The following is a 144,179-nucleotide window of genomic DNA, read 5'->3' on the forward strand; positions in this document are numbered from 1 at the left end:
TCCCATAGCCAATGAGGTGGACTACTGTTGGGCTGATTGCCTGCTTCTAATGAAATGGGTCATGTGACTTTGCTAAAGCAACATCTAATCTAGTGACAATATTTTAAAAGTGCTTTTAATAAATTTTCTGCTCACCTTAGTTTCATACATATATTTTCTTGGGAAGAAAAAAATTCCCTATATATCCCTATTTAACGTCACCAATTCTGACAAAGATACATTATAATGAATCATGGAAATTTCTTGTATGATCTCATGTTCTACATAAAAACAGCTCAGCTATTTAAAGGGTTGTTTCAAATTCTTATGGGTGAGAATCTAATTCTTCTTGGTTTTAATAAAGTGAAAGCCCTACCAAATGATTTCCTCTGGATTGAAACACATTAATATGAAATAAAACTTAATGTTCAAATTCATTACATTTTCCCTCAGATACCAAAGTACAGACACCAAACTAAATTTCTTTTAAATTATTTTATTTTTGTGTAAGCTAAAAGGAAATTTACACACTGAAATCTCAGAAGACCTTAGGCATGCACATTAACCTTGTTAGAGGTTCTTCTACATGTCTTTCTTTTTTCCATAGGAATTTCCCCGAACATTTAAAACCCATAGTTTTTACTGTATATACAGCCTAAACCATAGCAATCTATGATTATGTCATTTTACACTGTGCAAAATCCTCAAAAAATAGTGGTACAATAGAACAAAAAAATCAGTAACAAGTAAATTTCATTGTAAGACATTCATGTAATTTGGTCCTTCTCCAAACCAAACTGATTTAAAACAGACACAATCTCTTTAAACCCCTTCAATCAAGTTCTGACAATGATCCATACCCTATAACAAAAGACCAATCAATGCAAGTACCTTGCAAAAGGTCAAACAGCAATAGGCCAGATTGGAAAGATTAAAAAAGAGCACAAAAATGGTAACAAAAGCCAGACCTGAAACAAACCCACCACACATAAAATTAAAAAAAAAAAAATTAAACAGGGACTTGGAGTTTATTTATGATAGCAAAAGTAATTCAATATACAATATGAAAAATTAATGGGACATTCAATGAAATCTGAAAAGACTGAAGGGGATTTCATAGACAGTGGAGATTCGAGTTTTTAATTTTCATTTTTTATTTCAAAAGTTGTGTAAGAAGGACACCACCAGTGTATTTCACAAAGACATAAATGTATACACCCCAGCAACACAAAAAGAATAAATCTTCAAAAATGTTCACCCCGATTATTTACATTTGTTTCTAATATAAATTTATGACTTCAGTATGTAAATAAATATACATTACTATGTATACCTTTCTAGTGCGGCTTACCAACAAATCAGCTGAACTTTTAATTGTTTTTTTTAATTAGAGCAGGTATGCTTTTGATGGTAGGGAAGGGCTGGAAGGAAGGAAAAGCAATTGAAACTGTCCAATTCACATCAGTTATTCATCTGCCTTCTCTTGGGAGCTTGTGGAAGGTGTCAAGGTGGTCGGGAACATCAACACCTTGGCATGCATGAACGTTAGGTCAGGAAGGCTGGCGATCACCTTGATGGCTTCTTCACTCAGGTGCTCCTCTCTTTTTGGTTTCCTGTTGACAAATGAAAAAAAAACAAGTGTCTTAAAGTGACTCTAGCTATAGGCCAAATGGGAGAAAATCCACTCTCAAAGCAGACAGCAACCTGTGGGGACCTGAGTACCTTTTCCTCTGTCAGTCCCTGAACCTTGTCATACCTTGGGGTTAAGTGCTTTCTGTGCCTGAGGTGAAATCTCTTCTGAAAACTCACACGGAATTTATGTATGTTCATTACAGTTAGGCATGTCCATGGAGACATTCACATGTACCTGTGTACAGCTCACAGCTCTACTTAAGGTTAGAAGAATCTACCTAAGCGTACTTTTAAAATTCTACTTAGGGACTTCCCTGGTGGCCCAGTGGTTAGGGACTCCGAGCGTCCACTGCAGCGGGGGCACAGGTTTGCTCCTGGCTGGGGAACTAATATCCTGCATGCTGTGCAGTGCAGCCAAAAAAAGGAAAAAGTTACCAAGCAGAAATATAACGCTGAAGCCCTAGTAAAACTCTGCCTGCTTAGATTTCCCCCTCCCCACTGAGAAACTACCAGTTACCTCAACATAAAGTATGTCTGGCACAAGCCCTCATTAAGTAATTTTCACCTTGGGCTTTCTTCAACCCCAAAGGGGAATTCCAGGACAGAAAGCCCTCAGCTCAAAAACACCCAGCCTCTGCCCCACTGGGATACAGATGGTAGGTCCAAAGCCTGCAGCACTAGGGTCAGTTGCTGAGGCCGAGAATGCACCCAGGCAGGAAGGACTCAGGGAGAGGGGAGTCTCGAAATCTGATGGGTCCTGTAGATGAAATGCCCCTAATATAAGAAATGAGCCGTGTGGAACCCAGGACAGAGAGGAAGAGCTCCCGCTGACCTGGGTCCCTCAGTGCACTACAGAAAATGCCGAGTCTCAACTGTGGCTCACACTGAGCACAGGACTGTAACTCAACCTTTACTTTTTCTAGGCTGTTAAATACACGGAAAGAAAGCTGCAGTCATAGTGATATTAATTTTCGACCAAAGTTCATTTAAAACTGTTGACTCTACAAGGCTCAATTCCCTTTTATGGTACTCTATTGGTGGGACACAAGTTATTTCTTTCACCTAAAATTTTTCTTTGTCCTTAGGATGAGGTGAAGGTAGTCAGGAGATGAAACAAGAAAGGAAGATAGATGCAGGCCTTTATTTAATACCTGAACTTTTCTGTTGTAATCACAATTAAGTTCAGGCTGAAATAAAAATAGTTTACAGAACTGAAAAAGCCAACCATCAGACTTTTAGGACTGAAGTCCTCCAATATGAAGGTCAGCTTCAGGCACACTGAAACCATCAGCAGATCAATCTCAGTTCTAGGGTTTCTCAGAAGAATAGAATAACACTCCAAAATTCTTCTGATTAAAATCTACATTTTTTTTCTTTTTTCTTTTTTTTTATTAGTTGGAGGCTAATTACTTCACAACATTTCAGTGGGTTTTGTCATACATTGACATGAATCAGCCATGGAGTTACATGTATTCCCCATCCCGATCCCTAAAATCTACATTTTTAATGGCACTTAAATCACAGAAAAACTATGAGGTGGATGGGAAACTGACTATCTGTATTATTCCAAAATAAAACCAGACAGTCTGGGGCACTTTTTAGTCTCAGAGTGAACAGCTGGAAGGCTCCACGGGAAAGGGCAGCCTCTCACCAGTAGTCGATTTCAGCATCACTCACGATGGGGTCAAAATGACATTGTGTCTTCTGATGTGACACAGCACCTATGATGTCTTCCAGCCAAAATGTTTTACCTGAATCCATCAAACCTTTAGATAGAATATCCAGCTGATAGGAAATAAGGGAAATGGAGAAACATTTGAAAACTACTTGAAGGAAGCAAATAGACAAATCCAGAGGTTGGGACGTTCTGTAGGACACATGGACTGACCTTTTCAACCAGCGAGTGTTGTTACACTGAGAAGCCAACAGAAGGGATGGAGGTAGATATACTAGGTTAAAAGTGACCTAATCCTAACGGTTAAGTACAAAAGTCCTAGACTAGATATTGATCTGAAGAAAGCAGAGAGAAAGGACACTGTTGGGAATTTGAATACATATAGCCTGAGTGTTAGATGAAATGAAAATTTACTGAAATCGACAGATGGAGACCACTGACTACAAAAGGAGGCTCAATTTGCATAGACTGTAAAATCTCATTTTTGGATAAAACAACAACTCTATGTGTATATTTGCAAAAATAAAGATCTCAAAGAATTGAACTAGGGAGTTATAGTGATCTGACTGGTAAGAATGTGATACTTTAATTAAAAACACTTTGTCTGTATTTTCTTTCTATTCTTACTGCTTTTGTAAAGATAAAAAGTTATTAAAAACAGTAACAAGTAAAATCTCACCTAAATGCACTTCCTCATTTGTGGAGTGCAGCTGGGGTGTGGGGAAAGAAAGCAAAGAAGTTTTCACCCAAGGAATGGTTGGTAAAGATTATTCTAGAGTTTCTACCAACTGCCTTCTTTCAGAGGCACTACTTGAAGGCTATCTGAAGTTGAATTTAAAAATAAGAGAAAGTTTACATAGTTCATATTTTGTGCACTTATCTGTAGTCACTAAGGAATTGATGTGCTCTAGTTTTCTTACAATATAAGAAAGAAGAAAATGCTTGAGAATTTGAAAATAAAATGTTACATCATGGCCTTTCCCCAAGAGGCAAAGGCAATGACCTCTTTTTGATTTATACTCTCCCAAGTTAAGATTTAACTTTTTGGCCAATGCAATACAATTAAGAGTCTAGAAATAAACCCATACAATTATGGTTAAACTGATTTTCAAAAAGAGAGAAACTGGGAAAGAACAGTCTTTTCAACAACTATCACTGGTAGAACTGCATATCCATGTGCAAAAGAATGAAGTTGGATCCCTACCTTACATCATATTCAAAAATTAATTCAAAATGGATCAAAGAACTAAACGTAAGAGTTGAAATTATGAAACTTACGAGAAAACTTAGTGCAACACTTCCTGACCCTGAGGTGGGCAGTGGTTTCTTAGATATGGCACCTAAGGTGTAAGCAATGAAATACACATATATGTATATATGTATGTATATAAATATATATACAGGGCTTCCTCAAATTAAGAAACTTTTGTGTTTCATAGGACACTAACCAAGGAAGTGAAAAAACAGCCTACGGAATGAGATAAAACATTTGCAAATCGTATCTGATAAAGGTCAAGTATCCAGAAGAAATCTTACAACAACAAAAATATTCTTAAAGAAAAGATACAACTATTCAACAAGCACCTAAAAAAATGTTCAATTTCACTGGCCACCAGGGAAATGTGAATCAAAATGACAATGAGATGTCACTTCATACCCACTGGCATGGTTATAACCAAAAAGTCAGATAATAACAAGCCTTGTGAGAATGCAGAGACATTAGAACTCTCAAACATTATTAGTGGGAATGTAAAACGGGGCCACTGCTTTGGAAAACAGTTTGGTAGTTCTTCAAAAAATTAAGTGTAGCATGACCATGTAACACTGCGGTTCCACCCACAAGAAAACTGAAAGCATTTGTCCACACAAAAACTTGTACATGAATGTTCATGGCAGCACTATTTAAAACAATCAAAAAGTGAACACAACTAAAATGTACATTAATTGATTAATGGATAAGCAAAATGTGGTACAGCCATACAATGGACTACTAGGCAGCTATAAAAAGGAATGGAAAGTACCAAAACACGCAACAATATGGCTAGCTTGAAAATATGCTAACTGAAAGAAGTCACACACAAAAGGCTATATAATGTATTATTCCATTAGTATGAAATAACCAGAATATGAAAATCCATAGACATAGAAGGCATAATGCTGCCAGGAGCTAGAAAAAGTAGAATATAGGGAGTGACTGTTAATGGGGATGGGGTTTCTTTTAGGGATGATACAAATGTTCTGGAATTAGATGGTGGTAATGGTTGCACAGTGACAGACTTAATTTTCTTGGGCTCCAGAATCACCGCAGATGGTGACTGGAGCCATAAAATTAAAAGATGCTTGCTCTTTAGAAGAAAAGCTATGACAAACCTAGACAATGTATTAAAAATCAGAGATATTACTATGCTGACCATCCATCTAGTCAAAGCTACAGTTTTTCCAGGAGTCATGTACGGATGTGAGAATTGGACCATAAAGAAGGCTGAGCACTGAAGAATTGATGCTTTTGAACTGTGGCACTGGAGAAGACTCTTGAGAGTCCCTTGGTCTACATACAAGGATATCAAACCAGTCAATCCTAATGGAAATCAATCCTGAATATTCACTGGAAGGACTGATACTGAGGCTGAAGCTGCAGTACTTTGGCCACCTGATGTGAAGAGCCGACTCACTGGAAAAGACCTTGATGCTGGGAAAGATTGACGTCAGGAGGAGAAGGGGATGATAGAGGACAGGATGGTTGGATGGCATCACGGACTCAATGGACACAAGTTTCAGCAAACTCCACGAGATGGTGAAGGACAGGAAAGCCTGGTGTATGCAGTCCATGGGGTTGCAAAGAGTTGGACACGACTGAGCGACTCAACAACAACAATGGTTGCACAACCTTGCAAATACACTAAAAGCTACTGAATCGTATACTTGAGAAGGGTGAAATTTCATGGTATGTGAATATATGTCAATTAAAATGTAAAAAAAAAAAAAAAAGAACAAAAAACCACGTATGCCTTTTGAAAACTAGTCCTTTGGCTTATATAAGCTTCAGCTAAAAGTCTGTGGCTATTAACTAGCTGCTACACACTGATTAGGATTAGGAAGTAATTTTTCTCTGTATTAGAAAAGGTAAGCTAGAAGATGGAACTATTTTAAAACTGAGAACTTGCATTTCTTTAAAAAGTAAGTAATTTTCACAACCTATGTTTAGAAAGAGAAGAGCATACATATTTTCTCTTACATATGTAAAGGCACTTGGAAAAGAGTATGGAATGTTATTTGCTATATGGCAAATTTCCTCTACCTAGACCATTGTTTCTTAACCCTTCCTCACACTACAGTTCCTCAATGCTTTTTCACTGTATCTTCTGTGTACTGACAAAAGCCAAGATTTTGCTGGGGTGTACACTTCAAATTTTGTTTTAATCAAAAACAAAAAATGAAACAAAACCTAAAAATAACAAGGACACAAAAAATTCTGTTGAAACTATGTCACCACCCTCTCTCTTCCCTGTACAACTGAGATTCACTCATGGGGACACTTTACAGTATTAACCTCTAATTGTAAGACCTGTGAATATTTGCACTTCTCACCATTTTCGAATAGTTAATTCCTCAAAACAGAAAATTCAAAGGTGGCAACTTCTTTTCCTTTCAATTCATTGTGTTTTAAATGTGAAGCTGGCAGGTATTAGTGACCAATTCAGTTACAACACTAACCCTAAGATGCACACTATAGTTTCAGTTCATCCCATAACAGTACAGAATAAGAGAAAACAATGAAAATAACTTGAAAGTTATTTAAGTTGGAAGAGTGGAAGAGTGCCTCAGTGTACAGAATGTTTCAAGGGTGAGTTGAAAAGTTAGGAGAGCAAGCAAGTTAACTACGTGGCTTAGAGCTCCTCCTAATGGCACAAACGATGAATTCTCACCACAGAGACTTTCAACATTCCTACAGTTCACTCAGTGAGACTGCAGAGGGAAAAACGTGAGGAAACACTAGGACTGCCCTTAGCAAAGGCTGTACAATAAACAGCAGGAGAAAGCCCAAATGATTAAAAAAAAAAAAAAAAAAAAGCATCACTTTTTTGCTTGTTTTTAAAGTCATTAGCCTTTAGTTAACATATATAGAAAAAATGGATGAGAAATTTGAGTAAGAAGAACATTAAGTTGAAAATACAATTTATTTGGAAAGAGAAAAAATTAGAAAGCAAGCAAAAAATCCACACTAGCTTGATAGGAGGCTTAACTGTGCCAGGTAATATTACAACAAAGAAATGGGCGACGAGAAGGAGGGAGAGAATCTGTGGCTAAGCAAGAATGGGCAGACTACAAACCCATTCCTGAGAAGAGTTCAGGGCGGCCTTGCTTATAAAACATATAATAATGGATTTTCTTAATTATGAACATTAAGTGTATTAATAATAATAGCTATTGAATGGATACTTCAGGACACAATACAGTTTAAAAGGCCATGTGAAAAATTCAAGCCAAAGTTTTAAGACAGGTAAGCATTTATTATTCACAAAGAAAAAAGTTAGTTTTTAAATGGATGTTTTTCTACAGAAGAATTGATTTAAAAGATAAATCTGAATTTGACATGTGAATGGAATGTATTTACCCAGGAGAAAGCACTATAATATCTCTGCCTAACTGGGCAAAGGTCAGTATTTCCACTTTCTTTTTCTTGGCCACACCATGCAGCATGTGGGATCTTAGATCCTCAAATAGGGACTGAACCCGCACCCCACCCCCTCACCTTGGAAGCGAGGAGTCTCAATCACTGGACTGCAAGAAGGGTAAAAATATTTTTATTTTAAAATGTCAATGAATCACAGATTTAGGACAGCAGAGTTGGCATCCCAATCAACATTGGTATTTGCTCTTGCAGTAGAGATTTGCTTCATAACCATTCCTTTACAACAATTACTTTATTAGAAACTGCCTTATTTGATGGCTAACATGTCAAAGCAGTGGGTTCTTCCAGAGCTTAATTATGTAAAACTAAAGGTTTTTTGAATCCTACACACAAGCCCCCATGACATTCCTGGTATCTGAGAAAACTGCTTTTCTAAAGGTCATGAACCTAAGGGGATCCCAGAAGGCTTGTTAAAAACAAGGCTTCAGGACCTAAATCAAAGGTGCCACACATCAGCAAATATTCAGAAAACAAAACAGTGGCTGTGCCCATCTCTCTTAGCCTGGAGGTGAAAGGATTAGCTTACATGACTCTGGGATTGTCAAACTGGGACCCCAAAGATGATCACCTCAGTAGTCAGGAAAGAAAAGGGGGAGCATTTCTGCAGTGGTTTTATGATCTCAATTCTTTAATCAGACTCTTTTGTTACAAAGTTGGGTATAGGCGTAGGGAAAGAGAAAAAGACCACATCTGTCAGCCCTTTCCAGCCTCTCATGAAATAGCTCTGCTCCAGTAAATTCATAATTAAACATAACTTGATACTATTTTCTGGAATTGGGCATCCATTGCATTTATATAAATGTAAAGTGAATTTTAATACAATATATTGAAATACTACCAACTCATCTGCTTTCCCATCTGGGCACTTTGTTCAAACACAGAATTCAAAATTAGGGTGTAATGAACACTAGCTTTTACCTGGTAGATGTGCTTGTCTTCTCTACTGTGGACATGAGTCTCGCGAATGCATCAGTCACTTTGAGGCTTGAGGTGGAGATTTCCAGCTTAGAAGTTGTTAATTCATACAACTCTGGATCCACACCTTATAGTATAAAATGATAGTCAGTGATGGTGCGCTGCAATGGCTTACTCAATTAGCCACAATCCAAGATGCAAAAGACAATTATTCTGTAAACATCTGAGTCTTTATAAGTACAACACATCTTTAGAACACTGTAACACTGTATTTACTTTTTAAATTATAAATTCCACTTTTCAGAGTTTTTATAAAGTAGTAAAATACTTTTAAAATTCCACTTTGGTATAAATATAGCCTTAATTAATCTAACATTTATGTAGCAGATATCATTCAAATACTTCTAAAACAAAAACTGTCTGCTACAGGAAACTCCCTAAGCGCTGGATTTGTCTGTGATACGAAAGTTAACAATGTTTTACAAATAGAATGCAAAATGATTTGTTACACAATATGACACCTCAATTTTAAACGGACTGATTTAACCTCAGTTTTTGAACCTCTATTTTCCCTTATCTCCATGACCATTTTTCCTCCGTATTTTCACTCATACCCCCAAATTTGGAAGTTAATGTAAAGTCTCACATACACTAAATGATTTGGTTAATTTAAATACATTCTGACTATCTGAGGACATGAAATATTATCCAAAGAATTAAATTATTACTAAAGAAAAGTTATGAACATCGTCTCAAGGGTTAATTACACTCCTAAAGTTTCATGGCTGAATATAGTGGCTAACAGTTCAAATATCTTCTTGGAAAAATTCAAAATGAAGCTGAGTTCATTAGGATTAGATTTATTATAGAAGTCTAGTAAAATCCTTCCTGTCTGACTTCATTAAAATACACATACATATTTTTAAACTTCCTTGAATATTAATTTATATAAAATATGATGACTACAAAAAACAAGTAACAAGTATTTTCAACTCATGCTAAGCTTAGGAAAATAAAGACAATCAGACAAAAATTTTTTAATTCTACCCTTTCTTTGGTTTCAGCAAATTCAGTAGTTTTGAATAGAAAAGCAGATTTTAAGTACAAATGTCTTATAGTTCCATCAATTTCTACTTATCATTTCTTTAAAAAGTCTTAAGATCAGCAGATAAAGTTATATATAAAAGAGTCATATACTGATGCTCACAAGTTATCTCCTTTTAGGGTATTTCAAGGTTAAGAAGAAAATCAGGAACTGCTTTCTATGAACCAACTTTGTAGCTGACTAGCAGATGTAAACACAGATCTCAGATGTTTACAGAAATTATACCAGCAAAAGCGGCTTTCACAGTTACCATGTCCAACAAGGGAGGAAGGCTATAGAAAATGTTGACTCTCCCAAGTTCTTAATAGTTCATTAAGGTACAGTTTCAAAATACAATTTAAAAGCCCCTTTCTATTTCTATAATAAGCATAAATATGCAGCTAAAATGCAAAAATTTACAGATGCTTGTAAAGCAGGACCAGATGAACCCAAAGCACCTCCTTCCTCTACTGTGAAAGGTTCTATTCCAAGTAACCACAAAATTTAGGTAGATGGTGAATGCATAATGCAGAATAAACAACTGCAATCTGACTGGCAACAGGAAAGTGCTAGCGAAAATTTAGTTGGGTTTGTAAAATACTGGCCACTTGGCTGTCAAACAGGAAAGTAGGAGATTGAAAAAAAACAACAACAACAAAACAAAACCCAAATCAACCTCCCCCAGCCCTCCAAAACCATTATCACCAAAAAAAAAAGTACTATGGCTTTATTTTATATTTTTCAAAACCAAGATAACTACTCTAAACAAAAAACTGGAGAGTAAATTTTTTTTAATGGAAAAGATTCTTTTTTTTTTTTAAACAGAACCTTAATGAGGCATAGTTCAGTTACAGAAATAAAACTAGCCAACCAAATTCTATGCCAACCTCCTAAGTCTCAAACACAAAATAAATAACTGCAAGCTAAGACAAAATGACTTTCCCAGAAACAAGTCAGAAAAAGTGCAAGCAAGTGGTGAAATGGAATACTCAGGGAAGTGTTTACACCTACAGCTTGATGGTAAGTTTTAACAAAACCCAGTAGCAATAAAACAAGTCAAAACATATTTATAGTAATCAGGTTTACACAGAGGCTAGAGCATATTGATGAAAAAATAGAACAAAAATATTTAAGAGGTTCTGAAGTAAGGATCACAATTGACCAAGCTAATTTCACTTCCATTGCAGCTCTAAATCTCAGAAACTGCTTGCTCTTCTCCAAGCTGTGTATGTATACTGAACCTGTTTATCAGGTCATTTCTGTACTTCTTTATTTGGTCAGATTATTTGTGCTCTTATGGATGACTTTTAACTGAGTTTGACATGTAACCAAAAGTTAAATTTAAACCAGGTTTTCAGGCATCCAAAAATAGTGACCTCATTTAAGTTACCATACAGTTCATGACAAAACAAAGCTGAGAGCAAATTAAAAATAGAAGCTTGGTTGGTGATAGACAGGGAGGCCTGGCGTGCTGCGGTTCATGGGGTCGCAAAGAGTCAGGACACGACTGAGCAACTGAACTGAACTGACTTCATTCTTGGGATTATAGTAATAAGGAAACTGATACATAAACTTTTTGGTTCCCCCACCCCCCATTAAGTATTAAAAACTACTCATCCAGGTCATTCCATAGCTCACATGTATTTAGAAGTAATTTAAATAGTGAAATAGCATATTGAAGTTAAAACCAGACACAGATTAGTTTCTTATATGCTTGTTAAATCTTGGAAACAATGAAAATGATAACCAGGGGATTAGATTTGAGGAATCCAGTCATTCTACAAAACGGCCTTGGAACGTCCTTATAATACAATCGGATTTCCATAACCAGGCTTGGAGATGGGTATCCTGGGTCCCAGCCTCATCCTTAGCTGATTATTCTCTAAGCCTCCTCCATTTTCCATTATAGCTCCTGAACTGCTAAAAGTGGGTGGCAGGGTTATCTAGTTGAATAGAACAAAACCAGCAAATTCTCAGGAACCAGGCTGGCTATCTACCTGATCCTAGTAGGGACTGAGAGGGACCGTCACTATGCATTCTGGGCATCAGCATCTACAGGGCACTGTAACAGCCGTCTGGTGATCAAAAGGCGTGACGACCAGAGCACAGGCAGGGATGACAGAGAGTCATTAAAATCATATTAAATAAAATATAAACATAAAAATGCCATTATATTTTAATTTTTTATTTAGTTAGAAAATGACAAAGTACATTAGTCCTTGGGTCAATGAACTGAACTTTTGCCAGGCTGAACATTAACAGGCACTCCAATAAGTTTTAATTTCTAGCTTTTAGTATCTCACAGCAATTATTTTCTGCTATCACCTTTAACATTTTTTTTTCCCCTCCATGAAAAACTAACAGTAAGCTTTCTATTCAAGAGCTACATATAAACAGTAATAATTCTATGTGGGACTATATAACTAATTGCTAGACTCCAACATTTTGGAGCCTAATTATACATTTAGCAGCATTAATAAATAACTAATTGAACACTAGAATCTGTAAAGGTTCTATTATCACAGACACTATAACGTCACTGTGTACTAAAATATTCCTATATATCTAAATTTGCATTTTTTTCAAATGGCTCTGTAGAATATGCTTTAAAAAATAAGCATATAAAAGATCACATTTTCTAAAAAAAAAAAAAGAAAAAAAATCACATTTTCTATTTACAGGGGGGAAAAAACCCTGCCTTTAACTATGTAAAGAACATTAGCTGTTTTGTATCTAGAAACTACTTTCAGCTCTGACTATTACACTCTGACAAACCTTTCCTTAAAATACATTTTTCACATAAGTCACTTGTTATAGTCAGATACTAGAAAATAACAGTAGATAGATGAAAGAAAAGTATTAGAAAGACATTACAGAGAATATTATCTATTTGTTTCCTTGTTTATAGGAAAGTCAAGTGATGTGGTCATGCTTTTAGTAAATATACTAGAATTGTGGTTTTAACACTCTGCTGACCTGGGATTGTGGTGCTGCTGCTAGAGCTACTGTCATCCACGGGCCCAAAGAAATCAAGGTTCAGAAGAGTGGAACCTCCACTAGCTTGAAATTCAGTGACCGTGTTGGTAGGCAGCCACACAGAAGGTAAGCCAAGGGAGGAGGGGTTATGTGTAAAAAGGGGTAAGACACACACTTGAACATGCAGGTTATAATTAGTAGTCATTACACATTTTAAAATCAACATTAAAACAATGTGTACAGTATTAGTTTTTCATTGCTAAGGACATCTCTAAAGTAACAGTTTAATTTAATGTACATTTTCTCATGTACAATGTAAATAATTTAACACTTTGTAAGGTTTTAGTTAGGAGTTCAGTTCTTTCAATCGAAACTTGAAGCCATACCAGAAAGACCAAGGGGGAAAGTGTACCCGTTAAAGGGAAACAATACTTTAATCTCAACTCAACAGTAGATCACTGTTCATGCCCAAATCAATCTTTTATGTTAGTAGTGTTGGTTTCTAATGAATGATTTTAAAAGTGACAAAGTTGTCAGTTTCAGGACACGCACCAATACATTAACTTAGTTTAAAATAAAATAAGGTAATAGAAATGTCGTAACTGCCCTACCCTGATGTGCAACCTCAAGCTGTACTGTTCCCCTTTAACTCTGAAACAGTAATCAGAAATAGTATACATTTTTAAAGAAGTTTTTTGTTAATAAAAAGCACGATGATTTGACTGAATAGGACACCAGACAACAGCAAAAGGTGCATCCAGGCTTTCCTTCAGCACTGTTATTCAATTGGATGCTTTCCAGATACCCTAGGATCCCCCACTCTAAGGCAGAGCTGATAAGAGTAACAGGTGTTTCAGACCATGGCTCAAACAACTTATGAAGTATAAGCAGTAAGAATAATTGTACTTTAGAGTCCGATTAAAACTTGTGATATCAACACACAGGAAACCTAGTATTTTGTGTTATTAAAAGACCCCACCTTAATAGAATAAGTTAATCCTTTCTCAGGATTTTCTTTTAAAGTCATAGGAGAAACCAATTATTTCTGGAACTACCTACTAGTATTTTGAGATAAGTTTTAGAAAAGGAGCATGAAAATCATTCATTTCTCATTTGCATACAAGTGCTCTATAAAATATTATTAAGTCTGAAAACTACTTTGAGTCAATAAATACGGATCTATTTGCACATTGTTTTTGGTTAAATAATTGTTCTTTGTGCTTTAAAGCAGCCTCTAGACACAAGACTTGGCATCCAAGAAAATTCCATAAACTAAAACTACAGAAAAAAATTTCAAATAAATTGGTCTACCTAAAATGTTATTTAAACTACCTAAATATGTGTGAGAAATAAAGAAGCTTATCTTTGACTTAAGATGAAACTAAAATTTTATCTGGTTACTACTACTTATATATGGATATTAATACTGTTAATAATAGTAACAGCTGGTTTCTTGAGCAATTACTATTCAGAAAGAAAGCCTGAATTTCCAAAGATAAGAAGTTATGTTCAAACAAAAACAGAAATCAGCAGAGAGAAGTCTGTCTGAACTTTGTCGCTTTCTTAACTCTAGCTCTGGCGCTAGAGGCTCTACGGAGAGACGTACCATCTAAAGGGTTAGTAAGGCCACTGCTACTCCAGTCAAACTGGACGGGTGGTAGAGACTCCTAGAGTTGAAAACCAAAAAATCAAAATTAATCAGTATAGGCTGTAGCAACATAAAGAATCCTTAAAAACAGAACAAAACACTATTATAGCAAGATCATTAGGCAATAAAATACCTAAAGACAAAGTTGGTATAATTTACAATTTCAGGAGGTTATCTACAAATATTAACACAAACTGAAACTGCAAAATTTATAAACAGTACAGCTTGTTGACATTAAAAATGGTATATCTGAGAAAATCTTACATTTTCAAACAGAAGTTTATAGACTGATTCTATATCAAGATTTCAATCTGATCTCCATTCACAATTTAAACTACTGGCTTGAAAACCTCACTGACCTTTTTTCACTAAAGAGTGATCTATTTTATTTTAAATGATTAGCCACTTACAACGTGTTAACAGAGAATACAAGGCGAGAGAGAAGGTAGCATACTGAACTGGAGGCAAGCTGGGCTGCTAAGGACCAAGACATGAGCTGTATAAACACGGATGCTAATTTACTTGGTCTCCTTATATATATACAATTAAAAAAAAACTTATAACCTTCTCTAATTTAGAAATTACTTATAATCAGTATTAGAATTTTTTAAATAATGTACTGAAAAGTATACTCAGAACTCATTTGAATATTCTATGTTTAAAAACTCTGTTAACTGCCAAACACATAAGGATAAAATAAGCAAATGATAAATATAAGATGGAAGGTAGTACAAAACATTTTGAAAATGATCCATGCTTTATTTTAAGAATATTCCTGACAGGGGGAAAAAATACATTTTCTTCTTTTATTTTGGGAGTGGTGTTGGCAACACTTATTGAAATAACCTTTTACTAGACTCTTACTATCAACATGTTATCATCTTTTTTTTCTGTTTTGCTCACTGTAAGGTAGACTCTTATTAAAACTTTAATCATTTTTTCTCTGTAGACAAGACACTGTTCCCTGTAGGAAAGGAACGTGAATTGGCTAATTTTGAAAGTCTAACCCCATGATATTATAATACAATTGCTTTGATAACCAATGATGGGCATGTTAGTATCAGCATTTGGTCTCCCCCATATCAAGTCAGGCCTGGAGATATAAACAAAGTAAAATACTGCTAATAGTGGCAGCCAGGATTAGAGAGAGGTGGAATGGGGGGTTGATGAGGGAGATAGAATGCTGTATCTTGACTGTGGTGGTGGTCACATGAAAAAATAGCACAGAACTATACATGCATATTGAGCAAATGTCATATTCTTGGTTTTGATATTATTCTATAACTATGTAAAATGTGATTGTGGGGAAAATTGGTGAAGATACAAGGCACCTCTTCTGTATGATCTTTGCAATTTCCTGTAAATCTATAATTGTTTCAAATAAAAGTTTTAAAAATCCTGGTGAAAATCTAGTTCATAACCTACCTGCCAAGACTGATAAATAATATTTACAAAAGATCTTCTTTAGCTGATCTCAAAAACAAACAAAAAGCTCTAGGTATTCCAACAGATTCAACTTGTTCTACTTCTCAATCAGGAAAACCTTTAGAACTAGGATGGACAAAACTCAGATTTATCTAATAACAAAATTTCTGGGTAAAGCGAAGCAAACCTCTTTCATTAACATGTTTTATCTAAACGATGTCAAGTACCTGGATGTTTTGAAATATTTCAATGATTTTCTGGAATTTTACTTTTCACAGACATGTATGGCATTTTGAAGACACAACCAATATTATAATAATGAGGTACTAAATCATGAATCAAAATTTAGTGGAATTGAGACAGATGAAAAACAGATACCTAAATAATTACAGGTTAACTAATGGCACTGACAAGCAGGCAACTCAAAGAGAAAGCACTGGAATGGAACATTTAAAAACAACTTCATGTGGCATGAATGATTACCGCAGAGATGAAAGGAGACAAGTTCATAATAAAAAGAGGGGGGCAAAAAGGTTAGAGACAGGAGACTTTGGTTCTAGTCCTAAGTACAGCACTGACATGTGATTTTAGGTAAATTACTTAGTCTTTCCAAATATGTTTTCTAATTGTAAAACGAGTACAGAGCTAGACTGCCATTTTTTTCTTTTTTCTAAGATTCTAATTCACAACTGAAATGGCAACATTAAGTAGCCTGAGAGAGGAAATTTGCTGGTGGTAACCAGGTGGATAAGTGTTAGCCAGAGAGCTGACTCCACTTGGCAGTAAATAAAGTATGGTTAACATACTAACCTTACTAAGAGGGAATCAGTATGGCACTGTGATTGGTGTGACTTTGAAATTCAGTAAAAAAAGATGTCAACAACAACAAAAAGTATCACTACCTGCTTTTTATCTGTAAACTGTTTTTTTTTTCCATGTAAAATTATCTTTTTTTTAAAAAAAACCCACATTAACAGATATCAGTAAAATACTGAATTTCTAAACAAGAGATGTAATGGCAACAAGACAGATGAGTATAAACTCATTTGAAAGAAAAGATAAAAATTTAGTGGGTACCAAACTGAAATAGACAGATCAAAAAGCATGCAGTCATAGTGAGAATTATGCCACTATGCTAAGTTTGAAAGTCACTGTTCAAGGATGCCAAAACATAAAAGGAAGGTTTGCCACACGCTTTTTTGGGAAAAAAGTTTAGGTATTGAACAGGTCTTTGCAGACACATTTTGCTAAGCTTCTAGCACTAACGTTTATGGTTGTTTCACCCGAAAATTATCATTAGGAGGAAGACTGAACAGCCAAAATGTTATGTGAAAAATAATAAATACATTGTGTGCCAAGGAAGAGTGGTAAGAAATACACCTTAAATGGAGAACCTTTAGAATGCATTTCAGGTGTTTGTTGAGTATTTTAATCTTAATCAAAAGTATGGAGCCAAGCAAAGATCATGCAATTTAGTGATGGAGGTCAGGCATCTTAGCACAAAATTCTGACATGCATGCTGAAATCTTCTGTTTGAATGTTAGAAAGCAGACCTACATAGGCTCAAGTCAACTCAGAAATAACTTTGAACTTCCACTGGGAAATACTGTTTTCATTGGTTTTCCAAAGCCTAAAAACTAAAGCCAATGAGGATCACAAAAATACGATAAAAAGTATAGAATAAACTTGTTAATTCAATATTGATGTGTATTTTTAAAAAAGAGAAATGTGTACGTGAAACAGAATAAAAGGCAGTACTTGATTAAAAAGAGCTTTTAAAAAATATAAACAATAAGAGACCAAGTTCCATCTTCTAGCAAAAAAGTTAGATATGCTTCAATGTCGCTGAAAATTCCCATACTTGCCTATAACTAGGGAGACAGTCCTTTGATTACAAGTACATAGGGGTCTATATGTTTGTACAGAGATGGCAGCAGCTGAATCCTTGTGTAGCTGCAACTAACAACCATCAAATTAATACACGTTGATTTCTACTAAAAATGTTTTATTAACACACATGCTTTTTATTAGGTTATCAAGACTTTTAATCAAGTCTATAATTAAATTATATAGAGGTATGACTAGGCAAAAATGACAGATGATAGCTAACTAATAAAATAAGTAATAACTTATGGGGTTGTGATACGTGGAGGCGGTTGGATGGAGGAGGCAAGGAAAAGTAACAAGCGGCTCCAATTAAGAACAGCTCCATTTCCAGAAAACATACCAGGCAGTACTCAAATTACTTTCCTAACCCCTAGCACTGTAGGAATAAGAATGCTGACTGAGGCAGAAGTGAGAAGGTGCTGTAATTCTGGAATCTGCACAGACATGGCAGGCCCGTGAGAACAGCTGATAGCCAGAGTGCAATAAACATCCAATGAAAAGGAAGGGAGCTAAGGACAGACTTGGCCTACTGAAACATTTTGCCCAAGGCACCTTGCCTGTTGCCCAATCAATAAGGCCAGGCATTTTATGCATTAGGTCTCCATGCCCACGAATTCAGTGACAGTAGTAAACTGGTTTCAGAGGGACGATGAAGCTAAGCTCAAGTATAAACCACAGTGGTACACAGCAATAATATTACATGTTTCTTGAAACACACCTGAAAAAGCAGGATGCTGCTTTACAAAATCATTTGCCAAAGTATGTTTTTCAAAACACTAGTTCTACAGGTGTTATAAATTCTTCTTCCCTGATCCCTACAGAAAAGGGTTCTATGACCAAGTAAATTTGAGAAACGAAATAAAATTAAATAGGATTATTCACTGCAGGATTTTTCAGAGTCCTTAATGTATGTGTTGTGAACCTCCAAGGGTTGTTTAAGGTTTGATATGAAATATTTCCCGAACTCACTTCACTATGGAACCCTTCTTTAGTGAAGCAATTCTGGGGATTAGTGTTCAGTGGAACACATCTTGGGAAAGGGTGTCCAAACATGCAGTTTTGTGTTAGACATAATTAGCGATGATATTTAAGGTTAAGAAATGACAAACACAGCAAGAATATATTTTAGAAATGGTAATGTTCATTAAGAATATTAATATTTTAAAAATCAATTTTAACCTGCACTGAGTCAGTTGCTAACTCGATGTCAAAAAAGCAAGCAAACCAAAGTGGCTATGTTCTCCCAGGAAAAAAGTGAGAGGAAAGGCTTTAATATTAAATATATTTTTAATATTAAATATATTTGACTGAAATATGATTTGTGCTTAAATGTACCAGAGTAGTAAAGGATATGAAGGGTAAGAAAGCCTTCTTTTTTTCTTAATCCATACAATATTTTGTTAAAGGCTGTATCATTTTCAACTTAACAGCTTTATTCAAACTGTTAAAACAATAGTTATTGATGTAATAACACACCTAAATTTTGTAACTTTATAAAATTTTTGCAAGCTTCAGGAAAAACACATAATGGCAGACTTGAAGAGCTGGTATAAATGCAATGTTTTCTTTTTTTGAAAATTCAGCACTTACCAGATTTATGTGTCAGTAATAGTGATCACACAATGTACCAGCTGTAAGCAACTTTTTGCTGCTTCAGAGTTCTTATTCTATAGGTATAAAGACTAAGGCTAGATGGGTTTAAAGGACTTACCCATAACTAGCCAGTTCTCAAACTGTCTTTTCTATTTTTTTAAAGAGAATTTTCTCATTGTATTTCAAAGGATGTTAATAAGAACCGAAATCACATCTATCATGAAACTAAATTTTTAAAATATTAAAAAAATGAATAGTTACATATTAAGGGAAACAACAATGTGTGTGGACATATGTGTACATATGCATATACACATGTACATATGCATAAATGTATCTATATACATCCAGATATTTTTACCTGGAATTGGTCAGATGTACATGTGTTCATTTCTGGTGACATAGTGGTGGTCTGACCGATGGAAGCGATTTTTTCTGCAGCAGATAGTGGTTTCAGTGGTTCCTTGGTGGGCTCTAACATACCCTGAAAAAAGCATATTAGCTATTAGTTGGGGGAAGGACTGGGCCATAAACTTCACAAGAAAGTTAATCTAGCAGAAAGCAGAAAGAAAACAAGGTCATTTGGATAGTACTGAAGACAAAAAGGAACTAATCTTAAATTTTGTTTAGTGAAAATCCTACAGCACTCTAATGGGAAATAATTCATAATACCTTTGTAATCCAAACTTTTTGAAACAAGACCTTGTAATTTAAACTGGATTTGCTTTAGAGTGCCTGGTTATCACTGTCACAAAAATGCACAAACATGTGGAATGGTGGGGGAGGGGAAGTGCCGAGCAAAACAGCCTATTACATCCATGTCCTGAGAATCCAACACTGTTCTGATGTTTCAGACGTAGAACTGCAGGAAGGGCACTCTTCATACACATTACACCATGGTGGTACTTGGTGAGGTGGGAGTGGATTCTAAAATACACCATGTAGTGTGATGACATCCATAAGCTACAACGTGAATTTAGTGTCTGATCCTTGCTCACTACAGGATGGGAGCCTTAGTTCTTCAGATTGGCAAAGCAGAGGCACAGTCATTTCAGAGAGGAAAACATCTTATATGTTCCACTAGGCATGTTACGAATCTAACACACTCCTTTAGTAAGAGAGAAAGACATTCAAGATGGGTGCAGAAACAAAGAAGAAAAAAAAAATCAGCATTTTGTCTCTCTGTTTTACCAAACACTAAAAATAATGTGTTATTTTCATGCCAGGTTACTGGCATGAAAGAAGGCCCAAGCTTTTACACATTTTAGAATAATAACTTGACAAGCTCTTGAATTATCAACCAGATAAAAGTCTCCTTTTACTGGGGGGGGGGGGCGGGGGGGGGCAGGGAAGCTGCTAAGTCTAACAATCTTATAGTTAGAATCTATACATTTGCTTTCAGGAGAATCCCCCTACTTTCATAAAATTGAGCATAAGCTAAAATAAACAATTTACATATATATCAATAGTTCTGAACAACAGTACACGTGAAAGGCTTTAATCCAGCATCTTGAAAAATGAAAATAAATTCATGGTCCAATTCAATGTCATATGCCTTATAAAGGCATGTGCCCTTCTAGAAACACTCCATGCATGTGGAAAACCATTACTAGTCTTAGCCAACTTTTCTAATGTGAACTCTCCCTAAAACCAGTGGTTCTCAAAGTGGTCCCCATCAGTAGCTCCTCTATCATCTGGGAACTTCTCCTACCCCAGACCTACTGAATAAGAAACTATGGGGGTGGTGCCCAGCATTCTGTGTTTTAAACAAGTCTTTCAAGCAATTCTAATGCACATCAAAGTCTCAGAACCAGTGACTCAACTGACTACTTTAGATACTACTCCTCCAGATGAGATCAAAAGATATAGAACATCTCATGTGTGTAAAGCACTATGGAAAAAATTCAGGTATCATTAAAATTTGAAATCAGAAAAACCAGATATGAAAAAGAATGTTTCTAAATGTAAGGCATCAAAAAGAGGGAGGAGGAGATGATATATTCACTAAAACAACTTTGGTATTAAAAAGGTTACAAAAATGGTAAAACTACATTACTAATAAAAGGTTGTAATTAAGAGAGGGGAAAAAAGCATAGATATGAGTCTTTAACTCTTCATAAAACTTTAAAAACTGACTAATGTGTTGAGTCTAACACAGAAGCATTAAATAGGTTACTGTCCCCAACATGCAGAAAGAAAGTGCGCACAAATTAAATTCCTACTTCCTATTCAGAATATGACAATAACACCACCAACAATCTCTAGAAAGCTACTTCTTGAGAAAAGAGATCCAAATAACCAGAAAGTTAAAGAAACATTATGGACTATATTTACCTACAACATAAAAGAAAGTAGGGATGATCAAGGTGTTTTGAAAATACAAGATAACCATTCACAAAGGAGCAGAATTTGATTTTTTAAAAAAAACTCAAAGAAAGAAGCTTTTTGTCCAATCTCACAAAACAAACAAAAACAAAACAAAGCAAATTTCAATTCAGTAACAATAATTAGAGCTTATTCATAGAGAAGTTTGCAGATTAAAATAAGGTCCAGTTCCACAGCAAATTCATTTTCACATGCACATAAAGGGTTTTTAAATTTAAATTCCACACCACGTGTTCCTTAGTTTTTTTTTTTTTTCTTTCTTAAACATAGTATTTTTTCCCTTATTTTCAAGTTATTGGTGAAAAAATATTTTAAATATTTTTAGTTTAATAGACAGGACATTTTTATGCACCAATAACTTAAAGACATGCCAAAACCCACAAGCGCATCGAACTTTCGAATGTGCCCGAGTCCTGATAAGGCACAGAATGAAAATGCCTCAGTTCTCCTGGACTACCTGGCATATCTGAAAAAAACAAAATTTAACACGTTTAAAACATCAATGGAAAAACTAAGGACCAATTATGGGTCCTGGCCCATTTTCATTTGTTATAATTTGCTATCTCCAACCTTTTGTATATATCCATGGCTTCAACACTACATTATTTAAAAATAATCAGAAATGCATTTAAACAAATGATATCTAAGGCTTCAGATACTTCAGTTTCTTCTTTTTAAAAACAAATTAAAAGAGAGAGACTTCCAAAGGTGAATTTTACAGAAGTTATAAACACTAATAATACTATAAGTGTCTATAATAAATAAAATACAGAAAAAGTCCTCAGATCAAGACTTGAAGGGATTTATGAGATCAAAAAAGGATATTATTGTATTTATTCTCTTAATGGTCCCATACCATACCTTAAAATACACTTTCCATGTCATGCTATGTAAGATGATTTTACAGAATGAATGCAACAATAATAAATACATGCAAAAGCATCATTGTACTTACCAATCCTGCTGCATACATGGGCACTATAACAGGTTGCTTCTTATTACCCGTGAAGAGCTACATATGTATGTTAGAGAGAAAGAATATGTATTTAGAGAATGATTTGTCATACAATGAAACAGCTTCCAAAATACTCTTGTAATGCTTTATTATATACACTGTGAGTGAAAAATTGAAGAAATTGTTAAATCGCCCTTACGGGTTCTAGTTTTGATCGCCTAGCCCAATTCCTTCATCTCATACTTAAGGAAAAATACTAAAACATCTTTTTCTAAAGATAAGAAATTTCAGAGAAAAATCTAGATAGATTTACACTTAGAAGTTGGCATATTTAAAACAAATGAACATTTAAACAAACGAATATCTATTTTTCTGAGAAACTAGTTTATAATTTGTACAGAGGTGTGAAAGAATTTAAAAACATCGGTAAGTTGATTAAAGGATTTTCTAAGATACTGATAAACTTACAATGTTTCGGGTGTCTATTCCCAGGGAGCACAGAAGCTTCTTGTTGCTATGGGAGCCACCCCACTGATATCTCAAGCCATGTGCATCATGGACGTCCTGCAGTTCAGTCCACACATCCAGCAGCGCCCTGCAGAGGTCACAACACAGTGAGGCCACCAGTAATGGGCTACTCAGGAGCTCTCACCATGAGCTCTACTTCAAAGTGACTATAAAATATTATACATTCCAATTAATACTGTGTCTAACATGAGTATATATATACCTATTACCTGAATGAAATCAAGAGCTAAGAGTCATTAGGAAAGTAACTAAGTTAAACTCATCTGAAACAATCAAGCAAAAATTTAGCCTGTATGTTATTCTTATTTAATTTTAAAACAAAAGCATTTAAAAGGAGGATAGAAATCACTGAGCACTTCACCATCTTACTAGAGCTATTTAATGTTTTCTGCTTGAGTGTTGGCCCACACACACACACAGCTGCAATTAGAGCATACAAAAAATTTTGTATTCTTTTTTCAGACTTTAAACATTTCCTTATCTACATATGTACCTTTTTCAACGGTTTATTATGTCCTATTAGACAGATGCATCATCATTTATTTAGCCACAATCCTGCAGTTTTAATTCTTTTTACTGTTGGCTCCTATTGCTAGTAAGGCAAATAAAATACCTTCCTGTATTTTACAGTGTGTTACTGCAGAATTCTGTTATTTCCTTAGAATGAATCTCTTGGGTCTAAGAGTATGAACTGTCCGTACAGCTAGCATATTTTTAAAAAACATATCTAAATGGTTTAAAGATGGCAAAACATCAATCTTTTTATCTCCTTTTATTCTCAGAAATCACCCCAAAAGTCAAGAAGCACAATAATATTCATCTTAAATGAAATTAAGAAATACTGTCTCCAGAGGTGGTGAGTAATGAAATGTAAGAGAAGCATCTAGGAAAAACTTTGAAATTAAAATTAGAAAGTCAATCTAGACCCTCTAACATCTAAAAATTAATAGCAGTTCTGGAAAGAAAACAGAGGCATTGGAGGGAAGGTAGCTGGCATTGTAAGACAAATGCTCAATGCTGAGGAACAGAAGCTTCCTGATTGAAAGGCTGTGCCTAGTACTCAGTCAGATGAATGAAAAAAGACCCACACCAAGAGACTTCACAGTAAAACATCAAAACACCAGCAATGAAAGACTCTAAATTATAAATGTGAAGTGGGGGTAGAATAAAGTAAAATTTTATTTCCTGGGAACCTTTTCTTCCCCTCTCTCCCCCACCTACCCCCCAAAGGGGCTATTAGAGGATATGCTTCACCAAAATGGGATTTAACTGAAGGGAAGTACCAAGACAACATGCGATAGGAGGCCTAGACTGATCTATTCCAGATTGGAAGGAATTGGAAGATGGAAGACTCCAGGTAAGAAATGGATTGACCCAATTTGATAGGTCTTATCACAAGTAAAATTGTATTAACAGGCTATTGGAGGGTAGGGACAGATTTAGTGAGTTTAAAAAAAAAAAAGAAGAAATCATTAAATCCAGGAAAAAAGTGTACTATAAAAGAAATAGTGGCTTAGATTTGAACACTATTTACATGATCATTATAATGAAAATACCAAATAACAATTTAACCAAAAACTATGACATAAGTGTATTGGGAAGATGAATGGAGGAAAACAGCAGATGTAGGATCTAAATTCTCATCTATCATACTAGGAATCAAAAAAATAATATATAAAAATCTGACTGAACAGAATAGTGCTTTAGAAAATTTTTTTTAAAAAAGCTCAAAAGTGGAGAGGTAGAGAGATTTTTTAATTACATCTTTAGGCACAATATGATTTTTTTAAACCTAAACAAGCTAATGTTTTAGAACCTTAACAGTTTAAGATAACCTTAGATAACCTTATAAACTAGAACAGTCAAACTAACAAATATACAAGTAGACGTAAAAAGTGTCTACTACTTACCCACTTTCAGCTAAGGCCTCTCTTGTTTTTATTGGCAAGGTACTTGTTTCCAGCAAGTGCTTCAGGGAAGTAACTTCTTCTTCAGTATCAGGGACAAATATGGAAGGAAAACATGCTTCGAAAATTCGCTCCAGGCGGTTTAGTAAAGCTGTCTGCATCAAAACATCCCCCAAAAGTTAATTTTCATTTTCATAATTTTAACAATGTTGCAGCTTTATCATTAATACAGACACACAGACCCCCACAGACCGATATTCTGTCCACTGCTAAGGGGTGGAGGAACTACTAGACAGATACAGGAAGCACTAAGGGAAAGAAGCTAACTACTCATAAAGAAAGAAAGTGAAGTTGCTCAGTCATGTCAGACTCTGCGACCCCATGGACTGAAGCCTGCCAGGCTTCTCCATCCATGGGATTTTCCAGGCAAGAGTACTGGAGTGGTTTCCATTTCCTTCTCTAGGGTATCCTCCCAACCAGGGGATTGAACCCGGGTCTACCTGCATTGTAGGCAAACGCTTTACTGTCTGAGCCACTGGGGACGATAACTACTCATAGAATGCTTTTAAATAATTGTGGTGATACAACGGTGGCAAATAAATGTAGTTACACACCACGCATCATGTCTGTCACTTTACAAACATTACCTTACTTGATTACTACAGAGAAGAAATTACTACCCCATTATACAGTGGGAAAGCAATCAAAGTTTGAACTATCTTCCCAAAGCAAAAACAAAACCAAAAAACCCAGACAATATTCATACTCTTTCCACTACACTGGGGTGTTTCTTACTACCACTCACACACTCTCTATTTAGAACAGTAAGACTGGATGCTGGCAAGAAGTGTTATGCTGTTATATAATAGTTGAACAGAACCTAAACATGAACACTTGAATTTTGGAAATATTTTTAATTTTTAAAAAAATTAAAAATGAAAATTATATTTTATTTTATTATAAAATTTATTTTGTAAAAATAAAAAAATTAAAAATTAAAAAATTTTTACTGAAGTATAGTTAATTTATCAGTTCAGTTCAGTCACTCAGTCATGTCCGATGCTTTGCAACCCCATGAACTACAGCATGCCAGGCCTCCCTGTCCATCACCAACTCCTGGAGTCCGCCCAAACCCATGTCCATTGAGTCGGTAATGCCATCCAACCATCTCATCCTCTGTTGTCCCCTTCTCCTCCTGCCCTCTTTCCCAGCATCAGGGTCTTTTCAAATGAGTCAGCTCTCCACATCAGGTGGCCAAAGTATTGGGAGTTTCAGCTTCAACATCAGTCCTTCCAGTGAACACCTAGGACTGATCTCCTTTAGGATGGACTGGTTGGATCATGTGCTGTCCAAAGGACTCTCAAGAGTCTTCTCCAACACCACAGTTCAAAAGCATCAATTTTTCGGTGCTCAGCTTTCTTTATAGTCCAACTTTCACATCCATACATGACTACTGGAAAAACCATAGCCTTGACTATACGGACCTTTGTTGACAAAGTAATGTCTCTGCTTTTTAATATGCTGTCTAGGTTGGTCATAACTTTCCTTCCAAGAAGTAAGCGTCTTTTAATTTCAAGGCTGCAATCACCATCTGCAGTGATTTTGGAGCCCAGAAAAATAAAGTCAGCCACTGTTTCCCCATCTATTTGCCACGAAGTGATGGGATCGGATACCATGATCTTAAGTTTTCTGAATGTTGAGCTTTAAGTGAACTTTTTCACTCTCCTCTTTCACTTTCATCAAGAGGCTCTTTAGTTCTTCACTTTCGCCCATAAGGGTGGTGTCATCTGCATATCTGAGGTTATTGGTATTTCTCCCGGCAATCTAGATTCCAGCTTGTGCTAGTTGGTTTATATGTTATGTTAATTTCTTCTGTACAGCAAAATGACTCAGTTATACATACATATTATATATATATATATATATATATATATACACACACACACACACATATTCTTTTCTATTATGGTTTGTCACAGAATATTGAATATAGTCCCCAGTGCTATATAGTATGACTTTGTTGTGAAAACTTTTCAGAAATATCTCTGCTGCTAATCGAACAAACAGAGGAAAGAATGTCTTTTATGACTAAGAAATTTAACAGTTCATTTGTCATTTTGATGATCTGTGTTATCTTTTAGATATTCCATTTCTCTACTCTTCTATGGTATGTATATTTGGGGTTTTGAATAGTATACTACCATTCCTCCAAGCAAAGCTTGCATACTCCCTAGAGTATTTTCCCTGAGAACATTGGCATTTTGGAGTATTTTTATTGATTGAAACTGTTGGATTTAGACTAACTCAGATTTTGGGGGTACTAGTAGGTTTTGTGTACATGTGCAACCTATAAGAACATTTATTCCCACTTATTATTCTCATTTATTCCTAACTTTATTTCAGATACATGTAAAATATTTTCAACTTTGCTCACCTTACTACTTAAAACACCAACCAGGAATACAAAATGTTAGGTTAAAGCTTACTGCAAGATTAAATGTACCACTGAAATGCCACCCACTGTACAAGAAAAATGCCACAAAATGATGGTACTTTCTGCCAACTAACAAAAACAAGTTAATGCTTGATTTCTGTTGTTTAGTCAGCAAGCAGGAAGATGAAAAACAAAAGGAAAAACTTTCATACGCCCATTTTCCAAAGCATTTTCTCTTTTGAAAACTGTTAGAGCAAAAAACTTCATGCTGCGTAATTAGTCTCAGGGTACTCTTTTGCTATCTCTACAAAAGTTAAGTCTAACACCTTCATTATATTCATGTGTGTGATATGGGAAAAGGTTCTCAGTATCAATTATGAAAGCTACAGTAAAGAGTAGACTCAAGATCCCAAGGCTTGTGAAACTTGAGTGCGTCAAGGGGACCCACACTTGCTTCAACAGAGGGAATGGACAGACATTACTTTTAAAGGGATCAGATAACCATCTAATTGGAAACATAATAAGCACTGGCTCCTCCTGGGTAGGGAAGGTAAACAAAAACTCGTACTTGACCAAATTTTATTTCTCTGTAAATTAAAACAGAATCTTCTTGTATCCTCTTTGTTATCCATTTAATGGGATAGAAAAAATATATATCTCTCTAGGGATGAAAGAAAGGATTTCAAAGCATATTTAATCATTTTGATCAAACATTAAATGTAACTACCAGGTCTTACGTAGGAAAGTGTTAGTTGTTCAGTCGTGTCTGACTTTATGATCCTATGGACTGTCCATGGAAATCTCCAGGTAAGAAGACTGGAGTGGGTAGCCATTTCCTTCTCCAAGGGATCTTGCTGACACAGGGATCAAAACCAGGTCTCCTACACTGCAGGCAGATTCTTTACCATCTGAGTCACGGGGGTCTTAGGTATACTAGTGAGCAAATCCTCACATCAGTGGAATATACTGAAGAAATAGAATGTTATTTAAACCTAACCACTTTTAAACTTTGCTTTAAACTTCCTCCCCAACCTTTTTTCATAAAGAATAAAATTACATGGAAATTTTAAAGGAAAGTTCCATATGACTTTAGGATTAGATATGACAAGTCAATTGCTTCAAATCTTTTTGCTGAATGAGGTAGAGCAGGAGTTGGCAGATTTTTTTCTCTGTAGAGCCAGATAGTGAATATATTTTGTATTGCAGGCCATCCATAAACATATAAGTGTGGGTGTGTTGCAATGAAACTTTATTTACTAAAACAGGCAGCAGGACAGATTTGTTTCCTAGGCCGTAGTTTGCTGATCCCTGAGGTAGAGCCAAAAATTTTTAATGAAGATTCAAATAACCAGAATCCACTAACTGAACAGTACCACCCACCATAAGGAGGAACTCTTTAACAGTTCAACAAGAAAGCAGCTAATAGAATTAACAAAGATTTTGATTAAAATTAAATTTCCTAACATTTTACTTTTTTAAATTAAAAAAAAAAACTATATTAAAGTATAGTTGATTTACAATGTTGTGCCAATCTGACTTACAACAAAGTGACTCAGGTATACACATATATGCATTTTTAAAAAATATTCTTTTCAAAAAAAAAAATAAAAAAAAAAAAAAAAAAAGGAAAAAAAAAAAAAAATATTCTTTTCCATTATGGTTTATCACAGGATGTTGAATATAGTTCCCTGTACTATACATTAAGACCCTGTTGTTTATCCATTTTAAATGTAAATCGTTTGCATCTACCAAGGTCCATCCCTCTCCCTCCCTCCCTCTTGGCAGCCAGAAGTCTGTTCTCTATGAGTCTGTTTCTGTTTTGTAGATAGGTTCTTTTGTATCATATTCTAGATTCCACATATAAATAATATCATTTTTTTTAAGTACATTGTTTTAACTATCCACAAGACCAGTTTGATGCTAAAAGGGCTACATCTTGTTCATGGTAATAAACAATGCCAGATTTCATTTACTACTAGTTAATTCCAGTAAGTAAATGGCTGATGTAATTATAATGCTTCAGCAGAGGACTGTGGCCCCAAGGGGCTGAGACTCAGTTTCAGTTTATAAACGGAAGCTATCAGGGCCTACCTCGCAGGGTGAATAATAAATTAGAGGAGTGAATGTTTGACACTCAGTGTGTGCTCAAGAAGTGATAGCTTTTATGACTACTGTTGTTATACAGATGACACATACAGACAAAATGGCATGCCAGGGAATAAATAAATGTCAAAACTAGGTTCAAATCTCACTAAGGCTATTTCTCTACCACTATTTAACATTCTATATCATGATTAAAATACTTGTCTCAATTTATATCAATTTCTACCATATTGTAACAAGAAATTAAATAATCAAATATTTTGCATCCTCCCGAAGTTCTTCCTATCAAGTTATGAAACAAGTATCTAAGTAAAAATATCTATCATTAAGAGCTGCTTATACAAACAAAACCTGTTACTGCTAGTTATTGGGGATTTTAAATTTTGAAAACTGGTGAACATTTTGGTTGATAGTTGGCATTGGTGACTTAAATCTTGATCATATCATAAAATACAAAGAGTGTAAACCACACGTTAGGTATGTTAAGTGCTTTACTTCCCAAGAAGCACAATAAAGTTCAAAGATGTGATGGAACATAGTTCAAATAACTTAGTAAGTAGAAGAGGTATACGAATACAACATTAATGCCAGAAGAAGAGCAACTAACCTACCACAAAAACAGCTTCTCCTGTGATCAGGCAGATAAACTTCTTAAAACAAAACAAACAGATTTTCTGAAACACTGTAATCAGACACTAAATTTTTAAAAACTCACTGCTATTTTGAGCAAGATTGATACTGCTAAAGGTTTCAGGTTTTTGTCTTAAAGTAAAAAGAATTTTAATTATTTTTTAAATATATGCAATTTTTCCCTCAACACTGCCAAGCAAGGTAATTTAATATGTGCAACAGCCTTAAAGTCAATAAAGTGAAATATTTTTTAAACTTTGATTTGGCCTACTATACATGAGCAAATTATTCATCTAACACTACAATTTAGTTTCTAACAAAGTAAACTGGAAATTTTTACCAGAGTCAGTGTTGCACTCCTAATCAATGTGATGGTAACAAAAAAAGGTACACACACATTTAGCATACTAAATATTTAGCTGAGGTTATAACAGTAACTAAATAACAACTAAATAAAAAACTAGCCACTCCTTGAATTTCAAATGCCTTCAACTTCAAAGAGGAAAAATAACTATCAGTTCTCTCTTGAATTTAGATTTAGGAAACTGACGACTGAGCCATGTTCATCAGTTCAAATATATATCAAATTCCAGCCTGCAAACAGCAGCACATCTGGCCATTAAACCTTCAGAGAAACTTGGGCTCTGGCAAATGCGGGGTTGAAAGGCAAATGCTCTTCCAGGCAAGCAGCAGGCTCCCTCTTTATTTTCTCTGTTGTGTCCAGTGCTAGGAAGCCAAGGGAGAAGGTCTGCTACTTACAGAGAAGTGCGCTTGTGCTCAGAAGAATTCCTACTTGTCAAAACTATTCTGGGAAGGGAAACTAGCCAGAAGCAGCAGTTTCACTCTCAAGACAGTCTGACAGATGACTATCTAGGCCACCCAGGGGTACCCTACACAGATTCTCATGTGCCTATGACCTTTGGCTATTCACCAAAACAGCTGGCAACACTGTTTCTTGCACCTTTAAAGGCCATTTTTAAGAAACGCATTTCTGAGATTATTCACTAACAGCTAACATTTATTGAACTCTTGTTATGTGCAAGACACTGTGCTAAGCACCTTCACATGCACAATTTCATTTTATCTTTATAGTGAGTTTTGAAGTAATCCTATAACTGTTCCCTAAATCTCAGTGTCAGGGAAGTGGCTAATGCAAGTCAGCGCTGAACCTGGACCTGAGTCTAGGAGGGTGACTCCAGAGCCTTGATTTTTAGGTATCAATAATGTATTTCACATCATGGCAAAGAGATCGGGAAACAATGGAAACACTGACAGACTTTATTTTCTTGGGCTCCAAAATCACTGCAGATGGTGACTGCAGCCATGAAATTAAAATACACTTGCTCCTTGGAAGAAAAGCTATGACTGACCTAGACAGCATATTAAAAAGCAGAGACATTACTTTACCGACAAATCTGTATAGTCAAAGCAATGGTATTTCCAGTAGTTATGTATGTGAGAGTTGGGACTATAAAGAAAGCTGAGTGCCAAAGAATTGATGCTTTTGAAACGTAGTGTTGGAGAAGAGTCTTGAGAGTCCCTTGGACTGCAAAGAGATCAAACCAGTCAATCCTAAAGGAAATGATCCCTGAATATTCATTGGAAGGACCGATGAAGCTGAAACTCTTGATGCAAAGAACTGACTCATTGGAAAAGACCTTGATGCTGGGAAAGATTAAAGGCAGGAGGAGAAGGGGACGACAGAAGATGAGATGGTTGAATGGCATCACTGATTTGATGAACATGAGTTTGAGGAAGCTCCAGGAGTTGGTGATGGACAGGGAAGCTTGGCGTGCTGCAGTCCATGGGGTCACAAAGAGTCGGACACGACTGAGCGTCTGAACTGAACTGTATTATAACCAGGACCAACTTCTGCAGCAGGCACATGGCCTGGGGTCCACAATAATTTTAAGGGTTCATAAGAACATTTTAATAGTTAATATTAGCATACTCATTTTTATAGCAAATTATAAAACAGAATTTAAGGGGAAGGGGTTCACAAAAATCATATGTGGTCATGGCTATACTACTTTCCAAAGGTTCACTGGCTTTTGTAGGATTTCTCTATCTTTCCCAATTTTCTCATTTCTCATATATTTGTTTTCCTATTAGGAAAGACCTATTAAGGTTTTTATTACCTTGAATGTCTCTGTATTTTATTTTCCTCAACCCATACAGGATTTCTGGGAAAGCAAAAATGATTACCAAATGTTTTAATTCATCAATGAGGGCAAAGCACTAAGCCTGAATTATACTCATTTCCAGTTCTGCCCTATCTCCATGTCTGGGTTTGGAGGAAGAAAGCCCTCAGGTATACAAGCAATCATTTCACTTTATTCACTGATGCAAATCAGTCATACTATCTAATACAGAGCTTCTCAGCTGATATGGCTCAGTTACAAACACGTTACAGGTCTTCCAAAAACCCTGAAAGCTATATATGGACATATGGTATTCCCTCTTGTGACAGCTAATTTTATGCCTCAACTTGACAGGGCCAAGAGGTGCCCAGACATTTGGTCAAACATTATTCTAGACATATCTATGAGGGTGTTGCTGGATGAGATTAACATTTGAATTGGTAGATCAAGTAAAGCAGATTGTCTTCCTTAATATGGATGGCCTTCAATCAATTGAAGACAGTTTGTGGACTGTAGATCTTAGGATGTCCATGGTCACCTCTATAACTGCATGAGCCAATTCCTTATAAAAAATTGGTCAGTCTGTCTCTCCATGCATGCATGCATCTATCCATCCAAACTCCTGGTTCTATTTCTCTGGAGAACCTTTGACTAATACACCTCTGTTTTGTATAAATGACTACACTGGGGTATAAAGAGACTGTATTGAAACTCTCATTCAAAGTTCCAAAGGAGTGTATAATGCCAGCACCAAAGATCCTAGAATCTGGCTCTTAGGCCAGACAAAGACACACCTCCTTTAAAGTATCTTTGATTTTTTAAGGTAATTTCTAAAATTCCTTCAACATATTTCTAGTTAGTTTTCCTTTCTTCCTTACAAACAGTAGTCGGTCATGTCAACAGTTTTAATATTGATAGCATTAGGTCTTGTTCTTAAGTGGAAGTTTAGAAGAAACATAAAATCCACTGGGCAATTTAATCTTCCATTTAAGAGGATATCTTATGCCTTACCATCATTAAATATTAAGTAAGATATCAAGTACAATCTACAATTGTATACTTATCAATCCCTAACTTCAAGCTATATAAGAAGAGTAACCAATTCCCTATGCTCTAAAAAGATGGTTTGCTGCTTTTGCACAATTTCTGGATAAATCTAATAAAGTATTTCTATTCTGGAATTAAAGACCAGAATTTCAAATTTTCTGAAGGAAATAAAACAAAAGTAATTGCTGTCCAAATACTTCAAGCAAGCAAAGAGCTATAAGGCCTAAAATCTCAATTTCTTTCTTTCTTTTCAAATTGACATGTTATTGACTTCAATATTATATTTCATATGAACAGTTCAATATATGTATATAATACAAAATGACCACCATAGTCACATTTTTTTTCTTGTGACAAAGAACTTTTAAGAACTACTCTCTTAGCAACTTTCAAATACAAAAGGCTGTATTACTAACTGATCACCATGCTGTACATTGTATCTCTAGGACTGATTTATTTTGTAACTGGAAGGTTGTACCTTCTGACTACTTAATTTCTTTATTTTGTTGCTTACTTATGTTTTCAGTCATAAGTTCAAGTGATTACGGACAGAAAGGAAAACCTGCAGAAATCTCAGGCAGGTGATTAAATAAACGAAGGTGAATATGTCATTACACTCAGTTATGAGAATGCTGATTCTGCTGAGCAAACCAATAACTGAATCTCTAAATAACATAAGCCAAAGTATTACTGATTCTCTTCTTTTTCCTTTTTGTGACACTCAATTTTTAAAGCTCTCAAGATAAATCTTCTAATAACATATTCCCAGTAGTGTTATCAATTAATCAAAGAAAATGATTCATAGCTTCCTTTTCTACAGCCAGTCAATATAAAGAGATTACTTACCCCAATTACCTAAATTCTCAAGTAACACCCAGGGCAACATTTTAAAATTTTTACAAAAGCTCAGGGTTTAATGCAATGTTCATGACATTACTGCCTTTACCATATATCTAGGAAAAAGCATCTTGACTATTTCAATCAAGGTTCCTTTCTAGAACATTAACAGATTAAAAAAAATAAAACTGTTAAAATAATACACATAATGGTCTTTTGAAAAAACACTGCTTTCAAAGTAAGGAGATTTTTATTATCGTCATTTTATTTTGTTCAAATCTTAGCCCCAAAAGTGAAAAATAGTTTTGATCTTTTCCCAATTTGTACAATAGAGGCATCACTAATTTGCTTTTCTCTACAATTTACAAGAATGTTAACATAAAAATGAAATGAACTGAACTCCGGGTTCTCAGAAAAAAAAATATTCACTGAGGGGGAAGAATATTTCTCAATAAATGGTCATTATGGTTTTTACATCAAGGCCTGAACCCTCTGGGGCTTGCTGGAATCACATCTGAGAATTGGGTTGACTAGGAACATTTTAGAAATTTGAAAGAGTTTTTCCTAGACTCTTCCCTAAGTAACAAATTATTGCAATAAGTTTGCAATAATTGATTGTCGCAATCTAGGGAAGATATATTTTATTAAAATGTTAAGATATCCCTTTGGTAGACTGAAAAAAGGAAAGTACTAAAAATAGGGACCTGGACAATGTCACATACATAGTGAAAAGTCAAAGAAATTTGAAATAACAACTATACCATTTGTCTGACTTCACAAACAATGAACTGCTCCTTGTGTTTGCTTAATTGCATTAACTGAGCTCTGAATTCTAAAAGACTCTCACAACATTCTGTCAAAGTACAATTTGATGGCAATCTGTTCCGGACAGAATTGCTGTATCTTGGTAAGATTCAATCTACAATCAAAGTTTTACAACTTACAAAAAAAAAAAAAAAAAAAACCCTAATGTTTACATTAATATGTGAGGATTTCTGTGCTGTCCCCCAACATGCTGTCCCCCATTACACGGCAGCAGCTAGGATAAAGATTTTAAGATAAATATTAGTGTAACTATTCCTCTCTAAGAGAACTAGATTAAAGTGCATTTCCAGCAGATTCTGAAAAAGGAAGAAACTACAGGTCACAAGCCTTCACAATAGCAGGATAAGGATGAAAGTCACTTTCCATTTTCCCCACCTCAATTCCTTTCCAAATTCCTCTTCTAGCCCCACTTTCAGCAGTTTCTCCTTTCCAATATCTATCTCCAAGTTCTGCTCATTTTGCATAACCCATTCAGCAAAAAGAAAAGCCTGAGGATGGAACCAGACAATCTCGGGAAGTCAATGCATCCTGCTATATTTATACCATTTGTGTTTCATTTTTACAAAACAGAATCATACTACAAGATTCTTATCTTCCCAGTATTTTCCAGAGTATTTTTTTCACTCATTAAAAGTTTTACTGTCCTTTTATCTTCACAAGTCTGCGGCAATAGATATTATCTCCTTTTTACAGACAACTGAGTTCAGAAGCAGTTTGTCCAAAATCATAATGCTATACAACACTGAATCAAGATGTGAACTCAGATCTGTAAGATTCCATAAAGCCCAAGTACTTTATTTCCTCCTAGTATATCCAGTTATCAAATTACACATAAATAACTTTAATCAGCTCATAGGTTGCAAAAAAATCCTTTTTAAAGTGGTTATACTTTAAAATTTCATTATATAATGATGATGTTTAAAGTTCTAAGGCTATAAATTAAAGACCATCCAATACCAGTGTCACTCTATACTCTAGTAAGATGAAAGTAAACAGGGAAAGGATTAGGTCAAAAACCAATAGTCTTTGCTTTGTATTATATAGTTAATTCAGTCTTTGTTTAAAATTGTAAGCTTCTGCCTCAATAATGAATTCAATAATGAATTACTCAACAGGAATAATACACATTAGCCAAACCATGTAATAACTGAATTAGTGAATTAAGCTATTCAGGCACTCAATGTCAGATGAAAAGTGATTCGTTGTGCACTCCAATGGGTGGTACCATAATTTCTATAATATCTTAATGTATTAGAGATATTTAACTTGACTTCGGAAAAATTTTCAATTGAAAACGGTTTGCTTAGCAAAAGATAACTGAAGAATCAGAGTTTGTTGACTCTGATTCTCAGGATCTTTAAAATAGGCCTGTGGACCAAGTTAATACTTGGCAATAATACACCTATCAATAAAAAGCAGTGATTTTCAAGGAAATGCTCTCTTCTATACTCCTAGACTTGAGGAAAGGCTAACTAACGTAGCACAGGGTACAACTCAGGACTGCGGAACAATCTGAATAACATACTGCACCTCTAGGGGCTACTTTAGGTCAAAATAAACCTTGATGAATCTTCTCTGAAAGTCTGGGCCAGGAAAAGATAAAGGACAAAGGCTAAGGGGTAAAAATATTCTCCCTGACAAGGCTAATTCCTAAGAAAAGTAAACATAAACATGCATTTGCAAGAAACTATAAGCAAATAAACAGTCACATTAAGTCAAGGTATGGCTGTATCTTTTCCTAGGTCTAACCCTCAGTTGTGTCCTACTCTTTGCGACCACATGGACTGTAGCCCACTAGGCAACTCAGTCCATGGGATTTCCCAGGCAAGAATACTGGAGTGGGTTGCCATTCCCTTCTCCAGGGGAATCTTCCCAACCCAGGGATCCCACACCAGTCTCCTGCATTGCAGGTAGATTCGTTACCATCTGAGCAAACAGGGAAGCCCTCTTGTTCTAGGTCTAACCCTTAATCTATCTCACAGCCTCACCCCAGGTCTTTTATTAGCTGTTAAACTCTGAGGCCCAAATCTGCTTTTTTCAAATCCTTTTTCTAACCTTCAAGTCCCTATAGCCTTCATCACAGACTGAGGTTTCAAATTCTGCTTGCTCTTGTCTGCAATCAAAAGTCTTTCCTAGACAAAATTAAGAGATTATTTTTTGAAGCTTAAATCTTAGTTTAACCTTGTAAAATCACTCTTAAGGTAGAAACTGAAGGATTTGCTGGAATAGTTCATTAGCTAATTAATGAATTTTTACATAAGTGGTATTTATATCTACCAAAAAACTAAGTTGATGAATTTCTATAAATATTAAAGAAACAGGTAAAGAAAAATCTTACCAAGCATTATTATAGGAATGTCTCTTTAAAGTTAACCAAGTGATTGTGAAACATGTAACTAATCTACAAATCTGGCAAACACTATGTATCATAAAGAGACTCCTTTAACAGGTACCCAATTAAAAAATGCTTTTTGAAAAGCTGAATTAGAGACCTCCACAGCACTGTTATACAAAATGGAGAAAAATCAGTAAATACCTGAACTGAAGTGGTTGTTTCGTGTAAATGGCCACCAGCAACCGCTCCTTTGGAAGCTGCTAAGGAGACACTGTGCACTTTGGGGGTTCCCGGAGTATCAGTCTTTTCATCTGTCCTATGTGACTGCCAGGCTTCCTTTCGATGATGAGATTCAGTGGCTTGCTGGTCTCCAAAAGCAGCCCAGGAACAGCTATCTTTCTGTCCATCCTCAAAAGCATTCCAATCTACAACCTGGCTAGGACCAGCTGAACTGAAGTCCGCAAAATCATCAGAGTCTTGAAAAGCACTGCAGTCATCTTGAATATTTGGCACAGAATCAAAGTCTCCAAACTCACCTTCTTGCCCAATTTCCAGTTTTGAAACAGGTTCAATGCCTGTCCCAGTACGTTTTCTTGCCAAACTGCATCCCTCTGATAAACTATCAGAAGTCTGTTTTAGGTCTGACTCAGCAAATATAATTTCCTCTTGGCAAGAGACAGTACTTGATTCCCCGAATTCTCCAAAGTCATCACCTGGTTCACTCAAATGTGGAAAGTGCTCTGAGGACTCTTCAAAAGTGACATCACTCATTGAATCCTGTGTACCAGCAGTAACCAAAGGTGGAGTTGTGCCACTGGCTGTGCCAAAGTCACCAAAATCATCCTCAATGGTATCGTTGCAAGTCACAAAGTCATTACTACTATCACCATTTTTTACACTCACAGAATCATCCAAAACATTTTCTTCTGTAGGATCAAAGCTGAGGCTCTGGGAGTCAGTAAACCCTCTAATTTCTTCTTTAGAAGAACTAATTTCTTCGTCTGCATCCAAAGTTTTAGTAGAAACCATGCATAGGTCAGCACATTTAGAAGTGAATAAATCAAGATTTTCCTCAGCTTTACATTGTTCTCTCCCACTGGCTTCTGAATTTTCAGCTGGGTCTGCCAAACTCCAAGTCTCTGACTGAACACTTGAATTGAAAAATTCATCTTGTTGCAAAGTGGGAAGGCCTTGCTTTCCCCTGCTGAAATCCCTGTCACTCGCTATGCTTATCTCTGAAACACAAACCTGATCCTTTCTAGCAGTGTCTCCTTCAACATCAAAGCTTCTATCCAAAGACACTTCTTTTATAGAATTCAGTTCATTGACTCTATTAATTTTATTGTTTTCCTGAATGGTTAGTGCGTCATCATTTAAAACTGCACATCCTATTTCTTCTAGTTGTATCCTTTCTTTTTTGGAAAATGTGGCAAAATCTGCAAATTCCTCAGCAGGACTAGGTGCATAGTCTAAATTATACTCAGTACTATGAGTGCTAAGAGGCTTTAGTCCTTTTGAATCAGCTACAGTGTCCAGATCATCCGTTCCCTGAGGATTTACAGTTTCCAACACTGCAAACCCATTTGTTAGAATCTCCAGACAAGGAGGCTTTTCACCATTGCAGCTCTCTAACTGCTTGTTTTGATGAATAACAGTCAGATCAGTTCTAAAATCTCCTGGAGAGAAACTTTCAGGTGTTCCAACATTCTGTCTCTGCTCCACTTCTTTATTTAAATCTTGTGGACTTTCTATGCCATCAATGGAAGTATCTAAAGTTTTAGATGAAATTATTTCTTTGCTGGTGGTAGAAAGTAAAACATCAGACTGACCTTTCACAGGAGAAGAAAGTTCAGCAGTGATGTCCTTATCGTTACTATTTTTAATGGACTTAAAGCTTGTAAGGCTATCTACATTTTCTGAGAAATCATGAATTGGCATAAAATGGTTTGAAGGTACAAACTCTTCCTTGGGACGAGTGTAATCTGGTGTATCAAAATCAACAAACCCTACACCAGAAGGGCTAACTTCAGAAAACCCACCAAATTCCCCAAATTCATCGTCATCATCATCCTCAGCTCCATTGTCTAGTGGTGGTGGGGATGAAGAGTACATTCGAATGATGTCTGGCTCCATCGTTCAATTGCTTTCAAATACTTAATTTACACCTGGAAAAAAAAAAGAAAGATTTCTTTTTAGGGAACAGATTACATACAACAAAGTCATTCAGACTTCTCTCAAAGAAATTTCAAAACGGTGTAAATTTACAGTGCTCTGCTTTTTATTTTTTAAACTATTTTTCTGTAAAGCAATTATCCTTCAATTAAAAAATAAATTTTTTAAAAAGCCTAAAAACAACAACAACTACTATTTTTATCTTAGGTAAGATTACACAGCTATAATATAACGGCAAAAAACCCAAAACAAAACACCTTTTACAGTGTATGTTTCCAAGGGCATTGGTAGCACATTACTGAATCTGAGGATTCCAGAAAATTTCAAATGAACACTTACAAAAGTACATCTATAAGAGTCTCTCTTGGGGCACTTGCTTGTTCTCTTAGACTCTTCTTCTAGTTCACTGGGGACTCAGCTTGCCTTGTGAATTTGTAGCAGTTCTTTATAAATAAAATGAAAATTCTGTCTCTAATAATGGATGCAAATATTTTCCTCAATTTGCTTTTCAAAGTTTATTTCTGACTCAAGTTAATTTTTTCCGTTTTTAAAGACTTTATTTTTTCAGAGAAGCTTTAGGTTCACAGCAGAATTGAGTAGAAGATATAGAAACTTTCTATACAGATCCTACCCCCATTAATTTGCATAGTCTCCTCTGTTATGAACATCTACTACCAGAGCGGTATATTTGTTACAACTGATGAACCTACACTGACACATCATTATTACCCAAAGTCCACAGTTCATATTAGGGTTCATTCTTGGTGCTATACATTCCGAGTTTGGACAAATACATAAAGACATGCATCCACCATTACAGTATCACACAGAATAGTTTTACTGTCCCCCAAATCCTGTGTTCCACCTACTCTACTCATGTGTCCCTCTCCCCTACCTGGCAACCACTGATTTTCTTACTGTCTCCATAGTTCTGCTTTTTCTAGAATGTTATAAAATTAGAATTACAGAGTATGTAGCTTGTATATACTGTATGATTGGCTTCTTTCACCTAGTAATATGTATTGAAGGTTCTTCCTCCATGTCTTTTCATGGCTTGAAAACTTTATTTTCTTAAAGTATTGAATAATATTCCATTACCTGACTATACCATAGTTTAATTTTTTATAACTTTCCATTTTGAAATTGCTTAGGACTCACAAGAAGTTGTAAAAATAGTACAGAGAGTTCTCACATATGCTCTCACTCAGTTTCCTTCAGTAAGAATACGGTAAACAACAACAGTACATGATCAAACCCTGAAACTGACATCCATATAACCTGTTAAGTCAGCTACAGACCTTGTTTAGATTTCATCATTTTCCTTTCTTAGGGTGTCTGCACAGTTTATGAAACTGATCATACAGGCAGATTAGATATCACTGTCACTATAATTGGGGTTAGAACTGTTGCAAAAATAGTTCAATAATATCAATCAGTATAAAGTCCTTTGTGTAATCCCTAAACAGTCATGTCCTTCCATAAACCCAAACTGTTGGCAACCACTAATCTATTCTCCATCATTGTAATTTTGCTATGTCAAGAGTGTTATCTAAATGGAATTATGTAATATGTAACCCTGTGAAGCTGGCTTTTTCACTCAGCTTAACGCCCTCAAGATCCATCCATGTTGTTGTATGTGTCCACAGTTCATTCCTTTTTATTGCTAAGTAGTATTCCACTACACAGATGTCACCAGTTTGTTTTTCCGTTTACACCATGTAAGACATCTAGGTTATTTTCAGTATTTTTACAACTACAAGTAAAGCTGCTATGAACATCTGTATACAGACTGTTATGTGAACGTGAGTTCTCATTTCTCTAAGATGAATACTCAGGAGTGCGAAGGCTGGGTCACATGGTAAGTGTGTAATTAACGTTATAAGCCAAACTGTTTTCCCAAGTTAATCTTTAAGGGGTCAAATTGATTTTCCATTAGTAGTTTTCTTCATCATTTTGCTGTCATAAAAGCTTAAATTTTAAATTTAATAAATATTCACTTTTATTTTCTTCTACTTTATAGGGTTTTTTTTTTACACTTAATACAGTTAAAATTTATTTTGGCATATGGTCTAAAGCTAAAGTCTAAGTGAATTTTTTCCTAACTAGCAATTATCACAGTTACATTTCTTGAATAATTCTTCTCAGGCCTGTGAGTTTATGATATCTCCTTTTTTTTTTTAACATTCAATTCTTAAATGGAATCTATGTATGAGTTATTCTTTTCCTCTGTACTAAACAGTCAAAAGTGTCACAAGACAGACTTATCAGTAAAAGGAAAGGGAAGATTAATACCAAAGTCCTAGAATAAAAACAGCCAATAAACAATAAACTGATCGTCATAGTTGTCACGTTAGACACAAGAGGAAAATGTTTACTGCAAAATTCAACCAGTTTTGCAAGATAACAACAATAAATTCTTTCAACTCTCAGGATAAAATTTCTTAAGATCTTCCAGTTTTAAAGAGAAGGTACCTTATAAACCACATAATTTAATTCAGAGAGGAGGAAAATGAGGCTCACTGATGAGCAGCTTTACTGAGTCAGATAGCTGGTTAGCAGAAAACGGCTTCAGAATACAAAAAGATCTTTAGGTTAATGACTGGTCAGCGCTGAGAGAAATAAGCAAGTCAGAAGAAAAAAGATCCCACTGAAATATATCTACTTTAAATTGTTTACCTTACGAAATCAGCATTATAAAGAAGGAAATAACTGCTTTAGTTCCAAGATACTTTTCTCCCCTGCCGATTTAAAGAGAAAATCATACACACAGTAAAAGATACAGATAAATTCTATTTTCTTCCCTTGTTGAGCTTCTTGATAACCCCTTCTAATGCTGAGTATACAAGGTCATTTGGCCTCTAACAGTTTCCCTATAATTATGAAGTTCCTAGTGTTTAAAAATACTCTCCAATTGTTAATGAAAGTGTGGAGAAAGGGACACTTGCACACACATACAGAAGGCAATTTGGCTATACTATATGAACTCTGGTTTTTTTTTCATTAAACAAAATGCTCCAGAAGGATTACTTAAGCAAATTATGCCATATCATTACAATGGATCCATCTGAATCTTTTTAATATAATTCCTTTTTAAAATTTAAATGCATTGATAATGATGCAGACATGTCAAAAGGACACAAAAACCAGCTTGAAGGGGTTACTACTGCTTAAATCAGGGACAACTTCAGGATCAAAATAAAGATGGTGATGGATTATAATTCACTGAATAAAATAATACACTATCAGCCCTCATGGATATAAACATGTAAATGAATAAATTGAAAGTTAGATTAGGAACAAGATATTACACAGCTTCAAAATACCTCCCCACAACATACTCAGTTACAAAGGGAACAAGGGTAACTTCCCTTTGGTGAAGACTGACAATCAAGTGACCAAAGTTAGTACCATTAGAAGTGGGAATACAGAAATCATGCATCACCTGGTAAGATGCAATGAGGACACAGACTCCTTTCTGGAATCCCTGCCAAAAATACACAGTTTGACTCGATTCATGAGGAAACTTCAGACAAATGCAAATTAAGAGATAATCTACAAAACAACTGGTCTATAATAATCTTCAAAAGTATCAATGTCATGAAAGTAACAGAAAAATTGGAAAACTGTTCCAGATTGAACTTGACTAAAGAGCTGTGGCAAGTAAATACTACACTTGATTCTCAACTGGCTCCCCTTTTTATAAAAGTCATTACTGGATGACTGTGAGACTTGAATAGAGCCCAAGGATTAGCAGCAATGCACTGATGCTTTCTTGATTTTGATGGTAGTACTGTGGTATGTAAGAGAAGTCCTCAGTATACGCACTGAAATATTTGGAAGAGATGGGGGCAACAGTCTCAAACTGTTCTGGGGGAAAAAAAATCTTATTTGTACTAAACCTGCAACTTTTTATAAGTTTCTGATCTCTGCAAGATGAAAAATTTAAAAAGTTAAAAGCATTCCAGATTTAATGCTTGCATTTAAATATGCCTATTTTATAATAAAGTGTGTTACTTACACAAGAATAATGCTTTATTAAAAATTACAGCAGATATGCATAAAATTTACCAAATTTAAACCACTTTTAAGTGTGCAGTTCAGTGGCTTTAGGTGTATCGACACTGTTGTACAACCATCACCAGCATCAATCTCTGGAACTTTTTATCCTCCAAAACATCAAAGTGTCTTTGTACTTACTAAATAACAACTCCCCATTCCCCATCCCCACCCCCTAGCTCCTGCAGCCACCATTCCACTTTCTGTCTCTAGGAATTTTGACTACTCTAGGTGCCTCTTGTAAGTAGAATCATGCAGTATTTGTTCTTCTGTGACTGGTTTACTTCACTTTGCATGATGTCCTCATGGTTTATACATACTGCAGCATGGTGTCAGAATTGCATTCTTTGTAAGGTTGAATATGATCCTACTGTATGAAATACTATCATCTGTTGATGGACAGATGGGTTGGTTCCACATTTTGGCTACTGTGAATCATGCTTCCGTGAATGTGAGTATATAACATACCTTATTTTTAAAAATGTTTTACTCTAAAGAATAATAGATGAATGAAGTTGCAAAAATGGTAAAGTCTTGTGCACCCTTCACCCAGTTCCTTCTAATGGTGACATCTCAGACAGTTCTAGTGTAATAGCAAAACTGGAAACATGGTATTACTATCAACTGAACTACAGACCTTTATTCTGTTTTCACCATTTAAAAAAAAGGAAAAAAAAAAGCTTGCCTTCTTTTGTGTTTGTGTATAGTTCAATTTTATCCCACGTTCAGATCTATGTAACCACCAACATGAAGATACAGACCTGTCCCCACTCTTCCAACCCATTCCTGTCCCTGTTGAGACTGTTCAGTTGCTCAGTTGTGTCCAACTCTTTGCGACCCCATGGACTGCAGCACGCCAAGCTTCCCTGTCCTTCACTATCTCCTGGAGTTTGTTCAAACTCATGTCCATTGAGTCTGTGATGCCACCCAACCATCTCATCCCCCTTTTCCTCTTGTCCTCAATTTTTGTCAGCATCAGGATCTCTTCCAATGAGTTGGCTCTTTGTATCAGGTGGCCAAAGTGTTGGAGCTTCAGCTTCAGCATCAGTCCTTCCAATATTCTGGGCTGATTTCCTTTAGGATTGACTGTTTTGATCTTCTTGCGGTCCAAGGGAGTCTCAAGAGTCTTCTCCAGCAACACAGTTCAAAAGCATCAATTTTTTGTCACTCAGCTTTCTTTATGGTTCAACTCTCACATTTATACATGTCTACTGGAAAAACCATAGCTTTGACATATAGACCTTTGATGGCAAAGTGATGTCTCTACTTTTTAATACACTGTTACTGGGGAACCACTAATCTATTCTACATCTCCATTAATTCTATGAAGTGTTATGTAAATAGAATCATACAGCATGTAACCTTTTGAGGTTGACTTTTTTCATTCAGTATAATGCACTTAAGGTCTGGGCTGGATGAAACACAGTCTAGAAACAAGATTGCTGGGAGAAATATCAATAACCTCAGATATGCAGATGACACCATCCTTATGACAGAAAGCAAAGAAGAGCTAAAGAGCTTCTTGATGAAAGTGAAAGAGGAGAGTGAAAAAGCTGGCTTAAAACTCAACATTCAGAAAACTAAGATCATGGCATCTGGTCCCATCACTTCGTGGGAAATAGATTGGGAAACAATGGAAACAGTGACAGACTTTATTTTCTTGGGCTCCAAAAATCACTGCAGATGGTGATGGCAGCCATGAAATTAAAAGACACTTGCTCCTTGGAAGAAAAGTTATGACCTACCTAGACAGCATATTAAAAAGCAGAGACATTACTTTGCTGACAAAGGTTCATCTAGTAAAAGCTATGGTTTTTCCAGTAGTCATGTATGGATGTGAGAGTTGGACTATAAAGAAAGCTGAGTGCTGAAGAACTGATGCTCTTGAACTGTGGTGTTGAAGACTCTTGTGAGTCCCTTGGAGTTGTGATAAGGACTGCCTGAGTAGATGCATATTGGAGTGGGTTCAGTTCAGTTGCTCAGTTGTGTCCTACTCTTTGCAACCCCATGAGCTGCAGCACACCAGGCTTCCCTGTCCATCATCAACTCATTAATAATACATACACTAATAGTATGTTTAAATAGTATTTATAATAAAGATGCTAAAGAAATTCACATATAGGTTTCTGTGTGAACACAGGTTCTTATTTCTCTGGGATAAATGAGCAAGCACAGGATCACTGATGTTATGTTAGCACATGATCAGTTTGGTAAAAAACTGCCAAACTATTTTTGAGAGTGCTGTATCATTTTACATTCTTATAACATTTTATTTGTAAAGGACCATCTGTGATGTTTAAGTAGAATCTGTTCATGGTTAATCTACTGCCTTTTCTATTGTTTGAAAAATGAAACATTTTATTGTTTCAAGGCTTACTTCAACCTGGGATGTTAAGGCAAATACAAAGATCTGAATCAGGAACTTTGTAACCAACAACAGAAAGTAGTTTTTCTTCTTGTCCCACTTTAGCAAGGTATTCTCTCTCTCCTCCGTAGGTGCCACAGGCTTTATGAGACCCCCGGACTATGAACGTTTCCACATTCCTTAAAATTGTGTCATCTATTGATGAGAAGAACATGGGCTGCACATTCACTTCAGCAGGTCTTGGCTCTGATCCAGCTCACCCTTCAGAAGCCTGAGAGTGCCACTGCTCTGAGGTTTCAGCCACAAAGGCCAACCGGCCAGTGTGGAGTAGGCCTGAAATTTCCAGGATATTCTTCTGTGCCCAGGCCAATTCAGTAAAATTTGTTAACTAAAGTATATTTGTTCATTTTAGCTGAAGTGTAATGAATTTAATTGTGTAATGAATTTAAATATTAAGTCTGACTTAAACAAATCTACTGGGTTTTTTTAACCACAGGAAAATATGGATTTTTAAGTAGTTCTTTCTGCCCAACAGAAGCAGCATAGATGAGCTGACATTAATACTGTGCCTGGCACACAGCCACCTCAATAAATGTTTCTTCATCCTTAATGAACTACTTACTTCACACACAAGGAGTCCTATCTATTATCTAATTCCTTTACAACCTGAACAAGCAATTGTGTGTGTGTGCATGTATGTTTTGCAGGGAACGGGGGTATGCTCAATTTGCCTTTTTCCTGTCTGCTTATTCCACGACCTGTTAGAGGACAGTAAACAAGTAATGGGGATATCCAGGAAAGACTGAAGCCACAGTTTACAAAAGGCTCTCATGACTGAGCAGTCATGGTAGTCCTGAAGATAGTCAAAGCAACCCTTGTCAGAGTGGCAGCCAGGAAGACAGGGGATACAATGAGTGAAGGTGATTCAGAGTTCATCTTTCTCAAGAGGAAGAGCCACGTTTGCTTAACGAGCTCTAGCCGCAAGTCTGAAACGGTCTTGGGAAAAAAAAGACGGTGAGTCTCCAGGCGGAAATTTCTGGGCTCAAGTGGCAAGACTGACTTGGGAAGGCAAAGGAATAAAAAGAGGGATGGGGCTGATATCACTTAAGACTATCGACCCATTTAAAAATAATTCCTCAAGGAGCTCAAAGTTGGAGGACTTAACCTATCAGATACCAAGCCTTTTTTAAAGCTACATGGCCATGTGATAACAAAGATGCCAATGCAGAGTGGTGGGGGGAAAGAATAGGCTTTCAACAAATGGTGCTAGATCATTAACTGGGAGAAAAAATCTTTGATCCTACCTAACATCTTACTCAAAAGTTAGTACCATACAGAGTGTAGGCCTAAATGTGAAAGATAAAATAACCAGCCTTCTAGGAGGTAATTTAAGAAATTATTTTCATGACTTCAGGGAAGGTAAGGTGCTTTAAACAAGTAATAGAAAGCAGCAATCATAAAAGAAAAAACTGATAAATTGGACTCAAGATTAAAAACTTCTGTCAGGAGAACATTAAGAGAATGAAAAGGCAAGCCACTGCCTGAAAGAAGATACTTGCAATACATGTAACTGTCAAAGAACTCACACCCAGAATACACAAAAAATTCCTACAAATCGATATGAGATGACCTAAAAGAAAAATGGCCAAAATATTTAGACAAGCGCTGTATTGGTCTTGTTCTCCGCCTTTAGGTTTTGCTGTTTGACGACACCTCCCTGCTCACTTCAGCCTCCGGCCCTCCATCTCTTTGAGACCTAATACCATGCCTTCAATTAAGTTGCAGAGTTCTGATGGAGAGATACTCGAAGTTGATGTTGAAATTGCAAAACAGTCTGTGACCACCAAGACTATGTTGGAAGATCTGGGAATGGATGATGAAGGAGATGATGATCCAGTCCCCTTGCCAAATGTTAATGCAGCAATATTAAAAAAGGTCATTCAGTGGTGGACCCACCCCAAGGATGATCCTCCTCCTCCTCCTGAGGATGTGAGAACAAAGAAAAACAAACAGATGATATACCTGTTTGGGATCAAGAATTCCTGAAAGTTGACCAAGGGACACTCTTTGAGCTTATACTGGCAGCAAACTACTTAGACATCAAAGGTTTGCTTGATGTTACCTGTAAGACTGTTGCTAATATGATCAAGGGGAAAAGTGAGGAGATTCAAAAGACATTCAGTATCAAAAATGATTTTACTGAAGAAGAGGAAGCCCAGGTACGCAAAGAGAACCAGTGGTGTGAGGAGAAGTGAAATTTCATGTCTAACACTGTAACACTGTAAGGATTATTCCAAATACTAGTTGCACTGCTTTGTTTATAATTGTTAATATTAGAAAAACAGTCAACAAATGCAGCAGCAAGTCAATTGTATTAGCAGAATGTTGTCATCATTGCATGTGTAGTTTCAGTACAGTTCCCAAACTTACGGCCCAGTTTCTTCTAGTATGATTGAAAGTTTCTTTTCTTTGCTCTGAATAAAATTGAACTGTGGGTTCCCTACAGAAAGTGGCATTTTGGGCTTTCCCTTTTTGTAAAGCAATTTCTGCCTAGTTTATTGCCCAGTTAATTTTAGTTCAGTGACTTTTAAAATTGGCATTGCAAATAAAGCAACTTGCAAAAAACCTTTTGAAATAGAATTAAAAAAAAATATTTAGACAAAAGAGTATTTCACAAAGGAGGATGTCCAAAAATTGAATAAGCGTATGCAAAGTCATCAGGGAAATGCACATTAAAACCACAACAAGACACAACAACATACCCACTAGGATGGCTAAAATTAGAACAATTCAAACTATAGCCACTGATGGCAAAGACTGGAGCAACTGGGATTTTCATTCTTTAATGGCAGGAGTGTAAACTGGTATTGCCCACTTGGAGAACTGCTCGGAAGTATTTATTAGAACTATACCAGGTTTATATCCCACAAAAGTGAGTATTTACATGTGCTGAAAGACATGCATAAGACCATTCTTGACAACTTTAATCTTAACTGAAAATAACCTAAATGTACATCAACAGAATGGTTAAAATAAACCACGGTATAAGCAGACATGGCAATGAAATGAATTATTGCTATACGCGACAACACGGATGAGTATTGCACACATAATGTATAAAAGAAACCAGATAACTATATATAAAATACACACTGCATGATTCCAATTCTATGTGGTTCCAAAAACACAAAACTGATCTATGATGGTAATTCAGAATAATGGTTACCTGATGCCGGGAAAGACTGAAGGCAGGAGGAGAAGGGGACATCAGAGGACGAGCTGACTGGATAGCATTACCGACTCGTTGGACATGAGTATGAGCAAGCTCTGGGAGTTGGTGATGGACAGCGAAGCCTGGTATGCTGCGGTCCATGGGGTCACAAAGAGTCAGACACAACTGAGCGACTGAACTGAACTGATAGGGAGGGTAGAGTACTGGCTGAAGGGCGGCACTGAAGAGCCTGCTGGATACTAAGAGAGAATGTTATTATCCTCCACTGGGTAGTCTTTATACTGGCACATACTTTTGTAAAAATTCATCCTGTTGTACACTTACGGTTTGTGTGCTTTGCTGTGTGTATGCTATGTGTCAAAAAGTGTTTCTCAGAAAATCAACATATTTAGATTACAGTGAATTAATATATGACCATAGTTAAAAATATACCACTCTAGAAAAAAATTTTTTTGCTTATTAATACCTTGCCTTATTCTGGGATATAAATGTAAGGCTATATTTAAATAGATATAATATGTCTCAAGAGGTAGTATGGTATGCAGGCAAGATCTTGGATCTGGAGTTAGACAGGGTCCAGGTTTAGGTTCTGGTTTCCCTGTTTACTAACTATGTGAGTTTGCCCTCTCTGAGCCTCCAGTTTCCTATCTATAAAAAGCGGCTAGCAGTCCCTACTCTACAATGCTGTTATGAGGATTTTAGATAACAGACCTTAAGTACCTGGCACATTCTGTGCACTCGGTAAGTTATCAACTATCATCACATTTAAACTTATACCCAAATCTGTGGCTCAAATCACAATCTAGCCTTAACAAGATCTAAGCCAATGTCTGCTTACTTGGCACAAACATTCACACTACTCTGCATATACTTTTAAAAGGTCACTGAGGGACTGCCTTGGTGGTCCAGTGGTTTAGACTTTGCGCTTCCAATGTGGGGGGGCGGGTTGAGTTCAATCCCTGATTAGGGAACTAAGATCCCACATGCTACATGGTGCAGTCAAAAAATTTAAAAATAAAACTGAATCACACAGCTTAAAAGGTCACTGAAAGAATAAATCATTTAAGAAAACAATTAGTAACCACATTAAAGATATAGGAAGTTGACTTTATTTCTAATTTCTATAACCAATCCCAAGAAAATATGAAACAATGCCCAAGGTTAAAGGACTGAGACCATAACCTCTGAACTAATTCAAGGGACCAGTAGTAGTTTGTTAAGAGATAGAGGCTTTGAAATAGAACAGGACAGTGTAACCCAAAAGTTCTTACCAGTAGTACCTTGAAGGATACTGGTTATAGACACTTCCAAGTTAGAGGAAAGACCACAAGAGGAAAAGCTTCTAAGCAGGTGCTTAGAATGATTCTGTTTACTTCTCTAAGAGAGAGAGAATCCTTGACCAAACCTCTGCCCTTCATCATCCACACAAACTATCCCCTACCCCAAAGAACCCTGAGCACACATTTGGTGGTAATGGTGGGGTCTCTAAGAGGCCCTCTAGGGAATCCCAGAATCAACCATTGAGAGTTCCTTCTGGACAAGCTGAAAACTCACCAAAGAGAAATTCCCATCTTTTACAACAGCAGCAGGGACCGGTTTCATGGAAGACAGTTCTTCCACGGCGGGGGAAGGGGACAGTGCAGGAGGTAATGTGAGAGAGATGGAGAGCAGCAGACGAAGCTTCCACTCACCTGTTGCTCGCCTCCTGCTGTGTAGCCCAGTTCCCAACAGGCCAAGGACTGACACTGATTAGGGAACAGGTCCAAGGTCTGGGGGTTGGGGATCCCTGTTTTATAGGACACCAGGCCAGCTTAATCAACGTATACATCAACTTTCAAGGCCAGACAGCACTTCCAGATGATGTAATCCAGCTTTACCAAGGACCCTTCACCCCAAACACATTTTTATAGGGACTGAGTTGGAAGTGGATGGTTGTGGTGAAGAACACAAGCAGAAAGTTAGTGGTAAGAAAAGGGAAAAGACAACTGTATCTGAACTTATGCTACTGACTTAAATAGTACAAACGACACTAGCAAGCCTTATTTAATAGAACACAGACACACACACTCACTACCTTTTTACCACAATATATTTGAGGTTTATAATTAATCACTTGTTTAAAAAAAAATCTGTATTTTCTTCAGAAAAATGAAAGAAAATATTATATAAACAATTAACATCGATTTGCCTTACAAATGTTGCCTGTTACTTCAGTAGTCCAAATTATTCAAATCTTTACTGTAACATCCTCATGGGAGTTTTCAGATACTACCACTGTCAAAATGCACTGTCAGTGAATCCTCCCAGCCTACATTCCTGCTTAGAAGTCATCTTGTCAGAAAAAACAAAAGAAAAAGCTTTTCTTCTGAGCCATATGAAGATTTAAATTTAGTTAACTCTTTGTTTTCAATACATCTAGAGATGCCTGGGCCATGATGTCACAAAAGTTTTCATGCTTCTAAAATATAAAATCTCTAAAATGATAATTTTCTTTTCTCTTTTTGAGTGGTTTATTCTCAGCGTATTAAATTAAACTGTTCAGTTGCTAAGTGGTGTCTGACTTTTTGCAACCCCACAGACAGCCAGGCTTCCCTGTCTTTCACTATCTCCAAGAGACTGCTCAAACTCTTGTCCATTGAGTTAGTGATGTCATAGTACTCAACAGTGGCTAGCAAAACATGGTGTTCAATGGTGGCTAACAAAAGAAAGAGAGCTCCTAAAAATAAAATATTTTTAGTAAAGACCTGAGAAAGGTGATGGTGTTTGTTTCATTTTAGGATGATCATCCTCCTTTCAACATAGGGTGCAAACTTTAAGACTACTTAATAAAACTCCCACAATTCCAAAGGTGAGTATTTTTCAGAGACCTCAGAATTTCTCTGAACTTGTCCTTTTAAAAACAAAAATCCAAGACACTACTGGCATCAACTGTATCAATAATACACAATATTATTTAAAATATCTGTCAAATAAATAGTATATTCCACATACTTTCATTTCCTGCTTCCATCAATAACAATATTAATATTATTTTGGCACTATATAACAATACTTATGTGAGAAGCACTCGTGAACTGTCTCATTCAGTCCCCAAACTATGGTATGAGATATGAATGATTATATTCATTTTACAGATTAGTTTCCTGAAACATCCACAACAACTTGGAAGGGGAAAAAAAGATGCTTATAAGGTAAGATGAAGAAAGTATAACCAACAAAAATGCCAAGAAGTGAATCTCTTATTTCAATGTTAATGTACATAGTGGCAAAAATGTGGCAAATAATGAAAATAAGCAGCAAAATATCTTTATATCTAAGTCGTGCATGTGTGCTCAGTTACCCCTGACTCTTTGTGACACCACGGACCTTAGTCTGCCAGGTTTCTCTGTCCATAGAATTTTCCAGGCAAGAACACTGGAGTGGGTTACCATTTTCTACTCTAGGGGATCTTCCTGACCCAGGGATCAAACCCAAGTGTCCCATGTCTCCAGCATTGGGAGGCAGATTCTTCAACAAAAGACAAGACTGCCAAAAGCGACAACTGAATTATTTGTCTTCCTGGTTTTGATGTAAGGATGAGTCACAAAAGTACAAATATTCTATATGTAAGGTAAATGACCCCCAGAGCAGCAAAACACATTTATTCGTCAATGAAGGTAGCTGCTGCTGCTGCTGCTAAGTTGCGTCAGTTGTGTCTGACTCTGCGACGCCATAGATGGCAGTCCACCAGGCTCCCCTGTTCCTGGGATTCTCCAGGCAAGAACACTGGAGTGGGCTGCCATTTCCTTCTCCAATGCACAAAAGTGAAAAGTGAAAGTGAAGTCGCTCAGTCACGTCCGACTCTACCAGGCTTCTCCGTCCACGGGATTTTCCGGGCAAGAGTACTGGAGTGGGTCACCAGTGCCTTCTCCTAATGAAGGTAGCTAAAGAGCAGTAAGAGTTATTATGGAAGCTAGTTTTCAAAAATTCCTAAGAAAGAACTTTTCTTTCATTGTATACTTTAACCTTCTATGCAAATCCATAAAGTACTGTACTTATTTGTATGGTTTTACAGCAAAAATTAAAACATTAGAAACTGCTTTCTCTTTGTTATATCAACAGACCATATTTAACAGTTTATTAGCCATTTTCCCCAGAAGGTTCAGTTCAGTTCAGCTGATCAGTCGTTTCCGACGCTTTGCGACCCCATAGACTGCAGCACGCCAGGCTTCCCTGTCCATCACCAACTCCCAGAGCTTACTCAAATTCATGTCCGTTGAGTTGGTGATGCCATCCAACCATCTCATCCTCTGTCATCCCCTTCTCCTCTGACCTTCAATCTTTCCCAGCATCAGGGTCTTTTCAAATGAATCAGTTCTTTGCATCAGGTGGTCAAAGTATTGGAGTTTCAGCTTCAGCATCAGTCCTTCCAATGAATATTCAGGGCTGATTTCCTTTAGGATGGACTGGTTGGATCTCCTTGCAGTTCAAGGGACTCTCAGGAGCCTTCTCCAACACCACAGCTCAAAAGCATCAATTCTTCAGTGCTCAGCCTTCTTTATAGTCCAACTCTCACATTCATACATGACTACTGGAAAAGCCAGAGCTTTGACTACACGGACATTTGTTGGCAAAGTAATGTCTCTGCTTTTTAATATGCTGTCTAGGTTGGTCGTAACTTTTCTTCCAAGCAGCAAGTGTCTTTTAATTTCCCAGAAAGTACTTCAACTTAAAATTGAATAAATGACACTGGATAACTGCTGATAACAAAGGCAATGGAAGAGAAGCAGCAGTGAAGGCAGATGCATTAGCTCTCAGACAGCCATTTTCCCCCTAGTACCCTCTGCTCTTATATACTTGCAGAATAAATTAAGCACTCTAATTTTCCACCCTAATATCCCTGAGATGTTACACTGAAAGTAGAATCTAAAAACAGAAACTATTTCAATTTCATGCCCCGTCACTAAAATCTTGCTTATATTCACAGTATTGTGTACAGATAAACCCTGGACCTTCTGTTTTCTTTCTCAGCTGCTTGCTCAGGGGGCTCTTTTGAAATTCTCCATTAATACTGTTGCTTTCAGTCAGTAAATGTTCCAGAATCTTCCATCCTCAAACAAATCAGAGCGAAACTAAACAAACCCCTCCCTTCTGTGCCCTTTTAACTCTCCTCCTCCTCCTCACCACCAAGCTGCTTGAAAGGGCCCTGTCTATTCACTATCTCTACTTCCTAACCTCCCACTCACTCCTCAACCCAGCACAATCTGGCTTCCACCCTATCACTCCACTGAAATTGCTCTGTCAAGAGTCACTTTATTTGAGTGTAAAAGACTAAGAAGACAGTTCAGGAACAGACCTATGTTGCTGACCACTGCATCCTCAGGGCCTGGCTCACACTACTTCTGTTCCTCTGGGGCACGTGGTTCACCGACCTCACTTTTGTTTTGAAAGCCCACAAAGTACAGTTTTGGGATTTGTTTCTCAGCACAAGGGGAGGTGTCAGCCAGAGCATCACCAGGGCGTAATACTACTCTGGCTGTTGCTGTTTAGTTGCTGAGTCGTGTCTAACTCTTTGTGACCCCATGGACTATAACCAGCCAGGCTCCTCTGTCCATGGAATTCTCCCGGCAAGAATACTGGAGTGGATTGCCACTTCCTTCTCCAGGGGATCTTCCCGACCCAGGGACTGAACCCGGGTCTCCTACTTGGCAAGCGGATACTTTACTGCTAAGCCACCTGGGAAGTCCGATACTACTCAGGGCAGAAAGCTGCTGGGAGCAGGGAGCAGGAGCAAGGGAAATTAGCTGACTGAAACTACTCTGGGCAGTCAGCTAATTTCTTTTGCTCCTGTTCTCTGCTCCCAGCAACTTTCTTTAGTACTTCATGTAAATTTTCCACAGATTTTGCCATCAGCTGACAAGAATAGCTGACACGCGTTGAAAGAAATTTCTCACTGTAAAGTTTTAAATTAGCATTCTGGCCAAGACTAGCAAGAGTTCAACCTCCAGAGACCAGGGTATTCTGGGAAAAACAAACAAACAATCCCAAAAGTATACTTTGTAGGCTTTCAAAACGAAAGACCCCCTTTTAGCCAGTAACTAAAATATGTACACCTTGTAAAGCTCTTGGCAGCTGCCCTTTCCCTAACATTGTTGTTACTGTCTATATCATGAATACCTGCTATGAAAGCAACTCATCTTTTGGATGAAAAAACATCTAGCAAAAGTTATAAAACTGCAACCAAATGCAGTTAAAATTCAATGATCTGAACTAATGAGAAAGAAAGCAATGTCCAAGATAACCTCAAACTCACAAATTTAGCCTTAACATATGACCTATGGAACAGAAGGTTTACCTCACAAATGATGTCTTTCCCAAGTACTGTTAGTTTTAATTTGTTCCCTTACCATCCATCAATTGAGAAGATGACCTAGAGACATGTGAGGTAACAGAAGGAAACCAGACAATAAACCAGGCTTAGAAATAGCCATAAATTATCCAAAGACAATAACACATAATGGCTCTCTTGGGATAGATTATTATAGAACAAAAGTTTTGTATATCTGAAAAAATCAAATGTAAACACATTCCAAAACAGTGCTCATGACTGTGTGTGTACAGGTAATACAGGTAATAACCATAGGTGGATCTACCTATGTATTAATGGAGTATTAATGGAGATTTCAAAAGAGCCCCCTGAGCAAGCAGCTGAGAAAGAAAACAGAAGGTCCAGGGTTTATCTGTACACAATACTGTGAATATAAGCAAGATTTTAGTGACAGGACATGAAATTGAAATAGTTTCTGTTTTTAGATTCTACTTTCAGTGTAACATCTCAGGGATATTAGGGTGGAAAATTAGAGTGCTTAATTTATTCTGCAAGTATATAAGAGCAGATATAGGTAGATAACTTTCATGGTATAGAAGGAATTCCCATGATAAACAAATTTCTAGCTAGCCGACCTTTTAATGTTGTTAAGGTTTAAAGTTTTACTTTCTTCTGAGAGGTAGAAAGACTAAAGGGTAAAAAGGAAAAACAAACAAACCCAGACAACATTTATTATTTGCAATGTATTATTATACTTTTGATTAGAAATGACTTCAGAATTAACCTATTGGATAAAGCCAAATTTTTTGAAAATTTCCCCTCTGTAATCTACAGAAGAAATGTATACAAATTTCACCAAACAGTATTTACTCTTATTCTCTGTGTACTTTTGATATTTTTAGTTTTATTTCATTTTTTCTTAAAATCTGGTCATGATCCCCTATAAATGATTTTATAAACCAGAAACAAGTCATAACCCAGAAAGCACTGACTCTCTCCTATGATCATCAGCTTTCTAAGAATAACTCATTTTACAGTCTTGGGGCCAAGGCTGAAAGTTTATATAAGAAGCAGGAAAAAAAAAAAATCAAAATATCTCTGTACACAATCTTAGCACAGAATTTGAGTTGTTTATGTCATTATGCCTCGAACTGCATCCATTAATTCTATTCAAGTTTAATTCACGTCACAATAATATTATCATCCTCCTTCCTTCTGATCCACTTCCTCTAAATCCAATTATTGCCTCCAACATATAAGAAGAGGAAAAAGAGCTTCTTTTAAAACAAAGAACTCCTTGATTGGTACTTACAAGGACAAAATGCATTCTTAAATAATATTATTTGAATGAACCAAGTAATCTGATAAAGTGTTCCCTTTCTCTTTATAGAAATTTGCATAAAAGTAATAAATAAAAAATATTCATTTTTCAAGTTCATACTACCCTCAGTCTAGGAAGCAAGCCACTTTAAAGATAAACTTAAAGATACCACCAGTGGGAGTATATGTCGGTTCACATATTCCAGGCAAATCAGTAATATATTAAAAATTTTATAAGGCATATTCTTTTGATTAAGCAATTTTATCTGCAAGAATGTATTCCACAGATGCAATCATGTAAGTATGCAAAGATGTTTCCACAAAATGTTAATTCCTGCATTGTTTTTAAAGAAGCAACTGAAAACTTAAAGGGTAAATAGAAACTGTAGCTTTTTTTTTTTTAAGACAAAGCTATATTGCCCATAGGGAAAGGTGTTTAAAACGCATTTTTAAGTGAAAAAGCCTTACTGAAGAGGCATTCTCTCTTGATTCTCCTATCATATCCTTTCTTTCTCCAGTGGATCTGCTTCTTTTGCTTGCCTCATAAACGTCCATGTTCCCTAGGCTTTGGCTTCCTTATATTCTTATCCCTGAGAGATCTCTTCCCCATTTTGTTTGACAGTATATGCCCGCAATGCCCAAACCTCTATCTGTGGCTGCCCAACCTCTGTACACCCAACTACCTTTCTGAATCTCTCGACCTGGATTTCCCACATAGATCTCATACTCTCCAATTTCAAAACTGAAGTCAACCTCTAGTCAAAGAACAAACAGAAACTACTTGTTCTTACACAATATTCTGAATCCTATATTCAGAAATCTGAGTGTTACTTCTGTCTGTTCCCTCTGCCATCTTCTTCCATCTTCCTCCCTCAAATTAAATCAACCACAAATTAAGTCCTTAACATCTCTTACTGTATTTAACATCCCACAACCAGTATCGGATTTCAGGGCCTCATTATTTTTGGCCAAAATTCCTGTAGTCACTTGAAACTCCTTACCTTACCCAGCATGGCTAAGATACTCCCTTCTTTCCTCCAGCCAGACAAAACTACCTTCTGGTTCCTCTACTGGCTCCACATTACGTCTCAGCTGTACTATATGCCACTTCTACCAATTTACTACTCTTATAGTTCCAGAGAACTCATTTGCTAAGCTTCCAGAAGCCTATTCAGGCACAGTGCTTTCTGTAAAGCAGTATCACCAATATTTATCAAGTTATTATGTGATAGGAACTGGGCAAGGTACTTATTCATACACTATCCAACTTAATCTCAATCATCCATTTTTAGAAGAAATAGGCTCAGAGAGGTCAAGAAAATCTGCTCAAGGTCCCATAAGGAGTTATGTTCAGAAAACAGGGTTCTAGCGTTAAAAATATCAGAGCTCTTTTCATTACGTCAGGTTGCTTGTCTGAAATAATTCTTTATATCTATTTTATTTAACAAAGTGAATCAAATTTATTTCCATGTTTTTTTCCTCTAGTAGGCAATAAACCAATGCTTCTCAAGCTTAACTTTTTTTTTTCAAGCTTAACTTTTAATAAAGGATCTTTTTACAGAATATGGCCTGAATATCTGCATTAAAAATAAGTTTCAAAGGTAATTCTGATGGCAAGTGAAGGTTAAGAACCACTGTGTTAAGTTTCCAGAGAATATAAATATTACTGGAGTTTATTATTCTTGGGGATACCATCAGTTCCGTTGCTCAGTCGTGTCTGACTTTCTGTGACCCCACAAATCGCAGCACGTCAGGCCTCCCTGTCTATCACCAACTCCTGGAGTTTACTCAAACTCATGTCCATCGAGTATGGGATACCATAAACGTCTCTAAACTCCACTGCTGAACTCAGTAATATAGGTAAAGCAATGAAATAGTATTTTTTCTTAAAAAACATTTTCCCTTACTTACAATGATTTGATTATACAAATATTTCTTAAAGTTCTGTCAGATAACATGAGAAAATCACTATTAAATTTAGCTCTCTTGAGATTTCAAAAACAAGAAGTTTAGGATAAATCTTCAACACTTTTCTTAAAAATTAAAATAAAAAATTTTCCTTTAACGATCAAACTTAAATTACTATACTAATCCTTGAAACAGTTATAATTATGTATATAATTTAAATCTTATAGAAATCTTGGAAAAACCCCCACATTTAAAAAAATTAATCACAATTTCATTTGCAGTTGAACACTAAGAAATAAATATGTGAACAGCAGTGACAGAAACTTTTCTTCACTTCCAGAAACCAAGGTCACTGGTAATCTGATTAAAATCTGTATTTTTTATTCAGGTAGTTAACACTTGCACTGTGCTTCAAGTAAACTTCTGAAACCTAATGAGACAGAAAGCTGTCATCTACTGGCTCATTATGATACAGAGGAATAAGTCCTAAATATGGAAAGAAGTAAGAAGACATGGTGATTTAAGTACAAGTAAAAAGTAATGAATAATCAAACATTCTGTTTTGGCTTCAGCTAAGACAAAATTTGAATTTGGTACCTGAATCTTATAGAGTTTTTTTAAGGAACAAAGGTGCTACTAGAATATCCAGTGTAAAAAGTTAGGGAGCTCCCTGGTGGCCTACTGGTTAGGATTTCATGCTGCCACTGCCCAGGTTCCACCCCAGCCAGGGAACTGAGGTTCTGCAAGCCGTGCAGCACAGCCAAAAAAAAGAGAGAGTTAAATTATTTCTTAATAATAGGCTCATTATTGTTTAAAAATAGCTACTGAAAACAAAAGCCTTAAGAAAATTAATTACTGCTTCAGATTTTGAGTGCTGCTGTAGCAGAAGTGTTTATCTGCAAATACTCCACATTAACATTTCTGCATCCATACAATAAACAATTACTGATGCTGAAGCTCCGATTCTTTGGCCACCTGATGCCAAATGCTGGCTCTTGGGAAAAGACCCTGATGCTGGGAAAGATGGAGGGCAAGAGAAGAAAGGGGCCGCAGAAGATGAGATGGTTAGATAAAATCACTGACTCAATGGACATGAGTTCAAGCAAACTCGAAACAGTGAAGGACAGGGAAGCCTGGCATGCTGCCGTCCCTGGGGTCACAAAGAATTGGACACAACTTAGCAACTGAACAACAACAACATGTAAGATGATAAACTGCAGCAAAACAAAAAATACTACAAAACACAAGCAGTGATCAAGAAGACCATAACAACAAAATGCCCACTTGGAGGTTGGCTGAAGCAGAAATGTTATTCACTGCATCCATTTAAAAAATTGTGGTCACATTAAGATGTAAGATCTTAGTGTAGGATTAAAGATCCTACTCCTAGAAGTTTTGTTTTGAAAAGTATCATTTAAAGGAAGCATTTAAAGAGTAAGAACATGTGACTCAGAATGACTTCTATTATCTAAACACAGAATTGTTAATAAAATTGGAGTAGCAGTGTAGGGTTTTTTAATTTGTTATTAAGTTTATTGTTAAGTATTTTACCTTTTTTTTTCCCCTTCTGCTCACTTATCTCTGTGAGATTGTGAAGAACAGAGGAGCCTGGCTTGCTGCAGTCCATGGGGTTGCAAGGAGTCTTGCACACAACTCAGCAACAACAACACACCCACTTATGGTCTAATTGCTGAGTGCTGTTTATAAAGCCAAACTGTGTACCTTCACGTCAGAAACAGACTGGGCTAGTTTGCCTTTTCCTTCCCAACTCTCACCTCTCTTGGTTTTCCTCATTGATTGTGATGGCTACTGCCTCCAAAATGAGATCTAATAATGGTGAGAGTTGGCATCTAGTATTTCCCCTTGATTAAGATACTGGTTTTTGGTCTGAGGTAAATATGCTTGATCATATTACAGAATTTTCTAATAATTCTTAAAGTTGTTTAAAAAAATCAGAAAATGGGCTTTTTTAAAATGTCATTTCAGTATTTATGGAGATAATTACACAATTTTTCCTCAGATTTACTAATGTAGCAAAAACACCAATATATATTCATAAATATTCTCAGCCTGTTTGTTATTAGGGAAGCCCAGTTTGTTTTCTATTGCAGGAAAAAGGTATGTTTCCAAATAATCAAATAAGAAAGGTGTTAGATTATCTACTCAAAGAAAAATTATCTACTCAAAGAGATTATCTACGCAAAGTCAAAAAGGAATATTTAACTTATTTGATATGGTATGGACCCAACGGAAACAGAAGATACTAAGAAAAGGTGACAAAGAGTACACAGAACTATACAGAAAAGATCTTCACGACCCAGATAATCACAATGCTATGATCACTCACGTAGAGCCAGACATCCTGGAGCATGAAGTCAAGTGGGCCTTAAGAAGCAACACTACAAACAAAGCTAGTGGAAGTGATAGAATTCCAGTTGAACTATTTTAAATCCTAAAAGATGATGCTGTGAAAGTGCTGCAGAAAATATGCCAGCACATCTGGAAAACTCAGCAGTGGCCACAGGACTGGAAAAGGTCAGTTTTCATTCCAATCCCAAAGAAAGGCAATGCCAAAGAATGCTCAGACTACCGCACAATTGCACTCATCTCACATGCTAGCCAAGTAATGCTCAAAATTCTCCAAGCCAGGTTTCAACAGTACGTGAACCATGAACTTCCAGATGTTCAAACTAATTTTAGAAAAGGCAGAGGAACCAGAGATCAAACTGCCAACATCCGCTGGATCATAGAAAAAGCAAGAGAGTTCCAGAAAAACATCTATTTCTGCTTTATTGACTATGCCAAAGTCTGACTGTATGAATCACAACAAACTGTGGAAAATTCTCAAAGAGACGGGACTACCAGACCACCTGACCTGCCTCTTGAGAAACCAGTATGTATGTAGGTCAAGAAGCAAGAGTTAGAACTGGACATGGAACAACAGACTGGTTTCAAATAGGGAAAGGAGTACATCAAGGCTGTATATTGTCACCGTGCTTATTTAACTTATATGCAGAGTACATCATGAGAAAAGCTGGGCTGGATGAAGTACAAGCTGGAATCAAGATTGTCAGGAGAAGTATCAAAAACCTCAGATATGCAGATGACACCACCCTTAAGGCAGAAAGCAAAGAACTAAAGAGCCTCTTGATGAAAGTGAAGGAGGAGAGGGAAAAAGTTGGCTTAAAGCTCAACATCCAGAAAACTAAGATCATGGCATCTGGTCCCATCATTTCATGGCAAATAGATGGGGAAACAGTAGAAATAGTGGCTGACTTTATTTTTGGGGGCTCCAAAATCACTGCAGATGGTGACTACAGGCATGAAATTAAAAGATGCTTGCTCCTTGGAAGAAAAGTTATGACCAACCTAGACAGCATATTAAAAAGCAGAGACATTACTTTGCCAACAAAGGTCTGTCTAGTCAAGGCTATGGTTTTTCCAGTGGTCATGTGTATGGATGTGAGAGTTGGACTATAAAAGCTAGGTGCCGAAGAATTGATGCTTTTGAACTGTGGTGTTGGAGAGGACTCTTGTGAGTCCCCGGACTGCATGGAGATCCAACCAGTCAATCCTAAAGGAAATTAGTCCTGAATATTCATTGGAAGGACTGATGCTGAAGCTGAAACTCCAATACTTTGGCCACCTGATGCGAAGAGCTGACTCATCTGAAAAGACCCTGATGCTGAGAAAGACTGAAGGCAGAGAAGGGGATGACAGAGGATGAGATGGTTGGATGGCATCACCGACTCAATGGACATGAGTTTGAGTAAACTCTGGGAGTTGGTGATGGACAAGGAGGCCTGGAGTGCTGCAGTCCATGGGGTCGCAAAGAGTAGGACACAACTGAGCGACTGAACTGACTTTATTTAATCCAACTTATTCGTTACTTTCACACTTATGAGTAGGCCTCAAAACAAACTAATATTTTCTTGTAAGTACTGAAAATACTCAAATTAGTAGCAGAAGTTCCTTCAGGTTTCATCCACGGTCTATTCTTACTTAACTCTCCCTCAATCAATCTCATCCACCTAAGCCTTAATTATTAATTAGTACAGTCCAGGACTCCTGATTTTCCCCTGCAGCCCAGCCCTCAAACCTGAGCTCTAGTCCAGGCAAATCACTTCTCCTCAGTCCTCTCCATTTGAGCTCCTCAAAGACCTGGAACTTAATAAGACAGAACCCAAGATTTTCTTTCTCAAATTTGGTCCTCATTCACAGCTCTTTCACCCCAAGAAGATGGCCCCAACACCCATCCAGTGTCTAAGTCAGAAACTCCAGAGCCTTTCTTGACAAAGCTCCCCTCCCTTTGCTATCTCTAAAGAACAGTTTTAATCTCATGAATCCCTCGATTATGGTATACCTGTACCTCTTTCCAATTCCCCTGACTCCATTCTGATGTAAGCTGTCATTATCTAATCTCCCCCATTAGTACTCAATCATGCCCAACCCAAGTAATCTTTTACTTATTTATTTCTTTGATTCCTGCCCCTACCCCAGGCTGTGGTATGCAGGATCCTGACTAGGGATGCTAAGAACTGACTCATTGGAAAAGACCCTGATGCTGGGAAAGACTGAGGGCAGGAGGAAAAGGGGACCACAGAGGATGAGATGGTTGGATGGCATCACCAACTCGATGGACACGAGTCTGAGCAAGCTCCGGGAGTTGGTGAAGGACAGGGAAGCCTGGTGTGCTGAAGTCCATGGGGTTGCAAAGAGTCGGACATGACTGAGTGACTGAACTGACTGAACTGATTAGGGATCAAACCCAGGCCCCCTGCAGTGGAAGCCTGGAGTTTTAACTACTGGACATCCACGGACGTTCCCCAGGTAACCTTTTAAAAAGTTAACCTGATCACATCAATCCCCTGCTTCTGATAAAGACTTTTAAAAGGTCTTTAATATAGTCTAAGCCATTTCCAGGCTGAGATCTCGCCAGTCACAGATTCCCTCTCCCTTCCCCCAAGATTTTATGCTTTCGAACAGTGGTGCTGGAAAGACTTGAGTGTTCTTTGAACAACAAGGAGATCCAATCAGTCCATCCTAAAGGAAATCAGTCCTCAATATTCATTGGAAGGATTGATGCTGAAGCTTCAATACTTTGGCCACATGATATGAAGAGCCTACTCACTGGAAAAGATTCTGATGTTGGGAAAGATTGAAGGCAGGAGGAGACAGGGGTGACAGAGGATGAGATGGTTGGATGGCATCACTGACTGACTCAATGGACATGAGTCTGAGCAAACTCCTGGAGATACCGAAGGACAGGGAAGCCTGGCATGCTGCAGTCCATGGGGTCACTAAGAGTTGGATACGACTCAGCAACTGAACAACGACAACAAGGCCTTCTTTCAATTTTTGAAAAGTCAGACAATAACATTCTTATATGCTAAGGGCTTTTACATCTGCTGTTTATTGCACAAAACATGCCCACAAATGCTTAAATTCTTAAAAGAGTAACCAATTCCTCAAGTAAGTTTCCTAACACCCTCCCCCAACTCCTACTACACATATTTCTTTCAGAACATTAAGAAGTGCAGTAAGTTAGAGTTTGTAAAAAGAAACATAATTTCAAAAATCACTGCAAACTGAGTATACTAGGGAAAACACACAGATAGGCCTAAATGTAGAAGGTAATTTAAGAAACCTATTAAATACTGTCTAAAGCAATAAAGTTACCTTGTATTTCCCTTCCATGGATAAAAATGTCATGCCCTAGAGCAGCACTATCCAACAGAAAAACAGTAAAGCCACATACACAATTTAAAATACTCCGCAGCTGATTAAAAAAGAAACAGGTGAAATTTAATATATTTTACTTAACCCAAGTATCCAATTATCTTAATAATGTAAAATCTGTATTTTACATTAGTTTTTTAAATCTGGTGTGCATTTTACATTTAATAAAACACATCTTATTTGGACTAGCTTTATCTCAAATGCCACATGTGGCTATTGGCTTCTCCTCTGTACAACATAGTCCTAGAAGAAAATATTCTATTTCTTATAACTAAAGTGAAAGCGAAAATTGCTCAGTTGTATCTGACTCTTTGCGACCCCATGGGCTATAAAGTCCATGGAATTCTCCAGGCTAGAATACTGGAGTGGGTAGCTTTTCCCTTCTCCAGGGATCTTCCCAACCTAGGGCTAGAACTCAGGACTCCCACTTTGCAGGCGGATTCTTTACCAGCTGAGCCACAAGGGATGCCCAAGAATACTGGAGTGGGTGCTGTGTGCTTAGTCACTTAGTCGTGTCCAACTCTTGCCAGCCCATAGACTGTAGCCTGCCAGGCTCCTCTATTCATGGGCTTCTCCGGGCAAGAATACTGGAGTAGGTAGCCTATCCCTTCTCCAGGTGATCTTCCTGACCCAGGAATTGAACCGGGGTCTCCTGTATTGCAGGTGTAGTCTTTTACCAGCTGAGCTATCACGGAAGACCAAAAGATTACCAACTGAGCTATCACGGAAGATCAAATAGCATGCTAACAGAATCAGAATTATTTTTAAAAGAGCATGACATTAAACAGTTAACCTCTATCAACAAGGATATGTATCACATTTAAATCCTTCAAAAAAATTTAAATTATGCAAACATCCTATGCTGCTGAAAAGCCTAAATTCAAAATAAAAATTCAGGTAAACAATTTTAAGACTGTATATTTATTGACCACTTGAGCAGATTACGGGAAGAGCAGTGCTCTCAACCACTGCTGGTAGAAGTGACTTTATCACGACCTCTTGGAAAGTCATTGGCTTTCCCTTTGATTTAATAACTCCACTTCTAAGACTTAGTCATATGGGAATAACCAGAGACAAAGATTTACCTACAAATTGTTCACTGAGATATGATATGACTCATACATACACACAGTGTGTATGACACTCATATGTCCTTAGGGAAAAAAATAAAACTAAGTGTAAAACACCAAAATGCTTCCAGTTCTTTTTTTGTGGTGTGATGACTAGTAATATTATTTTTACTATAATTCCTTTAAATATATAACATGAGTGCTACTCTGTCCCAGGTGGATGCTGTTTTAGGCAAGTCAGCTATAAAGGAACATTTTTGGGTCAAAGGGGGGAGAATTTGAATATGGCCTTGAATATTAATTTTTTGAAGTGGTATAGGAGTCTAACTGAATAAAACTAAACAACCTACAAAACAGTCTGCATGATAAGATTCCATTCTGGTAAAAAGTATATATATATATATATATATGTATGGAATAATAGGCACTAAACTGTTAACAGTGGGATTTCTGGGTAATGTGAATGTAAATTGCTTTATTATTTTCTACAATGCTTTTATATGCTTCTATAATAAGACTTTAGAAAATTAAACTATATATACATTTTATTGAGTATCTACTGCATACAATACTGCTAGGTTCTATAAGGGGTAGAATTGAGTAAATGGAGTCACAAGCTTAAAGAAACTTTAATTAGGAGGAGCAACATAAGAAAACAGTACAAGTAATTAATGCAAAGCAGAATATAAACATCAAATAAAGTAAAATGTGGTTATAAGGAGTCTAAGAAAAAGACCTCACTTGATTGGGAAGAGTAGTGAATGAAAATGAGAAAAAACTTTATGAAAGAGAATTTGAAATAAGGATTTTAACTGACAGAGGAAATGGCAGGCACAAAAGATAAAGCATGAAGTGACTGTCAAAGAGAGCAGGAAGTCACATTATAGAGTTTGGCTGAAATGTAGGATATATGAAGGGAGTAGGCAGTGTACTGGGAAAGTAGGCTATGAGGGCCTTGACTTCTCAGAAAGGATCAAGTACCTCTAAGTTTTTTGAGTTTAACAATGGGCAAATTTGTTGAGGTTCCAATTCAAGAAACTGTCCTACCACTTCTCATCATCTTGGTTCCATCTTGCTACCATCTTGGTTCAAGGCACTGCTATCATCTATTCATTTTTAATTTCTGCAACAGTATACAGTGTACTACATTTAGAGCTGACATCTGTATTCCTTATGAAATGATCATAATGATGATGTTTAGCTGTATCAGTCAACAATTTCTAATGAAATCTTCCGGCTGCCACTCTTGTACTCCTATAAGCTACTTTCTCTACAGCGGCCAGACAGATCCTTTTAAGATATAGTCACATCGCTACTCAAAAACCCTGCAACAGCTTCCCATCTCACACAGCAGAAAACCAAAGTCATGAGAATTTCCACAAAGTTCTAGATAGAGCACTGTCCTCTCACCCTCTAAATCATTGAGTCCCGTACACAAACATTCATGTGCGCACACATATACAAAAATGCCAAGACACTGAAGCTCTACGAGGGCTACTGTTTTTGTTTAAATTTGATAATTTCAGTGTTTCCAGCACCTAGAACAAGGCCTGACATATAGTGAGTGCTCAATACGTATCTGCTGTATGAATGGAAGGAAGAGAATATCATGATGTTAGTAGATATTTAGTTGGAAGGGTTTGTGGCATGCTATAAATATTTATATAAATAGAACATGCAATGAATTTATTCTAATTTACAACTTAATTTTCCTCTGGGAACTACTCACCAAAATAGTGCTTGTAAATTAAGTTTTAAGCATACAGACAACCTTTAATTTATTAGCAATTTATCTTCACAAGGTTTATTTAAGATAGTTATTTGGAACAGGAGTGGTGGTGACTGAAAAATAACAGGATGGAGCCTTAAATTACCTATTTTTCCTCTTTTTTCACTTTTCCCAAACTCCTTACTTCCCTGCGTCCCCCTTCTCCTCCATATAGTTTCAGACCTTTCCCCTTCCTAGGGAACAGGTCTAATCCCGACCCCTAAGCCCTACCCTTGGCTGAGGCCAGAAATAGAAACTGGAAGTGTGATACAGGGCTGTTGAGATGGCTGGCAGCTAGTAAAGGAGAGCCCCAGCAAGGGAAGTCACTGCAGAGGAAGCTCAGGAGGCCAACAATTCTTCATTCAAATATTTTCAAACTAAAATTTCTTATATTTTAAAAGGAAATCAACACAAAATAACACTAACTCCTTCCTGTCCTCTTTTTAAATATACGCTGTTGAAAGACAGAGTGATACTTTGTTTTTAAAGGAAAAACCTGAACTTTGTATTTTACTATGATTTCAAGTGTACAACCAAGTGTAGAAAAATACATATGATGGACAATCAAGTACACACCACCCGGCTGTGTTAAATCTTAATCTTTACCAAATCTGCCTCAGATTTAAAAGTTAAAGTTGAAAAGCCACGGGCTCTTCCTAGATCCTTTATTCCTCTCCAGTTCTCCAGAAGTAACTTTTACTTTGATTTGGAGTTTATCATTGCAATGCATGTTTTCATACTTCTGTTACGTATTATTTGTTGTTGTCATTCAGTTGTTAAAAGTTTGACTTTTTGCAACCCCATGGACTGCAGCACGTCAGGCCCCCCTGTCCTTCACCATCTCCCGGAGTTTCCTCAAATTCATGTCCATTGAGTTGGTGATGCTATACGATTCCTATAAAATATACTCTATTGGGATGCTTTAAAAACTATATAAATATGATAAATAAACCTATTAAATCCTGGCTCTGTCACCAGTTGCTTGACCTCAGGCAAGTTACTTAACATATCTGTGCCTAAGTTTCCTTTCTGAAAAGTGAGGATAATACCATCTCTGGATAAATACCAGTTTACAGGACTGTTACGAGTATTAAGTGAGTTAAATGAGTGTACATAAATCACTCAGAAAAGAATCTTGCTGGGAGTTCCCTGGCAAACCAGTAATTAGGACTTGCCACTATCACTGCCAAGGGCATGGGTTCAATCCTTGGTGGGCGAACTAAGATCCAGCAAGCTGCAAGGGCTAAAAATAAATATCTAGCTCATAGAAGTAGTGTGCATTGGTTTAGTAACATCATATAAAGTTGCAAAGGAATCTGTGACTGTGTGTGTCATGTTATGTATACATGTGCATATACACTGAGAAAAGATTAATTATCAAAGTGATATGTATATATAATCCATGTAACACCATATACTTTCAAAATTGTGTAAAAACTAGAAATATTTATGAATTTCAGGCTAGCCTACTTAAAGAGGAATTGAAAATATTAAGCATAGAGAGAAAAGTGTATTTTTAACTCATAAATTCTAGATAAAATTAAACATGAATATAAACATTTAATTTAAATAATGTGTGATCGCTTAAAAATACCTAAAATTTAACGTCTTCCTTTTATGAGTTTTTGGGGGTAGGCTAGGGAGACGAAGGGGTAATCCCTCAATGAGATGCTAATCAAAGATTTATTAGACTGTTAAGGGAGGCACTTTAGTAAAATTCACACAAAATAAAACATTATTTGATAAATTTCACTATTTCTCTGAACCAGTTTTTCTCTAAGTAGGAAGAAATTAAAATTTAAAATGATCTATTTTAAAATAGGATTCACCTACAAGATTTTCATAGGCAACTGGATTCTGTAAAATTTATCGATGCAATTGTGGATGTACTTTCTTTGAGGACAAGATTACTTTTATAATAGTCTCTAGGTCAAAAGATCAAAAAATAACAAAACCTAAATGTCCTACATACTATGTGAATTCTAGTGAATTTCTTTCAAGCACTTTAAAAAGATTTATCTATGTTTTTAATAGATATCTATTAAAAGGTATCTATGCCTTGAAGATTAATATATCAAAAGATATATAAATGGAAGAATTCGATCTAATGAGCACTTAATAAAGGTTAACATTTACTGGGCTAGATGTTTTACACAGGATCTGTTTTTTAATCCATGTGAGATATCTTCATGAACAAAATTTTGAAGACTACCATAAATTCTTCAAATATTTCTGCAAAGAATTAAAAATGACTACTACAAAGGCCAATACTGACGAAGTCAGCAAAGCACATAAAATGTAGAGTAACTGTGTAGATTGTATCAACACAATAGCGTTGAAACAGCTGTTTCCCTTAGAGTTTTGGCATATAATCACGTCTAAAAGGTTAATGGAAAGCAATAGTTAAATGCAACCTCAAAGATTAAACTATCTCCCTGTCCCATTCCACCAAAGACAAAAACGTAGCTGATGAAAGGGAAGATTAAAGTTCAAGAGTTTTACTTCTCCTAAAGTGAGAACTTTGAAACGGAACTACCGATTTTGTTTCATTTGCTCCCCAGTAAAATATTTCCATGTCTGGGTTAGTCCTTCCCTTGGCCCCAACGGAAGATTCAGTGCGAAATCAACGTGAACTAACCAGCAAGAGTAAAACCTAAGCATTCTCAGTACTTTCCCACTGGTGAAAGGATCCTATCACTATTTACCTTATACTATGTCCCCTGCCCAAGCAAGATGTAGCAGCTGCCAAACTGGGCACTTCAAGAATAAAGGTCCAACTTTTCGCACGCAGTCTGGGAAGGGGACGCAGGCGATTTCTTGAGCAGTGCAAGAAGGGAGCAGAAAAGGTCCTCTCAGGAAAGGATGAATGAGCTTTGGTGCAGTCTCCTCTGCCTGCTGGAGGATTCAAAAGCTGTTTGCTTCAGAGACCCTAGGAAGCAGCACACTCTGGTCGCCGCTGGCCTGGGGCCTGGGCAAAGCAGGCAGTGTTTACACCTGTCACGAGGGAGGGGGAGGGAGAACGAGGAAGCAGGAGCAAAGCCCCAAACTTCTCAACAAGCTCCCGGGAGGGAGCGGCCGGTGCAGAGCCGAGGGCAGGTGGAAGCGGAGGGGCAGGGCGAGTCGGCGACGGCCAGGGACGTGGGAAAAGCTCTCACTTCGCCGGCCGGTGCCCGGGAGGGCGAGGAGGGGCCGTGCGCCTCAGACGCCGCCGCCGCCGGCGTCCCCGCACCCGCTGTAGAAGAGGACAGAGCCGGGAGCCCGCAGGCCCGCAGAGCCGGCAACGTCCCCGCAGCCCCCGGATCCGCAGCGGGCAGGTGTCCCCGGCCCAGGCGAGGATCCGGCCGGTGGGCCGGGCCAAGTCTCCTAACCTCTTTTCCCCGCGCGGCTGGGAAAGCTGGTGAAGCTTACCTGGCTCGTCCGGGGCGGCCGCGATGGGCATGGCTCAGGGGCCCGGGGAGGAACTGGCTCCCCGGGGAAGGACCGGCTATTCGGACGCGGCGCTGGTAAGAGCGGAAGGCAGGCTGCTCACAGCCCTGTCAGCGAAGCAGCGCCATGGACGCCCACCCGGAGTTTCAGTGCTGCCGCGAGACCCCCATCCCATTACCCTCCGCCCTCTTCCGCCGCCGCCGCCGTCGCCGCCGCCGTCGCCGCCGCCGCCTCCACCTCCTCCTCCGCGGAGACCCCCCGCCCACTCCACACACACTCCCATCATGCAGCGGGGGAACCGCTGCCGCTGACACGTCACTTCCGGGCGCAGGTGGCTGGGTCGGGGCCCGGCGCTGGTGGGTGCCGAAGGGGTGGGGTGGGGGAGGACACACAGGGGGAATCTGTGTCACAGAATGCTTACCCCTGCGCAGGCGCCATCGTACAGAGCGCCGGCAGCCATTTTGGGTGCGGGCAAGCTGCCCTTTTTCCTGACTTCCTAGCGAGTCATCGAGCTGCGGGGTGGGGGGAAAGGTCCTCCCGCACTCCGCCGCTCCTGAGGCAGCGCTCCGGGCAAGGGGCAGGTGCTCCTCAACCCGCTAAGATTAACGTTCAGCTCGAGACCGTCTTAACTCTTTTGCTCTCCAAGTAAAATGTGCAAAGGTTTTGAGGTACAGAACTGTATCTTCACCAGAAGCCTACTGGAGAGCATTTATTAGCTTGCCCTTTTCGCCACGAAAAACGACTTTTTCGTCACAGTCTAAGTCCCTTCCTCTTTTTAATTTACGCTGACAGAAGAGGAAGTTGATATGTAAGAAGAGTTAAATCAAATTTAAAATGGGAAGCAAGAGGGAAAGCACCCGCCGAACTGAAAACCGTCTTTGAGACCAACAACAACAAAAATTGGGGGGATTTTGCTAACAGATTGAGACGGTGGTCGTTTATTCACATATGCTGCGTAAGACTATTCGATTAAAGTAAAGAAATAAAATTAACTTCCGCGTTTCTATAACAGCGGTCATAACATTTTTCTGTCGTCAGCCTTGACCGTTTGCGTTCTTACAACCTTTCCCCTTCCTTTGTAGTGAATATCTGTTAGAACGCCAGCCACTGTAAGAACCAGACTGCAAGACTGCGGGGATTATTGTTATCGTCTGGGACGATGAGCCTGGGATCCTATCCGGCAGTCGTGAGCGCTACCGGCTGCTCCTTCTTACTTGCACAGACAATTTGAATAATTTAAAATAGTTCCAAAACAGCAAAGCTCAGCAGCTACGCAAAGAAACAAGGATGGAAAACACCACCCACCCCCCACCAGCCACAGAGAAGTGTCCACCCTTTTGAGTGGAGGAATTACACAAATCAGGGGAAAGAGAAGGACAAAAGCAGTTCATCACGGTTTATCCCGCCTCTGCAATGTTCTAGACGACTTAACTTGAAGCGCTAAAATAGACCCGCATCTCTTTACAACTCAATAGCTGTAAGATGTACGGAGACTGCATCACTTTACATTGGAGTATCAATTGTTTTGCGGCGGTGGTGCTGGATTTTTGCTATTGCTAAGTCGCTAAAGCAAGAAAAATCTATACAGCTTGTCAAATTTATCCCTATTGTATTTCGCCCCCTGCTGGTATGGGAGCTTGTTCGTGCTCAATCTCTCAGCAGAGTCCGACTCTTTGCGACCGCAAGTACTATATAATAGCCCGCCCGACTCCTCTGTCCATGGGATTTCCCAGGCAAGAATACTGGAGCAGGTTGACATTTGCTTCTCCAGGGGATCCTCCCTATCCAGGGATTGAACCGTGTCTCCTGCATTGGCAGGCGGGTTCTTTACCACTGAGCCGCCAGGGAAGCCGTGTATGTATATATGTATATGTATTTCATTATAAATGTTTATTGACCGGGAAGGAAAGAAACGAAAATATTTGCATTTGTGTGTATGTGTTTAGAGACTGGAAATGAGTTGATTTTAGATGTATTCATGGCTGTTCCAATTTGATAGCTCAACCCAACAGAAATAGCAGAAGAACATAGGGCAAAAAGCAGACCCATCATCAAGAAAATGTTTAAAACGAAATAATAAATTTAAACATCAAAACTTTAAAAAGAAAACTCTGCTTTCAGAAAAATCTTCCTAAGTTCATACATAAAATATTATAAAATGATTTTTGTGAGGTAACTGCAGAAGCCAGTTCTATTCAGTTAAGGACAACAACAGAGAAATCAGTGTCCAACATTGTGTAGAGCTGTTGAGTCCCTGTTTGGCCAGTTGACTTGAGAGCAATCAACCAACTTGTAATTGGTAATGTTACACATAATTTTGGAGGCAGCATTCCAATGCTTATGAAATTGTATTACAAAAAAATCTCAATTTTTTAAGCTGAATGGGGGAGGAAGAATTATTAAAAACCATTGCATTTGGATCCAGTGATCGTTTTTATTTACTTTTTAAAAGTTATGGCCATAATTACTTAAGATTTTGCATCTAGAAACATTGAATGGCTAGTTACCATTTGTTGTAGTTCTAACTTTTTCTCTTGTGCTCTTTACAAAATTGTCATCATCATGTAAACCAATTTTGTATCCCTTTTCTCACTTAATATTATGTTGTAAGTATTTCATCCTGTTGCTTAACATTTTATAAAACTTTTTATAAAAAATTTTTATAAAACATTTTAAAATCAATTTAACATTTGATTTTAATTACCTACATAGTATTCAATGGAGTGGACATACCATGATTTATCCATTATCCTGTTTGTGGATATTTTCCAATATTACAAATGATACTGTATTGATCTTGTGCTTGTGGCTTTGTCCAGTTTTAGAAATTTTTTTCTCAATATGAAAACAATTAAGCCAAAAGGCTCAATGTTTTATTGGCACTTCATCATCTTATATTATTTACCAAAAGACTCTGTTGATTTACAACACCACCAGTAATACAGGAGTATACCAATTTTACCACCTTCTCACCAGCAGTGAATAATAATTATTAAAAGTAATAATTAAAAGAGAAAAAAGATTGAATTTTACTTTGTAGACTAGCAGTTGAAAGGAATTTAACTCATATTGTGTGAGAAATCAAGAAACAAGCAAGCACAAAACCCCACCCATGTGATGTATTGAAAAAGCAATAGGTAGACCTGAGTCTGCCCACAGGCTCTATTGTCACTTTGATTTTGTGTGAATTGCTTAACCTCTCTGGAGCTCAGTCTTATATATCAAATGAGAGAATGGAACTAGACCACATGTTCTCAACCCTCTTAGGACATTACTAAGACATAACTATTTAGCACATTTATCCCTTTGAGAATATGGTGGAAGCTTTGGTTCTTTCTGCAGAAAATGCTCATTCCACGAATGCTCAAAATTTCTTAGATCTTGTAAATCTCATTTATAGAAGAGATTCTATGAACTCAGCTTAAGAAACCCTATACAAGATGATCTCCAAGGTCCTTTCCACACCTCCACAGATCCTGTGATTTCATTTCATAATCCAGTGAATGCTGTCTAAAAAATACTTTTAGTAGATAAACAGATTGTGATATATTCATAAATGGATTACCATTACCAGCACTCAAACTAGAACTATCAGTGTGATCAGATTATGAAAAAAAAAGTGAATGAAGTTCAAACTGAGTATATATATGAATTTTACAGTATATGTGACTTAAACCAATACCTTATTATTTACAGATGTACTATTTTTCTACTTTACATATTTTAAATTGGAATATAATTGCATTACAGGTTTCTCACGTGGCACTAGTGGTAAAGAACCCACCTGCAATGCAGGTGACATGAGACGTTGGTTCGATCTCTGGGTTAGGAAGATTCCCTGGAGGAGGCATGGAAGCCCCTTCCAGTATCCTTGCCTGGAAAATTCCATGGACAGAGGAGCCAGCCAGGCTACAAAGTGTCAGTCATGACTGAAGCAACTACTCAGGCATCCCTAATTGGTTTAAGTGTTGTGTTAGTTTCTTCTGTACAACAAAGTGAATTTCCCTGTGCTATAAAAAGTAAGCTCCCTGTGCTACAGAGCTCAGGTTTTTGCTAGCTAGCTATTTTACACATGGTAATGTGTATCTGTCAATCCTAATCTCCCAGTTTGTCCCACCTTCCCCTTCCCTACCCTGTGTCCACACATCTGTTCTCTATGTCTGCGTCTCTATTTCTGCCCTGCAAATAGGTTCACGTGTAGCATTTTTCTGGATTTCACAAATATACGTTACTATGTAACACAATATTTTTTTTTTTCTTTTTCTGACTCACTTTACTCTGTATGACAGACTCCAGGTCCATCTCTACAAATGACACAATATACATTTTCATAATAAAGTATAAAAATATGGACTGGGATGATATACACAACATTCATTAGGGGTTAGGATGGAATGGCTCAGATGGTAAAGAAACTGCGTGCAAGGGGGACCCGGCTTTGATACCTGGGTTGGGAAGATCCCCTGGAGAAGGGAATGGCAACTCACTCCAGTATTCTTGCCTGAAGAATCCCATGGACAGAGAAGCCTGGAGGACTACAGTCCATGGGGGTCTCAAAGAGTCGGACACAACTGAGTGACTAACACTTTCCCTTTTTTTACATAGAGCGGGTCAGAAAGCACTAAAGGGGATTTTATATGTTATTTCAAAGTTTTATATCTTAAAAAATTTTGAAGCAAATGTGAAAAACCATGTACATTTTTGTTTCCAGTTTTATTGAGATATAATTACAAAAATTATATAGATTTAAGGTGTGCAACCTGATGTTTTAATCAAACTATTTACATTAAATTCCAGGTAGGGGTTACATGAGTGCTTGTTACGTAATTCTCTGATATATTTTACATTCATTTTTTTATGGTTAAAAATAACTCTTCCGGAACCAGTTAGTTTAAAACTATGAATTGTGAACAGTGTCCTAGAGATAGTTCCTAATGTACTTTGCTAATGCTAATATCTTAAATTTGTACAACTTTTCAAAGTGCTTTTAAATATATTAGCTCTTCTGACTCTCACATAGACACTCTTAGAGCCAATTACTGTCATTGTATAGAAGATGTGATGACAGATTTAAGGATTTTACAAAATTTAAAAAGTTAGGGCTGGATTTAGGACTAGAACCGTGATTTCCTGATTCACAATTCTTTCCCCCGAAACCTTCTGGCTTTTTCACTTTATAGAAGACTACTTCCTCAGTTTCCTCATAGCAAAGACATTTTCATCATTTGAAGCCTTGTCCCCATTTTCCTCATGTTTGAATTGCTTTCAAATGGAGTTTTTCTTCTCACAAAAAGTGTTGGTTAGTAAATGGAACATGACTTCATTATAATCTAAAATATTGTGTATATAGAATTTGGGCCATTGAAAACTCTCCTGAAAAAGTTTCAGGAATTTGAGACATCATCTAGTCCAAAAGTAGTTTGATTCCCATCTACCCTTCTAGTTTTATAGGTTAGATCAATAATGTCCTAAGAGATTAAATGACAGCAATGTCCTCAGTTATCCCACTGATTTGTAGAGAACTAGGTATTAGAAACTAAAAGCCAGATTCCTAATCCAGTAACCTCCATTTATTCTCCACATTATTCCTTGTTGGTTATTATTTTCTCTTTTATCAAAATACGTGAGAAACCAAAAGTATTTGGGACCCTCATGAGCTTATTTTCTATGCGCTTAGCTGGCTATGGTCATAATATGCACTGAAGATAAATATTCATGTTAGATACAAATTGCATTAATCATGTGAAATAAAAGCATAAAAAGAAACTTGTTTCATAGTGGGAATACAACTAAATTTTTTTGTTGCTGGTTTGATGAGGATTTTACCATTTTATACTTTGTAAAAATGTGATGAGCATCAGAGATGTTGTTTCTTTTTCCCACTGGTCCTTCTTGAACTTGCTTATCAAGTTTATTGCAAAAATAATGCGAATTATAATTTAATGCTGTGGTACTTTCTGGACTACTGGATATCTAGACCATTCTGGAAAAATATTCAATATGTCTGGGCTATATAGACCTTTCCAAGGATGAAGTTTTGAAAGATAGGCTCCTGGGAGTAGGAATTCACATTAATATATCACATTTAAATTAAGGACTCCAAAGACATTTCCAGGGTGTAGGGGATAATGCCTAAACTTAACTCCTGTTTAGTTAACTTTATTAACACATTGATATAACCATCATAAGGGGCTTCCAAGGTGGCGCTAGTGGTAAAGAACCCTCCTGCCAATGCAAGAGACACAGGAGTTACAGGTTTGATCCCTAGATTGGGAAGATCCCTTGGAGAAGAGAACGGCAACCCACTCCAGTATTCTTGCCTGGAGAATCCCATGGACAGAGGAGCCTGGTGAGCTACAGTCCATGGGGTCTCACAGAGTCAGGCACAACTGAAGTGACTTAGCACACATAACTGTCATAGATGTGATAGTCTAATCCAATAAGCTACTTAAAAATGACTATATCTACATTATCCAATATGGTAGCCACTAGCCACATGTGTGTACTCTGTATTGAGATGTGTTGTTATATGATATACACACAGGATTTTGAAGACCTAGTACAAAAAATAATGTAAATGATCTCATCAGTAAAGATATTGATTATATGTGGAAATAATATGTTAGATACATTTCATTAAAAATCTTTTGAAATTAATTTCACCTATTTCCTTTTACTTTTTAAAAAGTGTAGCTACTGGAATTTTTTACATTACATATGTAGCTAAAATTATATTAGATAATGCTGAACTAAAGTTTTACCTTTGTGAAAAGCTCATTGTGTGTCTTTAACTTTGTGTGGTAGTAGGATCCAGGGAAATATGACAGAGATAATTTCATGTGGCTTATACTTGCACGAGGGCAGAGATTTCTGTCTTACTCCTATATTTCCAACTTCAAGAACATCGATGACAATATATACTTGTTGAACAAATGACATTCTCTTGAAGCAGTGGAATGTTTCCAGAAAAAAAAAATTGAAAAATACTTGTTACTAGATTTCTTTTTCAAGCCTTTGCTGTTTACCACATTCTTCAGTGATTTTATAGTTACCCTATCCTTGATTATTTTTGTAATTTGTCTTTCAAAATCAATTAACAATTTACTGAACACCTTTATGCACTCAGCATTTGCTGAGGGACTATCAAGAAATAGATCTTGGTTATTGACCATAAACAAAAGAATTTATAGTCCAGTTAGGAAGACAAAACCAATACACTTGAAACAAGTGCCACCTGAAAACTGACTCTAAAGCGGAGAACAATAAAACTCTGAGGACTGCAAAATACTGACAAAAGTAACTGGAATTCAGAGAAGAGAAAGATCTGCTAGAGTGGTTGGAAAAGGCTTCATTACAGGTATGTGCTCGCCTCAGTGTATCCCATAGGTTCTACTGGGGCTGGGTACTTCTCCAGACTCCTTTGGACTCAGTGCATCAAGCCCTGCCCCGCCTTCCTTACGAGGGTATCTGCTGAATTGCTTTCAACTCCACTGTTTCCGTGGAGGTGCAGTCTGTCCAGGTACTGTTCTCATGCTGCAACTCCTGAATTATCTCAGGCTTCTCTGGAGCCAGGATCTTATACATTACTTAAAGAACTTAAGGATAATCTTCTCATTATTTCTCAGGGACCCACCACGTTTCCCTTCCATGTTTTTAACACGTTCCATGTTCTCCCAACCCTCAAGCCAGGTCTCTGCGACCCTCTTGGCTGTCCCTTCCTCATGTCTTTGGCAGGCCAAGTAGCAGCAGCCCCATGAAGACCACCAGTGGAAACTTCCCTGTGCCCTTGAACAACCAAATTACTGATGCTGAGCTGGAAGCTACTCCCCGCCCTGAGCTAAAAAAGCTCCTTCAAGACTGTCCCTCATACTCCTCACCTGCTTTGAAGTTCAGTGCCAGAAACCGGGCTAGATGCTGGTGTTATGGCAGCGGCTCCCTGCTGCCAGAGAGAGAGGCAGCTGGGGATACAGACACACAATTAGGTTTATAATTTTATTTATTTATTTATTTTTGGCTGTGCTGGGTCTTCACTGCTGTGAGGGCTTTTCTTTAGTTGTGGTGAGTGGAGACTACTCCCTAGGTTTGGTGCATGGGCTTCTCACTGCAGTGGCCTCTTCCGTTGTGGAGTACGGGCTCTAGGGCACTTGGGCCTCAGTAGCTGTAGCTCACGGGCTTAGTTTCCTCACGGCCTGTGGGATCCTCCTGGATCAGGGATAGGACCCGTGTCTCCTGCATTGGCAGGTAGGTTCTTTAGCACTGAACCACCAGGGAAGACCAATAATTAGATTTAAAGTGGGATAGACCCTGGACAGAACCTTAGCCACATCATAGAACCTTGCTGAGAACTTTTCTCAGCTTAAAATTTGAGACAGTACCCCTACCTCACAGAGCTGCTGTCTAATTGAGATGCACTAATGTATGTAACTCCTTGGAAGGAAAGTTATGATCAACCTAGATAGCATATTAAAAAGCAGGGACATCACTTTGCCAACAAAGGTCCTTCTGGTCAAGGCTATAGTTTTTCCAGTGGTCATGTATGGATGTGAGAGTTGGACTATAAAGAAAGCTGAGCACCGAAAAATTGATGCTTTTGAACTGTGGTGTTGGAGCAGACTCTTGAGAGTCCCTTAGACTGCAAGGAGATCCAACCAGTCCATCCTAAAGGAGATCACTCCTGGGTGTTCATTGGAAGGACTGATGTTGAAGCTGAAGCTCCAATACTTTGGCCACCTGATGCGAAGAACTGATTCATTTGAAAAGACCCTGATGCTGGGAAAGATTGAGGCCAGGAAAAGAAGGGGACGACAGAGGGTAAGATGGTTGGATGGCATCATCGACTCAATGGACATGGGTTTGGGTGGACTCTGGGAGTTGGTGATGGACAGGGAGGCTTGGCATGCTGTGATTCATGGGGTCGCAAAGCGTCGGACACAACTGAGTGACTAAACTGAACTGAACTGAACTGAATGTATGTAAGAGGTTTCAGTATAGAGCCTGGTGTTAGTCTCTTGGTGGAAAACCCTACTGCTACCTAACTGACCCTTCCTTTGGATCAGTGATTCAAAACCAGGGACACAGTTTTACCTCTCTGCCCCTGCCTGGGCCATTTGGCAATGTCTAGAGAAACTGTTCATTGTCACAGCTATGGTTGGGGTGCAGTTGGCATCTAGTGGGTAGAGGCCAGGGCTGTCACGAAACATCCTGCCATGCAGAGGATGGCCTCCACAATAAAGAATTATTCAGCCCCAACTGTCAGTAGTGGCTAGGTTGAGAAATCCTGCTCTAGACCACCCTGGGGGTGCCAGTTGTTACTGTATTGCCTTGGCTAATTCTGTCCACTGGGGCCGCTAATCCTGGGTCCTTAAGTGTCTGTTATTGCACCTACAAACTTGAAAGCACTCCAGGAGTCACACTTCCTCACCAGCTTTCCAGAGGATTTCTTAATGCCATTTTTGGGCTTCTACTGGTGTGTTAGAGCTGACAGTGACACTAATTCCGGTGTTTGGCCTCTGGGCCCATGTAAATACCCCAGACCCTAAATTCTCACAGCTCCGTAGCTCCCAAGAAATAAATGTTGATGTACTGCTTTCCTTGTTAGAAAATCAGGCTAGTCTTCTCCCAGGACAGGGCAAGAAAGACTTGTTCAGGGGCTAGGCTGAGATCTTCCTGTCCTCTGAGCTAGAGAGGAGGACCTATCTTCAGACTGCAGCCAGCGTCTTTGCCCTCCTTCATTAATACTGTCAAGATGAGTGTCTCTTGGAACTTTCCTGGTGGTCCAGCGGTTAGGATTTTGCCTTCCAGTGCAGGGGTTGTGGGTTTGATCCCTAACTGGAGAGCTAAGATCCCCATACCTCTTGGTCAAAAAACCAAAACATAAGCAATATTGTTACAAATTCAATAAAGACTTAAAAGAAAAAAAAAAAAAAAAAGATGAGTGTCTCTTGTCTCAGGTGAGCAAGTCAGCCTGAAGCTTAGTGCTTAGAAGCTGACAGCACCCCAGTCATGGGCTGGTTACCTCTTCTCTCCACACCTTGAGTCCTGCTATGACCCTGTCTTAGACTGTTTTGCCTCATAACCCTGATGTGCATTATTTTTGCTGTCTCCTCCCCAAACTAAAAGACAAAGACAACTGACCACCATGAGCTTCCTGATATAATTCAATGTATATTTCATTGTACTCAATGTATTGAATTGTAATCAATGTATACAATTCATTCAATTGTATATTTTCATCACAGATGAAATATACAGAGCACAGAAGTACAGGGTATTCTTGCCAAATATATTTAACCTGAATCTAAATAAGCCTGTAAATACAGCATTTCGTTTTACAGGAAATACTGGAAGAACCAGTTGAACAGGGCTACAAAGAAACAGTCATACCAATCCAGGACCCAGATTACTGGACAAAACAAATAACTTGGTCTCTTCAAAAGGGAAATTCTAGATTAAAAGAGACTTAAGGGAAATAACAACCAAATGTAGTGTGTGGTTCTTAATAGGACCTTTATTTGAATGAATCAGTTATAGGAGACATTTTGGGGATAACTGAGGAAATCTGAATGTGTGCTGGTGTGAAATCCCCTTGAGGAATTACTATTAACTTTTTTAGATATAATAACGAAATTATGGACATGTAGGAGAATGTCCTTACTTTTTGGAGGTGACTAAAATATCATGTCATATGTAACTTATTTTAAAATGGCTCAGAAAAAAAGACTATGTACACAGAGATAAAGAAAATATGGCAGAATGCTAGCAGTTACTGAATTGAATCAAGATGGTGAATATCTTGGTGTTAATTGTACTTTTCTTTCAACTTTTCCCATTTTGAATATTTTCATAATTAAAATAAAAAACTATTCAAAATACCTGAGCATATAATGAGGTTTGAATTTCCCTTATTTATTTCCAAATTACTGCGCACCTTAGGCGATCATTGTCAAACACACATTTCTGATTCAGGAGCAGATCTTGTAAACAGTGATCTTGTAAAGTGTTTTAAAGATGTAGAAAGGAGAAAACAAACAAGGATTGCAACTCCCAAATCAATTGTAATTAGGTTAAACTCTCTAATACGTACAAATGCAGTAGAATTACAACTCTGCTCAACAAAGAGCAGTTCTAATGCAGTGTTAGCAAGAATTAAGCTGTCATGAGTAGTACACTATTTAAGTGGCAGGATCAACTGAAGCCCTGTCTGACTTTCCAATACTGTTCACTCTGCATGGAATGCCCTTCTTCCTGCTTCTTACAGTGGACAATAGTCTTTTTTTTTTTTTTTTAATGAGAGTTCAGCATCTGAACCCTTTTTTATACCTTTGAGAAAATCTCTAACTTAGCCTAGGCGGAAGGCAAAGCCTTCCTCCACGTATTAATATAAGAGCTGAAAGTGCCAGTGTGGGGACTTGAAGACAGCTGCAGGGGTTTTGCCCCTCTTTGTATTTTGTACAGTTTTTCCAAGAGCACCAAGCTGTGGGGAAGCCCGGTCTACGTGAAGAGCCCCATTGAGGAGAATTTGACCTGCTACAGTTCTACCTCTTCCTCAGTCTTGTTTTTTCCTCAATTAAGTAATGTTCAACCAATCAAATTGGCTGATTAAGTAGAAAATAGCTTTATTAATATTAGGTGACTGGCTGAGTTCCCAGCCAACAGCCAGCCATGTGAGCCATCTTGGATGAGCTTTCAGATGACTTTAGACCCAGAAGACACCACTTGGAGCACAGCTGTCCAGCTGAGCCCAGTCAACCTACAAAATCTTGAGATATAATAATGGTTGTTGATGTTTGAAGCTATCAAAGTTTGGGGTGGTTCGTTATGCACGCTAAGTTGCTTCAGTAGTGTCTGACCCTTTGCAACCCCATGGACTGTAGCCCTCCAGGCTGCTCTGTCCATGGGATTCTCCAGGCAAGAATACAGCAGTGGGTAAAGAAAACAGGCAGCTGTTGGCTTTCCTTGCTTTCTTTGCAGCTAGAGATAGCATGAGACCCAGGCTTTGCTGACCAGACTTTCAGTTAGGAGCTAATGATACACAGAAGCAGGAGTTCAGAGAATTTTTGCTGATGGTGATGGTAGCAGCTGCAGCAAGACTGAACTTCAAGGCAGCAGGGGCTAGTGGCTGTTGAGTGTCCAGCGCCAGTGGCACCGACTAGACCAACTTCAGCTGCATCCTTACTGGACTAGATCTCTGGCATAATTTGGGGAAATGTTTCTGGCTGCATGGACTCTGAGCATTGTTGTTGGGTCATTCATGAAATTCTGTGAGCTATCTGCTATCATTTAAGTAAATTTCTTTTCTCCTTAATCAGACAATCTCAAGTTCTGTTGCTTGTGACTAGGATCTCTAAACAATACTCCTTTAAACCAGTTGACTTCTCTTTTTTTCCTGAAGATAAAATTCAGAGGTCAAGAATTACTTCTTCTGAATAACTTCACTGATATCTTCTCTGTACTTGCCCCCCCCCCCCATATAAATATTTTGCCCCTCTTCTAAGCCCCTAAGCCCCTGCAGTGCTTTTTGGTGTATCCATAATGTTGCTCTTATATAAATTGTAATTTCAACTTCCCTAATTGTCTGCTCCATTAAACACACAACTTTAAAGGAATGGACTGTACTTTCATCTCTGTATCTCTAGCATCTACTGTAGGGTTCATCTAACATCTGTTGGATGGGTGAATAATTGAAAGATAATATGAAATTGATGGTATGAAATATAGTTTGTTAAAACATCTCTGGAACCTCTTCTCACTTGATTCCCTCTGCCTTTCTTGGTTACTTGGTTACTGACCAAGAGTCCTTTAAGACTTGCTCAGACATCAACGTCTTTGGGACTGTGTTCTGACCCACTCATCTGAGAGTGCCCTATTTCTAATACCCCCATAACACACTGGTGGTGCATTAGAGGCACAGAAATAGTTAAGGTTCTTGAAAGCAAATAAACATAGGATTAGGGAATCTGAGTTATTGAGGTTAACACAATCAAAATTAACCACACCTGCTGGGGAGGCCCAGGGAACATCCTGTCTACTTACACCAGCGTTGCTCAGACTTTAATGGGAGGAAGATCTTATTAACCTGCAGAACCAGATTCAGTTTGTCTGGCTTGAGACATGTAATTCTGCATTTCTAACAAGGACCCAGGTGATGCCTATGGTGCTAGTTTGAGTTACATATTTGAGTAGCAAGGAGGTTATACTATGTAAAGGGCACCCTCTTAATGGCTGGGAATTCTGAGGTACCTCCTGACAAGTGGTTCATGAACTGGTTGAGGATCTAGGATATATATGCAAAAAGACTAACAAGGGTGATATACCATAAAATTCAGTTTCTCCTTTTGAGGTGCAAAGAATCGTTATCACTCACTTTACTGTCACTTTCATCTTACTAGAAGGTTAACATGCCCCAAGGCAGGAGTCCCCAACCTCCTAGTGCCTGATGATCTTGAGGCAGAGTGAGTGAGTAAAGTCACTCAGTCCTGTCCAACTCTTTGTGACCCCACAGACTGTAGCCTACCAGGCTCCTCCGTCATGGGATTTTTCCAGGAAAGAGTACTGGAGTGGGTTGCCATTTCCTTCTCCAGGGGATTTTCTCGACCCAGGGATCAAACCTGGGTTTTCCGCATTATAGGCAGACGCTTTACTGTCTGAGCCACGAGGGGTCTGAGGTGGAGCTGATGTGATAATAATAGAAATAAAGTGCCCAATAAACATAATGCACTTGATCATCCTGAAACTATCCACCCCCAACCTGGTCCACAGAAAAATTGACTTCCACAAAATGGATGTCTGGTGCCAAAAAGGTTGGAGACCACTGACCTAAGGGTTCAAACCATATATATCCAGAACCATTTGAGACCGCACATATTCATAGAATGATAGATATGTTCTATGAATAATAATTTTATTTTTAATAAACAAAATATTCACTTAAATGCTTTAGAGTTCATTCTGAAGGAATTCAGAAAATATGTATGCCAGCAACTCTCATGAACCATTCCAGCATCTGTGTCCAAGGAGTAAGTATAAGAAAATGCATTATAGCTCCGTTTGTAACAGTGGTATAGTGGAAGCAATCTGTCCATCTGCACGGGGATGGTAAAGCAACTGTGGTTATTCACACTTAATGTGAATGAACTGGATCTATGTGTATAAATTTCAAAAACAAGGTTGATTGGAAGGGTCGGACATGACTGAAGTGACTTAGCAGCAGTGTATATTTAAACATAGAATAGTATGCGTGCTCTTTTACCATATTAAAACATGCATGGGAAATACAACATACAAACTACAGGATAATGGGAAAAGAACTCGGAAAGGAAGATAGGAGGTGGGAGTTTGGGCTGATCTCTGGGAAGGGAAATGAGGAGAAGTTTGGGAGGGAGGGCTTTGTTGTTCTTGCCATATTTTATTGTTAAAAAAGAGAAACGTCAGCGGCAATTAAGGCAAAATATTAACATTTGCATAATTTCAAAATGGGTAGGAACCTTTAATGAGGAATCAGTCCTTCCATAATCAAAGACCTTCATGTCACATATTCTAAAAGTTAAAATTGAGTTCCTTAATGTGCTACTGAGTCTTATTCTTCAAACAAATGTTGGAACTCCTCTCATTTTCAAATGTATGTTTTCAGTTTTTCCTTTCAAATAAATGTTTGAAGCTTGTTAAGATGAAAGTCATGGATGACATGCTGTCTACCAAAGCAGAACAGAACTTTGGGTGGAGGAGTATCTGTCATCCTACTTCGATCCTTCAGGTTGGACATTTGCTAGAGATGGATAGTCTGCATTTTCCCAGCAGGTGCTTTGGACCCATATTCCATGTGTCACAAGGCCTTTCCTCTCTTGTGGTTCACAAAACAGTTCCTAAAGTAGCATGGGGACATGTTGAATCTCGGGTTGTACTTGGGTGTAAAAGAGACCCTACAAAATCAAGGAACTGGGGAACTAAGGAACGGGGGTTGGTGGTTCCCAGCCCCTAGCTAGGAGTCCTCTCCTCCTTCCTTTTGGCAATGCAGTTCTTATAAATAGCAAAGGTGGGGTTTTTTTTTATTGTTTAATTTTACTTTTTGACCATACCAAGTGGAATGCAGGATCTTAGTTCCCCAACCAAGGATGGAACTCTTGTCTCCTGCATTGGCAGCACAAAGTCTTAACCACAAGGGAAGTCCTGCAAAGGCTTTTTTTTTTTTTTTAAGAGGTCTGTTAGGACTTCCCTGGTGATTAAGTGATTAAGACTCTCTGTTTCCAATGCAGGAGGCCTGGGTTCAATCCCTGACCAGGGAACTAAGATCCCACATGCTGTACAGCATGATTGAAAAAACAAAATAGTATCTCAATACATCAAAAATCTTTTTCTGTCTTCTGCTTTCTTATTGCTGACAAATTTCCTCTCCTCCCTTCTCTATCCAAGTAATCTTAAAAAAAATTGGATCTGTCAAGTTTTTTACCCCTACAATATATTTATAATTTTTGTACCTTTATGTTGCATAATTTTAAAAAATTATAAAAATGTAAAAAAATCCACAAATATTTTTTGTCAGATAATACAGTATAATGGAAAGAGAGAAAAGGGGGAAATTTCTGCTACTGTAGCTCCACAATTTCCTCTCCTCAGTGATAGCTAATGTTAGCATCTTGCTAATATATACATATCTGTGGGGGGTGATATGTAGTTATAGGGTTTTTTGACCTATATAAACACACATAAACATTAAAAAGATAAAGGTAAGATAATATGAATGAATGAAGAGACGGAACAAAAGCAACACCACCACCCAGTTGCGGATGTGAAGTAAAGTGGTGATGGAAGTAAAGGCCAATGCTGTAAAGAGCAATATTGCATAGGTCCATGAATCAAGGAAAATTGGAAATGGTTAAACAGGAGATGGCAAGTGTGAACATCAACATTTTAGAAATCAGCGAACTAAAATGGACTGGAATGGGTGAATTTAACTCAGATGGCCATAATATCTACTACTGTGGACAAGAATCCCTTAGAAGAAATGGAGTAGCCATTGTAGTCAACAAAAGAGTCCGAAATGCAGTACTTGGATGCAATCTCAAAAATGACAGAATGATCTCTGTTCGTTTCCAAGGAAAACCATTCAATATCACAGTAATCCAAGTCTATGCCCTGACCAGTAATGCTGAAGAAGCTGAAATTGAATGGTTCCATGAAGATCTACAAGACCATCTAGAACTAACACTCAAAAATATGTCCTTTTCATTATAGGGGACTGGAATACAAAAGTAGGAAGTCAAGAAACACCTGGAGTAACAGGAAAATTTTGCCTTGGAGTACAGAATGAAGCAGGGCAAAGGCTAACTGAGTTTTGCCAAGAAAACGCACTGGTCATAGCAAACACCCTCTTCCAACAACACAAGAGAAAATCACACAGGGACATCACCAGAGGGTCAATACCAAAATCAGATTGATTACATTCTTTGCAGCCAAAGATGGAGAAGTTCTACACAGTCAGCAAAAACAAGACTGGGAGCTAACTGTGGCTCAGATCATGAACTCCTTATTGCCAAATTCAGACTTAAATTGAAGAAAGTAGGGAAAATTACTAGACCATTCAGGTATGATGTAAATCAAATCCCTTATGATTATACAGTGGAAGTGACAAATACATTCAAGGGATTGGATCTGACAGAGTGCCTGAAGAACTATGGATGGAAGTTCATGACATTGTATGGAGGCAGTGATCAAGACCATCCCTAAGAAAAAGAAATGCAAAAAACCAAAATGGTTGTCTGAGGAGGTCTTACAAATAGCTGTGAAAAGAAAAGAAGCAAAAGGCAAAGGAGAAAAGGAAAGATATACCCACTTGAATGCAGAGTTCCAAAGAATAGCAAGGAGAGATAAGAATGCCTTCCTCAGTGATCAATGCAAAAAATAGAGGAAAACAATAGAATGGGAAAGACTAGAGATCTCTTCAAGAAAATTAGAGATACTAAGGGAACATTTCATGAAAAGATGGGCTCAATAAAGGACAGAAATGGTAGGGACCTAACAGAAGCAGAAGATATTAAGAAGAGGTGGCAAGAATACACAGAAGAACTACACAAAAAAGATCTTCACAACCCAGATAATCACGATGCTATGATCACTCACCTAGAGCCAGACACCTGGAATATGAAGTCAAGTGGACCTTAGGAAGCATCACTATGAACAAAGCTAGTGGAGGTGATGGAATCCCAGATGAGCTATTTCAGATCCTAAAAAATGATGCTGTGAAAGTGCTGCCCTCAATATGCCAGCAAATATGAAAAACTCAGCGGTAGCCACAGGACTGGAAAAGGTTAGTTTTCATTCCAGTCCCAAAGAAGGACAATGCCAAAGAATGTTCAAACTACTGCACAAGTGCACTCATCTCACATGCTATCAAAGTAGCACTCAAAATTCTCCAAGCCAGGCTTCAACAGTATGTGAACCATGAACTTCCAGATGTTCAAACTGGATTTAGAAAAGGCAGAGGAACCAGAGATCAAATTGCCAACATCCACTGGATCATCAAAAAAGCAAGAGAGTTCCAGAAAAATATCTATTTCTGCTTTATTGACTATGCCAAAACCTTTGACTATGTGGATCACAACGTAATGTGGAAAATTCTGAAAGAGATGGAAATACCAGACCACCTGACCTGCCTCCTGAGAAATCTGTATACAGGTCAGGAAGCAACAGTTAGAACTGGACATGGAACCACAGACTGGTTCCAAATAGGAAAAGGAGGACGTCAAGGCTGTATATTGTCACCCTGCTTATTTAACTAATATGCAGAGTACATCATGAGAAACGCTGGGCTGGAAGAAGCACAAGCTGGAATCAAGATTGCCGGGAGAAATATCAATAACCTCAGATATGCAGATGACACCACCCTTATGGCAGAAAGCAAAGAACTAAAGAGCCCCTCTTAATGAAAGTGAAAGAGGAGAGTGAAAAAGTTGGCTTAAAACTTAACATTTAGAAAACTAAGATCATGGCATCTGGTCCCATCACGTCATGGCAAATAGATGGGGAAGCAATGGAAACAGTGAGAGGTTTTATTTTGGGGGGATCCAAAATCACTGCAGATGGTGACTGCAGCCATGAAATTAAAAGATGCTTGCTCCTTGGAAGAAAAGTTATGACCAACCTAGACAGCATATTAAAAAGCAGAGACATTACTTTGCCAACAAAGGTTCGTCTAGTCAAAGCTATGGTTTTTCCAGTAGTCATGTATGGATGTGAGAATTGGACTATAAAGAAAGCTGAGTGCTGAGAAAAGATGCTTTTGAACTGTGGTGTTGGAGAAGACTCTTGAGAGTTCCTTGGACTGCAAGAGATCCAACCAGTCCATCCTAAAGGAAATTAGTCCTGAATATTCATTGGAAGGACTGATGCTGAAACTGAAATCCAATACATGACCACCTGATGTTACAAACTGGCTCATTTGAAAAGACCCTGATGCTGGGAAAGATTGAAGGCAGGAGGAGAAGGGGACGATAGAGGATGAGATGACTGGATGGCATCACTGACTCAATGGACATGAGTTTGAGTGAACTCTGGGAGTTGGTGATAGACAGGGAGGCCTGGCATGCTGCAGTCCATGGAGTCACAAAGAGTCGGACGCAAGTGAGCAACTGAACTGAACTGAAAATAATATTATAAATACATACTTTATAATTTTTTTTCTCTGTGGAATCATGTTAGGTACCTGTTTCCATTATCATTGTGGTATCCACTCAGTTGTGTCCAATTCTTTGCAACCCTTTGGACTATCGCCCCTCAGGTTCCTCTGTCCATGTGATTTTGGGGCAAAAATATTGGCGTGGGTTGCCATTTCCTCCTCCAGGGGATCTTCCCTACCCAGGGATCTAACCCACATCTCCTGTATTGCAGGCGAATTCTTTACCCACTGAGCAATCAGGGAAGCCTACCTATTTCCATGCAAGTATACAAAAACCTGTCCTAGCCTCTTTAGCAGCTGTGGTATATTTCATTGAGTGGATATACTCAATTAATTTAACCAGTCCCCTGTTGAGTTATATTTATGTTTCCATTTTTTAAGTATTAAAATATCACTGAACCATTTCTACCTATGCACATTTGAAGACTTATCCTACCATTTCTCAGAATTAGAACGGTAAGATCTAAGGGTGAACACATTTTGGGATGATCTACATTCTTAAAATTAGGTGAAATATAATTGTATGAGCGTCAAACTCTGAGTGTCACACTATCACATAGTTGCTGTTTGAGTGTCAAAACTATAAATTCAGTCGCTGTAGAGTGTCAAACACACTGTGGATCTCAGTAGGAACATAAGAAGTTCTTCTTAAACTGTCATCATATTTATTAATATGATTGAAGGCACAAGCATACTGCGGGATGTCATTCAGAAAAAGGTTGGCCAGCAATAGACACATGAAAAGTAGAGGAGAAACAAATGCAGCATTACTTTGTCCAGGACAGAGAAGCCTTGACTTTTGACCATGTACTGATTCAATTGGGTTTATCCTGCAGTAGAGCATACAGCAATGAAGTGTCACAGTTTGATAACACTTTTGCAAACTTTTCCCACACACTAAATGAGCTTCTGAAGATAACTTGGTTTCTCAGAAAGGTTTGGCCCCAGACAGAGTATCTATGCACCAGTATCTGGTCCACCTGGTATTTATTCTTTTTATTACAAAGTAATTAACTGATGCTCCAGTCAGTCTTTTGTAAGTGTGGTCAGCAGGCTTCAAGTTATTGGCATCTGACCATCCTTACATGTCCATGGAAAAAAGTAAGAATGTAAACCACCTCCCCTTTGAAGAAAAAGAACATGAAACTAAAGTATCTACCAGATCTGCCACAATTATTTTATGTAGTGATAACATTTTAGAAGCATTGTCTTTAAAATCAGAAATAAAATGCCTGCTGCCACTGCTTTGTTCTGCATTGTATTGGAGGTCTTAGACAACATGGTAAGATCATTTGCAAGTAAAAAACATATAAATATTATTATATTATATATAAGGGAAGAAAAAACAACATAGAAAATCTAAAATACTTTATAGACAAATTGTTGGAGCTAAAGTTTGCTGGATATAAGATTAATTTGAAAGAGTCAACTGCAAAGCTATACATAAAAAACAGTGAGAAAAGTGTAACTTAAATATGTATGTCATTTATAATACCAACAACAAAAAAGAAAATTTAATAAAAGAAGGGCAAGATTCTATAGAGGAAGATCATAAATCTTTTTAAAAATGTACTAAAACCACCTAAGTAAAGAGGTACACTGTGTTCATAGAAAGGAAGCTGCAATATGGTAGAGAGGTCAATTTTTCATGAATAAATTTACAAATTTCATCAATTTCCAACACAAATTCAAGCATGCCTTTTTGCATAAAATTTAATAAGTTGATTTAAACATTTGGAAGAGCAAAGGGCCAAGAAAAGTAAAAATTTGAAGAACACGACGGGGGCGATTACCTTATCAAGCCATAATGTAAAGTTACAGTTTTGAAAAAAGTTTGTGTTAGCTTAGCGATATACAGGTAAACCAATGGAATAAATTAGAGAGCCCAGAAATAGATCTACACAAATGCAGCTTGATACATGACAGAACTGTCACTACAGACAGGAGATGAAAAAGGCATAATGAGATAAAAAGGGCTGGCAAAATACTTCATTTGAATTTTCTTTGTTAATTTATTTGTGGCCTTGCCATGTGGCATGCAGGATCTTAGTTCCCTGACCAGGGATCGAATCTGGATTGCCTGCATTGGAATGCAGAGTCTTAACCTGAATTTTCCATTTGGATGTAAAATTAGAACCATGCTTCAAAACAAATGAAAAATAAATTCTAGATAGATTAAAAACCTGAAAATGAAAAACAAAATTTAAAAATTTTCAGGAAAATATACAAGAATACTTTATGACCTATGATAAGGAAATAGTTCTTAAAATAACTTAAAATAACATTCCTTCCAATGAATATTCAGGACTGATTTCCTTTAGGATTGACTGGTTGGCTCTCCTTGTAGTCCAAGGGATTCTCACCCCAGCAACTCTGCCTCAGAAGTACATCTCAGAGAAAACTTTGCAAGCCAGCATAATAAGGTGAGAGTATGAATGTTTATGGCAACATTGGTTGTAATAGCAAAAATGTGAAAACCATTTGTCACCGTTGAAAAGAATGTATAAATACATTATGATGTGGTTATACAGTATAGAACATCTAAAATGAATGAATGAAAAAATTAAAAAATAAAAAATTAAATGAATGAATGACATGGAGTTATATGTATAAACAATCTAAGTTTTTTTAACTGAGGTATTTAGTTGATGTACAACATTATATGTTTTAGGTGTACAACATAGTGTTTCACAATTTTTAAAGGTTAGTTATGACAAACCTACACAGCATATTAAAAAAGCAGAGATAAAAAATCAAAAGCTTTTTTTTTTTTTTGCAGAGACTTTGTCAACAAAGGTCCCTATACTCCTCCTTTCTCACTGTTCTCCAGGTTTTTCTTCAAGACCATACAGTGTAATGTCTGGTATTTGAAGCAGCAAACACCAATCCTGCTTAAAAATGAATAAATAAAAGTTCTTCTGCTAATTTATAAACCTAAAACTCAGTGAGGAGTTTTGCTTTTCCACAGTGTGCAGAAAGATGTTCTGAACTGAGAAACTGGTTCTAGTAAGTGGCAATCACACCGCAGGCCTAGATGACTTGCAGAGAAACTGTCAGAACGTCCCCTGTGTAGTTCCTCTCCCTGTGGCAAGGCGTCTCCCCTTTCTTTTCTCCCGCCCGGGGTGACTCACCTGGTGCCAATGTTATCTCAAAATGCATGTTGTGGGTGAGCGGCCTGGTGCCATTCTGAGTTTTGAGACATCTCCTTTCTGTAATTAACAGCCTGCTAGTAGCTATTTAACATCCAGCTAAAGACTAGCAGAGGGGCACTCTTTCTGCCCCCTTCTGATGTCTATGTCAGAAGCTTTCTCTATCTCTTTTATACTTTAGTAAAACTTTATTACACAAAAGTTCTGAGCGATCAAGCCTCATCTCTGGCCCTGGATTGAATTCTTCTCCTCTGGAGGTCAAGAATCCCAGCATCTTTTGTGGTTCAGCAACAACCTTTCACCATCAAGGTGAGTCTCAGGCTCTTGCCATGCAGACTACCTGCTGTTCCCCAAGCTTACTCCTGGGGTCTCAAGGCATCTGTATATTCTTTGGTTTTATTCATTTTACAAAGATGGAATCATCTGACTTCTGACATAGTTTCAGACAAACTACTTTTTGAAAAATCTCAGCAATATATTATGGACATTTTCTCCTATCAATTTACACAGTGTGTTTCCCTTTTTATGGTTGCATAGCACTCCACAATATGCTGGCTATAATTTTTTAACCAGTTCCCAAGATGCTTGGCATAAAGCTGTCTCTATTGTATTTCGCTGTGACAAATAATTCCGTGGTTTCTTTATGGATTTGTCTAACAAGTGGGGCAGAAAGTGGAAGGAAAGGGGTGTGAGTAATTTGAAGCATGTTAAAGAGCTGCCAGCCTAGTTTGGGGTGTGATGGTAACTTCAGCTAGTCAGAAAGCACCGCCAGAGTGTAACTGGATGTCCTGGAAAGGGGCTGAGAGGGAAGGAGGGATGAAGAGGGCAGCAGAGGAGGTGGGACAGTGCCTGGACCCATGGGAAAGCCTTGTTCCTCCACCTTCTCACTCCTTTATAGACAACCTGTCATTTCGATCAATTTCCAATGTGGTGTTAGGTCCAATGTTAATTCATCTTTTCCCAACCTAATGCATTACCCGCTGGCTCTTCTATGCCTTATTTTGGAAAGGCAGGCTGAGACCAATCTGTGGAGGGTCTTTACTTCTGCACCACGGGGTCTACAGCAATAGGGATGTGTGTGGACCTATAGCTCTTCAGTTTCAGCTCAGAAGTTAACTTTGCAAATACTCAAGTGTTCTTAAGAGATAAATAGCACAATTAAAGAACAGCCAACCTTGGGAAAGAACACAATGTATCACCTGTCTGGTTATGCTTCAACTCAATTACTAACCTTCATCTCCCAGGGGGTAGCCCCACTCTATTCATTTAACTCCATATTCTTTGCACTCTCTTTTTTGTTGTTGTTGGCTGTGCTGGATCTTAGTTGTGGCCTAGGGGCTTCTCTAGTTGCTGAGTGTGGGCTCCAGGGCATTTGGGCTCAGTAGTTGAGGTGCTTGGGTTTAGTTGCCCCTGGGCATGTGGGATCTTTGTTCCCCGACCAGGGATTGAATCTGCATCCCCTGAATGGGAAGGCAGATTCTTACCCACTGGGCCACCAGGGAAGTCCTTTGTGCTCTTTAACTGCCCATAACTATGTGCCCATAGCACTGCCCCCCCCTCCTCATAGCCCTGCTGATTCCTTTTTTTTCTTTTTACCATTGGTGGATTCATAATAATTATAACAGATATGATTTGTTTATATTAAACTATAGATCTCACTGCAATCTAACAGCTCCCAAATAACAAAATGCTGCAAATTCTAAATTTTGTAGAGTATTATTGTGCTCAGTCACTTCAGTCGTGTCTGACTCTCTGTGACCCCATGGACTATGGCCTGCCAGGCTCCTCCGTCCATGGGATCCTCCAGGCAAGAACACTGGAGCGGGTTGCCATTTCCTGCTCCAGCTATAAAGTATGAAGTGAGTGAAGTGAAGTCACTCAGTCGTGTTCAGCTCCTTGCAACCCCATGGACTGTAGCCCATCAGGCTCCTCTATCCATAGGATTCCCCAGGCAAGAGCACTGGAGTGGGTTGCCATTTCCTTCTCCATGTAGAGTATTATTAGAGCCTCTTAAATTAATTAACTCAATTTTCTGTGCAGGGATGACCACACAGGAAGGCTTTCATTCCCTTTCCTTTTATTGTTGCTCACCTTTTGGTCAAAGCTTGGCTCTGCTTCCCAAACCTCCTCCAACCTCCATTCTGTTTGGGTTCCCCTTTGGGCAAACTGCCACAGGACTTCTGGTTGACTTGGGACTTCCCAGGCTGTGTTACTCAGGACCACGTAAAAATAGCTCTCTATGCTGCTTCACACTGCCATTTACCGAAAGTCTGAGCCCATGGAGAAGCCATTTAGGGTTGAGAAGAAGGTGCCATAATCATTCAGGTACCTTGCTTCTGGCATCAGTCCCTTACATTTCTCCCCCTGCCAACCTTTTGCTACCGCTCTCTGGAGAGCTGTCTCCTTTCCTGACAGGGCTTTCAGCCTTCATTTCCCCAGGAAATGATTTTCTCAGTCTCTCCACAAAAGCCCAGGAGGAAAGGCCTTTCATTCATAATTGGCCACAGTGTGGTGTGGGAGTAAATGTTCTCCAGAGTTGACATAAATGCATCTCCCAACAAAATCCAGCTGCTGCTGTCACTGGAACTGGTGGAAAGCTTACTTTGTTTGGAATGATCAACGATGGGATTACCAAAAAGTCGGTGTGTCAAGCAGTGACTTAGAGTATCTTACTGGATGAGGAAATGAAGATCCATTTATTTTATTCATAGTGTCTATGAATGGGTGTGTGTGTGTGTGTGAGAGAGAGAGAGATTTCATTCCTTTGTGAAGGAGCTAGTTTCTGAAATTGAAAGGGCTGGGCTCCAAGGAGATAATTAGGATTTTAACAGCTTACTGTGAGTGGAACATTTCATTTCTCTAAGTATTGAGACGTGCATGCTAATAGCTATCCCAGCCATTAGCAAGTCTGCCAAGATTTGTATCAGACTTAGACATTCAGATGGATGTTCCAACAAGCAGTACAATCAGCAGAGACCTGTAAAGACTTTTTTTCTGGAGGAAATCAATCTGTATCCAATGCATTATCCAGGCATGTTTGATTTTCAGATTCATATGTCATTTTGTTGAAGGAGTAGCCTTTTTATTCCTCTTGACTTTCTATTAAATTCTTCAAGACAGCTGTTCCAAATCCTTTTCTCAAAGAACTTCTGACCTCCCCCTTCCCCACAGATGGTCTCCACACCTAGTTTACTGAGGGGGTCAAAGCCTCAGCTCTCCTCCCTTCTGTCTCAACTTCATCTACATTGTCATCCATCCTTTGCTTTTTTTCCTTCAGCTTTTCTACCTAATTCTAGAGAAGCCTATTTTTGTTTCCCAAACTAATCTTTCCTGGAGTTCTTGATTTTATCAATAATTCCCCAACTCCTCCTCTGTTGACAGTTCTCTCTCTTTCTGGCATCTTCAAGATCCTGTTCTCCTCCAGCTACTTGAAAACAGTCCCTAATGCCTTGACTGCAAAAACCTAGAGCATGACTATGCTTGTCTATCAGAATTCAGGCTCTAGTCAGTTTATGTGGAACTACAATTTCCCATATGTTGCCAGTGGTAAAGAATCCACCTGCCAATGCAGGAGACACAAGAGACTCAGGTTCGATCCCTGAGTTGGGAAGATCCCCCGGAGAAGGGAACAGCAACCTACTCCAGTATTCTTGCCAGGAGAATTCTATGGACAGAAGAGCCTGGTGTGCTACAGTCGATGGGGTCGCCACGAATCAGACACAACTGATCACACAGCAGACATTGTCAGAACCAGAACAGCAGGTCCTGTCCATCCTGGCGGGCTTGGGTGCAGCACTGCTTAGGCAGAGGGATGACTGTATGGCTTTTGTTTGGGGGATTTGAACAGACACCCCAGAACCCATAGGGAGTTTTCCTCTTACTTGATGGACTTAGGTATATTGCTAAAGCTCACCCCAAGTGAGCTTTATCTAATCTATAGAACCCAATTTCTCTAAATGCATGACTATATCCAGGAGTGAAAGATAACTTGGCTGTTCTCTCTTTCTTTAGAAACTTACCACGGTTTCCCTAACACCATGCTCTTCCTCCCTTTCACCTTTCTCTTCCACTGGTTCATTTGTTTGCACCTGCTATAAAAGTCAAAGCACTCGAGGTTTCCAAAATTGAAAAGGCAGAGACACAAGATGGAAATAACCTGGATCCTGGAGTCATTTCACAGAGGGCAGATGCTTGGAAAAATCACCCCACTCCTCCTGGATTTTGTGTGAACAGGAAATGAATCTTCTGATGCATTAAGCCACTGAGCTGCTGGGCTTTACCTAAGACCGTAACCTGGCCTATGTAACTACGAGAGCTTAAATGCCCGCAGGGACTTGACCAACTGAAATGAATGAAGAGGTGGAAAGCCAAGAGAGGTGCTTGGGGTGGGGAGGGGATTGCGCTGAGTTGGAGATGCTTGTTCCATTACAGGGGAAGAGCTGCTGTTTAGATCTGGCTCATTCTCTTATGGGATAATTTGGGGCCAACATTGCCAGATCCTAACTGAATTTTTTTTTTTTCCAAGAAAAACTGGGAATCTGGATGTTGATGTGAAATCTACCAATTTTTTAAATGTTGGCAGCTCATATAGACTAGAAAACCAAAAAACATTTTTGCTATTTCCTAAACATCATAGGTATGTTTCTGCCTCAAAGTTTTTGCACTTCTTCCTGGAATGTTCTTCCTTTAGACATCTGTAAGGCTTGTTTCTTCTCCTCATGTCTTTGCTCAAATGTCACCTTCTCAGCCTTTCCCAACCACCCTCTTTAAACCACAACACCCTCTTCCTCCTGCCTTATATTTTCTCTCCCTTTCCTGTTTTTTTCTTCTCCATATTATTTATTGCCTTCTAAATAAATAATTGGAGAAGGGAATGGCAACCCACTCCAGTATTCTTGCCTGGAGAATCCCATGGATGGAGGAATCTGGTGGGCTCCAATTCATGGGGTTGCAAAGAGTCGGATACAATTGAGCGACTAACACACACAAATAAATAATAATTTAAAAACCTAGTGATTGATATGCCCATTTCCTACCATTATAATCAAAGTATATGAAAGCAAGGATTTTTTTTTTTGTCTTGTTTTGTTCACTTTTGTGTTCCAAGTGCCTAGAATAGTATGTGGCACTTAGAGAGCTCAACATTTATTTGTTAAGTAAATGAACTTTAAAAAACATCTTAACATGTGGGTCAGACAATGCACAGCTGGAGATCGGATTTAGTGCATGGGTCATGAGTTTACAACTTCTGTTTTAGACCCTTACTGAGAAGTCCTTGGAGGAAAGTGCCATTTAGAGTTGCAAGCAATTTCCTGCCTCCCACAAAGTAGATGTTTGATTTATTTTGTTCTGGGAAATAGACCACAAGGAATTTTTAAGAAAAGTTTTATAAATTCCAGGGAGTCCCACGCCTGCCTGCCTGCCTGTCTCTTCACAGAAGACTGTGACAGAAGTCTATTTCTCATACTATCTCTGCTGTAAATTCTAGAATTGTTCACATCCAAATTTCTGTCTCGGTCCTGCTGTGGGACCACTTGTGGTCCCCATAGTTACACCAGCCAATATATTCCCTTTTATATATTGAATTGGTTTGAGCTGGGTTTCTGTCACTGTGAATGAAAGAGTCCTGACAAGTTTAATACGATTTGGGGCAAGCTGTTTCATGTTTCTGAGTCTCAGCCTCCTCTCTTATAAAAAGGGAAGGGGTCACATTAGATAAACAGCAAAGGCCCTTCTAGGATTTTAACATTTCAGAATTCCAGTACATGTAAGGCTACCAATCTATGGAGCCCAAACATTTTTGACTGTGGGCAAACTTGGTTCCCTGGAGCCACATGCCACTCTTGGCCTGATCACCACCTCCCCTCCAACATAACAGTGTCTGTTGCTTCCACCTCTTTTTTGGGGTTGGTTGGTCTGATCACGTGTTTGAACACGTGCTCTTGTTGGAAGAGCTGCCTGTATTTCCTTTCTGGTATCTCCAGATATGCCCTCTAATATGATCTTTGTGGACACATTTTCTTTCTTCCTCACTCCAACTACTATTTGCCTTTTCCTCTCTTGTTCCATGTCTCCCTAAAAAGTCATGATCACTTGTTCCACAGTATTTAGACATTCTTAGATCTTTCATGCCAGGACCCTGGTGTGTGAATCTTCCTCTTGCTTCAGCTCCTGCCCCATCCCTCCCCTAAACACAGCCCACTTCCAGAAGAATAGAAAATCCTCAATGAGATTAAAACTTTCATTTAGGCCCGGGAAAGAGCTTATCTTCTGAAAACACCAACTTTCCACTTAGCAAGTGCTCTTGAAGTTAAGAAATATAAGTATTAGCTTAACATTTTCTTGGAATGCGGAGACAGGATGTCCAGAAAACAAAGCAGAATTAGCTTTGAGTGTGAGTATGAGTGTGTGTGTAATGCAAGTGTGTTGGTAATGAACATGCCTTTTATATCCTGAGCTCCCTTTCCTACACCACTGCAAGACCCTCTCCTCCGCCTCTTTTAATTGCAGTCCCCAAGTCCAGCCAGGCTACAAATACCTGCTGAAGTTCCTCTGAATGGAACAGCCTTGTAAAAGCCCGCCTCCCAAAACGGCTGGAGGGAGTAGAGCTCCCATCAAAATGTGAAAAAGGATTGTCCTCCTGTTACTGGATGATTTTCCTCAGGAGTTTCAGCTGCAGCATTCAGTTAAAGCCTCTTGCAAAGATGCCTCCTCCAAATCTAGGGAGAAGGACAGCTTTTCCTTTGTTTAAAGTCTCCTCCACTGCCCACCCTGCCCAGTGGGTACTGGGTGGAAAAGTGTATGTGGTGATGTTCTGAAACAAAGGAGCGCTGGACCTGTCACCAAGGCCATGCAAGTGGGGAGTGTCAGGGGATCCTCTGTGGCTGTGTGCAGAGCTTAGAAAAGGGGCTGATTGCTTCTCCAGTCTTTGAGAGAAAGCTGCATGTTCAAGGTATAATCTCCCCTTGGGGACCGAACCCCTCTGATTTTGTTAACAAGTATACTCATATTAGATGCCATTTTTAAATTCTTTTTACACATAGCTCTTTATTAGATGCTATTCTCTTCTCTCTACCCCCATCCCACCCACCCCCGGCTCCCCGGCCCTTCTAGAAAATCAGCCTGCATCTGAACCCTGGGAGGAGAGGGAGGCAGTGCACCCGCTTCATCCCAGCCTGCCACAAAGACTCAGGCGCTCATCTGCAAAGACAGCTGTGCTGAACGGGATGTGTTTCCATCCTCCAGTGTTTCCTGTCTTTCTAGTGACTTCCCATCTCTCTGTGATTGACAAATCGTTTTAAGATGCTGGAGACTGATGAAAAACAAAACCAAACCCTGCTGTGATCCTTTCACAGCTGGGCCCTTTCTGTCCCATCTCTGAGTGGCAGGCAAGACTTAGTGTGATCAAAAAGGAGAAGTCGGAAGGAACATCGCTCTGAAGAGAGGAAGGCAAGGCCAGGGGCTCTGTCTCAAAGCCCAGAGCTCTGAGCTGCCCTGGCACAAGCGTGGGAAAGCCAGATCCGCAGAGAGGAATGGGCAGAGCCTCCAAACCCAGGTAGGTCTGAGGAACCCCGAGAGGGTTACTTTTCCTGGCCTTCCTTTTCCTCTCGTGTAACTTGCGAGGTTTGGGGGAGGATTCCCTCACACCCTTGCACCTCACTGTTCTCGTTTATAAACAGAAGGGCTCTGCAGTAGGCACTTCTGAGATCCTGTGGTTCTGAGGCTGAAATGAGGCAGGAGGGGCCGCGTCTCATGTAGCGGGGCTGTCTAGTAGGGCCCCCAGAGGCGGCTACACTGCCCTTTCCAGACCAGTGGTTCTTAAACTTGAGGTGCATTAGGATCCCCTGGAGGGTTTGCAGAAGCGGGCTGCTGGCCCCACCCCCAGAGTTGCCTTTCAGTAGGACTGGGGTGAGGCCTGAGAATTCACACTTCCAACAAGTTCCCAGGTGCGCCCCTGCCGCTAGTCTGGGGATCAAGAGTTGAGCATCACATGGAGCAACGCCCAGGGCGAGGGGGAAGCGCTGAGAAGAAGGTCACGTGGGTTGAGCAAAGGCCGCCTGGGCAGCAGCCCTCAGGATGCGTGCCTCTCCCTCCCACCTGCAGGGGGCAGCCTGGTTCTGCCTCAGCCTAGAGGAAGCACCGGGTTAAGTTATCTCATGATAAAATAAATACTCTGGCTTCCTGAAAAATCCTAGGTAAATGTAAACCTACCTCTCGGGTCTGAGGAACACCTGTAGACTGAGTGTTCTCAGCCTGGATGGTTGGGGTTTTACTACTGAAAGAGACCAACTCTGCTAATGCTGTACTCCCGGGTATGTAGCGTGTTCCTTCGCCTGAAGGCTCCCACTGCTGGCGAAGTGCGGGCTTAGCCTCAGGGCCCCGGAAATGTTCCATGGACGAGCAAATTAAGACCCTGAATATTTGTGCAAGAGCTGATGAAAGAGAAGCGTAGAGAGTGATGGAATGAGTTTTACAAATGGTCTATCTGCCGGGGCACTGACCATTGTTTCGGAAAGCAAGAGTATCTTCTGGCGCTAGGTGATTCTCCCTGTGAAACTGCACAGGCCTTCCCAAAGGCTAGCGTGTTCAGATGGGCAGAGGGCTGCAGGAGCAAAACTAGCCAGCAGGGGTCGCCTCACATTTGCTCCTTGGGTGGGGGGCAGTCTCAGCCTTGTGCAAGGCTTGTTCTTAAAAATTTTAAAGCCCGTTATACTGAGAAGCCTAAAACTTTTATTTAAAACAAAGTGAGAATAAATAAGCTAGACAAGACAAAAAAAAAAAAAAAAAACCCAAGAAAACCTCCAAGCTGCCTTCTATGTGTGCAGCAGAGACAGCCTACAAAGTCCGAATTGCTCCAATAGAGAACAGCTCTCCTATCCAGGAAACTGCTTGGCTCACAGACTTGCCCAGTATGGAAAAGAAAGGCTTTATGGGGACTTGTGAGGAGCAGCAGAGGCTCTCAGATGAGGAGAAGGTGCTTTGGGAGGCAAGACAGAAGACTAGGCTTCTTGGAAAGAATTCCTCTTTCCCCTCCAGGCTTCCCTGGTAGCTCAGACAGTAAAGAATCCGCCTTCCATCCCTCGGTCAGAAAGATCCACTGGCACAGGCAATGGCTACCCACTCCAGTATTCTTGCCTGGGAAATCCCTTGGACAGAGGAGCCTGGCAAGCTACTGTCCACGGGGCTGAAAAGAGTCAGAACTGACTGAGCGACTAAGTATACTTCATCCCTCAGGTTAGGAGGTCAAATTGGGGCAGAGATTCAAGGCAGAGCCTGAGGACGATCTTAACAGTCTGATTATCTACTCTGGTGTACTCAGTTTTCCCCTACCTGTGGATTTCTGTCCAAATTCAAGATATTTAGGTGTGAAAGTGGTACACACCAGGCTCACTATCAGTAAAGATAGAGGCCTTTGGGGGGTCTCTAAGGGTGGTCCTAGGCTTGTACTGCCCCATTCCCACACTCTCACAGTTCCTTTAGTGGCCATAGTGGTCATGCCATGGAGCACAATCAGCATGTAAGACCAGCTGTGGATGTGAGGCAGAGCAACCCAACGTGGTGCAGCTGTAGGTCAACCCACAATTGACCTCTGGAACAACACATGACCCTCCTTAGCAACATTATCTGTCCCCTTCACTGGTAATGGGACACATCATTACATGACACTTTTCACTAAGGTGGTTCCTCATGCTTTTCATCTCCTCTTCTCCAAAATTCTCCTCCTCTTGTCAGTCTTCTTTGGTAGTGTCATCATTCACAAAATCACCTAAACAAGTAACTTTCTAGTTAGTTTTTGCTACTTCTCCACCATCCACATTCTGGCCAAGCCAAGAAATTCTGATTATCCTCTCTCCTCCATAGCCACTAGTTAGGACTCATCTGGATGGCTACTGGCCTCTATTCTCATCCTCAGCACTGATTCTAGATGCTAGATGCTCTAAAAGTCTTATTTGATCACAGAGTTCCCCTGCTTAAAAACCATGCGTAGCTCCCCAAGCCTATAGAATATGTGGCTGCATTCCTTTCCAGAACCAGAAACCAGACAGGGTATAGATAAATGAGTGAGTGAATGAAGAGAAACTAACAGATGGGGAATTTGTAAGAGTTTTATTGAATTCCTGTCATGAGGGAGACCACCCACTGTAATCCTGTAAGCCCTACTATGCCCTGGAGTTGAATTCCAATGAGTACAAGGGAGTAAACATTGTATTTAAAATTTTTTCCATTATTCATGCCACAGGAGCCAGGCAAGCTTCCCATTTCCTTTTCCACACTACTTATAGATTCCAAAAACACTTTGCACTGCTTCTCTGACATCCACACAAATGAGAAATGAAGTGCTGTATAGACCATCCCCCAGAGCATCTTTCTGTCATCAGTTGGGAGGGTGTACAGTTCTAACCTTCTAGTCCTGCCTGGCCTCTAGCTGAAAAAAATAATGTGGTCTTAGAAGAAGAGAAATATTTCCTCTTTTAACACAGGCCCTTATCATATACCCCCTTAGAAAATGACCACTTTTTCTGAACACACCCACACAAACACATTGGCTTCTTATAAAAACTGCTGTTACTGTGTTTTTGTCCTTAATATCTGCATTTTGAGGGTGATCGGCTCTTGCTGCTGCACTTGACAGGAGCTGACAAGTAACCACATGTGGGTGTCACGGATGCGGTGACTGGACTGTCCCAGGGATGAGGCCATGAGAAGCTGGTTTGGTGTTTGTACACCCAGGCAACCGTCATGTTTACTTACTGTCTGGTCAGCTTCCAAACCAGCAGCACCGCACCCATTAACACTGGGCTCCACGCTGGTTACTGATAGGTTGGACTGCCAGTTGTGAGGAATTATTGCGTTTCACTTGAGCAATTGATGGTTTCATTGGAGGAGAAGCTTTACAAACACACATCAGAGTTTCGCTTGACAAAAATCCTGAATACCCAACCAGGTCATGAAACCCAGAGATGTGTCCCCCTCCCAGGCAGATCATCTGCTCCTCTGCTTTAGAGGCTGATGTATGTGGTGCTTATCCACCTGCTTGGATTTGTTGGGATCCAAATTGTGTGTTTGGCATGATTCTAGACCTTAGGAACCCACAGATAAATAAGGTATGGTTGGCCAAGAGTGATAACTAGGGGAATAGGTAAATGTAATGCAAGTTTGTAGGACTAGAAAAGCAGGCAGGAATGAAGTGCTGTGGGGGGCACAGAGGAGGTGGACAGACAAGAGGGGGTGGTGTGTGGGATGGTCGATACTTGAGCTGGGTGTAAAAGGCAAGGAGGAGCCTTTGACAGGTGGGGATACTCACCACTACACTAACAAGGACGGCAAGGAGGAGCCTTTGACAGGTGGGGATACTCACCACTATACTAACGAGGATGGCAAGGAGGAGCCTTTGAAGAACAGTGAATGCTAGTTACTGTGCTTGGTGCTTTACCCGCATGGACTCATATGTGGCACTCACAACAGCCCAGTGAGAAGGGAACTGTTATTATCCCCAGTTTACAGATGAGGACCCTGGAGCAGGAAATGGCAACCCACTCCAGTATTCATGCCCGGAAAATCCCATGGACCAAGGAGCCTGGGGGGCTACAGTCCATGGGGTTGCAAAGAGTCGGACATGACTGAGTGACTTCAGCTCTGCAGAGGCTGAGCTTATGGAGGGTAAGTCACCTGTCTAAAGTCACATACCTAGTAAGTCAAGAACTTGGGATGTGAGGTATTGCCAGGTATGTAGTACTCACTCAGTAAACATATACTATTATTTTATTATTATCATCATTAAGCACAGGGCTACTGCCTCTATAAAGTCCATGTCCCTGAGACTGTGTTATCATGGCTCCAGCAGTCTATGAAATAAGGTGTCTGATTCTTACCCTGGGTCACTAGAAGTGTGAATCCTTTTTGGTGGCATTCTAATGTTCTGAGTTGAAACTTGGAGCCTTGGTAAATTCTGGGGAAGGCAGACTTGGTCTTTGGCTACAGGAGGGCCTCTGTGCCCCTTGTGTGTGCCTCTCCCTTCAGGCTGCTCTTCTATTCTTTCCCCACTTCTGAAAAATCTATTTCTTGATAAAGGATCAGACCATTCAAGTCAAAATCTTAGAACTTGAAACATGGAATCATTTGGTTTAGCTCCTTGATTTTACAGATGCAAAAATCAAGGCCAACGTAACAAGTCAAAATCTTAGAACTTGAAACATGGAATCATTTGGTTTAGCTCCTTGATTTTACAGATGCAAAAACCAAGGCCAACTTAACCAAGATTGTTTTTGTTTCAAGAGATGTAACCCAATTTAAATTATCTCAAGTGAAAAGGGGAGATATATTCATTTTCAAGGGAAACTAGCTTCAGGGGTTAGAAACAAATGCCATTGGTTTGTTAGTGCTCTCTTTTTAATCTTAGATCTTTTGTCTTTACTTCAAAATGTGATGTCTTAAATTGTTTGTAGAGTTGGAATTCTTTTTTATGATTAGTAGAGGATATGGCCATGGGAAACCCCAGGCTACATCATTTCATATTAGTGATTTCAGATGAAACAGAGAACTTCTGTCTCCTTGTTTTAGTATATATAAATACCAGGGAAAGACTCTGATTGACCCAATTTGGATCACATGGCTACTTCTTGAACCAATCACTGAGGCTAATTGGATGTGCTATGATCAAAGACGACCTGGGTCTCATGTTATCCCATTGAGGGGTCCAGGAGAGATGGCAGGAATTATGGAGGGTTGCTCTCACCAGAAGGGCAGTGAGGTTATCAGCCTTCTAAGACCTCAGTGATCATCATGTCTGATGATAATGGCCTTTACGTAATTCCTTCCCTTTAAGTGTGAGTTTGATCTAGTGATTCACTTCTAATGTATAGAATACAGTGAAGGTGATGGAATAGTCCTTCTAACAGTATTTTACCAAAGTCTATGATCCCCCTTTTCCCTTGCTTACTCTGTTGAAGCCAACTCCCATATTATGAGCTACCCTATGGAAAGGCTCATGTGGCAAGAAGTTGAGGATCAGCTCTGGCCAATAGACAGCAAGGAACTGAGACTCTCAATCCAATAGCTCACAAGGAGCTGAGTCCTGTCATTAACCACTCACTGAGTGACCTTACGAGTGGATACCTCCCCATATGAGCCTTGAGTGAGGGCAGACCTGGCCAACTCCTTGACTATAGCCTGTGAGAGACCCTGAGCTGGATGATCCAGCTAAGCTGTACTTACATTCCTGACCCATAGGAACTGTGATGTCAGCAGTGCACATGGCTTTAAGCTGCTAAATTTTGGAGTAACTTGTTATACAACAAAAGAAAGTTAATACAAGAAGGAAGGACATTGCACAGACAGAAAAAATACACAGGTATCTGCTGCAGAACCTACTAGTACCCAAAATATCACCATTGTTCTGGTTTCCGAATGTCCTGAGCTTTCCTCATCAGACTTCCTGCCAGTTCTATCTTCCTCGCTGCCTTTAGTATCTCCGTCTTCTTCATAACTTTTATTTCTTTCCATTCTCCTTGCTGTTAGGAAAACCAGCAGGAAAGCAAAAGAACAAAGAAGAGACATATGTTGAGAAAGTAGCAATAATGAGGGCCTACTATGTGTCAAGCACTTTGCAGCCCACTTTCCATGATTAGTCTCTTTGAATCATTTCCCCAAACCCCAGGAGGCTAGTTTTATTAGATCTGTTCCACAGGTAAGAAAACTGAAGCATGGAGGGTTGACAAAACTTTCTCAAGATCACTTATCAGGGAAGTGGCAGTGATGGGACACAAACAAAGCATGTTGGTCCTGCTGCAGCATGCTGCCTGCTGGCATGCAGGTAATTGTTTTCATCCAATAATAGGCCCTTTGTTCATGCTGATGGGGGCACGGGGCTGACTCCAGCATCAGGCCTTCATTCAGAGAGGGCTGACCAGTTTGATTGTACAGTTTTGACAGAATTACTCTGTTCTTTTCTTTCTGTGCCAACAGGTAAATTTCTAACCGGAACTACTGCCAGCTAAACAGATCCCTTGGGGAGGGAATCCCTTCATCACTCTCCAAGTCAAATTGCTTCTGTGTTAAACCGAAGCGGAACATGCCAGGGAAGATGCAGTGCCACCAGCTCTCATGGGCACCTGCAATGGCCCCCCTCAATGGAGGCCAGCCAGGAAGTTTGGGGCCCAGAGAGGATGTCCTAAGCTTCCTCACTATGAAGAGGAGCCCTTAGTCTCAGCTTCTGCCACACCTAATGGGATGTGTGATGGAGTGGAGTGTTCTATTTGCAGATATAACTCTGATTTCTTCACCTGGATGGCACTGTAAAGTCTTATCAGCTGAATAAGAGAAGCCAAGAACAGAGACTAGAGACAGAAACAAACAATTTTCCTGAAACGCTGTTCTGGGCCATGTGAGTCATAGCTGAACCACCAAGGGAAGCTATTTAGAACATCACAGAGGGGACAGTCATAGGCCCAAGCCTTTAAAGGACTGCATTTTTTAGAAGGTCAACTGCTTTTTCCCTGGAGGGGATCCTTCTAATAAGGCACTGTAGAAATGGATAATTAATACTTGTGATACTCTGAAAGTGACCTGAAAAAGGAAAAAGTTTACACGGAACCAGCCTCTTATCCAAGATATGTCTCTTCCCCCCCTGCTTCGCTCTGATCTAGGGAAGAAGTGATGCTTAGCTCAAGCTTCCAGACTCCAGTTCTCATAGTCCTTACCAACCTACAGTTGCATTTCATTATCAATCTGATTTATAGAGCTGAGAATCACATTTTATCAGGATACCACTACATGAGTGGAAATGTATCACAAATTCCTTTTCCTCCATTTGTATTTTCAGTATTATAATATATTAATTACCAAAATCTTTTCATCAGGACAAACATATGGTGTATTTGTGCATGTGCCAATATCAAGCTCATACCTGGTGTGTACCTGTAGCTTAATTAGAACAAAATTGGGAGAAGGAGTTAGATGTATTGGGTCCTAAGGCAGAAGTGCCTCCATATTTCTGAACAAGTCACTCATTTCTGGTTTCTGTCCTTTCTCTAAGGAGTTCTCCCAGACTCCTCTTCCGTCCCCACTGCCCTATTTTTTTCTGTCCCTGCTTTTTGGGCTATTCCACCACCTCCAATGAGATTCTTCAAGGCCCTCTGTCTGCTGAGACTGTGACCTGCTGAGGCCACATCTTCTCAGTACTGTAGCTGACCCCGGAACAGATGAGATACCTTTTGCTCAGTTCCTGCAGCTGAGGGTATTCTTGTCAGGCTCACTCTCTGAGTTGCTAGTAATGAGAACACTGGTTGAGTGCTTAGTATATGCTGGGCTCATGCTAAGCTCTTTATGTGCTTTGTTTTCATTAATCCCCGCAAGAAGCTTGTCCCTCTTGTCATGCTCCTTTATAAATGCGGACAGTGTGGAGCAGAGAGGTTAAATAACATGCACAGGGTTGCCCATCTTGTAGTGGTGCTGGAAGTTGAATGCGGTCAAAGGGCTCTAAAACCTGTATTCTGCACCATGATGCTATGACTGATTCTAGATCTTAGCCCATTTCCTGCACAGTCCTTTGGGTCCTAGTTGTTTGGGTCAGGTACAGCAGTATCATGAGAAAAGACAGGTATTCAATAAATTCTGTTGAAGAATCTTGTGTTGAACGTCCACTGATTGTGAAGCACTGCTAATTTGCAAACCTGGGATGTGAGATTTGGTATGGAGATGAAGCACACTAGTTTTTCATGTAATGATTGGGAAGGAAATCCTTTTGCTGGCAAGAATAGTAGATCTGACCTGAGACAACATTGTGAAATCCCTGTGTGTCCCACTATCTGGCCCTTCTTGAACCTTTTCTGTTCTTTCTTTGGCTTAGCTGGCTTCTCCTTCTCCTCCACCCTGTATCTTCTCTCTGTGCTCTGCACCCAGCACTGCACTCAGAAATAGGTCACATGCACCCCAGTGCATCTTTGATGTAAGACTTATCTTCGGATTATCCAGGAGTGCCTACTTCAACATTTATTTAGTTACCTGGCTCCAGACATGCCATGACAGGTCATGGTATCTCCAACCTCACCGAGCTTATATTTTGGTAGGTGTAGGCTCACATGAGTTCTTGTAATAGGATAAAATGAAATGAGAACTCTAAAGGGAACTATATAAAGTGAGGCTGGAACCCAAGCTGATTAATACAAGGCATTGTTCTTTTCTGTGGTGATGAAAATATTATAAAACTTGATTGGAACATTGGTTGCATGGGTATGTACGAGCTCAGTTGCTTCACTTGTGTCTTACTCCTTGCGACACTATGGACTGTAGCCTGCCAGGCTCTTCTATCCTTGGAATTCTCCAGGCAAAAATACTGGAATGGGTTGCCATGCACTTCTCCAGGGGATTTTCCGGACTCAGGGATGGAAACTACATCCCTTATGTCCCCTGCATTGGCAGGTGGATTCTTTACCGCTAGTGCCACCTGGGAAGCCCTTGGATGCATAGGGATTATCTGTTCTCAAAGTTCATCAGATTGTGCACTGAAGACCTATACATTTCTTTGTGTGTAAATATTACCTAAATAAAACCTGTTTTGTTGTTATTGTTGTTGAAGAAATGAGAAAAGAAGTATCAGTAAGCAGACATAGAGTCATTCCCAAATGCCATTTGGTCAGTCATCTGTCATTCATTCACCAAATATTTCTTGAGAAGCTAATATGTATTAGGACTGTTCTAGAATCCATCAAGGAGATCCAACCAGTCCATCCTAAAGGAGATCAGTCCTGGGTGTTCATTGGAAGGACTGATGCTGAAGCTGAAACTCCAATACTTTGGCCACCTCATGCGAAGAGTTGACTCACTGGAAAAGACCCTGATGCTGGGAGGGATTGGGGGCAGGAGAAGAAGGGGATGACAGAGGATGAGATGGCTGGATGGCATCACCGACTCGATGGACATAAGTTTGTGTAAACTCCGTGAGTTGGTGATGGACGGGGAGGCCTGGTGTGCTGTGATTCATGGGGTCACAAAGAGTCGGACACGACTGAGCGACTGAACTGAACTGAACTGAGAATCCATCAATGAAGAGACAAAACTACCTGTCTTCATGGAGCTTACATTCTATCAAGATCCTTTAGCGGGCAGAGGAGAGAGAGGTTCCTCCTGGTTTCAGCTGGAGCCCCTGGAATTTCTGTTTTCAAATGCCCCAGTGATCAATGTAAAAGGGGGATTCATGAACAAGACTCACAAAGCAGAAAACAAAAATTCCTTGCAAGCTTCATAGCCTAGAACTTCTCTTTCAGGTGGGGCCCAGAGGAAGAGACTGCAAATCTTCCAGCCCCAACCCGAGTCTCCCTGTGGCTTGGGGGAGGGGAACAACAACCACATCACCGCCCCACCAGCCGCTCCACAGGCAGAAAAGACAGTGCTTCTGCCAGAGGGTCTGGGCTCCTTCTGGCACATCTGCGAACAGGGCGTGGGCTCTGGCCAAAGCCCCAAACCAGAAGGTGGAAACTCTGAGTGCTGGGAGAGGCGAGACGTGTCAATGATCTTAGAAACCAAACCTGTGTCCTTAGAAACACCGCAGAAGGGCTTGGCAGAGTGACTGGGAGTTGATGGTATTGCAGTGAATCACAGAAACTCCAGGCAAGAAAAGGCCATTTGAGAGGGGAGGCAGGCTGTTTTGAAGTCTCAAAATCTTCATTCAATAAAGGATCCAAAAGGTCTCGATCACACAGCAAAGTATCATAACATCATACATAATGAGGGAAAATGAAGCAACGCCTAGTTATTGTTAGTTTAAAATTATCTAAGTGACATATAATATTTTAATTTATAGAGATAGCACAACTTATGCCGTAAATCATATTTTGCAGTTGGGCATTTTTTCAGTAGCAACAATAAGATAATTTTACAGGAGTAGAGTTAGGGTTGCAGTTTGTGAGGCTTATCATAACATTGCTCAACTCTCTTTCCAGTTTTTGCTCTTCCTATAATCCGTTTGTTGTTGTTGTTCTTGAGTTGGCCACACTTACATTATCGGCTTCCTCTTCCATTAATTGAAAACATATAAAAACTTCCAGATGATATGGGAACTTTATTTAGAAGTTGAATAACTGCAAAGAATTAAATTCAGAAAGAGTTTCCTTAAGCCTAAAAATAGGGTGAACTTCAGCAATGTTATGAAAATGACCAAAATGCTCCAATGACCCCAGAAAAAGTGAGCACCCGAGTTCTTCCCAACACAATGGAACCCTTCACCACATGTGGTCTCATTCACTGGTTTGCCCAGGGCAGCAAACTGATCCACAAGGGCAAGGAAACAGAAAAAGAAAAGACACAGTTCAGAGAGATCAACATACTTTTGGAATCTGGAATGCTTATGTATTTTTTGTAGAAGTTGTCAAATTTTTTTGTAAAGGTCCAGAGAGTAAATGTTTCAGCCTTTGTGGTCTTTGTGGTCTTCATCAAAATTATTCAGCACTGCCATTATCACAGGAATACAGCCGAAGACAAGAAATGAACAAATGGGCATGACTGTGTTCCAATAAAACAGCTTATTTACAAAAGCAGGCTGTAGGTGGGATCTAACCCACAGGCCAGTTGTTTGCCAGTCCCTGTATTACTGGCTGCGTGACAGCAGGCCAGAGACAACTACAAACAGGAGTCAGGGAAGAAGGGCTAAACGATGGAGTCAGGGACTGCGACGCTCACAGCAGTCCCTGACTACATTTTCCCAACCTCTCTCATAGTTAAGCGTGGCCATGTGACTGAACTCTGAATAATGGAATATGAGCAGAAATAAAGTCTTCCATCTTCAGGCCTGGCTCCTTAAAAACATCCCAGGAGATCTCTGTGTTCTCACTTGCTCTTCCCTTATCTGCTGGCTGGTTACAGAGGACCCGTGGAGAACTCCGTGGCCCTGGAAGGAAGGTATGCCAAGTGGCAAAAGCAGAGAAGTAGAAGAAACCTAGGTTCCTAGATAACGGGTTTAAGCAGAGCTTCCATGCCAACACCCTTGGGCTTGTACAGGAGGTGGGCGTTATCTTTTTATTTTGCAAATTGCTGAAGTTGGGAGTTTGTTGGTAGAGCAGTCAGGGTTACTGATTGTAATATAGAATCCAAGGGTCATGTTGCCTTCAGTCACAGACACCTTCCCCGCTGCCTTCCCTTACCCAAAACCCAGAAACTGGATGCAACATGTACTTTTAAACTTGTGGCAAGGATAGGGTTGAAATCAGCAGAGTTTTTTTTTTAGTTTGGGGCTTAAAAAAACAGTCAGAGCCTGTGATCCTGCCCTAACTGCAAATTTAAGTCTGTTTTTTTTTTTAAAGAAGTTTTCAGATGTTTTATGTAAAATGAGTCTATTTGATTTTCATACCAGCTTTGTGAGCAAGGGTATTAGTTAGAACCCTTCTCAAAACTAATTTGAGAAGCTGAGACCATTTAAGCTAACTGTGAGCAAAACTGGGGAACTTATGTTAAAAGATGAGGGCATTTCCTCAGACCTGAAGATAGAAGGAAAGCTCGGTCTCAGGCCAGGCCAGGGTTCGGCAACTGGAAATCAGTCAAGACCATCTCTCAGCTCTGCCTCTCCCACGAGCTGCTCTGTTCTATAGCCCAACTTCTCTCAAAGATGGCCAAGCCCAGAGGCTGAGGCTTTTCATTTCTTCCTTTCAAAAAATCAATTCAGACTGAGCCTGAACCTCCTGGTACTTTTTCTAAAATCCCAGGAGAGGCTCAGGATCGACATGTGCACACTGCTCTATTTAAAATAGATAACCTACAAGGACCTACTGCATAGCACAGGGAACTGGGCTCAATATTCTGTAACAATCTAATTAGGAGAAGAATTTAAAAAAGAATAGATCCATGTATACGTATAACTGAATCCCTTTGGTGTACACCTGAAGCTAACACAACATTACTAATCAACTCTACTCCAAGATAAAATAAAATGTTTGATAAAATAAAGTGTTTTTAAAAGTAAAATATAATCCCAGGACAGGAAGTCTGGTTAGACCTATGTGAGGGTGGTGTCCACTCCTGGTTCAACCTGCTATGGCCACAGGTTGGGCCATCCTGGGGCAACTCCCCATGCAGGTAGACAGGACAGATATGTTTTCCTTCTTTTAATCCGATTAGACCTACAGGCAGGGCAAACATTCCCACAAGAAAAGTGTGGCACAGACCTTACTGACTTTGTGAAAGCCACCTAGATGCCTCAGCAAGGCTGGTGTCACAGCCGTCCTTGCTGTTTATCCCATTGCCCCATCTCTCACCACAGGTATCCAGCTTCCCACACAAATCAGTCTTCAGATACTTACCAAAAATGCAGCCTTCTCCAAAGGCAGCTCTGCATTTCCCTACTGCCCTTCCAAAGCTTATGCTTGCTTTGCCATGACAAGCAGGAGTAAGTTGTGGGAGAAACAGGAGGGCCGTGGATTTCTGCAAAGCAGGGTGGTTTGTAAAGTGAAAGTGAAAGTGAAAATCACTTAGTCATGTCCGACTCTTTGTGACCCCACAGACTGTATAGTCCATGAAATTCTCCAGGCCGGGATACTGGAGTGGGTAGCCGTTCCCTTCTCCAGAGGATCTTCCCAACCTAGGATCGAACCCAGGTCTCTTGCATTGCAGGCAGATTCTTTACCAGCTGAGCCACTAAGGGAAACCCAAGAACCCTGGAATGGGTAGCCTATCCCTTCTTTAGCAGATCTTCCTGACCCTGGAATTGAACCAGGGTCTCCTGCATTGCAGGGAGATTCTTTACTAACTGAGCTACCAGGGAATCATTTGGACAGCTTCTGGTATAAATCACTCCTAGACTCTAGGCTGAAAATTACCTAAGCAGTATGATTACTACTATTGTTGTTGTTCAGTCGCTAAGTCATGTCCAACTCTGCGATTACATTCATCACAGCATGCCAGGCTTCCCTGTCCTTCCCTATCTCCCGGAATTTGCTCAGACTCATATCCATTGAGTCAGTGATGCTATCCAACCATCTCATCCTCTGTTGTCCCCTTCTCTTCTTGCCCTCAATCTTTCCCAGCACCAGGGTCTTTTCCAATGAGTCGGCTCTTCACATCAGGTGGCCAAAGTATTGCAGCTTCAAGCTTCAGCACCAATACTGCCAATGAATATTCAGGGTTGGTTTCCTTTAGGGCTGACTGGTTTGATCTCCTTGCTGTCTAAGTGACTCTCAAGAGTCTTCTACAGTACTAAATAATACAATTAATTTAAAAAAATTGTACAGGTAGCAATAGATCAGGAAGTTCTGGCGTACAGAAATCTTCTCTCTCAGCACTAGCCTAGCATTGCTCTTGATACCTCGTAGTTACTCAATACATGTTTGTTGAAAGACTAAATGAATGTGTGTTTCCTGCAGAAAAATCAGAATGTATTGAACAGCAAAAGGAAGACAATAAAATTTACACATAATCCTATATTACCCCTTGAAATGTGTCCCTCATGCATTTTTACAAAAATAAGATTTTATTGTACCTACTATCTTGTTTGTTTCCTTCCTTCCTCTCCCTCTCCCTACTGTTTTTTCCTCCTTTCTTTCACCTTACAGTATTTTAGTAGTAATAGTCTAGGTAGGATTCATCTTATGATCACACTTATTTATTGAAGCTATTCTCCATTTAGGTTGTTTCCAGCTTTTCCCCTGTTCTAAATAGGCTGTAATGAATTCCCTGGCATCTCAGTCTTTAGGCATATCTTAGACTGTTTCCTTGGGTAAGTTCTTAGAAGTGGAATTCCCAACTGCACTTTCGATGGGAATTTCGAATGGCAGATACACTTGTGATGCTTTTTGCCAAATGACTTGCCAACAAAGCTCTTCAAAGCATACTTCTCCCAGCACAGTTTGAGAGTGTCTGTTTCCAAAGGCCTGAATTTTAAAAAGTGTTCTCTTCTGCTTTATAAAATGCCTTTAGGAAGCCTGTCTCTTTTTCTTGTCCAGGTGAGACTCCTGATAGGAAAGGCTGGCCTGGGCATCTTGGTACTTCAGGAGGCTGTGTGCTGGGAGGTCCGTGGGAAGCCTGTCAGGAGGGCTTTAATCTGGAACAGCCTCTTGGCTCATCAGCTGCCCTTTGCACTTCAGAAAAGGAACAGAAAATAGGAAGTCTCAGCGTTCACACCCTCTGAAGCGCGCAAACTGTTGTTTGACAAGCAGAGAGATTTCTTTTTACAGTGTTTTCAGCAGAAATCAAACCCTTTGGAGGCCAGAGGCCACAGGATATGATGATTACAGGAACATAACACTGACCAAGTGAGTGTAGCCCAAATCCAAGGACCACACAAGGCTGTCACTTGGCTCCTTCCCACCTGGGAATAGAGGTGAGCCCAAGTCTTGATTGGGCCAAGCCCTAGATGGCCAGGCTCATCACCAATACCCTGAGAACCACATTATATTATTGGTCGTTATTGGAAGTGTGCTTAGACGCTCAGTCATGTCTAACTCTTTGCGACCCCATGGACTATAGCCTGCCTGGCTCCTCTGTCTATGGGGATTCTCCAGGTAAGAGTACTGGAGTGGGTTGCCATGCCCTCCTCTAGGGGATCTTCCTAATCTAGAGATCGAACCCGGGTCTTCCGCATTGCAGGCGAATTCTTTACTGTCTGAGCCACGAGGAAAGCCCATTATTGGAAGGAGATCTATTAAAAGCTCATCATTTGGGCCAAGTAGTGGTGAAGAGAAGTGCAGAAACAGAGAGCGTGCCTGCTTGTCCCGAGTGATGCTCCAGATGTTGCAGGCTTGACTCTGCAGTGCAGCCTTAGTTCAGCCTCCTGCCCACCAAGGGGTCAAACACACACTGTCCCTCCCCAACATGGACTGCTCAGGGTTCCGCTTCAGGGTATGGAGCGGCTCCAACAGTTAGGGGAACTTGAGGCCCAGCATCCCCATCCTTCTCACTGTCCCTGCCCATTCCTCTCTGGGTCTATATTCCCATTTGCCAGCCTAACATGGAGGGTCCTTAGGGACCCTTGCCCTTCCTCATTTTATAGGGATGAACAGCCCTCCACAAGGGGGAGAGTCCCATGGGCAAGCTCATCCCTGAGAGCCAGTGACTGATAGGAATGTGGGTGGCAGGCACACCTGGCAGAGTTGGCCTTTGGCACTTGTCTTTGGATAATTATGTCATTCTTAGGTACCATTGGGCTTCCCTGATGGCTCACATGGTAAAGAATCCGCCTGCAATGCAAGAGACATGGATTTGACCCCTGGGTCAGGAAGACCCCCTGTAGAAGGGAATGGCTACCGACTCCAGTATTCTTGCCTGGAGAAGCCCATGGACGGAGGAGCCTGGTGGGCTACAGTCCATGGGGTCGCAAAGAGTCAGACATGACTAACACTTTCACTGTCACTTTAGGTACCAAGGTGGCGGTGGTTTTAGTTGCAAAGTCATGTCTGATTCTTGCGACCCCATGATAATCAGTTTACCCCTGTTCTCTTTCAACAGACTTTCTGCTGGAAGCATCTCCGTGGACCTGAACTGAAGGTCATACTTCCGGCAGACTACTGTAGCTGCATGCAGCGTCCCAAATTAACTTGACAGGGCTTCATCTCAGTCCTTCTCTTTTTGGGCCTCCAACTACATTGAATAGGCCCTTCTCTGTTTCCGCATCTTTTTTTCCCTTACCCTTGAAGTAAAATTCAATTTCTTGGAGAGTTGCCTTCATTACTCACTAAACTGGGATAATCCCTGGAAAACACGTGAAGTACGCGGAGTACCCGGCTCCCTGCCTTTCAGTGCCACTCAAGCAGCCTCAGAAACTCCCATCTCACCTCCACTTCTCATGCTGCCTCCTCCTGCTCCTGGCTTTTCTCCTGCCATACGTCCTAGCTTAGGAGGCAGGTCTATGGCAAACTGTGATTTTAAGCAGTTGACTTCATCTCCCTGGAACTTAGTTCTAAAAAATGACAATATCAGATCACTGAATGATCTATGCCTCCTGTCAGTTCCTCGTCTCACCTTTGACCTAGCCTTCCAGGTCCCACTCCTGCAGGATCAATATGCTGTTCTTCCAGACATTTTCTTTGAATTCTTCCCAAGTGTCTTCTAGAGGCGGTGCCGCACCTCCAGAGTATAACTCTCCTGCGGGGAACAGCACACCTGGATTGGGGGTGAGTGATGCTCTGGAGCCTGATTTTGTAGTGGCCACCACTCACTGCAAACAAGCAGCCACCCAGAACTTGCTTGTCTCAGTGGTACTCTCCTGGCCCAGACACTCTGCTTATACAAATTCATGCATAAGTAGGAATTTTCCCTCTGTTAAGTCATGGGTGAGCTGAAGTGGACTTTGAGCCTATTGCACTGTGAACACAAACTAACTTTAAATTTCATGGTGATGTCTCACATACAGAGATGTTCATCAAAACCTGTGTAGGGCACTCCATCTGACCCTGCTGACCTAAAAAGTGTCTGATGTTTTTTCTTTGCTTAACCAAGGAGTTACTTTTTTTGGAAAAGAGAAAGTCTTGCCCTTTTCTCCTCTAGTGCCCTGAGTGGGCTGTCACAGTTTCTAGACTGGATTCAAAAAAGAAGTGTGTGCTCTTTGGGTTAAAGATGAAAGGCATTCAGGAGAACTGAAGGCGGTTAGAAAGCAGGCAAATGCAAACACAGTCTCATAATCTCACATCTGCAAATGACTGAAAATCTACCCATAAAGTAGGATGTGACAACCTGGCTGAGTAATCAAAGCAGGAGTCTGCTCAGTAAGGAAAATCTTAAACAAACAAACAAACACCCCCCACCCCCAAACCCCTTAACAAACAAAAACCAAAATAAACCTAGAAAACCCAAACAACAACAGTAACTACAAGATTGGATGACTGCTAAGGCTCTTAGGACTCCCCAGAATTACCGCTGAGCAAGCTCATTAAGGCCTAAGTGGTCGTTTTCCATCTGCCTGTAGCTGTTGGAGGCACTCAGGTGGCTCGTTGGGATAAGCATGCTCTGTCATTGCTGTTTTACCAGCCACTAATCAATCTCTGTGACCCAGCGCCGGGAGGAGGGTCAGGCACAGAAACCTCCCCTGAAGACTCAGCCGAGACGTTAGCCAGAGTCCCAGCTCCCCCTCAAGAACGGCCTGGGGGAGCTGAGATGGGACACCGCTGTCTCGGGCCACTCGTCACCCTTCCCGAACTGGCGATCACTGAGTCTCCTCTGAGAGCCCTGCCCAGGATCCCGACAAGCAGTGAGGAGCAAAGCCGCACTGTGGACAAGCACTTAAGCACCCCGGACTTGTTTTTCTCATTGCCAACGTGAGAACCTCGCCAACTCTACCACCCAGGAGGTACCAGAACTGCTAAGCTGAGGTCCAGAACATAAACGATCAGGTGAGGGAGCCGTTACCCTAACAGCCACCACTTATCAAGCTCTTATTACACACCAGGTGCTATGCTCGGTGCCTTATGGACCTCCTTTTGCTTAAGCCTTACATTTGTCTTGCAAAAAAGAGTCGTGGAAGCCCCTATTACAGAAGAGAAAAATGAGGAATGATAAAAAAAAGAGTTCAGACTTGTCAAGACTTACACAAAGAGATCATGGAGCTGGTAAGCAGGATTTGAATGCCAATCTCTTTCCTAATGCTTTTCTCCTTTGCACGGTACCTCTGAGTGGGGACAAACTGGTCCCCTAAAAAATTGTTGCCAAATACAAAGAAGGCACACTTTATGGAGGACCAGTCAAACCTTCAGATGACTGCAGCACTGGAAGATAGTGTAACTGTCACATCATGAGAGACCCTGAGTTAGAATTACCCAGCAAAGCTGTTCCTAGATTCCTGTGTGAGATAATAAATGATCATTGTTGTTGTAAGCTTGTACATTTTGGGATTATTTGTTGCCCAGCAATAGATAACCAATACTGCATTTGTTGACCATTCATTCATCTGACAGACATCCATTCATTATTTATTGTGACACGCTCCATGCCACATGCTTAGGGTGCAGTAGTGAACATGATCAGCATGGTACCTGCCCTGATGGAAATGATCATTTAGCAGGAGAGATGAACATTAAGCAAGCAGACAAACAGGTCAAAGAACATTGAGAGAGAGGAGGCACCTTCTTTAAAATTAAGTTGTTGGGAAAGTTGAAGAGGAGACATTAAACCTGAGGAAGCTAGAACCAGAAAGTTCTGGCATTTTCCTCTTAATGGCCTCATTTTTTGCTGCCTTGAGTTCTTCTGGAAATGACACAAGGTATTAAAGAAACTAGAAATCAAAATGATGGAGAATTCTTATTTTTCTTATGGAATGAATCTCCCCTATGGAGAAAGTGACCTTTTGCTAGGTGAGTGCTTTAAAATGCCCCCTGGGAAAGCTGGTACAGTCAAATAGCTGTGCATTAGGAAAGGAATTAGAGAGATTTAAGAAGCAACCAAGGAGAGGGTTGGAGAAGGCTAGAAGCTAAAGAGGGACTTGGGGAGAAAAATATCTAGTGAGGATTTTTATTCCCTTCTTTCTCATGTAAAGTGTGGTAAAACGCTCTTTCTCCCACTGGCCATTCTTGGCCAGTATAATCTCTTGTCTTTGAGGATATGACAAGAAGGACAGAGGAGAATATGCCTGCTTTCAAGAATGTCTTCAGGCGAACCCCAGACTGTTCACATGAGACCAGCCACTTACAGTAATGTTGAATAAATATATAAACGCAGTGGTGTTAACCATAAAAAAAAGAAAGCTTCAGATCATCATGGCAACTCCCAGTGCTGTGGGGGCTGCGCTCTCGATGCTCATCAGAGGCATCGGTGCCCTGCTGACAACTGCGCAGAGGTTGCTGAAGGCAGGGCCCAGGCAGGTGCTACAGTAGCTGTCAGCCCTGGCGGCACCTGGCACCATGCCTGGCACTCAGGAGCAGCTCAGAAATGTTGGCTGCATGCTTCCCGCACGGCCACTTCCTTGTCCTTCAATGCTCTGGGGAGCAGGGCTTACAGGGGAGCGGGGCTTACAGGGGAGCGGGGCTTACAGGGACAGGGTGTGGGTTGCAGCCCCTTGTTCCTAGATTCAGCAATGGCTCCATTGTGCTGGGCCTGGGACAGTGTGAGTGACAACACAGATCTGACCACATAGTTGCCACTTTCTTCTGAAGCTTGCCTGTCTTCCTGAAACAAACCCCCTGGTGGACTCTTTTTTTATGCTTCCTCTGGGTAAGTTCTTTCCCGTGGGCGTCTTTGTCTCTTCTATGAAAAGGCTTCCACTTCTCCACTAGCCTCCAGAATGTGTCTAGACTTTCCTGAATTTGAGAGTGAACATGGCTTAGGTTCAAATAGGAACTTCTACTACCTGTCATATGCATATGAAGATTGAGACCAAACATAAGCCCATCAGGGTCTGATGTTTTAGACCTGCAATGTCCAATATGGTAGCCATGAGCTACATTTGGCTATTTAAAGTTAGGTTAATGAGGAAATTCCTTGGTGGTCCAGTGATTAAGAATCTGCCTTGCAATGCAGGGGATGTGGGTTCAATCCCTGGTCTGAGGAACTAAGATCCCACATGCCATGGAGCAACTAAGCCCATGTGTCACACATACATACACAAGGACACATACAAAAAGTTAAGTTAATGAAAATTCAACAAAATTTAAAATTTAGTTCCTCAGTGGCATTAGCCACATGTGAAGTGCTTAATAGACCCTGTGGCTAGTGGCAACCATATTGGACTGTGTAAATTATATTAGTAGATAGAGCCTCCCCAACACCACAGTTTTATTGAACAGCCTTGTGTTTAGAGCCAGAACTCAAAAAATGGATTCTGCTATCAAAGAGCTGGCCATTATGTATACACAAGAAAACTATTCATTCAAGATAAACAGAAGTCTGTCTCACACATGGGTTAGGCGCAAAAGTCAGCATATAAGGCAAAAATAGCTTCATGTCAAATTTTCCCTTGAAAAGTCCCTTAGGAAGGGGTCACTTGGGAGATGAGCTCTCAGTGAATTCAAGACCACAATTTTTCATCCAGTGATAGAGCAGATCTTTGTTTCTTTGGCTGAGCACCAGAAAGATGTGATTTGCCGTTAAGAGCAAGCACGAGGAAGATCAAAGATCTCTCTGCACATTGGCTCTCTGACACAGCAGGGAGCCAGAGAGCTCAACTGTGAGAGACGCAGGAGACAGAAGCACCTGAATCACATGTGCATCCTCGGGCCCTCTGCTCCTTCAACGGGGTGGGGGGGGGGGGCAGGTGGAATTGCCCAAAGTGGTTAAGTCTTCTTTTTCTCTATATGGTGTTTTTTGTATTGTGTTGTGTTTTGGTACCAAATGTGTGGAGGTGAAGTTGAATACCTGAAATGCATTTACAATACAATTTCCCCACATACATTCCATGAAGATGTCATTTTCTTTCTTCTTCTTCTTTTTTTTTTTGGTATTGTTGTGGGGCATATGGGATCTTAGTTCCCCGATCAGGGATGAAACCCATGCCCTCTGCAATGGGAGTGTGAAGTTTGAACCCCTGGGCCACCAGGGAAGTCCAGGCCATCCTTTCTTTGCCGGGGGCATCATTAGAGAAAGGGTCTGCTCTCCACCAGAGACTCATGTGTTTTGTAATTAAAGAATACCAGGTTTCTTCTTGAACTCCTCCTTTGGGAGGCCAGAATCTCAACTACAACACTGAATCCCGGAAAATACGACACTAGCCCCTCAGATTGAACCTGAAGTTGGTCTGTGTACTGGGGTGTTTGGGTGTTGCACAGAGAGCAAGGGGCATTCAGGCCGTTGGAAGCCCAGCTAAGGCCCCTTAGACCCAGATGCCCTCCTGGGTCATCCCAGTGGACAGGTTGTGTTCCTGGGAACTCCTGTCACATGCACTTCTCTGCCCATTCAGTCTGGCTCTATATATCGACAGTCATCCTTATGTGTTATTTCATAGGTACCTGACCTGTCTTTCAGTAAGATCATAAATTCTTCAAGGGCAGATGGCATAGGTCTTTTATCTTTTAATAACCCACACTGTCTAACATGGCGCCTTCATATAAAAGTGCTCTGTTTCTCTGCAGCTTCATCAGTTATGAGTGATCCTCTCAGGAAGTGAACTAATGTGTAGACATGTGCTGTTAAAGCACCAACTATATGAAAAGGCCAGGATTTGCCCTTTCAATTTAGCAAGCTGAATTTTTAAAATCATTTACTTAATTTTGAAGTTGAGGATTGCAAGGGGATTCCCAAGTCAGGAATTTACATTTGTAAAAGCAAAGATAATGTTAGTTTCCTTAAAAACCTCAAACTATAAGGTAATCCCAATATTTGATATTAATCAAAGCCTTACCAAAAAAACAGCATCTATTTCCAGCCTCCTCAAACAAAGAGACTATGATCTTGTGTTCGTACAGGTGTGTGTTTTTTTAAAAAATGAGGGATTAAATGAATGGTTAATTAGAATCTTAGAATAACAGACCACAGGACTCTAGGAAGACTCTCATTTAAAAAATTTTCTTTTAAGTCATATCTCATTATGTTGTATATTTCTTCCTTGTTCACCTTTCACAGCATTAAAAATAATTTTATGTTGAACTAAAGGTGATTTTTATTGCATTAGGAGAAACCTATGCTTTCTAATGTTGAAACAGCTATAATAATTCAAAGTAAAAAAAATCCCTGAGTACATTTTACAAACATCATTCTACACATTGTCTAATACACTGCTAATTTTGGCTAGATTTTAAATAAAACAGGCTTCAATGAAATGATATGAAAAGTATGTTCCAGTGAATTAGACAGTTTCAAGGATTAACACTTCTAGTACTGCTTCTTACAAAATCATGCAGGATTATTACAGAAATTGGTATCATGATTATTTTAACTCTGGCCTTATCAGCTGTAAGAAATGCTTACACCACTGTCACTGCTGGCTCTCAAAACACACTGTCACAAGTGTCATTATTTCCATTTCCCAGGGGAAGCAAATTAAGACTGGAGATTCAAAGTGCCCGTCTGAACACACACAATATACACAATATATCCCCGAGGTCCAGATGGTGGTTCTTCCTTCTCACCCTCATCACAGCCTCACTGCTTCTCTTCCCGTTCCCAGACTTAACTGTTCAGGTAAGCTTTGATCATGTGCATCTGTCTTTTCAGAATTAATGACAGAATACTGACAGAAAGGGAGGTGCTGGAGTTAATGGCAAGTGTTTCTTATTGTTCTTACTCATGAAAGCTTGGAAGATCCATCATCCCCAAGGTCTGTGGCTGGCTTGCCACTGCCAGAGCCTATTATTTAGAACTGTCTGTGTTGTCCTCTCAAACAACAAAGCCTGCTTCCCGTCTGTGTTTGCTCACCTCATCACCATCTTTCCCTGGGAGATGGAAGGGTGTATCAAAGCAAGAGAAAGCGTCAGTGGCTATTTCTTCCCCTTCTCTCTCTAGGTTGAGTATTGTTTCAGCACCTTGTATATACCTATGTAAATTCATGATGAAATATATGCTTTCCAAAGCAGTTCTTTGCCTTTTGCAAGAGGCTTAAAAAAATCATTGTGAAATTAACACAGTGATCAGGAAACAAGTTAGGCATGATTACTGGGTACAACTCAGCTGCTCTTTGTGAAAGGGACACTTGAAATTTATTTCCAAAATGCTGTGAACAGCTCAGCTGGGGCATTATCACTTGCCCTCTACCCTCTTTACAAGTTACAAGCCACCTTGTATATTTATGTTATAGAAAAATCGGGCCCCACCCTGGCAATTCTGCAAATGAATAATTAATTGAGATGTTTACCAAGGAATGAGGTAAACTTCCCCTAGAACCTTAATCTTTCTCAGAGCACCTGCTACTTAAAACAGGTGTCAGGGTCCTTTGGTGGCTCAGATGTTAAAGTCTGCCTGCAATGCAGGAGACCCAGGTTTGATCCCTGGGTCTGGAAGATTCCCTGCAGAAGGGAATGGCTAACCACTCCACTATTCTTGCCTGGAAAATTCCATGGACAGAGGAGCCTGGAGGGCTCCATGGAGTCACAAAGAGTTGGACACGACTGAGCGACTAACACACACAGAGGGTTCTAGTGAGGTCCTAAAGCCACCCCAATAAGGAGGGTTCTTACACAACTCTGTTGAAAGACACTTCCTTTTCCTACAGTGTTTATAGTGAGGGAGGGGTGGGAGTGAGGAAGGTTAAACCAGGGGCGGGGGGCATGGTGGGGCGGTGGGGAAATACATAGCTGTAAAGTTACAATGAAAGTTGCGAGGTGGTTTTTTTGGCAAAGAAAGAATGCCCCAGTGTTCAAGTTTTCACAGAAAGATACCCACAGATCAGAATCCCACAGCCTGGCACAATTCAACAGCTTGATTCAGTGAATGTTTATGGAATTCTCAAAGGCAGAGCTGCTTAGTTTGGGACCTGGGACCACTGACACCATCAAGGAGGTTTTTTTTGTTTTGTTTTAAGGATGTTTTTTAAAAATACAAACTCCTGAGACCTACTCCAGACCCATTAAAACATAATTTTCCAAGGTGAGAATGAACTTTTACCCTCTAAGGAGGCTTCTGGGGTGATTCCTCAGCATACGGAAGTTTAAAAGCACCAGGGTCTGTTTTATTCATTGATGTGTTCAAGCATCTAGAACAGCAATTCAAATACCTGCTGAATGAATAAAGGTTCTTAAGTGTCTGTGGCACTCAGAGACTCCAGTTATAAATATCTTCTAGACTAATTCAAAATGCTGTCATAGAACAAGGATACTGTTGTATCCCACGGGGGCAGAGGAAGCTCTCCTATCTCTGCCCAGCAGCCTCAGCAAATTATTCCCACTCTGACAGGGCTTTCCCTGCCTATGTATGTGCATGCCAAGTCGCTTCAGTCGTGTCCAACTTTTTGTGACCTCATGGACTGTAGCCTACCAGGCTCCTCTGTCCATGGAATTTTCCTGGCAAGAATACTGGAGTGGGTTGCCATGCCCTCCTCCAGGGGATCGTCCCAACCTAGGGATCAAACTCAAAGTCTCTTTATATCTCCTGCATAGGCAGGCCAGTTCTTTACCACTAGTGACAACTGGGAAGCCCTTCCCTGCCTGTATTTCACACCAAAGACTGTGACAAAGACCAGCCTCACAGCTTTGCTTCCTTAAAAAATAAAGATAAAAAAATAATAATAATAAAGGAAGGAATTAGTAAAACCAACTAAGGAATAAGTGAAGTCACTGTCGTGTCCGACTCTTTGCAACCCCATGGACTGCAGCCCACCACGCTCCTCTGTCCATGGGATTTTCCAGGCAAGGATACTGGAGTAGGCTGCCATTTCCTTCTCCAGGAGATCTTCCTGACCCAGGGATTGAACCTGGGTCTCCCGCATTATAGGCAGACTCTTTACCATCTGAGCCACAGAAAGTGAAGTCACTCAGTTGAAGGAATAAGTAGGTACCCTAAATCCAGCATATTGAGTACATTTTCTTTCCTAAACCACCCATAACTAAAGCTAGGCAAACTTCTATAAACCAGTTTTACTTGTAGTCATAATAGTTAAGAGATCAAGTTTCCTTCTTAATCATTCAAACCACAGGAAAGATTGTATACACAATCTTGCTTTTGTATATACACTGTGCTGATAAGATTGTATTAATAATTTATTAAGAACCCACTACATCCTTAACAGGTGAATGAATCAAGAACCTGATTTATCCACACAATGGAATACTACTCAGCAATAAAAAGGAAAAACTTAATACACACAATATGAACCTCAAATGCATTATGCCAGAAACCAATCCCAAAGGATTGTATGATTCTCTTTATATGACATTCAGGAAAAGGCAAAACTATAGGCAGGTGGAATGGGTCAGTTGTTGCCTGATTAGGCCTGGGAGTGGAGGTCATATTTAACCATAAAGTGACAATACAAGGGGGGTTTGGGGGGTGATGGAACAATTCTGTATCCTGTTTGAGGTGATTGTTATGTGAATCCATTCATGTAATGAAATTCACAAAACTGCACATCAAGAAATAATGTAAATTTACCATATGCAAATTGTATTTTAAAATAACCCATTGCACAGACAACTCATTAGGTCTCTGAGGCGGCCCCCTCAGACACTTTCCTTCCCTTGATCAGTTTATTAATGAGGAACACATAAACAAGTGGTCTTGGAGGGAGTGTGTGCAAGTGAGGGAGGGTTGCGCTACCAGATGGTCCATGCTAAGTACCTCACGTGCCTGTGCGCTTAGTCCCGTCCGACTCTTCGCAACCCCATGGACTGTAGCCTGCCAGGCTCCACAGCCCATGCGATTTTTCAAGCAAGAATACTGGAGTAGGTTGCCAATTCCTTTTCCAGGGGATCTTCCTGACCCAGGGATTGAATCTGAGTCTCCTGTGTCTCCTGCATTGGCAGGAGGATGCTTTACCACTGAGCCACCCGGGAAGCCCAAGTACGTCACATCTGGTACCAAATTTAGCACCTTATAAATGGGAAATCATTTTGTAGAAAATTCCTTTATTATAGTGCAAATAACTCTCAGCAGTGACATCATAACGCTAAAACACATTTAGCAACATTTTACACCACGCAGTAAATAAGAAAGTGTTTCTTTGAAAATGTCATCATAGGAACATTATTTCTACATTAATAATGTAGCTGGAAAATGCCAAGGGTGTTTCTCTCAAGGCAAAAGGGCTCCCTCCCTCTTTTTAGATATTTTCTTTTTAATACAAATGAAAGGAGTTGCCCTTTTAATAAATCATCAACAATGCTAAGAATGATCCCTTTGGAGGTTTTGAACTAAGACTGGCATGATTTGAAATGGGGTTTCAAATTTTTTAAAAAATTAAGACAATTCTGGGATAGCCCAGAAAGTAGAAGTCACTTCTATTAACTTTTAAGAAGATACATACATTCACTCCAATTGTGATGCAGAAATGAACAGATTGTCTAAAGCCTGCCTATTATTCCCCCAGAGCCTGATTGTTATTTATGTTTCTTGGTTTTGGTCATATTGCAGAATTAGGGCTCTGGTCAGAAATAACAACTTACACACCCAAATGCTTTCCTGTGAAGCTTAAAATTGCACTTTTCATCCTGAATTCCCACCTTAGACCTCACATGCTGATGAGAGGATGTGAACAGTTTCCAGCTAATAATTAATACAGCTGGACTAGCCTCCTGCTAACTTAATTATACCTGAATCAAACCATCACATCATTCAGATAAATTTCAGTAAGTTTAACCAAGAGGTTCTCACTGACCTCACAGAACAATGAAGGGTTAACAGTGTATCTTCACACTAACCTGCCTAAGGGCTTGGCTGCTAACCAGTTAGCTGATAGGTAGAGAGAACAGTGTTAGTTCCAACAGTTACACCCCCAACTCCTCTAGTTTTTGCTGAATTATGCAGTGAGTGGGAATGGATGCCCACTCAAAGAAAACCTCCTGTGTGTGTGTGTGGGGGGTCTTCTACCACAAGGAGAATCAAAACCCCTACCAATACATTTCAGGGTGCCCTCTAGGTCTCTCTACAAACACTTGACAAAATCTAGTGGCTGCACAAGGTTAGTCACGGACTCCAAAATACCTGGAGCCAGAGCAGAGCCCTCCTGGCTGAACATGGCTGGTTAAGTCAGCTGGGACATAAAGCTTTTCAATGTTCAGCCAGTCTTGTTGGATAAAGCATCTTCTTACATAACACAACAGAACTGTGCTAAACAGTTTAAAAGCTGAGGAGAATCCAAATATATCACCTATTAAAAAAATTCACGATTTTAGTTTGCTTTTTCTTAAACTTTGGTACTGAAACACTGTCTACATTCTTGACACGTGAAAATGACGTGGCCACTTCAGTGCCTCTGCATGTTGTGTAAAAAAACTCAAAAGCAAAGCAGGACAAGGACGTGTCATAACAAGACGCAGTATGCTGTACAAATAAAACCTAAATTATATATAAATACACCCCCACCCCGGCACCCCCTTACCCCCCCAACTAGCTGACCAGAGCAATGCCAAGGGTCCTTCTCTCCAAGGCCAATGCAGTTTATGAAATCCAGCACCCAGGACTCCAACCATCCCTGGCCTTGCAGTGACGTGTGCATCACTGCAGGCTTTTCCCGGAGACTCCCTGCTGTCCAATCAGTTCCACAAGTACAGGGAAACTCCCAGAGCTTCACTGCAGCATTCACACTATTGGCTGGACTCAAAGACCTAGAGTCCTGGGAGTTAACTTTGCAGATAAACTAACTGGATCATTTCCTAGGTTGGATCTTGTCTTATCATACTATCTCAGCAGAGCCCACACAGTAGGAAGCATCTTCTACTCTGAAGCTCCAAAGGCATTGCTTAGGGATTGGTGAGGGTCACATAATAAAAGTGATACAATGAGCTAACAGCTTAAGTTGATATAAATTATTTCCAAGTAAGTTATTTGGGGCCATTTGCTTCTGCTTTCCATTGCATTCCCAAATCATTTTCACACTATACCTTTAAAAATGTATATAATAGTTCATTTTTAAAACTATCAATGCAATCACCTCTTAATGTGTTTTCAATTAGCTTAAAAACTTGATGAGCTACTATGTAGATCCAGTGAAAAGTAGTTAATTAGTCTTAAGAAAGCCAATACTGTGCCAATTTCACAGTATGGAGAAAAAGCAATGTAAGTAGAATTTTACATAATCATCAATAACTTGAAAAGCAGTCTTGCTGAACTGTTGCAAAGTTTTCCCAAAAGCACTTACAGCAATTTATATCAAGAGATCCTAAGTTTAGGGGTAGGAGGATAAGACTCAACTCTTTAAGGTAGAAACTCACCTTTCTCATGACTGTAATAGGTAATTTCCCCACTCAGACCTAAGATAATTAATTGTACATTCAAAAGTTCATAATAAGCTGTTCTTGAGACATTAATCATCTCTAACACATACACTGAGTAGAAATAAATAACTACAAGAAAGCTTAAAAAATCTGAGTTAACATTATGCTGTGCAAAAAAAAAAAAAAAACCTTGAACAACCTACATTCTACGTTAAATACCCTGACTAAAATGTTGGTTGTGCTACACAATTCCACTTCAGTGCAGAAATGAGTTGATTTCTGTGTACCGTCTTTGTTGTTGTTGTTTTAAGTCTTTAGCACTTTTGTTCTAAATATCACCTTGCTTTGAAAAGATGAATAACTTACTACTGAATCACAAATCGTCACAAATCCATCTCAGTTTAGTCTGAATAAAATCCAGCATAAATGTATTACTTTGTTCTGGGAATAATGGCTCGGTGTCTTAGTTCTGATAGCTTCCTAAGGGCAAACCACCATTGAAGTCATTTTGGGTTTAAACTGCACAGAAAGAAGAGACAGTGAAGTCTGCCTTTTTGTTTTCAAGTCTTTAGATCTTGCTAGGACACTTCTTCCAGATCAACAGTCAGGCAGTTGTGGCACCTGATGCTCTTTGAAACAGACGTGGTTTAAACATCAGCCAAGCTTAGTGATCTGGAGGTCTCCGTTGATCTTTATGGTGTCGATTGCAGATAACGTTTGAATGCGGTGGTAAAAATCAAAAAGTTGGTGTCCATCCACAAACACTCTAAAACGTGGGTGCTCACAAAGGATTTCCACCTGGAAGAAACAAAGTAAATCCCTCAGTTCATAATTTCAATGAACGCTGCTAGGAAAAATGAAAGGCAACATCTTCAGTAGTTCTCAAACTCTACAGAGCGCACTGGAATCAGACAGAAGGCTATAGAACAGACTGTTGGGCTCCGCCCCCCCAAATTTTCCATTTAGTAGGTCAAGGGTAAGGTCTAAGAATGTGCTTTTCCACCAAGTTCCAAGATGATGCTGGTATTGCTGGAATGAGGGACACACTTTGGAAGGCACTGCTCTACACTATTCAATGTCCTTGAAGGATTTAAAATTGCCTTACTATTTCTCCCTTCTCATTGCATGCCAGAAAGTGATATAAAGAGGTACAGATTTATCTATATGGCACTTAATTCTCATCCCCTGAACAATTCTATCCCAACTTCAGAGAAGCCCCTCACAAGGCAGAGCAGGTACCCATTAGGAGCATGTAATAACAGTCTGGAGACACTCAAACAAGATAAACTCTAAGCAGAGAAGGATACACAGTAATTACCATTGGACCAAGGATGTGTAATTAACAAGGCTTTGTTAAGCCAAACAAAAATACTGATTCCATATAGTAAAAGCTTTTTCTTCCTCTTTTTTCTAACTTAAGGAATTCACCATAGAGTTTAATCACTGGGTTTGCGCTATGTATTTATTAAAAGCATTTGTATTCATCATATAAGGAGAGACTCCATATGTGATATTAGTCACATTTAATGCATATTATTACTAAGATTATGTCACCAAGAAGGGCTGATTCCATCTCAATTTTGTTGTTGGGGAGCATTATTCCACTGGGCAGAAGCTTTGGTTCCTCACTCATGAGCTCTCTATTAAGAGTCACCATTAAGAAACTGTCACAGTTCGGGGAGCCTCAGGGTCATTATCATTCTAGAGAAGGGTAGGGGTGCCTTCCTCAGGCTATGCTAGAAGGGCAATCAGTCTCTATTCTATCACTGATGTGAATGTCATAGATTCTTCTTTCCCCCCAAGACTGCAAGATGGGAAGAAAAATTATGACTTATTCATAAGGCCCTTGTACATTTCTAGATGAGGAGCAACAGGTTCAGGATAGTTCTGGTTTGTTAGGTATATATGAAACAGGGAGTTTTTAACCAAATTGTCATTATTATGATGTATGTTAACAAAGTGTAGGGTTTCCCTGGTAGCTTAGCAGTACAGAACTCATCTGCCCATGCAGGAGATGCAAGAGACATGGATTCGATCCCTGGGTGGGGAAGATCCCCGGAGGAAGGCATGGCAATCCACTCCAGTATTCTTGTCTGGAGAATCCATGGACAGAGGAGCCTGGCGGGCTACGGTCTCTAGGGTTGCAAAGAATCGGACACAACTGAAGCGACCGCACAACAAAGTATAACGCAGACACTTCATCACCAGGTCTGACATGTCAGTAAATTCTTCTCTAACACATTACTGACTTGCATCTTTTACTTGACATTGTCCTTCACAGAGGAAGGTGCGGCTTGTGCTATTTGATGGGAATGGAAGTTTGGGCTGTGCTTACTGCCTGGCAGATAGTGGGGAGCAAATCTATACTCATTCCGGCCCAAGGGAAGGAATCTATCAGCCACACAGCCTATGACAATGAAGTAGACTGAGGCTGCTTAACCCAGTATTAGTCACTCAATCATGTCTGACTCTTTATGACCCCATGGACTGTAGCCCGCCAGGCTCCTCTGTCCATGGAATTCTCCAGGCAAGAATACTGGAGTGGGTTGCCATGCCCTCCTCCAGAGGATCTTCCCCACCTAGGGAACCTGGGTCTTCTGCCTTGCAGGCAGAGTCTTTAGCATCTGAGCCACCAGGGAAGCCCAGGGGAGCAACGGCATGGCCAGTCCTCATTAGCAAAGGGAACAAGAGAAAATAAAATAATAATCACTCTATTCTTTAAAAAGGTATAACTGATATGGTCTGGTACTACTTAATGGATGAGAAAAAATAAAGAAATTCTAGGTATTTATTAATATTTATTAAATAGCTATCTTAGGACAATTATCTATTAAATGCCTAGTACTATATTGAATACTACACAGAGAAGCATTTATTAACAATCTAGGCATGTAAATATGGGTTTATTTACATGTATTGGCTAAACAGAACCAAGAGCTACTATTGACTGTTAATTCATATCGGCAAACAGAGCTCTTTTGATCGTTTTTCTTTTTTTCACCATCAGGTGACAAATTTCCTGGACATGCAAAAATTCTGGCTGCTTAAAGCACTCTTGGCACATCTTAGATGAGAATATCACCATCCTGCCAATGGCTGGAGCTGAAGCACTCGAGGTACTCACCCTGAATGGCTGGTCTGGGATGAATGGGAAGTAAGGGATCGCTGACTGTTCTTCACCCCTTTCCCCAGATATACAAGAATTTCTGAGTAGCTGCCGGTCTGTGAACACTGCTTTGAGTTCAATCGCCACGTCGGCGGGAGGATCTTCTGAATCACCACAGGTCAAGCTGATTGCAAAACTGAACAGAAAATCATCTCATTTATTCATGGTTGAGCAAAATAACATTTAACAAAGACCCAGGCTCCGATTTCCTTCTTCCTCTCTGGATTTGTCAGCTTTTAATGGGCCACCACTCTCCACAGGGCAGGGGTAGGGGTGTGATAGACTTTGGAGAAGAAGGATTACAATCAAACTAGTTTATTTTGTTACCCACAGGAGGTGGCCCTGGAGAAAACTTTGACAGAGATGAAAATAACTAACTGTAGACACTTCAGATATCCCAAACTATCTGTGTTTTAATCCATTTAATCCATTTCCGAGGACTGAGGACTCAAAAACAGCCAGGGGAAATTGACCAAGGGAAACAATATCTTGCAGTTTGGTTCTCATTTATATTGATAGTTCTTACTCCATGCACTATGTTTGAAAAACATTAAAAAAAAAAAAAGTCCTCTGGCCTCCCTAAGGGTCAAAGAGAAAATGATGTGGGTCTATATTTATCATCTCTGATATAAATAGCTGTCTAGAGAAATGACCGCTGAGATTCATACACATTCTTTTCATGGGAACATAGTACTTTCTTGGCACTTGCAACCAGTAACACTGGCCACAGGAGTTGGAAGAGCAGCAGAAAGCCACAACAAGAGTGAGCAGCGCCTCGTAACTGCTGGATAGGTGTAAGCGTTGCAGTGGAAAAAAAGAGGAAAAAGTTGTTTTGTTTTTTCTCTTGCCCTTTTCTGAGCTCTTTTTTTCACTTTCACTGTTCCTGATCTGTAGTAGGTAATCAAGACTAACCTGATATGCTGATCACATTCTGTCTGGGGCTCACCTTTACAGCACTCTCTCTGCAGACGACCCCTCACAGCTCTTTTCCTTTCTTTTTGCATTACAGAAAGGAGGCCACAGAACAATTCATGCAAGACAATGGACCCAACTACTGGGCTACCTGATGGCCAGTCTTTGACTGTTTTTGAAATGATCCAAAAGGAAGAATACAAGACCTTCACACCTTTGTTCCTAATCACCGAACCCCTCATCTATATAATCACCCCACCCCCCCACCCCTGATTCCTCATGGAAGGGGCGCATAGTTCTTGAGGCTCTAGTCTGCTGTGTCTCCCCTCCTCTGGCTGAGGATTAAAGCCACCCTTTTATTTCCTCCAAACTCTGTCTCCCTATTTTTCATTTGGCTTGGGTGGGCAGACAAAGCCAAGATTTTTGACAGCATCATAGGAGACAAGGAATCTGCCTTACCTTTCTGGGTTGAGGTCTACAATGCCCATCACTAACACCTTCTTGCCTGGTCTCATGCCACCTTTAATATGCCCACAAAACGGCACGATCTATAGAGGATGAGAGCAGAAACAAAGTTTACAGTCTGTTAGGGAAGAGCCAAGCCCTCAGATCCTTAGGACTTGACCCATTTGAAAATGCAATTAGAAACAAGAGGGTACAGGCAGACACCGAAGAGGGAACAAAATCATTTACCAGTCGTGGGAAGTACACGTCGGCTTGAACTGGAGAGCCCAAGGAGTTGTTTAAATGCCCATCATCTAGTTTCTAAAAATAGAAGCACACAGATTGGCTTTCCAAAGGCTTTCGGAGGTGGGTGTTAGCGGGAGCGGGGAAAAACCTATACAAATTTGGAGGAATCCAGCAGCCCTCCCCATAACATAGGCTCAGTCCACCGAATACCCGCAGAAAACCCCGGAACCAAACCCGTCCTTTCCATCAAGTAGCTAAGCGTCTGATGCTCCCCAGACCCTTCAGATCTAGATCAAAATGAAGGTCGAGGCCCACTGGGGAACCAGAACCCCGCTCCGGAGGAGAGCAGGCTCCTCTCCAATTGCAAACGCCCCTAGAACCTGTCGCCTAGGCCCGTCCTCCAGGACATGGCTGGAGTGCAGCAGCCGCGCTCAACTTCTCCCGCTAGCCCCCGGCTAGGACCCATTTCCAAGGGGGAATCCCCGGGATGTCGTGGGGGGGAGGGGGAGCGGACACGGGGCGCGCGCGCCGGACACACTCACACCCGCGCACACACACCTGGCTGGTGGCTGCACGGCGCGGAGTGGGCTGTAGCTCACCCCCAACGCAGGCCGCCCCCAACACCGCCACTCAGCCAGCGGTCCTGCGGCAGGGCACCCCTCCAACCCTCCCCCTACTCCGGTCGCGCACAGCCGGCTCCCTCTAACCAGGTACTGGGGCGCCTTCTCCCGCCGGGGCGCGGGGCTGGGCCTCCGCCAGGCGGGAGCCAGCGGCGGGGCCGTGCGGGCCGCGGGAAGGGGGCGCCTCGCCCGCACTCACCACCACTGCATCGCTGTCGGCCACCGACCCCGCCATCTTCTCGCGCAGCGCGGCGGGGTGCGCGGCTGGCGGCCGGGCGGCGGGGGACGTGGGACGCGGCGCGCGGGCGGGGATCCCGGGGCGGTCCTGCGCCGGGCGGGGGCGCGGGTCCGAGGCTGGCTGGGGCGCGCACACACGCGCGGGGACGCGCGCGCGCGCGCACGCCCGGGGGCCCGGCGCCGACCTGGCCGGCGGGGCCCGGGGGAGGGGGAGGGGGAGGAGTAGGGGGAGGCGGGGGAGGCGGAGGAGGCGGCGCGGGCCCCGAGGTCGGAGGTGGCCGCCGCGGCCGGGACGGAGCTGCAGCGTCTAAGCTGACTTCTTCCTCGGGGTGCCGCTGCCGCCGCCCGAGGAAAAAGGTGGCGAGGGCCGCGCCGTGTCGGCCCTGGGCGGCATTTAAAGGCCGCCGGGGCCCGGCTCGGGAACCGGGAACAGGGCGGAGACCCGGCTGGGCTGCCGCGGCTTGCTCAGCTTGCCCTGCCCCTTGGCCATTGGACGGCGGCTGGAGGCTGGGGCGGGAGGGACTGGCCTGTCAGTGTCGGGGCGTGCGAGGGGGCGGGTGCCTGGTCGGTCCTCTTCTGCTGCAGGGTGGGTGGGGCCGGGGGTGAGGAAGTGAGGCCGGGGCCTGCCAGGTGACAGGTGCTTGTGACATCCCCGCCCCGCCCCTCCGGTCACCCCCTTCCTTCTCTGGCTGCGCCTGGGGGCAGGTGGGACAGTGGAGGCCGAGATCCAGGGAAGATTGGAGGTGGAGATGGATTCCAGAGCTCGAGATTTCTTTCAAAGAATTTCAACAAAGTGCTAGAAGAGATTCATTTCGAGCCTTCCAGGGTACAAAGATAATGAAAGGCCTCTGGGCTTGCATAAGTAAATATTTTGACCTAAAAGCAAGAGGCAGAGAGGACTCGGAGTAAGGACTTTTATATAACAGGAGACTGAATATAGAATAGACCTCCCGGCCCTGCGAAAAGATGGGGTCCCCAGAGACTAAACAGTCTCAAGCCAGGGGTCTGGTTAAGTCTCATCAAATTGAACTGGACACAGTGCCTGCCCTCAGAAAGCCTTCATTGGGCTGTTTTGTTTGTTTGTTTGTTTTACAAGTCACCTGCTCAATCTAGGGGAGTGGGTTTCTCACTGAACATCTCCTGATACCCCTTGAGGAGTAATTCCCAGGGAGTGCACCTCTCTTCATTCCAAGTCACAAATTCCTTTATGGTGTTTCCACATTAGGAAGATTATGTAACTTCTCAGATAAAGCTGTATCAACATACCCTGTATTCGGTGACATCTTGGCTTAAACATTCCATTGTGTGAATCACCCTGGTGTTTTATACTTACTAATCAGAGAACAAGTGTGACCTCAGAGGGGCCCTGGGAGACTCCTTTCCTGCCATGGTTGCTGACTGTGTGGCCTGGAACATCACTGAGGCTTTTGTGTCTTAGCTTTCCCTTTATGGACCAGAGCTAATCATGGTAATCGCAGTTGAGTAGGGAAGAATTACCTGCACACGACTGTGAGCCGCAGTCATACCCTTTGTGCTCTGAACTCGAGAGTGAAGTGCAACACAGTGTGACTCACACTGTTGCTCTTGTTTACCAGTCTTAGCTCAAAATCCACCTTATTGATGATTTTAAAATGTTAGGCAGTCATAGGAAACAATGTTTTTAAAGCGCAGTTTGATACATTTCAACTTCTGAGAGTTTGGTAAGGGAAGACTCATTGAAGTCTTTTTTCGTCATTAGCTAAGCTAAGAGGGCCACAGTACATTGTGGTAGTTAAAGAGCCTGTGCCCTAGGTTCAAATCCTGGCTCTGTGATTAACTAACTGGGTGATCTTGGACAAGTTACTAAACTTCTCTGTGCCCCAGTTTCTTCATCTGTGAATCCAAGATGACAGCAGTGATGACGATAGCACTCATCTTGTGTTATTGGAAAGATTAGGTAATTGGTTCCCATACCTTTGTTAGATTAGTACCTGGCATATAGTAAACACTTTACAAATCCACAAACATCCTGAAGGCCTGCAGTGTATCAGGCACTGGGGAATTTATCGGGATTCTTTTTGTAGTTCTATTTTATTATTTTAAAATCATTTTAAGAATGAAAATATAATTGATTATATTACATTGTGTTAGTTTCAAGTGTATGGCAAAGTGATTCAGCTATCTATTCTTTTTCAGATTCGTTTCTCTTTTAGGTTATTACACATTATTGAATATAGTTCCCTGTGCTGTAAGTAGGACCATGATGTTTATCTATTTTATATTTAGTACTGTGTATCTGTTAAGTCAAACTACTGATTTATCCTTCTCCACCCCTTCTTCCTTTGGTACCCATAAGTTCATTTTCTATGTCTGTTTCTGTTTTGTAAATACAAATGTTCATTCGTATCTTTTGTTAGATTCCACATATAATTGATAAGTGATATCACATGATGTTTGTCTCTGTCTGACTTCACTTACTATGATAATCTCTAGGTCCATCCATGTTGCTGCAAATGGCATTATTTCATTCTTTTTATGGCCGAGTAATATTCCATTGTGGGCTTCCCAGGTGGTTCAGTGGTAAAGAATTCACCTGCCAATGCAGGAGGTGCAGGAGACACAAGTTCAATCCCTGGGTCGGGACAATCCCCTGCAGGAGGAAAGCAACCCACTCCAGTATTCTTACCTAGGCAGTTCCATGGGACAGAGGAGCCTGGCGGGCAACCGTTCATGGGGTCGAAAAGAGTCAGATACGACTGAGTGACTGAGCAATATTCCATTGTATATACATAATGCATCCTCTTTATTCATTCATTTGTCGATGGATATTTAGGTTGCTTCTGTGTCTTCGCCATTGTAAGTAGTGCTGCCATGAACATTGGGGTGCATGTATCTTTTTGGAACATAGTTTTTGTCTTTTCCAGGTACTTGTCCAGGAGTGGGATTGCTGGATCATATGGTAACTCTACTTTTAGTTTTTTAAGGAACCTCAGTGAGGACTTTTTGTTGACCTAAGTAGAGTATAAGCAGGACTTAGGAGGCCCCTGCACCAATCCCAGCAAGATATCGTGGTGGCTCAGACACAGTAGAAGTGCTGAAGATACGACAAGCTGTGGGCCCTTGATAAGTCCTAGCCGTTGTTATTACGTAGTTCGGAGAGTTCAAATCGACTTCTGAACTTCAGTTACCTCACTGCAAAATTAAGAGGGTGGGCTCATTCACCATTCCTCCTTAACTCTTAAAAAGTTCTTCTGGTTCCTGAAAAGCTGTGTAAATACCATCTAAATGTAAATGGTTTGAGAGTAGGTGCTTTTGAATGAAAATAATCTTGGATTGAAGTAGTTTGTAGGGTGAAGAATAACGCTTTGATTTACATTGTAAGTGGAGTTGAAGATACTTGGATTGCTTGAGATGAGGTCTTACATTTCTTATGTTTTAGGAATGTGAAGAACAGGAAGATACTGAGCCTGCCCAGAACATTTTATTCTGGAAAAGTGCTTTTATTCCAAAAATGCTTTGTTCCTTCTCAATCATTCTATAGAATAGTTTTGAACATGGAGAGCAGGCAGAAAGCCTAAATGAATTTTTTTGTTGTTCTAATTAAAGCTGAGCAGAGTCAAACTATCCCTTACAGGGAAATTCATTAGCAAATAAATGAAAGATAGAACTTGAGTTTTTAAAGAGTTGTACAGAGAAAGACAGGCAAACTTTGCTCTGGGCTTTGATTGTGGGCATTTGTGTCTATAAAACATTAACCAAGACTGTGACCCTTTTATGAAATGCAAGAGTGAACTGCATTACTGCTGGAAACTACTAAAAAGGCTAAGGTAGGTGGGGGAGGCAGTGAAACATGATTAGCATCAAAAAAGAAGTATGCACAGCTCTTTGAAGACAGACTTTGCTAAATGATCTTCCCAGATGAAAACAGTAGAAGGGAAGTGTCTTTCTTTTCTTCCTGTTTAATATGTTGGTTTTTTTTTTTTTTTCTCAAATGCAGGCATGTAGAATTTCTAATACTGGGGGGAAAATATAGCATTGACTTCGGTTCAGCAACCATATTATGAGCAAGGCTAGGTGCTGTGATAGTGTGCACCAAGAAGAGCTATTTGAAAATCCATGGATGTTTTCCTGCAGGAGCTCAGAGGTCATTCTGGGAACCTATGTAGAATGCAGGGGATAAGATAATAAAGGCCTCAGATCTACAGCCCGAGCAACAAGTTGGGAGAGTCCCTCCACTGAGAGGATTACTGCAGCTTTCTGGAGGGGCTGGCATATCTCTGACCCAGGTACAGCAGCCCCTTCCACTGTCTCCCCAAAGCGAGTCTGCAGAGACTGCGCTACAGCTGTATTCATGGTTCAAATTCTAAACCAGCTGAACCCTGGTTCTCAGAGGCTGATTTTGTCTCCTGCTGTGGTCCAGATAGATGCGTGCCTTCCTCTCTGTGTGTATGTATATGCATCAGCAGCAGCAGGGGTTCTCATCCTCAACCCTATTGACATTTTAGGCTGAGAAATTCTTTCCAGTGGCGGGTAGATACCAGTAGTGCTACCCGCACCACCACCAAATGGTGACAACCAGAAGTTCCTCCAGCGTTGACAAAGGTAAAATATCCCTGAGTGGGATGGGGCAAACTTGCCTCCAGTTGAGAACCAGTTATTTAAAAGATGCTTTCAGTTCAGTTCAGTTCAGTCGCTCAGTCGTGTCCGACTCTTTGCGACCCTATGAACCGCAGGATGCCAGGCCTCCCTGTCCATTACCAACTCCTGGAGTCCACCCAAACCCATGTCCATTGAATCGGTAATGCCATCCAGCCATCTCATCCTCTGTCGTCCTCTTCTCCTCCTGCCCTCAATCTTTCCCAGCATCAGGGTCTTTTCAAATGAGTCAGCTCTTTGCTGCGGGTGGCCAAAGTATTGGAGTTTCAGCTTCAACGTCATTCCTTCCAATGAACACCCAGGACTGATCTCCTTTAGGATGGACTAGTTGGATCTCCTTGCAGTCCAAGGGACTCTCAAGAGTCTTCTCCAACACCACAGTTCAAAAGCATCAATTCTTCAGCGCTCAGCTTTCTTTATAGCCCAACTCTCACATCCATACATGACCACTGGAAAAACCATAGCCTTGACTAGATGGACCTTTGTTAACAAAGTAATGTCTCTGCTTTTTAATATGCTGTCTAGGTTGGTCATAACTTTCCTTCCAAGGAGTAAGCATCTTTTCATTTCATGGCTGCCATCACCATCTGCAGTGATTTAGGAGCCTAAAAATATAAAGTCAGCCACTGTTTCCACTGATTCCCCATCTATTTGCCATGAAGTGATAGGACCAGATGCCATGATCTTGGTTTTCTGAATGTTGAGCTTTAAGCCAACTTTTTCACTCTCCTCTTTCGCTTTCTGGAGAAGGCAATGGCAACCCACTCCAGTCTTCTTGGCTGGAAAATCCCATGGATGGAGGAGCCTGGTGGGCTGCAGTCCATGGGGTCGCTAAGAGTCGGACATGACTGAGCAACTTCACTTTCACTTTTCACTTTCGTGCATTGGAGAAGGAAACGGCAGCCCACTCCAGTGTTCTTGCCTGGAGAATCCCAGGGACGGGGGAGCCGGGTGGGCTGCCGTCTATGGGGTCGCACAGAGTCAGACACGACTGAAGCGACTTAGCAGCAGCAGCAGCTTTCACTTTCATCAAGAGGCTCTTTAATTCTTCTTCACTTTCTGCCATAAGGGTGGTGTCATCTGCATATCTGAGGTTATTGATATTTCTCCCAGCAATCCTGATTCCAGCCTGTGCTTCCTCCAGGCCAGCGTTTCTCATGATGTACTCTGCATATAAGTTAAATAAGCAGGGTGACAATATACAGCCTTGATGTACTCCTTTTCCTATCTGGAAACAGTCTGTTATTCCATGTCCAGTTCTAACTGTTGCTTCCTGACCTGCATACAGGTTTCTCAAGAGGCAGGTCAGGTAGCCTAGTATTGCCATCTCTTTCAGAATTTTCCACAGTTTGTGGTGATCCACACAGCCAAAGGCTTTGGCATAGTCAATAAAGCAGAAATAGATGTTTTTCCTTTAAGATTCCTTTTACTCGTATATGTGTGTGCAGTAAGTCACTTCAGTTGTGTCTGATTGAAGTGGGTTGCCATTTCCTTCTCCAGTATCTGTGTGTGTGTGTGTGGGCTTCCCTGGTGGTTCAGTGGTAAAGAATCTGCCTGCAATGTGGGAAACCTGGGTTTGATCCCTGGGTTGAGAAGATCCCCTGGAGAAGGACATGGCAACCCTCTCCAGTGTTCTTGCCTGGAGAATCCCATGGACAGAGAAGCCTGGCGGGCTACAGTTCACAGGGTCTCACAGTTGGACACAACTGAGATGACTAAGCAGTACATATATATATAATCTATCCAATCTGATCTAGAGTAGAAACTTGTACATCAGAGACATTTGCCTTTTCATTTGACAAGTCATTGCTTCCTGATAATGTGGGAGTACTTTAAATGATTCCACAAAGAACCTCTACAATGAAGAGGACCTGTGAGGACCCCTATGAATTTAGCTGCCAGCTCAAAATGTCTGTAATATTGAGAAATTTGTGTGATTTTTGCATTCTGTTCCACAATATCACCATGTTTATTTTTGATATAAACATGATGTGCTCCCCAAATCCATAAATACAGCAAAATTGAGGCATCTAAATGTTTACCCATTCATCTTGTGGCCGAATTCCCTGCCTGTCCCAGACCCCAAAGGGTGGTTGCAGCCCATTTTGAGGAATAAGATAATGCACCATTTTACAGGCTGGTCAGGCTTTCAACGCTCCATAATTGTTTTAGTCAGGCCAGTCTCTGCTCAGGATAAATAATCACTTAGGCAGAAAATATACAAACTCAGCATTCTTTTGTTTACCTAGTTAGGTAGGAGGGCAAACATTTATCAGCTCTTTTCTGTATTTCAATACATGATTAAAGTTCTTAATTATTCTAGGAACTCTGGTCATGGTTATCAAATAATTATTTTGGACACACACACAAATTTGTGTTGTACCAGTGTAATTAGGGGACAACCATAAAATTTGGCAATCAGTGCCAGTTTCCAACATTTCATTATTTTCAGTTTATTTATGAGGAAACTAGAACCAGACTCCTGCTTGCATTTTAATTATTTAGCGCAGGAAGGATTGATTTCAGAAAACCTTCAGGCTGAAGAGCGTAATAATGAGCCCATTTCCCAGGAGGAATTCAGGGCTTCAAAGCTATGCACTGCTTCCTACTCCAGGGATGACACTGTGGGCCCTTTATCATGTCTGAGACACCTTGGGAGTACACAGCTCCCAAGTGGGCTCACTCCTGTGAAAGGTAACAGGAGTCTTTGCTGATGGGGAAGCAAAAAGCATTCTGCTGTGAAACAGAAAAGGACGCTACGTCCAGCCTGTGGATCTGGCAGCATGAATGAAAGGTATTTTAAGACACAGGCTTTGTGTGGGTATTGAGAGCCAAGGCTGTGTTTGTGTGCCCCCCTCTCCAGCCTTCCCTCTAAGTAATTCCAAGAGTCAGATCTGTGCGCAGCCAGCCTTGTACCAATAAGGAATGTGACCGGACTACGTGAGGGAGCCCCAGGCCTCATTTCATTCGTCTCCTTATGCATGAGGTTTCTGTTTCCATCTGTTGGTTTATAGTCCTCTTTTTTATTGCCTCTGTGATTTTATTTTCTAGTCATCAAGTGGCATAAAGAGTTTCTTGCTCTGGTAGTTTCATGGAAACTTGCTTGGCTTGGCTGCGTGGAAGCAGGTGAAGGTTCAGATTTAGCAGTCCGCTGGAAATCCTGACTAATGGGCACAGGAAAACTCCGGAGGCAGGCTGCTAGGTGGTCATTTGATTTTTAGAGGAAACATGTTTGGGTGACACAGATTTCTAGACTTCTTAAAAGGTGAACTGCACAGAGGAGGGATTAACACAGGCAACTTCTGAACAAACCATCAGCCAGGAAGGACCTGAGAATTTAAACGTGGCATCCAAATTTGACTAACCAAAGAGATTCAGAGGAAACAGACTTCGTTTATTTGTTCAATAATCCTTTATTGAGCTGGGCTCTGTTTTAGTTGTAATTAGGATCACTTTTTACTTCCTTAAAAAAGCCCCAAACGACCATACACATACTCATACTGAAAATATTTGCCATCCTTTTCCATATGAGTCTCTTTAGGGCATCTCTCCTTCCTCATACTGTAGACCCCTCCCTGCATACTGCCTATTCCATCTGACAGTATCCAGAATGGATCTAAGAGCTCCCTTGCCAACATGGCAGCGTAGCCCAGAAAATAAAAATAAAGTGTTTTGAATTCAGAGGCTGGTTTCATTCCACTTCCAATCAGATAACACATTTTCTATCTAAATTTAGTTTAGCTGGTAACATGTTGATTTTTAGGCCTGAAATTGTTCAAATGATTAATTTATCCCATAGAGAAAGATTAATCGAAGAGTTGAAGAAGATGTTTTAAATTGCAGGAGTTCAAATTGGTAATCTACAGTATTTAAACTCATCACATTTCATTCATTCACAACCTTGGCCATGGCTGGTTCAGTGTTGCTCTTGAACATAAGAATTAATTGGAACTTGTAAATTTAGGGGTCTTCCCAGGTGATTCAGGAGTAAAGAATCTGCCTGCTAATGCTTGGAGATGCAGGAGACACGTGTTCAATCCCTGTGTTGGGAAGATCCACTGGAGAAGGAAATGGCAACCCACTCCACTATTCTTGCTTGAAAAATCCCATGGAAAGGAGCCTGGTGGGCTGCAGTCCATGGAGTTGCAAAGAGTAGGACATGACTGAGCGACTGAGTGCATCACACATCACATAAATTCAGGAGACTTTGGAGTTAGGTGTGAATTTTCACAGTTGCTTGGTATGTGGGGGGTGTGTGTGTGTGTGTGTGTGTGTGTGTGTGTGTGTGTGTAACAAATGGGGCTTCCCTGGTGGCTTAGATGTAAAGAATCTGCCTGCAATGCAGGAGATCTGGGTTTGATCCTTAGGTCAGGAAGATCCCTGGAGAAAGGAATGGCAACTCACTCCAGTATCTTGCCTGGAGAATTCCATGGACAGAAGATCCTGGAAGGTTATAGTTCATGGGGTCTCAAAGAGTCGGACACAACTGAGTGACTAACACTTACTTACTTACTTGGTATGTGAGGTGTGTGTGTGAGTGTGTGTGTGTGTAAGGCCAGGTGGAGTGGGGAAGGATGAAAAATTTCAGCCTTTCTTAAAAGCCAGTCCTCATTTTAATACCAGGAATAGATAGAAGTAACTTCAGGAGAGGAAGCAAACTAGCTGACTGGTTGTTTTTGAGTACACTGATTTTTTTAAGTAGAAACCTCATCAACAGACGAGAACCTCATACTTCTTTTTTTTCAGGTGACTGAGGCAGAGATACACATATTTCATTTCTATCCTTTGATATTTTCTCTGCTAACAGATGTCCTCCTTGATACTGGTTTGGAATCTTCCTTCACAAAACTCTATTCCTGGCCAGTGATGCCCACTTTGCACATCAGTCTCATGGGCACTTTCCCCAGTAATCCCAGCTCCGCCCCGCCAGGCTTGTCCACGTCATTGCTGTTCCCAGGCTCCACCCCTCTCTTCCCACTGGATCTGGGCTCTCCTCCTGGGCAGGCCCCTCCTCCACAGCCTGTCTTCATTGAGTAGACTCTCACCCAGCCTGAAAGAGAAAATAAAAAACCGACAAGCACGTTGCGTTTACAAAATGCCTGTCTCTGGAAGGCAGTTCTTGTCTTTCAGAAGGCTTCTCTTTTAGTCACTGTTGACAGACTGATGCTGTAGCCAGGACTGGGCAGAAGAAATGTCATCCCATTTCATAAAGTGATACAGCTGAAAGTTATTCTAGAGAAGCCATAACTAAGGGTTGCTTTAGATGATTTATACAAACTATCCAATGTCAGGTAATATTCTATAGCTAGAAATAACAAGGAATGAGCTCAGTGAGAAGAGAGGATGGGTAGATTTTCTGAGTATGGGCAGGATGCGTGTTTCCTCAGGTCTAGAGTTGGTT

At 40.0% G+C, this 144,179-nt stretch overlaps 2 protein-coding genes, 1 long non-coding RNA gene and 1 pseudogene across 6 annotated transcripts in view; 2 read left to right on the plus strand and 2 right to left on the minus strand.

The window, feature by feature from the left end:
* Positions 1-459: 459 nt before the first annotated feature.
* AFTPH (aftiphilin) lies at positions 460-71,181 on the minus strand. 4 transcript variants are annotated; one of them, XM_065929056.1, is made up of 10 exons: positions 70,980-71,181; positions 37,836-39,799; positions 25,286-25,437; positions 23,316-23,442; positions 22,848-22,904; positions 19,869-19,991; positions 14,561-14,621; positions 12,955-13,128; positions 8,898-9,021; positions 460-1,592 (listed from the first exon to the last, which is right to left on the minus strand). In XM_065929056.1, the coding sequence occupies exons 2-10, from the start codon at positions 39,765-39,767 to the stop codon at positions 1,445-1,447; spliced, it is 2,898 nt and encodes a 965-aa protein (XP_065785128.1). In that variant the 5' UTR covers positions 39,768-39,799; positions 70,980-71,181; the 3' UTR covers positions 460-1,444. The 4 variants fall into 4 exon arrangements, 3 of the variants coding, with proteins under 3 accessions (XP_065785128.1, XP_065785127.1, XP_065785126.1); XM_065929055.1 differs by lacking the exon at positions 12,955-13,128 and adding an exon at positions 70,277-70,466 and having other exon boundaries at positions 70,980-71,177; XM_065929054.1 differs by lacking the exon at positions 12,955-13,128 and having other exon boundaries at positions 70,980-71,176.
* On the plus strand, positions 47,902-48,829 carry LOC136162805 (S-phase kinase-associated protein 1 pseudogene; annotated as a pseudogene).
* Positions 71,182-125,451: 54,270 nt separating the features above from the next.
* LGALSL (galectin like) lies at positions 125,452-134,598 on the minus strand. The gene is made up of 5 exons (XM_065929057.1): positions 134,106-134,598; positions 133,290-133,361; positions 133,056-133,144; positions 131,643-131,820; positions 125,452-129,316 (listed from the first exon to the last, which is right to left on the minus strand). Exons 1-5 carry the CDS (start codon positions 134,139-134,141, stop codon positions 129,173-129,175), a joined length of 519 nt encoding a protein of 172 aa, XP_065785129.1. The 5' UTR covers positions 134,142-134,598; the 3' UTR covers positions 125,452-129,172.
* Positions 133,851-144,179, plus strand: part of LOC136164293 (uncharacterized) — a 159,312-nt gene continuing 148,983 nt past the window's right edge. The window contains exon 1 of the long non-coding RNA XR_010662330.1: positions 133,851-133,996. This is a non-coding gene — a long non-coding RNA (uncharacterized lncRNA). The remainder of the gene's footprint in view (positions 133,997-144,179) is intronic.

This window comes from Muntiacus reevesi, chromosome 3 (genome assembly GCF_963930625.1).
Source record: "Muntiacus reevesi chromosome 3, mMunRee1.1, whole genome shotgun sequence".
Taxonomy (NCBI): domain Eukaryota; kingdom Metazoa; phylum Chordata; class Mammalia; order Artiodactyla; family Cervidae; genus Muntiacus; species Muntiacus reevesi.

Bases quoted from the DNA above. Each gene is read 5' to 3' on its own strand.
- AFTPH (XM_065929056.1), bottom strand. From the start codon at position 39,767: ATGGAGCCAGACATCATTCGAATGTACTCTTCATCCCCACCACCACTA. The intron at 14,622-19,868 runs GTAAAAATATCT...TTTCAACTCTAG, and splicing joins GTACATCTGACCAATTCCAG to GAGTCTCTACCACCCGTCCA. The intron at 13,129-14,560 runs GTACGTCTCTCC...TGCATGTTCAAG, and splicing joins CCTTACTAACCCTTTAGATG to TGTGTGTCTTACCCCTTTTT.
- LGALSL (XM_065929057.1), bottom strand. From the start codon at position 134,141: ATGGCGGGGTCGGTGGCCGACAGCGATGCAGTGGTG. The intron at 133,145-133,289 runs GTAAATGATTTT...CATCCTCTATAG, and splicing joins ACGTGTACTTCCCACGACTG to ATCGTGCCGTTTTGTGGGCA. The intron at 131,821-133,055 runs GTAAGGCAGATT...TTTTCTGTTCAG, and splicing joins GTAGACCTCAACCCAGAAAG to TTTTGCAATCAGCTTGACCT.